The sequence below is a fragment of the Cupressus sempervirens genome, chromosome 2, assembly GCF_028749045.1.
Source record: "Cupressus sempervirens isolate cs-2001-9-10 chromosome 2, ASM2874904v1, whole genome shotgun sequence".
Taxonomy (NCBI): Eukaryota; Viridiplantae; Streptophyta; class Pinopsida; order Cupressales; family Cupressaceae; genus Cupressus; species Cupressus sempervirens.
This window is the reverse complement of record NC_143119.1, coordinates 418,071,756-418,215,934: the sequence shown is the minus strand read 5'-3', so window position 1 is coordinate 418,215,934 and position 144,179 is coordinate 418,071,756.

Here is a 144,179-nt window from a genome sequence, read left to right as displayed (position 1 = left end):
AACAACATACCATCTTGAATTATGAAATCCAACCATTTTGTGCTGTCAAGTATAATAGGTTCTATACAAGCTTTCTAAGATTTGCCAAAATCAGGATCCTCTAGATACAAATGCTTAAATTCCTTGAACCAAACCACCTCAATCTACATCTCTATTAGAAAAAGTTGTCTTCTACTAAGAGCATCTACAAATTTGTTAGACTTCCCACTCCTGTATTTCAACAAAAAGTATAACTCTACAAAAACTCAATTGACTTCAAATGCCTTTGGTTCAATTTTTCTTGAGTATTCAAATATTACAAAGTTTTAGATCAATAGACAAAAAAAAATCCTTAGAAAGAAGATAGTGTCTCCACTTCTTAATTGCCTAAACTATAGCATAAAATTAATGATCATAAATAGAATATTTTATTTTGGCATCATTCAACTTCTCATTAAAATAAGCAACAAATATACCTTCTTGACTCAAAACAACTCCCATTGTAGTGTCAAAATATGAAAGTGCTAAAATAGGCTGCTCTATAACTTTTTGTTTAAACATATTAAAACTCTTATCTACTCCTACAGTCCACTTAAATTCTTTCCTATCCCCTCTCCTTGTTTTAGTCAAGGGTCCACAAATAGTGATAAAACCTCTTATGAACTTTCTTTAAAAACAAGCCAGTCCATGAAAAGATCGTTCCTTTGTTGCATTCAAGTAGGCTAATCAAGAATAGCCTTAACTTTCTCTGAGTCCATTTTCAAAATTTTTGCTGAAACTAAAAATCCTAGGTACAACAACTCCTTAACAAAATTACACTTCTTCATGCTTATCAGCAACTTTTCTTCACTCAACTTATCAAACAGCTTTCAAATATGCATCAAATTCTCCTGCATATCTTACTAAAGGTCAAAATATTATCTAGGTAAATAATGAAAAACTTTCCTAGAAACTCCTTTAGTACCTCATTCATGAGTCTTATGAAATTGCTTGGTGCATTAATTAGACCAAAAGGAATGACTAACCACTTGTAAAAGCTTTCCCTTGTCTTGAAGATAGTTTTCCACTCATCTCCTTCTATGATGCCACCCACTCTTTAGATTTATCTTTTTGAAATAAATAGCTCCATTCAAGTAGTCCATAATATCATCCATGCATGGTAATGGAAACCAATACTTGATTGTTATCTTATTGATAGCTTGAGAATATGTACACAACCTTTATTCTCCATTCTTCTTTGGTGCTAATACTATTGGTACAATAAATGGACTAAAACTCTCTTGAATCAACCCCTTCTAGAACAACTCAGACACTTGCCTTTTCAAATCTTCACTTTGTGATGGTGTCATTCTGTGCAGTGCCTTATTTGGAAAATTGGCTCCTAGAGTCAAATCTATCTGGTGATCGATATTCCTCACTGAGGGTAATTCTTAGGTACATTATCTGACAAAATATCTGAAAACTCTCCCAATAAATCTACTTCTATAGGTACCTCATCTACTTCTTCTTTACCATCTTTTGGGATCATAGAAAAAACCATATGCTCATGCTTCATACCTCAAAGAACCTCCTTTTCATCAACAAAACATATTCTGGCAGCACTACATACCTTTTCTTCTTTCTCCTTCAATGACTTAAACTTATATTTCACTCCATCCTTTGTCAGAGTGTAGGTATTTTCTTTCCCATCATGTACAACATGCCTATCAAACTACCACAACCTCTAGAAAAATATGACATATGTCCATATGTATGATATCACAAATCACCTCATCTTACTAGCTTCCAATCTTGAACTTCACTAGGCACTTTTCATTGACCATGACTATGTCGTCATCCTACACCTAGGAAATACAATATGGATGTGAGTATTTCTACCTCTTGAGATTTAACTTCATGACCATATTTAGCTTCCACCATTAATGATCACATCACAACACTTATCTTCACATTTGCACCTTGTGTGAAACAAACTGCTCCTTTGATTAGGTTCATTCTCACCACTCAAAAAGACTCTTCAATTAACTAGGACTTCTCCTCTTTCAACATCTTCAAAATAGGATGATTTGGCATCTTTTTCAACCTACACAATTTTGGCCTAGCCTTCTATTCTTTGATCTATCCTTCCTTGGCACTGGGAACATTCAAATGCTCTATGCCCTTTGTTTCCCTAGTGAAAACATTTTCCACAGAAACACTCTCTTCTAGATCCTTTCTCTCTTCCACTTCCACTCCAATATCTATTGTTTTAATCTTGGAAATGATTGGAATTATTTACTCTCTAGTTTTGATTTCTACTTCTAGCCTCATCCTTGTTCTTCTAATTATCATTTCAGCCTGCATAAGACTGCCCGCTAGATCTTCCATTGTGACCTCTACCACTATTTTTGTTATAAAAATTTTTCCTCAGCTTCTCCACAAATCTTAGGGAAAATTGGTATGCCTCCTCAATTCTGGTCATTTGAACCCATTAAGGTAACAAGAAAATCTCTCCTTATTAGCTTTTGCATGGCCAATTCTTATGAGACCTTGGTAGAGCTCCTCAGTATACTCTTGAATAGATCTTACCGCTTGCTTCAACCCTTGCATTTTCTTCAGTAACTCATGCTCATAATCCATGGGAATGAATTTTTTCTTAGCTATCATTTGATTCCATCTAGTGATTTTTTCCTTCCCTCTTCTATTACACTCCAATTGGATCTCTTACCGCTAGATATTTAAAGTACTCTTCTAACTCATTGATCCAATCGATCAATTCCTCTAGGTTAACATTTCTTGAAAATGTGGGAACATCAAACTTAGTTATTTTTCCAATCTTCAAAACAACCTTAAAAATATTTCCCTCCTCTAGGTTAAGAACTTTATCTACTACTGCTTGATCAACATCTCCTTCTTTTCTTTCATCATCTCCTACACCAATATTCATTCCTTTGTGAATTTGTTCTTGTAATGATTTCATTTGCCTCTGGAGGGCTCTAAAACCATTAGACATAACATCTAAAACTCTCCCACCACACTCTCTTCATAGAAGCATCTTTACACTTTTGCTGAAACCCTAGTGCAAACTGCCTTATAGTCGGTGACTAGTCAACACGCACAACCCAAACCATGGTCTTGGTGAAACTGCCTCATAGTCGGTGGTCTATTTACACACTTAGGAACTCCTACTCTAATACCACTTGATGAAGGGTTCTCCCCTTAATATCTTAAACACATAATAGAAACAAGAAATAACAAACATTTGTGAGAACAAAATATGGGCTTCTTATTATCGCTACAAATGCAGAATTATAGAATTTAAAATTACAATATGGTAACCCACATGGGTGCCTTCATTATAGTAATCTACAAGACAAAGATGTAAACTATCACCTAGAGCTATCCTAGAAAATGTATGTGTATTTCTTAAATAGGCAATCTTATGCCACCTTGGAGGGCTTTAGGCACTTAAACTTAATACCTAGGGTTGACAAACCCTATCAATATATATAGAGTTCGCTAAATACACCTTTCACATTTATTTTGGAATTTTTGGCTAGCCCAACTTTAGAACACCATAAATTTTGAATTATAACTTTGATTAGATATTATAACCACTATTTAGCTTTTGATCTACAGGTTTAGATCAATGCAAGCACCCTTTTGTCATGTTTTTGGGCCTCATCCAAACACATTTAAGCTTTCAAAATTGAGCCCAAATTTTTTTGTACCAAAAATTTATACCAAAAATCCACAATAACTTCACTGATACTTATGATATCCTCAATTGGCAAGATGATATGAATGAGATGAATCTTCACCTCTGAAATTAGCATATTTTGAACTTGTATGAATGACTTACAAAGTAGCAAGCCTCCACATAAAACAACTCTACATTAAGACAACCCTTATTCAAACAACTAAAATGAAATATTTTTGGGTGATGCAAGATTTCTCTTACACCTAGGATTCTCCTACATCACACAAAAAAAGGAGGGTGAAAGCCTAGTTGACTACTTGCAAAGGTGGAAAACCCTAAAAACTCAAGTATCATGCAACTTGTTAGAAAAATACCTTGTCAAAATATTCATGGATAATGCACATATGAAAATTGTGTACCATGACTGGCCAATATAATATGTATTTATCTGCAGGATTGGACATCCTTCACTACCAAAGTACTATGCTGACTGCCTCACAATAGCTGTATCATAGTCATGCACTAGGCCTTGCTTAGGAATAATATATTCAAACTAAGGACTATTTCTCCCATTATGAGGTTAATTTAAATTGTCAACCCAAGGATGTATACTTGAAACAAGTTTGCAAAGTATATGCACCATAAAACTCTCTAAGTTATTCTATCGTTGCAAAATAACAATGCTGGAAACAAACTAAATACATAGTAACGGCTGCATGAAACTATATAGTAGTTGCTGCAGGAACTGTATATTATCTAAACTATTTACATCTCTATCTCTACCTCTCTACCTCTATCTCTCTACCTCTACCTCTACCTCTACTTCTACGTCTAACAACCCTCTCACAACTTAACAAGTTTCCCCATCATCCTTTTAAATAAGGAAGAATCTTATTACAAAAGTAATGACAAATTGCTGAATTTCGGTTTCACATTTTCAGCAATTCACTCAAATGCAAGGCTCTCCTTCATTATTACTAATTATACCAAACCACTTTACCATGTTATGCTCCTCCTTTTGATCTTTCTATATCATTTTGAAAATCTGAATTTCATTAAGTAATGTGGAAGTTATAGTCATTTTTCTGAAAGTGGTTTTATGCTGCTTGAAAACGTGCTGCTTTTTCCTCAACCAACGTCTAATTCATGTTGCTCATTAACTACTTCAAATGAACTCAAATGCTCAAAAGGGTTTATGCTCCTTCTTCTTAACTTCCCAAAACCATAAGCCATTCTTAATTTCATTAAGAATTGAGCAAGATATGCCTATTTTTATGGAACTAGCTTTTAACTTTTTTCTTCATTTCCTGCACTTGCTGAATATTGACAAGTGTTAACTTTCTTTTCCTTCTTTCTAGCTGCATGAATGACCCAAATAACTCATATACAACATGTTAACCACCTCAAGAATATTATTATTCAATGTTAACCATTTTTCACAATAAATCATCATTATCTAGCATCAACTAGCTATACATGCAATTGTTAATTAATATATCATTTATCATAGTTAATGCTTCATAAACCAAGTTAATATGTTGAAATGGCTTGGATATATATTGAAACTATGGGTTAAAGTGTTATAAAAAATGGATATAGATACGACATTTTATAGGCTCATCATACCATATGTGTATGAACTACTTGAATAATGCAATGGTATCAGAGAGAAGAGTAAGGACCTAGAAAGAGGACTTGTTGAAGATGGAGGTATAAATATATACAAAGAGAACACCCAAGAGTCGGTCTGCCCAATAACAAGTCAAGATATTGCAACAAGAACAAGCACATAGTAACAAATGGTTCTACAAATACAAAACATATCCACATGGTCAGAATAATGCCAAACCCACCAACCCATGTTACTAACAAATATTCCAACAAATGATCTAGCAACAACAATCATTCCAACAAAAAACCACATTCCACCAACAACCATATCAATAACCTAAACAATAGGCATGTCAACACAATAGACCATTATTTTGTTAACACATGCCAATAAATCAAACAAATGCCACATGCATTAGTGCTATACATAGGCTACACATTTAAAAAAAATTGAGGAGGGTTTTCACTCCTTTAGAGAAGCCACTTGATGTCATTCTTGACAAAATGGTGAAAGACAACCACATGTCTTCCTGCAAACACAACTTGAAAAAAGTCAACCTAAACCTATGTGGTATAGGGACGATGAGTTCTATGGCTATTATCGAGTCAAGGGACATGCCATGATTAATTTTATGAAGCTCAAAGGTTATGTGCAAGATCTTATATATCACAAGGAAATTACAGTGGGGCCACCTACATGGCTTCTCCAAGTGTAGGATTACAAATTTACTAAAATGCATTCCCATCACATAACAACAACAACTCAGGCAAGAAACATGCTTAGAACACCAACAAAAACACCAATAAAATTACCATGAATAATAACAATAATAGTGACAAACAAAAGCAAGGTGACTTTCATGAAAAAAATGGATTACACAAGGATCTACATTAACAAAAATAATTTAAATAGGTGCATATCCCAAGTCGAGCCCTTTGTCAATGTCTTAAATATCAAGGACGTGGAAAGTTAATATGTTGTTACAACCTAGCAAAGTTGGATACCTATTGTAGGTCCACTTGTAGCTACTCCCTCAAGGGAACAATACAATATTTTGGAACACCTTGAGAACTCACCAACCCAAATATCCATCTTGGATCTCCTTCTCACAAGCCCACTCCATCAAGAGATCCTTAACAATGCTCTTCATGAATCCCATGTCCCCACATATGTTAATGCATAACCTAGTAGGATACCTATCTATGTCAAGTTCCCTATCATTCAAACCCTCCACTATCTCTAAAGTAAAACTATACTACAACCTTCCCCTTTGCATCACTGTCATGGTCTCCAACTTCAAAATCAAGCGGGTTAGATAGATAATAGGTTCACACTAAACTTATATACTTTGAACTTCATCAAATAGATAGGGTACACTAGGAAAGACATTATAGATGAAGTAATTAACATCAATGAATACATAAATATAGAAATAATATAAGAAGGCACTATCTTTTTTCCTATCAAAGTCAACCCAACTACTCAAGAAATGATATGCTACATGGTTGATCTTAAACTCCCATTCAACATCCTCCTTGACTAACCTTGGATTGATTCAATGAAATTCATTTTATCCACATACAATTAGTACATCAAATTCATGCATCAAGAAACTAAGGTCACCATCCATGCTGATCCTAAACCCTTTGTATATCGTCATGCATTGGAAGCATCATATCCCTACAACAACCATTACCATGGAATCAATATTGGTACTTTTGTCACTAGTTCTTTAGGCAACTTCAATGATCCAAATACCATGCTTACCTCCACATTATCCAATGTTAAGATCAACCACCAAGGTTGTGTTGAATATATCCTATTAGATTCATTTATAGTTGGTGTGTTTCCCCTTAACCTACACACACAAGGGCTCCCACCATACTAAGGCCCAAAGAAGGACACACTACCTCAAATCAACCAAATAAGGGCATCCACATTTGTCTCCCATAAAAATTTAAACATGGAAAAGAGTTGGATCTAGATGTAAGCACTTGGTTGTACAAAAAACCACCTCCTAAAGATGAGGGATTGCTTGACTACTTCAAAGACAAATATATTAATTCATATCAACTTACTACAAAAAAATGGGATTATAAAGGAGGTGGCTTATGTCTAAAGAAATAGGAATTAGAAATCTTGTAGAGGAATAGATTAAAACCTAACATAAAGGACTTGGTTTTGGACTCCCTGGAATTGGGGGCACTAATGAGGATGACCGCAACTTCCTAAACATCCAATGAACTCATAAAAGTCAAAGACATCACTGAAGAGGTTTAAAAGAGAGCCTATGACAATATCCATGATGAAAACATTTTCCTAGGAGCCTTTATGCTCCATGAACTAGCCATTAACTTCATTGACATCCCACTCATCCATCTTGAACTTGTAGATTGGGGCCAACCAAGAATACTACACATCGATGAGTCCCCCTAGTTAGGAAGAGCTCCTAAGATTCATGGGAGCCAAAATGCCACATAAATAAGAGAAACTACCATCTACCTACATCTACAAGGCTGACCTGAAGGATTACTTTGGGGAGGAATAATTCTTTAGTCACAAAATAAAAAAATAATTAATAAAACAAAAAGGTCCCTTGGTGAAAACTCCTCTAGAGCACCATCAAAACCAATCAAAAAAGAAAATTTTAAAAATAAGGATGTATTTGAAGGTGAAAACCTCTTTGAGGTTCTTTAGGATGGATATTTATTCCTTCCTCAATAGGATTATAGGCCAGAGGTCTCATCTATTTTGATCAAAGAAACTAAGTCAATCAATACCGATACAATAAACATTCCCAAAATCACTCACATCACATCATCTTTACCAAAGGTAGAAGATGATGCTCTTGTTGAGGTCATCTAAGAGAATATTAGTCAATTCACATGGTCATATAATGACATACCAATATTGGACCCAAAATTTGTTGCACATCATCTGGTGGTGGATCCCAAAGTAAAACTAGTAATTTTTTTTTTTGATAAAGATGCATCCCAAGATGGCCTTAGTTGTAAAAGTAGAACTCAAGAAAATTCTCCAAGAAAAATTCATCAAACCCATTCATTATTCATAATGGATCTCAAACATGGTGTTAGTCATCAAGCCATTTGGTGACATTAGAATATAGATAGATTTCATAGACCTTAACAAGGATTGTCCTAAAGAGGACTTTCCATTTCCTAATATAAGCATGATTATGAATCTCACAACTAGACATGAAATGTTGTCTCTCATGATTCATGATTTTTTTTTCAAGATATAAGTATATTTGCATAGCATAAGAAGATCAACATAAGACAACATTCACAACCCCATGGGGTACCTTATTTTACAACATGATGCCTTTTAGATTAAAGAATACTAGAGTGACATATCATAGGGCCATGATTGTCATCTTCCATGACTATAAAATTCTTTAGGATTATATTGATGATATCTTGGAAAGTTTAGTTCACAAGTTGGATCATCTTCAAGATTTGGAGGAAATTGTCAACTGTCTCAAAAAATATCATCTCATGTTGAACCCAAAGAAGTGCATCTTTGGTGTCACATTTGGTAAGCTCCTAGGATTCATAGTATAATGGAAAGGTATATATATTGACCCAAAAAGGTCAAAGCTATCATGGACATGCCTCATCCTAGAACATTAAAAAAAATTGGAGCCTCTAGTTCAAGTTGTAATCAATGAGATAATTCATTTCACTTCTTGTGGACAAGTGCTAAGAGGTTACACATATGTTGAAGAAAGATCAATATTTTAAATAGTATCCTATATTTCAACATAGCTTCAAAAATATGAAGCAGTGTTTGGCTAACCCACATATATTAGTTCCACCAATCACCAGAAGACCCTTAATGTTTTACATATCAACTACTCTAATGATGTTGGGTGTGCTTTTGGCTCAACTAGATGATGATGGAAAATATATTTCCATCTACTACATCAATCATACCTTTGTCATCTATGAGCTCAATTACAACCAAATGGAGAAAGCATGCTTGGTAGTGGTTTTCATCACTCAAAAACTTCACCATCACATGCTTAATTACACTATCAAGCTCATATCTAAAATTGATTTGCTAAAATATATGCTCTTACACAAAACTCTAATGGGTTATGATGCTGAGTGAATTTGGTCTCCATTATGTGGATATAAAAGTAGTTAAGGGATAGGTCATTATAGATCAACTAGTTAAGAAACCCCTAATGGACACCTATCTACTAGTCATGGAGTTTCTTGATGAATATGATGTATAATAAAAGAGTATCATCCATAGAAACTATATTTTGGTGGGTCCTACACATCTCTTGGATCTAGAGTAGGTATACCATTGGTTACCCCTCAAGGTGATTATATCCTTAAATCCTTCAAGTTAAGATTCTAGTGCACCAACATTATATTAGAGCACAAGGATCTCATTGTAGGATTAAAAACAATAATAGAATAAAAAATCATAGAGTTACAAGTCTTTGACAACTCACATATGATCATCAAGAAGCTCCTTTATGAGTATCAACAAAAGGATGACAAGATGTTTCCATATAAAGACATGGTGGATAAGATGACAAAGTATTTCACAAATATCTAATTTATTCAAGTATCATGGCTCCAAAACAAGGCCAAAGACATAATGGCTACTATCAACTTTCTCTTGGATACTACCTAGGAAGCTTTATAATATGAATTCTTTTCCAAGAAATTATATACACTCATATATGAGAATGAAAATTCAATGATGGTGTGCACTCTAGTTGGTCCCCTATCTCCATGGTACCATAAAATTTATGCTTACCTAAAGGTCGTATCATATCCCTCCACCTCATAAGAACCCAACATGAGAACCTTATTTTTTAGATCTTTCCACTACACTATTGTAGCCAAAACTTTGTGTCATCGATGTTATCATGATACTCTTTCTAGGTGTTTAGACTCAAAAAGGCCACAATGACCCTAAGAGAGGTACATTTTATACTTTGTGGTGTCCACACAAGTGGCATAGTCCTATTGAGGTAGACCTTAAGAGCTCGATATTACTAGTCCATAATGGACGAATATTTCCTATAGTTTTCTCAAGAGGTGTCTACCATGTTAGCAACATGCTAACTTGAGACATGTTCTAGCACAAAATCTACAACCCATTGCACCATTATATCCTTTGCATATTGGGGTTTTGACCTTGTTGGCATGATCACACCCTCATCTTTAGAAGGACATAAATGGATCATCACAACATGAATATTTTACCAAGTGGGTTGAAATAGTTCTAGTTGTCAATGCCACATGAGTTCAAGTATCTAAAATTATCCTTTACCACATTGTTTACCACTTTTGTATCCTTGCCACTATTTTCATAAACTACAAAGGAAACTTTGGGAATCTCAACATGGAAGAGTTGTGCTCTACCCTTTGCATCTACCATCCCTTTTCTAGCCCATATTTCCCACAAGATAACAAATAGGCTGAGGCAGCCAATAAAACCCTCCTCAAGATCCTCAAAAAGGTTGTTATTAATTTTGGATGTGATTGGCATTTGCAAATCAACCCCTTCTTTTTGGCATACTAATTTTACACATTCGTAGACACAACCTAATACTCCGTGGTCTATGGTATTGAAGTTGTACTATTGATAGAGGTTGAACTCCATTGCTTATGCATATCTTTGCAAGGGGAAATATTTGATGAAGATTACCATGTTTCTAGACTCACCCAACTTGACTTACTTGATGAAAGAAGACAACAATCCCATGATCACTTAGTAGAATATCAAAACTAACTCAAGGAAAAATTCAACAAAAAGTCTATCCTTGCCACTTCTAGGTGGGCGATATGGAGTTAAAAAAAAACATGAAGGTTCAAGAAGACCAAGAAAAGAAGGGAAAATTTGAGCCCACCTGACTAGGTCCCTATGTTTTCACAATGTTTTTCAGCTTAGGATCATATCAGTTATCAATTTAGAAGGTGGAATCTTGAATGATCCATAAATATCATTCATCTCAAGAAGTCCTATACTTGAGTCACTTAGTACCTTGCTAGTCCTGAAAAAGCACAAAAACATCATAAAATATCCTTAAGTAATCATTTTTGTGGTGAAAACCTTGTAATTGAGGCACATGATGATAACAAAAATGTCAAAATATCAAAAAAAAAAAGATAAATAGTAAAGATAAAACAAGTGTCCAACGATGAAAACTTGGCAATTCAAGTGCCTTAGAAAGATACCTTGGTGAAAACTGAGTGATACGTGCTATTTGTACTCAGACATGCCCATTAGCTATTAGAAGTCCATTCTTAATCCCTGAAACATCCACTCTATTGGTTTATGACTTAAAAAATTTGTAATTAATACTAGGGAAACAACAAATAACATATTAACTAGGGTTTAGCTACTTTCCATGTTTGGTATATCCTATTTGGGCCTGGACCAACTTAACAAACCACTTATGCTTTCTACACTTTAGGCTTTGCTAAACCAAATTGGGTCAACCTAAGGATTTGACATCTTTTACGAATAATGGTTCATAATACAAACCCTTCACAATAGATTTGGTCTTGAGACTTCTTGAAATTGAAAAATATTAGACAAGTCAATAATAGCCAATAATGAACTTGAAAGATTCATACAACAAGTAATGACCAACTTTACATTCCAATTTGAAAGTAATTCTTAATGATTTTGATTTATAAAAATGTGTTCATGCTAAATTAAGATTAATATTTCTGATTTCTTCAACTAAAATAAAGGTCCCTTAACCCATTGTCAAAACAAAGTTATATCACTTGATATTAGTAGATCTATTTAATTGACTTGTAATTAAATGTATCAAATATTGACCTCCAAATTGTATACTTATCATATCCCTTTCATACTATAAATGACCCTATCATTCCATAGAAGCATTTACTTAATTCTTTGAGCTAAAAGAAACACTGAAATGATATACAACTCTTTAAATTGCATTTGAATAAAATGAAACTTGTTCATTTATTCTTAAAATCATAAAAGCATGAAAATGAAGACAAAATTTTGAGACACAAATATCCTGCAAGACTCCTTGTATTAATATCTTTAAGAATCATACATGGTTTGGATATGATATTTATGGCAGAGATATAAGACTAAAGCCAGACTTCCATTAATTCCAAACTTCTATAGAAAACAAGCTAAATACACCAATGCTTAACACAAAATCTAGGATCAACTGAAATGATATATTTCATCACAAAATAAGAATTTAGAACCTTCTTCCCAATCTTGGAAATCCTTTTATAGAATAAGGATTGCAACAAGCTACAGATTGGGAAGACACATGTCAATACATGACATCAAAAATAAGTTATAGAGAAGACAAAAATAGTTACAAACATTCTCTACACTTAGAGTGATTTGGGAAGTAGCTCAAAATTGATAGTTGGCATCTTCTTGTTTAGGTACAGTCTTTGTTTATAATGTAGGCATATCTACATTAAGTACATGCAAAGATAAGATACCCTGTTATGATTCCTATCCTTCCTCTGTTTGGTCTTCATTTGCCTTCATAAGTTTTCCTCTAACTACTTCCATGGGAAAAGCCTTGATCTCTCCAACTATGCCCCACACATATATCTCTCTTTTTGTTGGCCAATCAATGCCTCTAACAATCTCCAAGTCATTCACAAATTTATTCCATCTGGCATTTGTAATGGCTCTTGATTTTTTCGCAAAATGGTTCATGTCAACTTCTACCTTGAATATGGAATCAATCAAATCATAGAAATACACTTCATCAACATCTCCATCAAATGCTGTCACAACATTCTCTAGTGTCAAAATGTAATCAAAAGATGTTGACCACTCCTACCAATCTTTTAGCTTCTTGTCATTATAAAAAATGGAAGGAATAAATTTATGAATACCTTCACTCAGTATCTTAATTTTACCTTGTATCACCTATAATTTACTTATGAAAAAAATGAATCAATTCTTTAACTACTTTGAAAGCCTCTTTTACTATGAAAAGCTTATTTGGAAGTTTTGTCTTCTTAGCCATCAAAATAATCAATCTATCTAACAATTGAATATATGGGCCCCATTGATTAAAAATAGGGGTTAACCATGTTAGGGCCTCATTGCATGTATGGTCTAAACTTTGTAAAGATATGAAGATACTATGAGCATTTTGGGATATGCTTTTCAATACTTCCACCCTATGACTCAACATTCCCTTTAGAGCATCCACATTAAGCTGATTTTCTTGGATTAGAGATTTATCCCCTATAGTAATTGCTTTCTCAGTTCCAACTAATTTGTCCGCTACCATAGGAGTAATTTTCTCACTGGCCCTTTCTAATTCATTAGTCTTCATTTCACTTTTTCTTTGCTCCATATCTTTGAGTTATTCCTTCATGGTAGTAATTTCATTTTCTAACACCAGTATCCTTTCCTCTAGCTCCTTTAATATACTCTTTAAATATTTGGGAGAGTTGGTCTTCAATTTGCCCCACATTAGCCTTTTTCATGAAAGAAAAGTGCTTCAAAGCACTTTAGCTTTCATTGCCAGTAGTAGAGTCCAAGGTCCATATGATGGCATTGCCTTGAGTTGTTCCTTGAACATCGATAAGCCTAGGCTTATTTGTCTCAAGAGAAAATCTCCATACAACTATTGTCCTATTGTTGATGTTAAAGCCCGAGCCTCTTTGTAGGCCTTGTGCACCAAAAGATTCATAATAAATTGCCTTTTCTAGCTTCCTAATTTAACCCAGCATAAAGAATATTCCCAAATCCCATCCAGGCACCAAAAACATACTATTGGAATTCTTTAGAATATGTGATAGGAGGGTGAATTAGTCATTCAAGGTCCAATGTACAAATAATTTTTTTCACATTTTAGTGAACCTATATCCATAAAAATATTTATCATGCATGCATCCATTAGAGCATACAATCACTTAAACTTGTAAGTTACTGTCATATCAACTTTGTAGAAATGTAAGCATGAAGCATAATAGATTCAATAATACATTTGACACAATGGTTTTACATGGAAACTTGATTTGGGAAAAACCACTAGTAACATGCTACTAATTCTCACTATTTTGAAGTGATGCTCTCTAAAAGGCCAACCCTATTAAAGGTTACAATGCACACTGGTAAATGTGACTTGGTTAGAGGATTTCAACCACCTTGTTAGGAGTGAGCCTTGTTAGAATATTTTTGATCATTCACTTGGAATGTCACCTAGTTAAAGGATTTACAAATGACTGTTAGGTCAACCTTAATGCAAAGGATTTACCCTAAATTGGTACAATTATTAGAAAGTAATAGTAAGGCTTGATCTAATAAAAACTTACAACTTCATTTTGTAGATTATAGATCTTTGTTTCACACACTTCAATGCTGAACGCTTGTCTAACCTTCAAGCATCCATACCCTTAAGCCATCTTCCTTTGCTTTCCAATAGCAGACTCTTCTCTTTGATCACTGAATGAGGTAATACCTTGGACTCCTTGTCTTCCTTAGGCTCTCACACATAAAAATTTTTGCTTCTGTCCAACCCTCTCTATAAATAGAAAATTTAGATTTTTTGTTGTTCATCCTCTATTTTCCATTTTAGGGTTAGGTAGGATTAGGTAGGATTCAATGAATCTACCCATCTTTTCATTTTATTCTCGTCTAGAAGCTTCTCCTTCAATCCTTTTTGAGTTCACCTCAAAATGATTTATCTTGAATTCTATGGCACCAACTCATCAAGCTTATCTTCTACATGGTTCACACAATCCAAGAAATCAAACTTATCAACTTAGACTTATAGAATTCATAATCTTTCTCATAATGCTAACACTCGGCATTAACTTGCTTCTGATGCTTGACACAAACTATGTTTCTTGACATCCACTATCAAATCACTTGGCACAAACTAAAGTTTACTGGTGCTCAACATCAACTAAAATTTACTCAGATTACACTGTATCACTTGGCATACACTAAAGTTTGACTTTTCTCAGCTCCAATTGATTTTATGCTCGGCTTGCACTAAATTTTCTTGGCACCTATTGTGTAGATTTTTAAGCTTGGTAGACTCAATCCTTCTCTCTTATTCTTCTAGAATTAATCAATGTATCCATAATTTGAAACCTTATGTAGATAATCAATGCACTATAATTTCACTATCTTAACTAATCTTTGTACTTCTTTTCCATATCATAACTCAACCTTTCCTTTAGGTGCTATTGTTAACTCATTTGATCAAATTCTCTTCATCAATAAAACAAATGATAGTACTCAAATCATCTAAGAAATTTTCTTACTAGCAAATAATAGGTTTGACATCACTAAAAAAACAATGATTGAAACACATTCTATTTTCAACAATCTCCTTCTCTGGCATTGATGGCAAACCAAACTTTATCAGTACAACAAAAAATGATACCAAAAAGAAAATAATTCCTTGTATCGAAATCTTTCCCTCTATCAATAATTTTCATCTTTTGTATAGGTTACAAAATTCTATTCTCTACTCAATAGACAATCAACTCATCCTTATGACTCCCTCTTGATCACTTCTTATATCTCACTCAACATTATCTCTCTCTTACTAGGTAGATGCAATCAAAAGGTACACTATCTCCCTCTGAGTAGATATTCCATGTTTCTTCTATCTATATCTTCTATCTTTCTGGATTGTTGGATTTCTCCCTTTCTTTGTCTTTATATCCCTCTTTGATAACAATGCCAAAGACTTGTAATCTTAATATAAAGATATGAACATTTTTATTTTCTCCCTCTGTCACCTAGCTCATGACTGATTTGTAGCTCCAGCACTTCGATTATTTTAGGTAGCTCCCAAAGTAAGATCCACTACATCAATGTGTAACATATGTAAATCATCTTGTTTGATGTAGAGAACTTCTAATGTTTCTTAAATAGCCTTAGATAGGAGTATCACTCCTAATTTACCTCTTAGATACTCATGAGCATCCTTAAGTAGTGTTTTTGTGATGATATCAACTATTTTCTCTTTTGTGTTAAAAATTCTATCTTCACCTCTTTATCTTGAACTAACTCTCTTAAGTAATGATACTTGATTGCAATGTTCTTAGTCTTTGTATGCATCACATGATTCTTTGATATATTTATAGCACTTGTATAATCACAATAAAGTATTACAAGTTTAATGATTTCCTCCTTCATACCTTTGAGTAGCTATTTGATCCATACAATGTTTGTACAATTTACTATAGGAACAACATATTCAACTTCAACAATAGATTGAGATATGTAGTTTTATTTCTTGCTAGTCCATGTAACCATCCTTCTTCCTTTAAAAAAATGCTCCTCTACTAATGCTCTTTCTGTCATCAATATTTCTAGCCTGATTAGGATCAGTGTAGGCTCTCAATTCAAATTTTTCATTTTTCTTATAGTATAGACCATAATATTCTATTCCTTTCATATATCTCATTATCCATTTAATAGTCATCAAATGATTCTCCCTATGACTAATAGAGAATCTTGCAACTTCCCAATAGATAATGCGATATCAGGTCTGTTGTGTACTACATATTGTAATTTGCCAATCATAGACTTGTACAAAGTTTGATTCACCTCAGCTAAATCATCATTCTTTGAAAACTTATGTCCTATCACAATAGGTGTGCTTATTGTCTTGGAATCTTCTAATCCAAAAGTTTTCAATATCTACTTTATATATTTTGATTGAGTGACGTATATACCATACTTCATTTGATGTAATTGTGAGCCCACAAAGGACTTGATCTCTCCAAACATAGACATTTCAAATTCTTTCTTTATTTCATTTGTAAAAGCTTTACATAAAGTATCTTGACCTCCAAATATGATGTCATCAACACAAATTTTAGATAGTAAAATACCTTTTCCTTTCTCTGTCTTTAAGTATAGATTGTTGTTATCACCATTCCTCTCAAATCCAATCTTCACAACATAATTATGAAGCCTTTCATAACATGCTCTTGGAGCCTAATTTAAACCATATAAATCTTTGTGTAGTCTACATACCATGTTTTTGTTGTTAGCATCAACAAATCCTTCTGGCTATTCTATATAAACTTCTTCTTCCAATATACCATTTAGAAATGCAGACTTAACATCCATTTGATAAAATTTGAAACCTTTGTATGCAGAGTAAGCAAGGAAATTGCTTACTCCTTCCAATCTTGCAATAGAGGCAAATGTTTCTCCATAGCCTATCCCTTCTTCTTGTGCATATCCTTTACAAACTAATCTTGCCTTGTTCCTTTTGACTTCATCATTTTCATCTAACTTGTTTCTGTACACCCACTTGGTGCCAATCACATTTTTATCTTATTTTCTAAGAACTAGAGTCCATGCCTTATTTTTCTCAATTTGTTCAATCTCTTCCTCCATGACTTTTCTCCAGTCCACATCTTCTAAGGCATCTTTCACTATTTTAAGTTCATGCATGCTAAGAAAACATGCATCATTTCTCAACTTTTTCCTTGTCATTGGTCTTGCATCTTTATCTCCAATGATTTGTGCTATATGGTGATGTCTCTTGACATACTTTGACAATCTTGGTTATGCTTTGTTTTCCTCATTTTGTCTCTCAACTTTGAAATCATTATGTACATCTCTATTAGGCAGTCCAAAATCTCTTTCATGTACACTAATCTCAAGATCAGAATGTGCCTTAACTTCATTCTGTAACTCAACACTTGAATGTAGCTAGGTTCTTGAATACAACTCGACATTCATAGTATGTGACTCAATAGTCACTGAAATTTTCTGTTGATTTACAACTTTATTTACAACATTTTCATTAGTAGACATACCTTCATAAAAAATATACAAATTATTTGTATTCCTCTGGTTCCTTCATAGGTTCAACCTTACGTACTTCTATATTTTCATTAAATTTTACATTTGCACTTTCCACAACCTTGTCAGTGTTAGCATTTAAATACTTATAAGCTTTACTTCTTGTGGAATAGCCAAGGAATATACCTTTTTCACTTTTTGCATCTGGTTTACCATTCCTAAAATCCTTGAGAATATAACACTTGCTTCCAAATACCTTAAAATATTTTACATTGGGTAAGTATCCATACAATAGTTCAAAAGGTGTTGAATGCGTACTTTTATTGATTTGCACATGGTTCAAGGTATAGATAGTTGTACTTATAGCTTCTCTCCAGTATTTCAAAGCAACATTCTTCTCCATCATGAGTGTCCTAGCACAGTCCATTACAAATCTATTCCTCCTTTCAACAATTCCATTTTATGGAGGGGTCCTATGGGCATATGTCTATCTTTTGATTCCTCTATCATTACAAAACATTTCAAACTCATTTGATGTAAATTCTCCTCCTCTGTCAGATCTCAAATATTTCAAAAATTTATGGATATCCTTCTCAACCGTTGATAAGTACCACTTAAACATTTGGAAAGAATTAGATTTCTATTTTAGAAACATAATTATTCATAATGTACTTAACCCCTTTGTATCTTTGCACTTCAATTGGTCCACACAAGTCAATATAAACAATCTCTAATATTCTTTTAGAGGTATGAGTCTTACTCTTAAAACTTGACTTTGTCATTTTGCCTAACTGACATTGTTTGCAAATTATATTGTTAGGTTACTTCAACTTAGGAAAATCTCCGACTCTTCTCATGTTTTTGATACTAACCAAGCTATCAAAATTAATATGACATAACCTCTTGTGCCATAGCCACACATCATCAAATTCAAGATCTAAACAAGTAGCATCCTCCATATCAAGATAGAATAGATTACCTTTAGTTTGATCACCTTTTCCAATTAGTTTTCCATTAGTATCATATATCTTAGTAATCTTGTTTTCAAACTCAACCTTACAACCTGAACTATTTAGTTGTGACACACTCAACAAATTGTGGTTAAGTCCTTTAACACAATAATAATTTTCACATAAAATCTTTTCTATGAGTTTGATAGAACCTTTTCCTTTTATTAGACAGGGTGCATTGTTACCAAACCTTACACTATTTCTATCATAATAATTCAAGGTAATGAACTTACTTTTATCTCTAGTCATGTGATGTGAACACCCACCATCAATGATCCATCTGTCATTCTTGTTCATACAAGAAACTAGTGTAGTTGCCTTGTCCTTATTAGAGTCATCCTTCATTGCAACATACACTACTTCATCATCATGATCATTAGATTCATCTTTAGTTTCCTCCTTAGAAATGTAGCTAGAATTCTTGCCTTTGTCTTTGTAATCTTTGTTGTCTTCATCTCTTCTACATTTGTGCTTGTCTCCACCTTTGTAATTCTTCTTTTTTGGATATCTAGTAGCAATCTGACCAACCTCATTACAATTAAAGCACATGACAGTGAACTTACCTTTGAATTTTCTATTTCCTCTATGAAATCTCCTTGCTAGTAGCGCTTCATGTTTTTCTATATCTTCCTTATCTGTATCACTGTCACTGGAAACATATATTTACCTTTTTGTTCTTTGTCTTCTCACTGGGTTCCTTCAATGACAACTTGGATTTGAAAGCATATTCAATATTTTTAGATTCGAAATTATCAAAATTAGATAGCTCAAAAGAAGTGAGCCTACCTACCAGACCTTCAAGAGTCATATTAGAATCTGGTATACCTCTTAGTTCTTGTATTGTAGAAACTCTAATAGCATAAATGGGAAGAAGTGTTCTCAAAAATTTTCTAAGTATAGTCTCATCATCTATCTTACCATTAGCTCCTCTTATTGCATTAACATATTTTATCTTAGAGCAATATTGAGCAATATTCTCACCTTCTTGCATTCTCATATCACCAAAATTACCTCTAAGACTTTTAGATTGGCTCTTAGAACATTTGTGTCTCCTCCATAAATATTGTGAAGAGCATCCTACATTTTTTTTTCACTGTCACAACCCTTGATATTATCAAACTCAACATAACTTAGGGTAGAGGTAATCTCCAACATTTCCTAGTTATGTTCTTTCTTTATTTTTTTAGATCTTCAATAGTTAGTGCTCCAACAGGATCAACATGCTCTATGGTGATGGTAGATTTTGCATAATCTCCAAGACCTCTAAGGCGTAGCTTCATTAGAATTTTCCATGCAAGGAATTTATCTCTATTAAGCTTGGGCACCTCTCTTTTTGACATCTTGATCTTTTTGCTTTTAGTACTTTCAAACTAGTCTTCTTAAGTAGATGGCTCTGAGCCCAATTGTTGGAATTCTTTAGAATAACTGAGAGAGGGGTGAATTAGTTATTCAAGGTCCAAATATACAAATAAAACTTTTCATAGTTTAGTGAACCCATAACAATAAAACATATTCATTATGCATGCATCCATTAGATCATACAATCACTTAAACTTGTAGGTTATTATCAAATCAACTTTGTAGAAATGTAAGAATGAAACACAACAGATTTAATAACACATTTGACAAAATGATTTTATGTGGAAACCCAATTTGAGAAAAAACACGAGTAACATGTTAGTAATTCTCACTCTTATGAAGTGATGTCCTCTAAAAGGCCAACCCTGTTAAAGGTTACAATACACACTATTAAATGTGACCTGTTGAGATTTTTACCATCAACGTTTCAAATCACACTACCTGATCCATCATCAGGATGAGAGAGTACGAGATATATAACAATGTGAAAATATGATCTCCTTAAATGTGACCTAGTAAGAGGATTTCAATCACCCTTTTAGGAGTGATTCTTGTAAGAGGACTTTAGATGATTCACTTCAAATGTCACCCAGTTAGAAGATTTAAAAATGACTCTTAGGTCAACCTTAATCTAAAGGATTTACCCTAGACTGGTATAATGATTAGAAAATAATAGTAAGGATTGATCTAATAACAACTTACAACTCCATTTTGTATTACAGATCTCTATTTTAGTCCTTTATTCTACTTGGATTTCACACACTTAAGCTCTGATAGCTTGTCCACCCTTCAAGCATCCATACACTTAAGCCTTCTTGCTTTGCTCTCCAATAGCAAAATCTTCTCTTTGGTCATTGAATGAAGCAATATCTTAGACTCCTTGTCTTCCTTCTCACACATGAAAACCTCTGCTTCTGACCAACTATCTCTATAATTAGAAAATTTAGATCTTTTTCCATTCACCCTCTACCATCCATTTTAGGGTTTGGTAGGATTAGGCAAGATTCAATGAATCTACCCATCTTTTCATTTTATTCCCTTCTAGAAACTTCTCCTTCAATCCTCATTGAATTTTCCTCAAAATGGTTTGTCTTGAATTTTGTGCCACTAACTCATCAAGCTTATCTTCCACATGGTTCACACAGTCCAAGAAATCAAACTTGTTAGCTTAGATTCATCAAATTCATGATCTTTCTCATAATGATGTTACTCGACATTAACTTGCATATGATTCTCGGCACAAATTGCATTGCTTGACATCCAATATCAAATCACTTGGCATGAACTAAAGTTTACTAGTGCTCAACATCAACTAAACTTTACTCGGCTTACACTGTATCACTTAGCATCCATTGAAATTTGACTTTTCTCAACTCCAACTCATTTTATGCTTGGCTTGCACTAACTTTTCTTGACACCTATTGTGTAGATTGTTAAGCTTGGCAGACTTAATTCTTCTCTCTTGTTCTTCTAGACTTAATCAGTGTATCCATCCTTTGCAACCTTAAGTAGATAATCAATGCACTATAATTTCATTGTCTTAACTAATCTTTGTACTTCTTTTCCATATCATAACTTAACATTTCCTCTAGGTGCTATTGTTACCTCATTTGATCAAATCCTCTTCATTAATCAAACAAATGATAGTACTCAAATCAAATAAGCAATTGTCTTACCAATAAGTAGTAGGTTTGACATCAATGACAAAAAAATGATTGAAATACATTCTCATACTTGTATTAATATGTTTTCAATACATACCACTTCTCTGCACTAGATCCTGAGTTTTATTTACTGTCATTGTTTCACTATCTAGATCATAAGCCAAGAGATTTTCTATGAGATCTTTTGTTTTCTCTTCACTCTCCTCAGGTTTTAAAATTAGAGTTAATTCATTATATTTGACTTTGTACAAGAGACTTTTAAATTCCTTAGACTTAAAGTGATCATCTTCAAAAAAATTCTTTGCTTAGATGATCCTTTCATCTAGCCTTGATGTAGTTAATTGTAAGTATGTCAAGGAACTTTTAGCTACTTTCAATCTCTCCTATATGAAACTCTATCTCATATTAACAAAGTACTGGCTTCTACTAGGCATTATTTGTAGAGTCCTCTCCTTAATCCTCTCTTGCATATGAACAAATTTTGAGTCTTATTTCCCTTTTCCACCCATGTAGATGCTTCAAGTTGATCTTCTTCTTTCTCCAATTCTACATTAGGCTCTGGAGAGTCTAGATTTACTATATCTTCCTATCCTAAATCATGTGGTAATTGTGACATGATATGATAGGAATTTGCAACAATTTTTCTACCATAAAGGATAGGAAACCTCTGAGTAGAAACCCTCATAGTTAGGGTCCTTTTTCTTCATTTCTCTTTTCACTCTTTGAATGTCTTCAAACTTCCTCAACCTATATTCTATATCACTCTCAATCAGATTGTTTTTGATTATATCTTCCTAAAGCAATTCCTCATTGTTAGGGAGTGTGTAATTACTTATTTCTTTTAAAGAAAATTCGACCACACTTTTAGAGTCCTAAATTTTGTATGGTGTAGGAGACAAATTGTAGTGTCTCAAGTACTCATGAATTTGATCAATTGATTCTTTTCCAAAATTGTAAAGTCACCATTTTAAAGCACCTACATAAAAATGTTCACTTATGCAGCTTAGGGCCTAGGTACTCCCTATTCATCATAATAAGCTACCATAAAAAAATCCATTATCCCCAACCTAGTAGGTATATACTTTGGTAGTATGTGTAGGGGTTGAGGCATGCATAGGTTCTCATGATTGAAACATGTTTAAATAAAAATGCATCTCCCCAGTTACAGTCTAGTTTAGCATCATCTTTTAACCATATAGGGCTCAATATTCTCCTTAAAATTTTAAGGATTCTATCTGGTAAGGATCCCAACATTCTCATGCCAATAGAGCTAAAATTATTAAAAAATGAAATAGAGCTAGAGTAAGAGTAATGTCTATCCCATACCTGAGTCCATAGTTTCAATGGAAAGTCTCCATCAAGGTCTGATGTTTAATCAATGAAATCGCTACTGAAGTAGCCAACATTTTTGTATAGAACCAGATGCATCAATAGTGATAATGTTAGAATGTGAAATTCCCAAATTCCCCCCCTGGGAAGCTATAATCTTTTCTTCCATCTTCTCAATAATATACTCCACATAATCATATTAAATATTTGTGAACCTATCTTGAATATTTATGGCCGTGAGGTAAGGCCCTCCATTCACCATATTAGAACCATTACTCCTAAGTGCTTGTGCAAAACATATATTGTGTTTTGCATATAATTTTTGAACTTATTCATAGGGAGTATCTTATCCACTTATTTAGGGATATCTCCAACTAATTTCAGTTCATAGGGAATGTGATAGATCATTACTTAACTAGTATAGAATTTGACATTCCTCACAAACTTTTGTTGGAAGTCTTGAATGCCAATTTCCACACTCATTTTCCCTTCAAGCTGAAAAGCTTCAATGAAAGAAGCATGGTCCAATGTGCATAATATGCTCCCATCCTTCTTATGGAAAGATTTGGTTTCAATATTGTACAATGCTATTAGAGCTTTTAATAAGTCTACATCCATGTACACATTAGGAAATATAAGTTTTGCCAAGTTTCTCTACCATGGGTTTGATGCTAGTCATTTCTTGAATCTATTACTATAGAAAAACATAAATAATTCATACCCATTTGTATATGGGAAAATGACATCTTTGTAGAACATGCATGAATCACTAAAATTATGGTCATTCATTGAAATTACATTCGTTGACCTTGGCAATATCCAAGCCCACTCATCTACATACTTATTCAGCTTCCTCTACCTTGTTTTGCCTATTTTTGAAGATGATTCTTGAACTATTTCTACCTCTTTGGATTTACCCTTGTCACCTCCTATTTCTGACATCTTTCCTGTAAAAACTAGCTCTAATTTTTGAAACTCTCAAGAAACATTTCAATAGTCTTAAAGCTCAAGCAATCTGCAACTCAATAATATCTTCTGGCTTTGGCAACTAGTACCTTTTTTGGTTGTAGAGAATGTCTTTATGTAAGAGCGCACTCCATCAACTTCATGTATTTCATTAAATTCCTACATGAATAAGGATTCAAATTTTATAGTCAAAGTGTCAATTCAAATTTTTGGTGACAGTTGTAGCAAACTTAGCATTCTTATTTGATGCCAAAAATTTTGATTGGTTGAAAACCCTTGTCTTTTTAATATTTTGGGAAATTACTTTATGAACTTTTTTCCTTTAGGGTTACAATTTTATGCTCCAATAGATTTCCTCTTCATCATAATTTTTCTGACCTGACTAATATAACCTTATGATCCTACACTCTATAGTTTACTGGATAGTCAGGAACCTTAAGAACTATATCACCTTTTAAGCTGTGAACTTACATTGGCTGTTAGCAACCTTCATCGTAGCATCGTAACTATTTTATAATAGATTGCTAATCTTACATTAAGCTTCAACCATAAGTTTAGGAAGCACTACCTTGCACCTAGCCCTTAATCTTAGCATCAAACAAATTATAAAATATACTTATGACCTTATTCTTTCCTTCAAAATGTAAGTTCAAGAGACCTAAAAGCTTAATGGAAAAACCTTTTGTACACTTACACTTAGGAACAAAGCGTATCTTTAGATGACTTCTATAACATGACTTATGCTTTTATATTTTCCTTCATAGCATATCATTTTGACTTATTTTAAAGCATAGAAAAATTGACCTATGAAGCTATGCTTGACCTTTAGATTGTAAGATTTGAAGAAACTTTTACCCTTGAGGAATAGACTTATGTGTTGGAATTATAGATGGAGTAACTAAGGGGGGGGGGGGGGGGGGGGGTGTGAATCAATTATCACAAAAATAATTCATAGATCCCTTAGATGTCTTCAATACTTATTTACTGCTGATACTTGGTAAACAATGCTGATACAAGTCTCTATTCAACATTATTAGATCCTCCTTGATCAAATATGGCTTTGCTGTTCCTCAATGATCTCTGATCATCCTTTAAATTCACTTCCACAATTTAATTAGTCTTCATATCACATTAATTCCACACTCCTCCACACACTTAGAATTCGCAACTTGATCTCTTACTTATACCATTCAGATTGTCAAGTTGGCTCATTTACATGTTACATTTACCAATAAACCATGCATTAGTTGGCTACAAATATTACTCTAAACAAATAAACGTTATTTAATAAAACAATGAAATCCTTTACTGGTCGAACCTGCTCGGTAAATACTACTTCCAAAAATTTCCTGAGTTAACCTTCTTGACTCAGTTAATATTTTAATATCTGTAAAATCCTTTGGCTATTGAGTTTACTTGGTAAGAACTAAATTCCTTCATGAGAGCTCGGTAAGAACTATTTCTGCCACATTCCCTTTGATGACCGAGTGAGCTCGATAAGAATTGTTTCTGCCACATTTCCTTTGATGATTGAGTGAGCTCGGTAGATTCTGTCCTTTTGCCTCACTAACCATCTGAGCTTGGTACACACTATCCTTTGCCTTGCTAACTTTTTGAGCTCGGTAGACATTGTCCTTTGCCTTGCTGACCTTCTGAGCTCAGTAGACACTGTCCTTTTCTTTGTTGACCTTATAAGCTCGGTAGACACTATCTGATGATTGATATAACATTTGTGTGACATCAAAGACAACACACAATTTGAACAATTGTATCCAACAATCTCCCTCTTTGGCATTGATGGCAACACAACATGTCATAGTAGAATGAAATTTGAAAACAAGTCTTTTACTGCCATAATACTTCACTTTCTTCTTCAAATACAACAAACTCCCTCTTTCATAATAATCTCTCCCTGTTGCACAAACTCTTATTATTTTGCAAATTTCAGAAAGGTATGACGATATATTCTCCCTCTTTGACAACACATGCCAAAGACAACTCAAAACAATTGAATAGTACTGTACCTGATGTATTGATTCATATGCAATGTCTTCAATTGTTTTCTGCATCAACTGATAGTTCTGCAATTCTGTTCTTGTTGATGCATCACTAGAACTATATTTTAGTGAGCTGGGAATGACCCCTAACTTACCTCCTAGATACAAGAATGCATCCTTAGGTAAAGGCTTTGTGAATATGTTAGCAATTTGTTCCTTTGTATTGACATATTCCAATCTTATTTCCTTTTCTTGGACCAATTCTCTAACAAAGTGATACTTTATGGCAATATGCTTGGTTTTTGAATGCATCACTGAATTCTTGGAGATGTTAATTGCACTTGTGTTATCACAAAACATAACAATAGGTTCTTTGATTTCTTGCTTCATACCTTCCAATAATTGTTTAAACCACACAATGTTTGAGCAATTTATTGCTACTGCAACATATTCAGCCTCTGCTATGGATTGAGATGTACAATTATGCTTTTTTCTTGTCCAAGAAACCAACCTTTTTCCAAGAAAGAAAGCTCTTCCATTTGTGCTCTTTCTATCATCAATATTTCCTGCCCAATCTGCATCAGTGAACACCTTTAAATCCAGATTTCCTCTAAGTTTATACCATAATCCATATTCTTTAGTTCCTTTTAAGTATCTCATGATCCTTTTGATTGCCATCATGTGATTTTCTTTTGGTTTTGCTGAGAATCTTGCTATAATTCCTACTGCAAGGGCAATGTCTAGTCTTGTGTGCACTACATATTGCAACTTTCCAATCATGGATCTATACAATGTCTGATCCACTTCCTTTGATTCATCATCCTTGGTCAGTTTTAATCTAGTACACATAGGAGTCCCAACTAGTTTGCAGTCTTCCATACCAAACTTTTTCAGTATGTCCTTGATGTATTTAGATTGAGTGATGTAGATGCCATTCTTATTCTGTTGAATTTGAAGACCAACAAAGAATTTGATTTCACCAAGCATTGAAATTTCAAATTCCTTGTTCATTTGTTCTAAAATTATTTGCAAAGATCATCGTTTCCTATGAACAAAGTATCATCTACAAATATTTCTGCCAAAACAATCTTATTATCTGGTCCTTCCCTTATGTACAAACTACTATTGTCATTAGTTCTTTGAAAACCAATCTGAATAAGATAGTTATGCAATCTTTCATACCATGCTCTAGGGGCTTGTTTTAGACAATATAATGCTTTATGCAATTTGCAGACCATGTCCTTCTTGTCTGGATCAACAAAACCTTCAGGCTGTTCAATATAAACCTCTTCATCCAATATGCCATTGAGAAATGCTGACTTGACATCCATTTGATAAACTTTGTATCCTTTGAATGTAGCATATGCAAGTAAGGTTTTGACACCTTCCAATCTTGCAACAAGAGCAAAAGTCTCTCCATGGTCTACACCTTCTTCTTGAGAGTATCCTTTGCATACTAGTCTAGCTTTTTTCCTTGATACCTTACCATCTTCATTTAGTTTGTTTTCGAATACCCACTTTTTTCCAATCACATTCTTGTCTTTGGGTCTAGGTACAAGAGTCCATGTTTTTTTTTTCTCTATCTGTTCTATCTCTTCATTCATAGCTTCAATCCAACTTTCATTGTCTAGTGCATCTTTGACATTTCTAGGTTCAAAATCTGCAAGTAAACAAGTGCCTTTCAACTTACTTCTTGTCATTGTTCCTTATGATTTGTCTCCAATGATCTAATCTAGTGCATGATGCTTCCTGACATACTTGGCTAACATAGGCTCCTTGCCTTTTGAATGACTTGCACTGTTATCCTTCTGTGTTTCAACTTCTTGTTCTAGATCTAGTTGCTCGAGTATGGTAGATGTTGATTTGGTAGCCTCTGTTTGCAACTCAGGTTCTTGCAACTCGGGAGGCATTAGCTTGGTTTGAACTTCCTGTGACTCGATAACTAAAGACTCTAGAGTTGAGAATACCTGATTAATAGGTATACTTGGCATTGTATCAGGTTCAAGGTAAACAAATCTCCTGTAATCTTTAGGTTCCTTTTTACTTTCTTCTTCTGTTCTTTTTGCAAACTCATCAACTTTCACATGTGCACTTTCTATGACTTTGTGAGTAGATAAGTTTAAATATCTATATGCTTTGCTTTTGCAAGAGTATCCCAAAAATATTCCTTCATCAGTTTTTACATCAAATTTACCTTTTCTAGATTCTTTCAAAATGTAACATTTGCTTCCAAATACTTTTAGATAACTTACATTGGGTTTGTAGCCATACCACAACTCATAGGGTGTTTTGAATGAGTCTTTTTTCAGCTGTACTTGGTTCAAGGTATGAACTACAATGCTGATAGCTTCCTTTCAATATTTGATAGCAATGCCTTTCTCAATCATTAAAGTTCTTGCACAATCCATGATAGATCCGTTCCTTCTTTCTACTATTCCATTTTGTTCTGGAGTTCCAGGTGCTGAAACCTATCTTTTGATTCCCCTTTCAATGCAAAAGTTATTGAACTCATGTGAAATGAATTCACCACCTCTGTCAGATCTTAAGCATTTCAGTCTTTTGCCTATTTCCTTTTCTACTCTGGCCAAATACCATTTGAACTTTTCAAATGCTTCTGATTTTTTTTTGAGGTACATGTCAGTCATCATTCTTGAATAATCATCAACAAACAGAATAAAGATTTTTTTCAGTCATATAAACTTCAATGCCAATAGGTCCACCCAAATCAGTATGCACAATTTCTAGAACTTCTTCAGTCTGAATTTTTTTTTCTTTTAAAACTAGTCTTTCCCATTTTACCAATTTGACAATTCTTGCATAGACCAACCTCAAGTTTCTTTATGTTAGGAATACCTCTTACTTTCCTAAATTTACTGATCTTTATTAAGTTGTCAAAGTTTACATGACATAACCTCTTATTCCATAACCAACTTTCTTCGATTTGAGCAATGAAACATGAACATTCACCAAGTTCAAGATAAAATAAGTTACCTTTTGTTTGAGTGCCTGATCTAATCAGCTTTCCTTTGCCATCCAACAATCTTTCTTTTCCATGCATAAATTCTACTTTGAATCCATTATTGAGTAGCTATGCCACACTCAAAAAATTATGCTTTAGTCCTTCTACCCAATATGCATTATCACATACAAGTTCCTTGGTTAGTGAGATTCTTCCTTTTCCTCTTATACAACAAGGTTCATTGTTACCAAATCTTACACTGCCACCATCATAGTCTTTAAAGTATTCAAACTTAGTTTTATCACCAGTCATGTGATGAGAACAACCACTATCTATGATCCATGTATCATTTCTAATCATATGAGAAATAAGTGCCATTTCCTCATCATTATCAGACTCATATTTCACAGCAATGTAGACAATTTCATCTTCTTCTTCATCATCATAATCATTAGAATCTTTAGCCATAAAACATATTTTCTTACCTTTATCCTTGAATGATTTGAAGTCTTTCTTGCCATTGTACTTGTGACCTTTCTTCTCATCTTTTTTTTTCTTATTTGGGCACCTAGCTATAATATGTCCAATTTCTTCTCAAGAAAAGTAGATTAGAGGAACCTTACCTTTGTATTTCCCTTTGCCTCCTAAATATTTTCTTGCTAGTAGAGCTTCAACCACTTCAAGATGACTGTCTAAATTTTTTTCTGATTCTTCATCACTGTCTGATTGTGGATCCCTCATCTTTTTCTCTTTTTATTTGAGTGAAAGCTTGGCTTCAAATGCTGATTCAATGTTCTTTGCAACTGGAACATAATTGTCATAGTTGTCTAGCTCAAATGTAGTCAATCTTCCAACTATGGCCTCTAAATTTATTTTATGATTTGCCTCACATCTTCTTTCTTGAATTGCAGAGACTCTGATTGCATAAATGGGAAGTAGAGTTCTAAGAACTTTACTTATAACTGTCTGCTCATTGATGTCTCCTCCAGATGCTTTGATTGCACTACCACATGCTTTAACTCTTTTAACATACTTTGCAATGTTTTCATCTTCTCTCATCCTCATTTGATCAAATTGTCCTCCCAAACTTTTTGCTTTGGCTCTTCTTACATTATCATCTCCTCCATAGATCTCTTTTAGCTTATTCCACTTTTCAAAGGTAGTTTTACAATCCTTGATGTCATCAAATTCTTCATAACTCAGAGCAGATGCTATATCTATCATCATGTTGTTGTGAGTCTTCTTTTTAGCAATATCATTGACAAATAATGTACCAAAAGGTTCTTCATATTTTTTTTTATCAAGGTACTTCAGCCCTATATCACCAATAGAATCCAGATGAAACCTCATCAATCCTTGCCATGGTGAGGAGTTGTCCCTATTGAGTCTTGGAATTTCCCTTTTGTAAGACATCCCGATCTTTAGCTTAGATCCTTAAAATCTTTTTCTGTAAGCACCAAAAGCTCTGATACCAATTGTTGGAATTATAGATGGAGTAATTGGGGGGGGGGGGGGGGGGGGGGGTGAATCAGTTATCACAAAAATAATTCAAAGATCCCTTAGATGTCTTCAATACTTATTTATTGTTGATACTTGGTAAATAATGTAGGAATATTGTAACTCGGTAGATTAACTAGTTACTGATCATCTAGCATTCATAGTTATTAATATGTATGCAAAAGTTAAATAAAATGAACACAAGAGACACTAGATTTAATGTGGAAACCCAATATGGGAAAAACCACCAAGTAACTAGTCACCAATTTTTCACTCCTCTAAAGTGAGCCTTGTTAGGAGCCAACCCTGTTAAAGGTTACAATACACACTGTTAGGTGTGACCTTGTTAGAGGATTTAATCACCCTATTAGGAGTGGCCTTGCTAGAGGTCTTTAAAAAAATTCAACTAAACTGTCACCTTGTTAGAGGATTTACAAAATGGCTGTTGAACCAAATCTGTTAAGAGATTTGAAATCACTGCTACAATGGTTAGAAAGCAACAATGAATTGACCTGAACAAGATGCAACTGAATTTGCTAGCTACAGGTCTCTGTTCAGAATTATTAGATTCTCCTTGATCAAATATGGTTCTGATGTTCCTCAATGATCTCCGATCATCCTTTAAATTTGCTTCCACAATAATTAGTCTTCATATCACATTAATTCCACACTCTTCCACACACTTAGAATTTGCAACTTGACCTCTTACTTATACCATTCAGATTGTCAAGTTAGCTCATTTACATGTTACATTTACCAATAAACCATACATTAGTCGGCTATAGATATTACTCTAAACAAATAAATGTTATTTCATAAAACAATGAAATCCTTTACTGGCCGACTCTACTCATTAAATACTACTTCCAAAAATTTCCTGAGTTAACCTTCTTGACTCGGTTAATATTGCAATATCTATAAAATCCTTTGGCTGTTGAGTTTACTCGATAAGAACTAAATTCCTTCATGAGAGCTTGGTAAGAACTGCTTTTGCCACATTCCCTTTGATGACCGAGTGAGCTCAGTAAGAACTGTTTCTACCACATTTTCTTTGATGACTGAGTGAGCTCGATAGATTTTGTCCTTTTGCCTCGTTGACCATCTGAGCTCGATAGACACCGTCCTTTGCCTTGCTGACCTTCTGAGCTCGATAGACACTGTCGTTTGCCTTGCTGACCTTTTGAGCTCGGTAGACACTGTGCTTTGCCTTGCTAACCTTTTGAGCTCGGTAGACACTATCTGATGATTGATATGACATTTGTGTGACATCAAAGACAACACACAATTTGAACAATTGTATCCAAGATTAATATTCTACACTCAACCTTTAGAATGTATGTTTGGGACACATTTTCACTTTAACCAAAATCCTCTTATGATAATAAGCTTGAACATGCAGACATAAGGTCTAAACACTTGAAAGTATCCTTTATGATGCTACGTTCACACTTAGTTGTGAGATCGAGAAAGGATATGGAATATTCCCATTTAAACTTACACCTTCCTACTTGGATATAAGACTTAAGAAACTTAGAATGTCAACATAGGATTTTTTTTTTTAAAACTAATTTTATGGCATGGTTAAAACATTTCAACATAACCTTGATTTGTAAAAGGTGACTTAAATTTTTTAAGCCAGCTTAGGGCATAGGTCAAACAATTTAGGGTTTTTATACTAAAGCTTCTGCAACAAAAAAATGCAAACCCAAAATGCACACATCTACCTGATTTTCATAGAATTTACCAAATTGTTTAGAATGGTGAAAATATAGGCCATCACACTCATCCATCTATCCATGTTCCTATAGTGTTCCAACATCGCATGACAAAGACACATGTACTACTATCCCAATTCCTAAGCTTGGAAAGAAAAGAAAAACAAGTACTATATCATGGAAATCTACACATTATACCATAATTAGTTTTAGATGTACTAAATCTAATGTACTATATTAGTTAGTTTTATTATCACTTCATCTTGAGCTTTTTCAATTGTACTATAACATATCAATTCTTCTATCTTTTCATATTGAGATTTTGAATAGTGATCGGTGTAAATACCCCCTTGCAGCCAGTCTTTAGTTGGTGCCATTGTACATATTCCAATTTATTGTGTCAGTTTGGGTCTAATTAGGGTCTTCAGTTCTCTCACTATGTGCTTCCAAAATCCTAATGTGAAATACTTTATCTTAAAAAGTGTTGTCTGAAAGGTTTTAGTTTTCCATTCAATCATGGTTCCAAATGCTATCGGTAGATCTTTCCAAGATACATCCTTCCTCATGCCCGACCTTGGTCCATCAGGTATAAGCACAAAACTATGTCACCTTTTATAAAGAAAAATGATCCTAGAACATAATTTGTTCAACTTTAATGACATAAAAATGGTATTTGTGTTTAGAATTTGAAGATGATGTAAACTGATGAAATGTGTGCACTTGGATAAATTTTATGCCTATAAATTTTTAAATTTCTTTTAAGTAACAATTTGTTCATTTTTTTCTAAATATTGAAGTCCTTTTTTCGTTGCAAAAATATAGGGTGTAGTCCCCATCAGGAAAATATATTCAAATAATCTTTTTTCAGTCCAATTTTAAAATATGTTATAGATGATGTGTATAGCTAGGGATCAAAAAAAGAATATTGATATTTGATGTATATTTTCTTATTTATAAGTAGTTGAGGTGGACCTTATTAGAAACCAATAGTTTTTCCTCTTGTCAAAACTTCTCTATCAAATCTGCACCTCTTTGAAAAAGAATTACATATTCTTGAAGTGGACTCTCTCCTCTAGGGAAAAATATAAATTTTAATTTTTTTATATGATTTACTATTTTGTTCTTTTTTTGAGAGAACATGTTCTAAAATGTTTAAATACCCACTTATAATATTTCAAAATTATAACATATTATAACTAATCAAAACACTATAAAATTTATCTAATGATGATATTGACTCAAGATCTATAAAAGGATATTTTAAGTTTTTGAAAAAAGTTGAGTTTTGATAAAGAAATGAGATCTGACCATAATAGGTTTAGAGGTCCTAAAAGGATACATAGATATGTGCTTTTACCTATCAATATTTAGTTCTATCAATCCCTTTGGAAAAAAGTTATTTTTCATAGAGTTGGTCTTATGCAATGTTGATGACAAGTCCTTGATGTTCTTGATAACCTTGGCAGGTCCTTGACTTTTCTATATCAAATTAATTGCTCAACTACATGGTGGTACTCCTTCTCGGGGTACCCACACTCAAACCTCAAAGGATTTCATCCTCTACAATTCAAAGGAAATAAACATGCAATCATTTTTTAGAGCCCAAAAAGGATCCAAAAAAATCCATTAATCCCAAATATCCTATCAAAGTATCCAATCAAATTAGTCTTATAATCTCAATCCTATATATCCTATAGGATCCCAAAATATCCAAAGTTTACAAGTATCATTCATCCCACAGTCACTACCCTAAGCATTCAATTTAAATTAAAAAAATCCCCCAAATATTCCCCCCCACAAATCTCTCATTTTTCAACCCCCAGACTTAAAGTTGTTCAAATTCTTTGCACCCCATAATAGGGCCGCAATTGGCCACTGATGTGTTGCACTTTTCTGCCTACATTTCATTGCAGTCATTGTCATTTTAATTTTCAATTTATTCTTGCCTATTCATTTTAGTGTGCATTTAGTTTCATCCATTTTTGTTTGCATAGTCATTTTTACATATTCATTTGATTCTTGCAATTGACTGCATCCATTTTACTTACATAGATAATTTAATTTACATTAAATTGCATTAGTTTCATTATGCATTAAATTACATTAGTTTCATCATCATTTAAATGAATTGGTTCCATTATCATTTATTTACATTAAGTTTCAATATCATTTAATTGCATTAAGTTATTTGTAGTTAATGACATTATCATTTGATTGCATTGAGTTCATCTAGTTGCATTTTGCATTAGGTTCATTTTATTTTATTGCACTCAGTTACATACAAATAATTTCATCTTATGTTATGTTGCAGAAATAAGTTCCAAATCATAATAACAAAAGCATTTACTTTATTAGTTAGGTTCATTCTTAGCCATCTTTTTAGTGTGTATAAAAAATGTTACACATGTACCATCATATAATCTTAAATTTGCATGAATATCTTACATAAATATGTCTCATAATCATGTAATTATAAAACATATGCATCTCATAAAAAAATAGAAATAGAACATTTGCATCACATCTCATATAAATTAGAAATCATCGTAAGTATTTATATTTTTGCATTATCATGTAAATACATCATAAATTGAATCACAACACAATAAATTTGCATTACACACATCACACAATGCATAAATCACATATGAATAATCAAATGCACCACACCTTGTAGGAATACATTAGAAATTGTTGAAGTTGATTAAAGATCAACCCCACAAATCCTAATAATTACCTACATGCAAACACCTCACACAAAAAGAGAGAAACAAAAGCTATGGAGGCTAAAATTCCCATATCCACATATGATACATTCTTGATATGCAAAAAGGAGATTGCAATTACATTGAATGAATTAATATTTTTAATTACAAAGAGAGACCATCCTTATAAAGGAGATCAGAACCATAACTAACCTAGGTTGCATGATAATATTTAATAAAAGAATTAATTTTCATATGCCCAAAGTTTAGCTTAAGTAAACTAGAGATAATAAGTGACTTAATAATTAAATCAACACATGATTTAATTAAGAATAATTTTTTTATTACTCTAACAACCCCCTTAAGATAAACTTAGGGAGTAGCTAAAATCCTAGAAACTACTACTAAAAGTAAATTTGGGTCCCAACAACAATGCCTGATGAGGTTCCCACATGGGAAAAATGAGGAGAAATAAAGAAAACCACATGGGAAAAACTCCACTCCAAAAAGAGATAGAAATAATGGTGAAAAGAACTAGTGAAGGACTAAAGAAGCCTCTAAACCAAGGAATGTGTCAGAAGCTAGGAATACAAGATGATAATGAAGAACACCACTGAAGCATGAAGAAGTTACAAAGCTTTGTCAAAGTTAATTAATGATCTGAACAACCTCCACTAAAATAGAACCTGACTAGGTAGAGAAGACTATAATCTACATGAGTGCTCTTAGAAGATACTACTTGAATTAGGAGGCACACAAAGATAAAAAATTAAACTCAAAGATACAAATGGCATAGAATACCAAATCCTAAAGAGTTAATCAATCAATAATGGAAGGTTGCAACCAAAGTAGGAACTAAAAGAAAAATGTCTATATGGTAAATGATCTATCTCATTGAAATGCATAGGTACCCAACCACTACATCTACCTAGTAATTAAAAACAAATACTAAATACATAGCTCACTCCATCAAACCAAGGAAGCATGGGAAATAATAGAAGATCCCCTCCTAATACAAACAAGGGTGTAGTGATAGGCAACTAGAAAAGTGGGCCAAAAGAATTGCATGCCAAGGAACTATGATCAAAATGCACAAAAGAATACATATGTGTGTACTATGGTGATCAATCTCAGACATGTCATGTGGCTAATGTCATAGAAGGAAAACTTATTAGACAAAGGAAGATGGAAAACAAAGGAAAAACATCAACCCCTCATGACACTTTAATTAGAGTAGTGCATGTACAATAAGGCACACGAAATGGTGACTCCCAAGAATAAAATAGCCTGTACGAGTGTCCTCAAATGACACGAATCGAATCATAAGGCAAAATAGCTGAAGTAAAAATAATGATGGAATATGACACTTTATCTCAGTGAGTTTGCAAGAATGCATATAAATAATGTCTGAATAAACTAGAAGATACATAAGGATGATACAATAGATAGTACAAACCATGATAAATCATCTACAGCAACAAAATTGATCCTCAAACCTAAAACAACTAAGATATCCACTAGAATGCAAAAATGAAAAAAAAATTGCATAGAATGTGCTTGGAGTTAAATATGGAAAAACAACCATCATCACTAGAAAGAGCTCTAAAAGACCTTTCCAATGATATAAAGAATTTCCAAATCGGAGATCAGATGCTCAATATATGTCTTGTAAAGTGCAAAACTATGCCCCTAACTTTGACAATAGAAGATGCCATTAAAAAAAATTCAAAACTAAGAATTACCAGTGCTACTATAATGGTAAATTTTTGGTGATGTATCATTTTCAAAAAATGAAGCATTTATGCTCTAGATATGAGCAAAAATGTGAAGGTAGGTCCAAACAAGGCCAAAAGGGAAAACATGAACGTTGATGCAATGTTGAGGTTAGCAAATGATAGGCATAAATTTGATAGTCAAACAACCATCGAGGCAAAAATATGCCAAAAATATTATCCTTACTAGAAAAAATATCTAGTCATTAGAAATAAGTGCTAGATCAAAGAACTAGTGCTGAAAGAAAAATTTGTTGGCCAAGATATGGATGTGGAAAAAAAATACCATATATGGCATAAAACTGCTCAGAGGAAGAAAATACCACATTGAATGGCCCAAAACCACTAAACCACTATCATAGATGAAAAAATTGCCAAGGACTTGGAGAAAAAATGAACCTACCATAGAAGATCCACAAAAACACGAAGCCCACATAAACCGCACATGATTGCATTAGAAATTGCTAATGAACTCAAAAAGACCATGGTCCAAAGACAAAAATAATGCCTTGAAAATAGGTGTTCTTCATGTGGTGTGATTGGACATGGGTTTATTCTTCATCAAGCTTAGGTCAAGGTACCAAATGGTGGGAGGAACCCGATAAAAAACATATGCATTTAAAGCACTCCAACATGCAACTCCAAGTACAATCACCAAACAAGGGCTTGGGTACTTGTGGAGTTATGAAAAATGTGTGGGGTTTCCAAAAACCAATCACCTCCAATAAAAAACATTATATGTCCATAAAAAATGATTGCATCATGCATGGGAGGGCCGATGTGTGCAAAAAGAGGATGACTCCTTTAATCTACATGCTAACCAAGGTACTTTGCGCTAACTCTGGCATGGATTTTGGAGTGTGCTAAACAAAGATGTGGGCTTAGGGCTGGGTCCAATAAAATTCACCCGTCAGAGTGGCTTGGTACCCAAAATACCACCAAAAAATTCACAGACAACCTTTTGAAAGAAGGCATGACCAAAGTGTACCACTATATTATGTTGGAAGATTAGGTATGCCATCGGGGTATCTAGTGTGTGATAAAATGTTGACACACTTCTATGAATCATTATATCCAAGATTTCTCAAGAATGAGATCTCAAATGGCGATCCATAGATCTCTATGCATGGAGTACAAGGGTTTGTAATGGAGGTGCTCAGTTTGACCTAGTTTGTGCCCATGCAAGTACACCATAAAATGAGAGATTAAAAAAGGAAAAGCAAGAATGCTAGTCTCCATGATCATCAAATATGCATCAATTGAAGATGTAAGCTAATATAAATGATTATAATGCAAAGAAATGCAAGAAATAAAATATAATCTATGAAAGGAAACAACAAGGCAATATTAATCTATGAAGCAAAAATGACTCTAAGCTAATATGAAAATGTAAGGATGAAGCATGATGATGGAAGCCATGGATGCATGAGAGAAGAAGACAACAAGAGAGAAGTTGCAACGAAGCTCCAATATCTAAACCCTAAGGCTCAAACCCTAATGCTCAAACTCCTTCAAAATTGCTCTCCAAACCTATAGCATAACAACAAAATCTTTGTCTATAGCAACTAACATCTATTCTTCTTATGAAATGAGAAGAAGAGGGCTCCTTATATAGTCAACTATAGAGGTGGGAGGCTTCTCACAACCAATATGGGATAATAAGGCTTGATCAGTGTGAGACAAAATTCCACCAATGAGAAAATACGAGTGTTTGACAAGAAAGTGGAAAGAGGAAATTAAGAAATCCCACTTAGAAATATGTGCATTTAAGTGTAGAGAAAAATGATTTATTTATTTATTTTTATTTAATTTATTTCCTTTTTTCATCACAAAGAGATATTTAAGTAGGTATTCTATTTATTTAATTAAAAGATGGACTTTCTTTTAATTAAATGGGGATTATTTTATTTAATTAAAAGATAATTTAAAAAAATAATTAAATAGGAGCTATTTTATTTAATTAAAAGAGAATTTTTCTTTTAATTAAAATAGATTTAGAATAAGATGATCAAACCTTAGGAAATATTGAAATAATTAAATTAATTACAATTTGATCAAGGAAAATGATTTGAATTGATTCACTAAAATATTGCAATGTATTGATTTAGGAAATTGATAAATTGAAGAATGGGGGCCCATAGTCTAGGCGACCATTTTAGGGTGCATACACCTGGCATTGGCACGATGGGCTTACACTTGGAAAAGTCTACCCCCCCAAAAAATTTCTCCTCCACCAAAAATACTATTTGGGTATGAAAAAGGCCTATAGAAAGTCCATGGGACCCAAGGATAAATGGTCCCCAAACTTTGAAAAAGGTACATGTTAGAGAAAATAACATCCGAGTAGGAAAGGGATGCCAGCTTTGACAAGGTCTCATCTAAACAAAAATTGTGATTAAAAAATGAAGCACTCCCTTATCTTGTAAAATCCATGCTCACATGCAATTTTTTTTTGTTAAAAATAAACAAAAAAATATCATCGCCTATAATACCCCTAAATTGGCACATTGGTATTCTAAACTAATTTTGGTTTATCAATCTTACTTGAAGTCCTATTGTACTAGGCAATTTGATTTTGATAATCTCTACTCGATCTAAGTGTTAAATGCAAAAAATCATTAATTTGTATTAATCACTTGCTTTACTTAATTCCTAAATATTAGTTGAATTAGCTACATTAAACCTATTAATTGAATTAATTGAATTATAAATCCTAAGTACTTTAATTAAATTAAATCAACCCCTTTAGCTGATACACATAAAGAAGGAATTAAAATACTTTGGTTTAATTAAATACGTGTCATACTTATTGAAATTAATTAATTATTTAATTATGAACACATGTTTGAATGAATCAATATCCTTTCCTATTTCATCTCACATGAAAAAGGGAATTAGTAATATTGATTAATTCAAATATGTGCTTATAATTGTTGAAACTAATTAATCAATTAATTAATTAGAAATTCTAATTATGAGTGCATGTTTGAATGGATTATTGTTATCTCCTATATCCTCTCATTCAACTCCATAAAAAATGGAGGACTCAATCTTATCTTCAATCAAGACCGTAAACTCAATTCAATCTTGACTATTGATGAAATTCCAAGATTCTATATAAGAAACCTTCAATCTCTCATTTGGGAGGATGTACATGAATAATATCAAATTAATGCTATTTTGATTACTAAATTGTCTTGCATTTGAATTTGCTCTTGCTTTCATATGCTTATTATTTAGATTAAAATGCATCATCTAGCTCTTACTTTCAATTGTTCTTAGATTAGTTTCAATTTCATTTAGATTAATCTAATATTTTTGAATTTAGAAAACATAAAAAATATAGATTATATTGCATTTTCATTTCTTTCAAATCCTTTGTACTAGTTTGGTTTGGTTGCTGATCTCTCAATTCTAAGAGTGAATAGAAAAACCCCATTTAGTTAGAAGGCAACATTCGCTTTGTTGGGTCATAATGAATGGATAATCCCATGTTCTTTCAAGATGTTTTTGACATGTAAAGATCATGTTGAAGTGTGAATGTATTTAGATGCCCATAATTAGCACTCACATTTCTAGTGCCCATTGTGGGGTAGAAAAATCAATTTTCTGGCCTCAACTTTTAATCATTTTTTGACATTCTAATATTTTTGTCTATACAATTCAATGAATTCTCATACAATAAGATCAATTCTTACACAAAGAAACTAAATCTTCACCTATAGTTCTGTACTTTCTTATGCAAAAAAGTGTATTCTTGCACACAAAAAGCAATTTCTTGTGTGGTACATAATACTTTGTCACGTGGGACTCTCCAAAGCTTGTGCGAAACTCAACACCAGTAAAGGCAAATTGCAATGTTTAAATTCTATTTTTCATAATGTTGATTGATCTAACACTTATTTCTAAAGCATTTATTTTTTATTTCTAATTTTTGAAATAGCCTAATAGTGGTGTATAGATCATGTGTAAATCCTTGTGGAAAATCAAGAGAAACAGCGGTTGGAAGAACTCATTGACCTGGCAATAGTGGCTATTTTGGACAGAGTTAGGGAGATAGGGATGAAACTCTTGAATAATGCTCATAATAGTATGATTGAAAATTTTAGATCAATCAAATGGCTTTTCCATAAGCTGGAGGAGGTCAAAGAATAGGTGAGACATATTGAGGCAACAAGGAATGGGATGGATGCTAACAGGAGGACGGATTCGGTTGACAGGCTCAGTCTAGCGGAAAGAAGGATACACAACCTGGAGAACTATAATCACAACCTTGCAAATCAGATGTTCTCTTTCTTAAGCTCCATTAACAACAACATCATCTCTCTTATGAGTTGGATCAAAGATAGAGAAATGCAGGATGATGAGGAAGGAAAAGATAGGAATGAAGCTAGAAAAGAGGATGAATCTGCAAAGGACAACACCATTTTTGATCAGGGCTAGGGGGACCAAAGGGCACAATAGCTAGAAGCGGAGGATAATCAATTGGTCTTGGAGGCTACTCAGGTTATGCAAGAGCTGGAGTGAAAGAACGAGGAATAACTCTCGCCTGTTCTTTTGTTTTTCTTTGTCTTTTGGCTTTTGTTCTGGCTTTAGGCCGTGGTATTACTTGTCCTTTTTCCTGGTCTTTTCTTAGAACTCTAAATTTTGGCTGGGCTTTATGCTTATTATCAGCCTCTGAACTTATACTTTTTTGGCTGGGCTTTCACGCTTATTATTAGCCTTATATGTTTTAACTTTTGGGTTTCAGGATCCTTGTAAAACCTATTTATCTAATCAAAAACATACAAAGAGTACTAATGGTTTGATTGCGGGATGTTTAGTCAAAGAATATATTCAAACCTACTCAAATAATGTGTCTATTTTAATGCTTTGTTACACACATAGCTTAATAGGGATTCTAAACTTTGTAGGACTCTACACAAAGTAATAGGAGAGTATGCTCTTTACTACTTAGAAGTGATGCCCAAGAGTAAATTAGAAACCTAGATACCTTTGGAAGATAGTACTCAAGGGAGGCAAGAAAGTTACCGATTCTCCCAAGAAAATATTTTTATGAAGAGATGATGACTTCCTTTTAGGAAAATCAAAATCTTGGAAAAAGAGACATTGGAATTGATAAACTAACTTGGTTATGAACATGTTTTGTATGTTTGGGTAATGTGATGAGGTAGAGAAATATGTTCTTTTTCCTTTGGGAAAATTAGAAATTTGACCCTTGAATTCGAGCTGCAGTCCAAATCAACCTTTAGAGGGCCACCCAGAGCGATCCAACCTCTGGGAATGACCCAAGTGAGCACACACATTTCACTAGTAATTCTAACTAACTCTAATAAAGAAGCCTTGTAGAGAAAAAGACTTCAAATCCATGTTAATTTCCTCTTCTTCAATTTGATATCAATATCAAGAAGAGGGTTTATTTGTTACACTGGGTAGCACTGCCTCTAGGCTTGCTAGTCAAGTGTGTACACTTATAGATGCTGGTGTGGGCTACTAGCCTCAAATTTTTTCATAAAGCCACTAAGGATTAATGTGAGCAAAGGCCAAGTAAATTCTTTTTAGATAGTTACTACCTAGTTCACCTTTGAAAAGGGGAAAAATCTTTGTGCAAGGAAGGGGAAGAATCTCTCCTGTAGATCCCCACCATGGGCATGTACTTGGACCCTGGAAGGTGGTATACACCCTTGACCCCTAAGGGTGCTCATTGAGTGTATATGTTATTAAGTCCTTGGAATACACCAAAAACATGAGTGCCCTCTAATGGGGTGACATAACCATGTGAGGTGAACACATGCGCATAAGTTATGAGACAAAGATGTTGCTATCTCTACCATTTTTGGTTATAGGGATAAATGAGTATCTTTTTTGAGTCTACAAACTATCCAAATCATCCAAAAAACAAAAGTTTGAGACTCCCCCATCCTTTTGAGTTGCTTTGTCCTTAGTCAGATTGTTTATGACTACTGCTTGCATCTGTTGTCTGAAAAAAAAAACTATTTACTTATAATCCAACATGATGTCAAAAATATGAAAACAATGTCTATATCTTCCTGAACTACCAAAATCATCAAAAATCTCTTCAAGTACAGTCCAAACCTACTAATTTTGTCCTTTTCTCACTTGTAGTTAACAATATTTCACATGAGAAAATAACTTTACCACTATTTGTTTACATTTCCTTGCATGGTTCTCTATATTTCCTCTCATGAGATGTTGAGAATCCTCACATGAAAGTTTACCAAAACACTAAAATTTTGAGTCAAAACATGTCTTTGTTCTTAGTTTGGTCTTTCCTCATGTGGCTTTGTCTAGATTTTTGCATAAGAAAACACTTGTAAAATTATTGTTCTGAATTCTCTCCTGGTTCATTGTACTTCTTTGTGTGACTTTGTGTTAATATTTGCATGAGCTTTGGTCCTAAAATTGTTAAAATTTCTTCACCATAGGTGTTTCCCCACTTGGGTGTCTATATTTCCTCATCTAGAAGTCATTTTCTCATGCGAGTCTATCAAAATTTGTCTAAAAACAATGAGCTATTCTGACCTCTCATGTCGAAACTTGATCCAAATTTGATCTATGTTTGAAAAAATTTAGTCATCGCTCTATCTACAACATCATCAAACTCTAATTTCTTACTTAATTGATCAACTGTGATTCATACATGAACTAGTCTCCTTGCTTGGTTGTCCTATTTTTTTCTCTTATGTTTATTATACCTTGCATCATGATAGTCAAAACTCTTGGCTATTCTAGCCATTTCTCATACTATTTGTACCTAGATCTGCAACAAACCTACTCACTTTGAGACAACATTCTAGTATGATCCTTGTTCAAACTTTGTTTTAAGTTATTGTCTATGACTATTTCCACGAGGAGTGGAAACTTGTTTACTCCCTATAGACCATATGTGACAGAGATAGAGGTAGAAATTGTGGCAAAATTTGCTCCCAAGTTTACATACAGTTTGAATTTAGTGAATGATCCTCATGATCTCTTTCACCTATTGGTCCATCTAGTACTCGAAGAATATTTTCCATAAACTTGTAGCAAACTAGGAATCCATTATATCAAGAACATCCTAAAGTTGAAAGAACACCTACATCTTTAAATAAAACAACTGGATTTTTCTTCTAAACACCTAGACAACTAACACATACTAACATCTTCTACACTCCTAAAATGGCTAATCAAGATCAAGAAATAGGAGACCATATTAGGAGACAATATCAACAAGACCACCAAAAAACTAAATGGCTAAAAGAACCTTACAACTATACTAATGAGTATGGGATACTGAAGAGATACCACTAGATCAAGACATAGAGAAGTGCCAGAAGGATAATTTTTTTAAGAAAATGATGGAGATCTTGCTTCATGATGAGAAAGAGAAATATTTTCTCAAGCTCACTCAAGAAGGAGCAAAACTACCTCAACATTTTAATGTTAAAACAATTGTTACACAAGAAGAAGAAACTAAAACATCTAAGTTACAAAAACAACTATAGGCCATGCAAGAGAAATTGGCCCAAATGATGCCTAACAAGGATAAACCAACAAAAACATACACTTTAGACACCATTGTGCATTTCCTTTTGACAAAGATTTGAATATGCTTCCTTTTCCAAAAGGAGTCAAGTTACTCAAATACGATAAATAATTAGGAATATCTAATTCCCAAGATCATTTGAGGGAATTTCATTCTTTGTCTATGGAATTCATGCACAATCAAATGTATCTTATGCATTTCCTCCCATAGAGTCTAAGGGGTCAATCCATGGAATGGTTTTGAAGGTTACCTACTTGTATTAAAACATTTGATTAGATTGCTAATTATTAAGATTATGGGTGTTGCCCACATTGCATAATATTGTTATATTATATTTTATTATTTTATTATGTAATATTGCACCTAGATGGACGTATAACATGTAAAGATTGCCATGGGATAAACTTGATGAGTTTTATTATAACATTCTGATAATATTTCATGTAATTATTTAATATTGGGGAAAAGAATTAAATTTCCAATATTAAATGTTGGGTCAATGGGTTAGGTAGCGCATGGTTATTTAATACCACTTGGTGGTTTTGTGGGACTTGCTACTATATAAGAAACCACAAGGGTGGCTGTTGATGTGAGAAGAAGATGGCAAAAAGGGAAAGAGTCAAGCAGGATAAGGCTTGATAGGTTAGCCAAGGGAGCATTTGTGAAGGTTGGAAGTATGGCATGGGATGTGTGGATTCATGCTTGTTCACATGGATTGCTTGGTTATGGCTATGACTTTAATAGCTTCCATAGTAGTATTGCAATGGTGTTTTCTCTAAATAATACATGGTAATGGATGCTTTTGGAGGCTAGATTTTTTCCTCAATGAGGGTTTCCCAAGGTGTATCTTGTGTCATAATTTTTGTGGGTATGTTGTTAGTTCTCTTGCATGTTGATTTCAATTGCATATTTATTTCAAATCTATTATGGGTTATGTGGAAATGGTTATATTATTTCTTGCAAGTGTTCTTTCACTAATATGTTTATCCAATAATACTCGCACAATATAAAACATCTAGTCAACATACACGATTTCTGTAACCTTAAACAAAATATTGGAGAACCTTTCCTCATGTTTCTTCAAAGGTGACAACAATTGTATACCAAATATTCACGAAAAATTTCTGAAATAGAAAAACTTGGTATCTTCATGGATAATCTTTTGCCCAATTTTGGCTATAGAATACAACTTCAAGGTCCACGCACCTTTGAAGATATGATTACACAAGCCATCCAAATAGAGGAGTTTATGATCAAAAAGGGAAAAATAACCCTTCAAAAAGACATTAAGCAAGGATCTACCTCTAGTAAGGATAAATCCAAGTATGTAAACAAGGATTGAGACGTAGTACATGATGGAGTAGTTGATAATGTTACTTGCAAACCTTCTAAAAAGAATTTCAACCTCATAGAAAATACCAATGCATCTAAGACTACTAAAAAATATACTCCTGATAACAAGACATTTGGGAACAAAACAAATAACTCATCTTGGGTTACATGACCAAAACGGGAGTACACACCCCTTAGTGAACCTCTAGATGTGGTCTATAAAACATTGCTTTAAAGTTAGATCATTACTCAATTGGATAATACTCATCCTTATGATCCATATCCATGACCCACATGGTGGAATGAGTGTTGGAAATTTGTTCAGTGCTCCCCTCAAGATTTGTGACAAGGGCTTAACTACCTCCTGTGTACTATAAGTTGAGTGGTTGTATCAAGCATTGATAGATTAGTCTTTTGGTGTAATGATAACCCCACTCTAATAAGTGGTATTAGAGCTTGGTCACAGGTTCGAATCCTCAGACTCTCGGGTAATGCTAAGGGGGATATTGTTGGAATTTTTTTCAACATTCCCCTTGAGATTCATGACAAGGACTTAACCACCTCTTGTGTATTATAAGTTGAGTGGTTGTATTGGGAATTTATAGATCGGTCTTTTGGTGCAATGACAACCCCACTCTAACAATGAGAATGCATTTTGTGAATACCATCAGGAAAAGGGTCACAAAACAAATAATTGTATCAACTTGTGTCATAAATTTTAGGACTAAAATGATGACGGTGAAATCGTTGTGGGTGGACATAATAATAATTTAGACCATAAATCTTTTAATTAGCCATTTCCACATTATTAAAAAGGAGAAAACTCTAAAAAATTAACCAATAAAAAGGTCAATTATACATACACCACTGATGATAATGTGATCAACATGATTGAACCCTTGGATTTTGAGCATTGTGATGTTATCACAATTAAAGGAAAACATGACAATACAAAACTAAAAATGCCATTTGTCTTACGAGGTGCTACATCTCTTAAATCTAATCAAGAATAGTCATAATCTTGTGCCAATGCTATTACATGTTATTATTCCAAGATAGTACTTAAAGGCCCTAAGCCTTCTGCTCCCAAGATAGATCAACATAAAGATAAACCTATTGCTGGTCCATCCAACAAAGGTACAAAAATTGCAACATCTTCCATATTTACCAACTATATTATCCTTGACCAATTGCAATAGATGAATTCTCAAATAATAATCTTTGAATTACATAAAATCTTTCTTTCTCATAGGTAGATTCTTGATAAAGCCCTCAATGAGGCAACATACCTCAAGATCTTGATCTTGATAGGTTGAAATCTATGGTGGGTCACTTAATCTCACATCACTATTTATCCTTTCCTAAAGAGGATGACAATTCATTGAGTCTTCCTCATAACCAAGTGTTGCACATTGAAGTTATGATACATAAAAAATTTAATCCATCACATGCTCATTGATAATGGAGCTAGTCTAAACATCTATTCTACTACATTTCTCAAATAATTGGATTATTCTAAAGAGTCTATTAATCCTCATCACAAAATAACCATCAAGGTATATGATGAAGTCAAGCATAAATCCCTAGGTCTTATCATGTTGCCACTTCAAGTTGGTCCAATAGAAATAGATGTTACTTGCAAAGTGCTTGACATTCCATTAGCATACAATAGCTTGTTAGGGAGACTATGGATACATGAAATGCAAGTTGTGCCTTCAATGTACCATTAATGCATCAAGTTTCCATTCCAAGGCTTTGAAATTACTATACCTGCTAATACTAGCTATACCTGTAACATGCTAAAATATGCTAAAATATTTGTACTTGCTAATAGATAATCTATAGATCATCATGTCAATAAGATAAAAGAAATGGAGAAGTCACTCAAGTTGATAGAAATTGGAATGGGTGACTATTATATTGAACCTATTCTATCTTTGACATCTCTTCTTGAGTCTCCCCATCATTATGAAGTGAAGAGATCTTTTATGTTATCACCTCAGACTAAATTTAATGGTGCCTTTGTCAAAGATTCTATAACTATGGAAGAGGAAGATGAAAACAGAGCCATCATTGCATGGTTATCTAAAGAGGAAATTCCAACTGATCTCATATAATAGTCTCATGAGATTAATTTCAAAAAGTATGGTCTAGGTCTTAAGCTCATGAAATTCTTTGGTTACAAAGGAAATGGTCCAATTGGATGTAACAACAATGGCTTGATTGATCCTATCATAATAATATCCTGAAGGTCTTGGGATACAATAGGTCTAGGTTTTAAGAAGATTCCCTTTCATCTAGGGATTAATAAATTCATACTAGAATTTGAAAATTTATCTGAATGTGAGTCACAAACTAAGTCAAATAATCAAAATGAAAACTCTGATGATGAGGATACTTTTCCTTATCCAATTCCTTTAGGTCTTGCTAATTTCTTTGTAGAACTAGATGACTTTGTACCACATGTTAGTACTATGGATGTTGACAGTGAATTTTCTAAAAATACTACTAATACTCTTTGTATTCAATAGGAACAAGGAGAGTCTAATCATACTATAGTTATTGAATGAATTTGTAAAAATCAAGATGACATTGAAAGTGGAGAATGGGTTCCCATCACTATTGGGGAATTCTATAGTCTAACTCCATGTAGCACAGATTCTTGAGAGTATGAATTTGATTCTCTCTTAGAGGAAACTTCAAACAATGATGTAGATCAAATTCATAGATATGAAAATTAGCTTCAAATAGGTGAACGATCTAGAGTTTGGTTATATGAGTCTCATCCTACTAGTGCCAATGAGTCTTTAATTAATGTCATTAGAAATCAAAGGCATTTGAATACACCTTTGAATGAAATTTATTTAGGTCTCTAATTACTTTTCCAAGCATTTGATGACTATACTTATGAATGCCATCGAACCCACCATGTCCCTCTCACTCATCCCAAGCTCATAGACTAGAATTCTAGTACATCTAGTGGTCCTGATATTCCAAAATGACTATGCTCTTGCCTACTATTTAAATGTTGTTGAACCAGTAACACCCTTGACTAGTGAACAAAGTATCAATATGACTAAAGCTGATATCAAATATCTTAGTCACACAATTAAAAGAAAAAGAAAAAGAAGGTCTGATGGTGAAAACCACATTGTGGCAGTATCAAAACCCAAAAAAAAAAAAAAAAAAAAGATGCATCCAAAGGTGAAAACCTCTATGATGTGCCTAAGGATGAGATATTTGATGCTCTTCCAAGTCATTTTTAGGAGAGATCATCAGTGTTGATAGAGCCAACACAACCAATCAACTTGGGAACAATAGAACATCCTCATATGATACACATTGCACAATCTTTATTTGCAGAAGAAAAAGAGGAATTTATTGCCTTCTTTTAGGAAAAAAGATTAATTTTGCATGGACCTACTTAGATATGCCAAGCTTAGATCCTGACCTCATATTGCATTATTTATCTATTGCACTAGGAGTAAAACTAGTAAAACAAAAGCTCAAGAAAATGTATCCTCATGTGGCATTACTTGTTAAAGCTGAATTGGAAAAGCTTTGAAAAGCTGGTTTCATCCATGCAATCAATTATGTTGATTGGATTGCAAACATTGTTCTAGTCTTCAAACATGATAAATCTATCCAAGTTTGTACAAATTTTTGAGATCTAAAATTAGCATGTCTAAAGGATGATTTTCCAGCCCCCAATATTGATATGATAATGGATATGAAAATAGGATATGAAATGTACTCATTGATGGACAATTTTTCTGGTTATAATCATATTAAAATAGCATCGAAAGACTAGGAGAAAACTACTTTCACTTGTGCATGGGGTACCTTCTATTGAAATTTGATTCCATTTGGTCTGAAAAATGCTGGTGCCACATAGGAAAGGGAAGTTACAACAATCTTCCATGATATAATGCATAAGAAGATGGAGGACTATGTCGAGGACACCTTAGTCAAGAGTACACAATGCAACACTCATCTTTATGATTTGAGACTAATACTAGATCATATGGAGAAATTTAGTCTCAGATTAAATCCCAAGAAATATGCATTTGGTGTAACTTCCAACAAGTTACTTGGCTATATTGTTTCTGCAAAAGTAATTGAGGTGGACCCAAAAAAAGTTCAAGCAATCATGGAAATGCCCCCACCCCATAATATTAGTCAAATGAGGGGGTTGCAAGGAAGACTTCAATCCATTTGCAGATTCATTTCACAATTGGTGGATAGGTCACAACCTTTTACTGAGACTTTGCATAAAGGTGTAAAATATTACTAGAACAAAGATTGTGATTAGAGTTTAACATAGATAAAATAATATCTTGCCAATCCACTAATACTGATGCCTCCTATTTATGGGAAGCATCTCATTTTTTATATCTCAGCAATAGAGTCATCTCTTAGTATTTTGCTAGCTCAAGAGGACAATGATAAAAAGGAATGATCTATCTATTATCTTAGTCACACATTGATTTCTTAGGAAATGAACCATAACATCATTGAAAAAGCTTGCTTGGAAATCATCTTTGCTTCTCAAAAGTTAAGGCACTACATGCTTGCTCACAGTACATGACTAGTTGCTAAAATTGATCCATTGAAGTATTTACTTAATAAGGAAACTTTAATAGGAAGGTTAGCAAAATGCATCACGATACTAAGTGAGTTTGATATTACATATGTTGAAAGAAATGCTATCAAAGGACAAGCAATTGTTGATCAATTAGCAGAAGCACCAATGCAAAGTCTTTCTACCACTGAATATTGAATTCCCTGATGAATCTATTTTAATGCTAACACATCAAACTTGGGTGATGTTTTTTGATGGTTCATTTACACAACAAGGATCCAGTGCTAGGATCTTATTCATAACACCACAAAAGTATTCATTTCCTAAGGTGTACAAGATTCTATTTCCTTGTAGAAATAATATTGTAGAATATGAAGCCTTAATCAATGACATGAAGATTGTAGTCAAATGGAGAGTAGATGAATTAAATATCTTTGGCGATTCATAATTGGTAATCAATCAGGTCAATGATGTTTATTAGACAAAGGATGAAAATTTGATACCCTATAAGTGAATGGTGGATGATTAATTTTTTTTTTCTCATGTCACTTTTTAACAAATTCCTCGGGAAGAAAACAAGGTGACTGATACAATGACTACTCTTTCTTCCATGCTACAGATGCCTGAGAATATTTTTTGATACAAATTCCTAGTGGAGATATTACTCTATCCTTCTTATAATTCACTTGAATCCTAGATGATCTGTTCTATCATAGGACATGACTTGTTACCATCATATTTATTCTTACCTATGTGACCAAATAATTTTGGACAATCTAATGTAGAGTGAGAAATGTCACCTGATCTTGAGTGCATCATGATATGTTATTATTGTTGAAAACTTGTTTAAGAGAGATCTTGATAGAATAGTCCTTAGGTGTTTAGAATCCAATGAGTCAAAATGCACATTAATCGATGTACATGAAGGCATTTGTAGATTTCACTCTAATGGCTTAACACTAGCTTGTAAACTTATAAGAGCTGGTTACTATTGGCCAAATATGGAGCAAGAGGCAATTAAATACACCAAGTCCTAGAAAGAATGCCAACTCCATGGAAATATGATTCATGCTCCAACCAGGGAGCTAATTTCATTTATCATGCTTTGGCCATTTCAACAATGGGCCTTTGATCTTGTAGGTTAGATTCATTTGTCTTCTTCAAATGGACACAAGTTCATTATCACAACTATAGACTACTTCACTAAATGGGTGGAAGCAGTCCCTCTTTCTGAGGAAAATGGAAAAAATATAGCTCTATTCATTCTTAACTACATCATATGAAGGTATGGTGTACCATCCTCCATTATTATTGATAATGGGGGGCAATTTAAAAATAAGGATCTCAAAGAGTTGTGCTCAAAGTTTAGAATCAAGCAACACTGGTCTTCTATTTATTACCCCCAGGGTAATGGCCAAGTGGAAGCATCCAACAAGGCTATCCTTAAGATCTTACATTGCACAGTCAAAAAATCTAGAAGGGACTGGTACCTTTGAATTAACATAGCTTTATGGGCTTACAAAACTAGCATCATAACTCCAACGAGAACAACACCCTTGCTTTGGTATATGGAGTAGATGTTGTGCTTCCTATCGAGGCCAAGATTCTTACTTTGAGAATCTCTATGAAATGCATCATTAATAATGATGATTAAAGAATATCTCAACTTCAAGAGTTGGAATTTCTAGATGAATGTTAACAAGTGGCATATGATCATCTTTAAGCTGATCAAAAGCATATGTCTAAAAGCTACGACAATAAAGTCAAGTCACGTGACTTCCAAGTGGGTGACCTTGTTATGAGGGAAAACCCTAAGAATCAACAACAATGGATACAAAAAGGGAAGTTTGAACCTAATTGGCTTAGTCCATAAATAGTTACTGTAGTGTTTGGATTTGATGCTTATCAACTTTCAACAACTAAGGGAGAATTTCTCAAAGAGCCAATCAACACTCTCCATCTGAAGCGGTTCTACAACTGACATGCTTTCAAAATATTTTTGTACATACTTAAATGTCTTAAAAAAATTATTATCTTGGTGAAAACCTAGCAATAGGTGCCTTGGTAATACCAAAAAAAAATGAAAAATTTTAAAAATCAAAAAAATTGAAAAATTGAAAAAAAAAAAAAATAGAAAAATTGAAAAAACAAGAAAAGTGCCATTGATGAAAACCTGACAAATAGGCATCATGGTAGCAAAAATAGAATCTCTACCAATATGGTGAAAACATGGTAAATAGGTGCCTCTTGTTTCAAATGCCACATCTTGTGGTGCATATTCTGGCTCTTGTATAGTTTCTTCTCTACTTTAGTTTTCTTCTTTTGCTCATGCATCCATGGATTGAATCTAGTCATAGTCTTGGGGGCAAGACACTATAGTGTCATAAAAGATCTCTTAAGCTTCAATCACCAATTGTTCTAACTGCATCTATCTATTGCCTCTTACTTCACTATAGAGATTTCTCTTGAAGAAGATCTCTTAAGCTTTAGTCACTAGTTGTTCTAACTGTGTTTTTTGAATATCGCTTGCTTCACTACAAAGAATCCCCTTGAAGATAATCTCTTAAGCTTCAATCACCAATTGTTCTAACTGTGTCTGTCTACTATCTCTTAGTTTCCTATTAAGGTTCTTCTCAATGAAGATTTCTCTCCTATTTCAGTCATTAGTTGTCCTAGCTAAGTCTATCTACTACCATCCTCCTACTGAAGAGATTTATTTCACATATGTTCTAAACATCAAAACTTGACATCAACCCTATAACACTACCATTGAAATGGTTGATACTGTTTGTGTTATGTTGAGATTTTCTTTGTTTGTTTTTTCTTTCTCTTTATCATTTCCCTTTGTGCAACTTGAGGATGTCTCTATTGAATAGAGAAGTGAGGACTGGGGGCATGACCTTTTCATTGCTATCTACTTGATGGTTTAGTTACAATGATTTGAAGCATCCATATAAAAGGGGCGTCCACTATAAGATCATCTATATCATATTGGATGGCCATGTATACCTGGGCTCATTTTATATGGATACTTTAGTGAGGTTAGTTCTTCTTGTTGCTTATTTGAGTGAATTATCTATGCTACAATACATACTGATACTCATCCTGCTAAGTGAATGTATGGGTCACTATGAGTATACTTAACATCGTTGGTCTCAGGTTATGAACACAAGGGTTGTTGTTAATAGAATATTTATTGAATACTTAGCATAAGAAGGATCTCTTGTGTGTTTGGTGTGTTTTCATGCAAGAAATATTCTAGTCATCCTAGCATTTATGCTTTGATGCTTATGTTAGTTTGTTACATTAAAAGGGACAAATGTTCTAGTCATTCTGGCTTCTTGTGTTTTAATGCTTAAATTTAATCCTGACAAAACTAAGACACATGTCATATTCATATTCTCATGATTGAAATGTCAGTGTGAATTGTATGACATTTGTGGGTCTAACAAACACTTGGTGATGATAATTTTATGAGTTTAGTAACCAGACCTAGGGATACATCTAGCATAGGGTTGCATTTCATACTCCACTTGCACATGAGTTCATTTTGATCACTAATTTACTTACATATTTTGGCATAAGAGGTTGTTGGTTTCTTCAAAGTATCATGTTTCTTCATGACTACACAAGCATTCAACTCTTTGGTTCGTCCTTTTGACTTTCATAGGATACCTATCATTAACAACAAACTTGAAATCTACATGAGATGTTAGTTCATTCACATTTTGTATTTCATATACATATTTTCATATTCATCTCATCTACACTATATTTATATATCATATCATTTTGTATTTATCATAATCATATCATTAACATCTCATGTATGAAAAACTATAAGAGAAAAAGTGACACATGCAAAGATACTCAAGCCAAAAGATCTTATATATATAAATCTCTCTAATGGAGTCAACTATACATAGATACAAAAATGCATGCTACTAGAGCACTATCAATATTGAAATGATACAAAATGATGATGAAACATCCAACATACATCCTCAAAAGGTAAGACATAAGAGAGAAAGCTAACTATTTCCTTCTCCCTCATCCTTGGGTGGTGGAGGAGGAGGAGCATCTTCTCTCACTGGTCGACATACTCCATCTGATGCTTTAGCATACTCTAAAAATCAAGGTATATGCTCTATAACCTTAGGCACTGCTGTAATATATCTGCATAGTAGTAGGCTTCTCTAGCACCCTATAGTCAAGCCTTGTCTTGATGCTACTCTAATTGCTCATGCAACTCATGGATCTCTCGCTCTTAGTTAGCTAACTGCATATCACAAACTATCAACTAAATTTACATCTCACTCAATTGTTATAGTGTTTCCCTTAATCTCTCCCTAGGTCTATGCATGAGCCTCTCTACTTTGTGGCTTTGTGGAATACTAGTTCTACATCTCCTCATCATCCATATCTTGCTCTGGCTATTATGGAGGCTGGTCATCAACATGCAACCTTTGTGTATCTCCTCCAATGGTACCTAAGGTCCCCATCTCACCCCAAGGATTTCTTTGTCCTATCCCACTCCCACCATCACCTAGATTCACTCTCATATTATGTGGAGGGATTTGTAATTGTGAGATCTGCTATCTAGGTCCTTGCTGTTGTGGTTGCTGAGGTGCCTACACTGGTTGTACAAGCATTGCCATCCCCATTGGGTCTGTAAATCAAGGAAAGGGATGAATCACAAAATACTCCCTATATGTTGGAGTCATCCCCCCATCTACAACTATTGGCATGTAATTTTGCCAAGTCATAGTAATAGAGCACACATTAATCATAGACCTCCCAGGGTCTAGTCTAATTGACCACCCCTTCTCCACCTCTATAGTGAAGTAGGCATATGTGTAATACTCTTGTGAGATGTCCTATGGCCTACCATACTATTACCACATGCATGTCAATAGAAATATCTTAATCACTTGGATTGAGCAACCAATTAGTGGTCGAAAGGAAAACATGTATCTGAGCTACACTTGTGCATCATCCCAATCCTTTGTCTCTCTCCATGGTTGCCATATCACTGACACCATGTCATCTAGCTAAGATCTCTACATCTCAATATTACATAGAGTAGTTTGGGTCATCTGGCCTTGGTACTTGCAAATGTAAGGCTCCTTAGGCTATCTCATATCTACACAGATGGGTCTAGTGATCGACAAGTGCTCCCATGTCTAGACCTATAGCACATAAACTCCTGCTGCCATGCTCTTCTTCTCCTAATAAACCACCTCATGTATCTCATGATACATATGGGTCAACATACACTAACCCCATCTAAAATGTACTAGCTTCTCCAACATCCTCTGTAGTATCTGCCCCTAACAATACTCTAATCTGTGCTAGCCCTTATTAGGCATCAGGAAGCAAATCAAGAACACTCCAAGAACTATTGCCAGTTTGTATTTGTCACCATAGAGCTAAATCAACTCCTCCTAAGGAATGGATTGACCTATAATGATCTCATCTTGAAAAATGGCTTTGAGTGCCAATGTACCTAGTGTTGACTAAATATCATACTGTATTCGAGGTCTGTGAAATGGGACCAAAGTATTCTGTATATATCCTCCAGTGTGATGGTCATATATCCTAGTGGAAAATAGAATGTGTTCATCTTTGAATGGAAACAATCAACAAGTTTTTTCAATAGTCTGTAATTCACTCGCAGATTAGGCATATCACATAAACATGATAAACCAAGAGTGACAATATGTGCCTGCTCACTAGTATCTAGCTATCTAATCAGCGCTCTAATGGCTGGATAATGTGATGTAAAGGAAATGTCTAGAAACACAACATATAAACATGTAAAAACCATAACATGATCAGTATCTACTATTTGAAACATCATACTATACATAAATGTGCTACAATATACTGAATATACATGACAATGACTGATGAAAATGTGAAACGATGACAAAAAAATTAAGTTTTTTGTCAAATTAAACACAAAAAAATGCCAAAATATCGTGTGAGATTTCATATTCTCGTGAGGATGTAGATTCTTATGCAAAGGAAGGATTTCCTTACATGAGCAAACCCATTGAACCCTACGAAAAAACTATGTCACATTAGAAAACTTTAAACAACATGTTTTGGGGTCCCTCGTGTGAGAGATGGGTACCTCCTATGTGAGGAAACCTTAACTACACACAAGAAAGTTCCCTAGTGGCATTTCCTCACATGAGTTTACCTAGCAAATCACACTAAAAACTGGGTTCTCATGTGAGGATACTGACAACAAAAAATTAAAACACTCAAAAAAATGACAAAAATGATCAAAATGCATGAAATTATTGATACAAAGAAGGATATTCAACTACTCACCGAAGGTCCATGTAGCTTGTGTCGCCTGGAAAGCTTGAAATGTTGACTCTACACCAAGACCACCATTTTCACCTTAGAGTTCTTTTCTTCACAAAGAACAAAATGCACAAATGAATTCAAAATGACCTTTTGGGCCCTTATATAGGTTTTGACCTAATTTTAAAAGTGCTCTAATTGACATGAAAATTATCCTGTTAGCTAATTTGGCTGCTCTACACTCATTTTTGAGATCAATTTCAAAATTTGACACACTTAAACAACTAGAAAACACAATTTACATTTTTGGGACTGACGTGATTGAATGCTTGTGTAATTCCACTTATTGATACTTTGTGACTTTGTGAATATTTTCAAATTACATTTCTTCAAATTTTCCAATTTTTTTGGAAAGTCAACTCAAGTAAACTCAAGTAAACTCAAGTCACTTTTGGTCAAATTTGGTCAACCACGATAAACCAGATCTTCAAAATGCCTCAAATCAATTTCATTCTAATGTGTCATCTTTCAACTTTGCTCCTAAGGGGGAAGGATGATGATTGCATCAATTAAACATCTTTAAATCTTTCAAATATGGCTTCAAATCTAAATAAAATGTCCTTTTCACTTGGGGCATCTTTGTTCCCCTAATTTGGCATCATATGCTATTCAACTGATCAATCTTATAACAATCCTTGTCATACTTCGATGGATAGGTATTGGGGCATTCCAACCCTGACTCCTAAGGATTAAGCCTCATTTTAGGGATGATTCTATGACTCATGATAAGGTATTGTTATCTTTGTATGGACAAGTATTCAAGTGTTCTATCTAGACTCTGGAGGATTACGCTCTATTTGGGAGATAATCCTAAATTCTTATTGATAATTAAGCTCTGTTCTAGAGATAATTCTAAATTCTTTCTTTCAATCACTATTAAATGGATATGTATTAGCGCAATCTAACCTTGACTCCTAAGGATTAAGCCTAATTCTGGGCATAATTTTATGAATTTTGATTAATCTTGTTGTCTTCTAATGGAGATGTATTAGGGAAATGAAACCTTGAATCCTAAGAAATGAGTCTCATTCTAGGACCAATTTTGTGAAGTTTGATAATCTTTATTATTTCATATTGATATCTAGGTATTATATCTGGATTCCCTAAGGTTAAGCTTCATTCTAGAGATAACCTTAAAAATCTCATCAATTGGTCTTTGTGTCATCAATCTCAAAACTAATCTCAGCTCTTGGTCTATATTCTTAGACTTTTGATTTCTTTGAATCAATGTGTTGCTTGCACATTCATTCAAAGAGGGGCAAATGCAATACCCCTAAATTGGCACATTGGTATTTTGAACCAATTTCAGTTTATCAATCTTACTTAAAGTCCTATTGTACTAGGAAATTCTAATTTTGATAATCTCTACTTGACCTAAGTGTCAAATGCAAAAAATCATTAATCTATATTAATTGCTTCCTTTACTTAATTCCTAAATATTAATTAAATTAGCTAGATTAAACGTATTAATTGAATTATAAGTCCTAAGTACTTTAATTAAACTAAACCATTCCCTTTAGCTTATACACATAAAGAAGGAATTAAAATAATTTTCTTTAATTAAATATGTGTCATACTTATTGAAATTAATTAATTATTAATTATAACATTTAATTATGACCACATGTTTGAATGGATCAATATCCTTTCCTATTTTATGTCACATGAAAAAGGGAATTACTAATATTGATTAATTCAAATATGTGCTCATAATTGTTGAAACTAATTAATTAATTAATTAATTAAAATTTCTAACTATAAGCACATATTTGAATGGATCATTGTTATCTCCTATTTCCTCTCATTCAACTCCATAAAAAAATGGAGGCCTCAATCTTATCTTCAATCAGGACCATACACTCAATTTGATCTTGATCGTCAATCAAATTCCAGGATTCTATATAAGAAACCTTCAACCTCTCATTTGGGAGGATTCACATGAATAGTATCAAATTAATGCTAATTTAGTTACTCAGTTGTCTTGCATTCAAATTTGCTCTTGCTTTCATATGCTCATTATTTAGATTAAAATGCATTTATATAGTTCTTACTTTCAATTGTTCTTAGATTAGTTTCATTTTCATTTAGATTAATCTAATATCTTTGCATTTGGAAAACATAAAAAATATAGATTATATTACATTTGCATTGCTTTCAAATCTTTCATAATAGTTTGGTCTGGTTGTTGGTCTCTCAGAGTGAATAACAAAACCCCATCTAGTTAGAAGGCAATAGATCTCTTTGTTGGATCATATTGAATGAACAATCGCATGTTCATTTTAGGATGTTTGTGACATGTAAAGATCATATTGAAGTGTGTGTATTTAGAGGCCCATAATTAGCAATCACACTACCTAGATTTGTGTGCCTTGGTCAATATGACCTGGGTGAAAAAAATTGCCTCAGAAGTCAATTATCCAAACTAGGTGTATTTTATATGGAAATGGGAGTTTTTGACTACTCTAAACTCAACGGTGAAGTTAGCTTGGGCTAAAAGTGCCCCCCCAAAAAGTGACCCCCTAGATCTAATACAAGATACCTCTGAAAGCTCAGATTTGAAAAACAATGCCAAAAATCTCAAGAACAAAATAGGGGCATGAAGATCTAGTGCTTTAATACCATGTTGAAGTTGAGTAAAGATCAACCCCACAACTCCCAAGAGTCACCTGTATGAAAACACCTATCAAAGAAAGAGAGAAGCAAAAGCTACAAAGGTTGGAATTAATCCATAGATGAGACATTCTTGATGTGCAAAAAAGAAATTGCAATTATATTGAATGGATGAATAATTTTAATTACAAAGAGAGGCCATCCTCATAAAGGAGATCAAAACCCTAATAGGTAACTAAACTAGGTTGCATGATAATAATTAATAATTATATGCCCAAAGTTTAGCTTAAGTAAACTATAGATAATAAGTAACTTAATAATTAAATCAATACGATTTAATTAAGAAGAAAAAACTTTATTACTCTAATAGAAACATAATATATCTCATAAATCATATAGAATTCATATCACATCCTGCAATCACACATGTTAGTAACTCATCTTGTAGGCATCATAAGCATCTCATAAAAATAAAGAGGCACATGATCCATTAAAATACATCACATCCCACCAATATATATATATATATATATATAATATCCCACAATGAATAAAAGAATACCCATGGAACAAGTTGATAATATGGCACATCAAATTTGTACACTCAAAATTGTAAATGTACATCATGCATGGATATATTACAAATCCCCAAAATGTAGGATATTATTTCCCATCTATCTCTCTAGTGGTTGTCTAATCTGGCATTGTGGGTGGTCCTAGGACAATCTATGTGGGGTCTGATGGTAGTGGTTACATATTTTGAACCCTAATGACCTTGTCAGATGGCCTATCTCAAATAATAGTCTAATCCCCTCCTAGAACCATGAACACCCTTGAATCCCTGACCACGATCCATCTAGTCAAATCACCTCCTTCCTAAGAAACCTTCATACACCTTCTCCTCCATATCTAGAGCTCTCCACCTTCACCATCAACATTGATCCATTCTCCTCTCCTCCTTCTCTTTCTTGTCCAAGTTATAGACCCCCAACCCTAAGACTGCTATTCTTGGTAGACTCCACATCCTTCCCTATTCTTTTCCTTAAGACCCCCGATCTCAAGGATTTCCTATAGTGCTCTATTCGGTACCTATCAACATTGTTATGTGATATCACACCTTGTATAATCCCACCCTTTCATATAGATCATCCACCTTCATTGCTAGACTATATAGGTCATGCCATAACCTGGATATCATCTATGTCAACTTGTGACCTCCCTCCCTAAATCATTGCCTAAGACCTCATGGTTACCACCTTAACCAATAACCTATCCCACTTTGTCTAGAGCTCATCCCTTTCCAGCTATAGCCAATTCATAACACCTTGTAACCTATATCACTTAGTTTGCAACTAGTCTTTCTCTACCCACATATGGTCTCCCTTTGTCTGCATATCATGCAATAACCAACTCATATCATCATGTGTCTCTTGTAGAGAAGCTAGTCATACTACCACCCTACTATCCTCATTTCTAGCTAAAGATCCCCTGCTAACAAATCCTCTTGTAAGCAGCTATATATTCAATAGTACTTGCAACCCCTATGTATCATCTGTATTGATCTACTAAGGGCGTACATGCTCCTATCTCTTATCCTCTTCATCAATAGTTCATTGAAACCTCCACATGGGTCACTCCTAAATAAGAGCCTCCCTTTGCCTCACCAGTTAGATAATATATTAGCTTGACTCACCACCATTGTTGCTTTCCTAGACAAGTCACCACTTGAAGTGCATGTAGTCTCCATACTAGTTGGGGCCTTTAAAACTGACCCCTTTATGCTTATGTTGATCCTACATCCAACAACCCCCATCTAATCCACTAGCTATAGGTCCCTCCATGTCACTAAGAGCCCATCCCTTCATAGTGGCAGGCCAACATCTATCACTAATTCCCCTGTCACTTAGTAATACTAGATCTTAACTAAAGGAACATCGTTAGGCCATCCAAACTACATCATCACCCTATTTGAGTGGTATTGCTCCACAATATAGTCTCATAACCAAAAAAACAAACTAGGAGAGATAGTGTAAGGAAACTATTTCTACTCCTTTGCCCATGGCCCTAGCCCCATGTGTGGCCTCCATGTAACAACCTTGATGCCATCAAATTACAACTTTTAGTAGTCTAGATCATCTCTATGATGATATATTAGTGGCTCTATCCAACTATAGATTATAGGCTCCTCGATCAAATTTTCCTCTCTCCCAGCTAACTTGAGCACTACAATGTGCTCCAAGGCCATAATTTGTAGCAATGAGGCAAATTCTATGCTCTACTCCTGTGCTCCCCATCCATGACACACAATTTGATGTAGATCCTAATAAAGATCAACTATCATAAGAGTGCCCCATGCTCTTGGGATGTTGGCATCCATGATCCAAACTATCATTGGAAATAGAGAAAGTGTGACACTGGTCCCATTTATGTCTAGGGAAAGGTACACAAACATCATCCCATAAACATATAAATACACATGTCTCTATGACACCACATCCAGGTATTGATCTAGGGAAAACTATTCCTCCTCGATCTTGAAGTCCACTTCTGGCTCTATTTTACATAGGGAGATTAGACAAACTAGGGCCAAAGACACATCCAACTATTCAAACCACTTGCACAGAGTCAACACAGTAGAAATAACAACAAAACAAACAACTCAAGAGATAGAGGAAGAAAAGACCTTCATTTTTATATTCATCAATAATCAATTACATGCTCAACTATAAGGCCTTTTGGGTTAGAACCATATATCAACTTCAATTATAATATTTTATGATCCAACTTTGCATTCTATTCCTGCTCTCTCTATGTTCTTATTTTTCTTAAGATTTTAACCAAGGTTTCTTAAATACATGCACGAGCACAAGTTGACCTATTGAAAAATACAACTAGAAACTCTCATATTAAATGCTAGAATAAGCCACAAGTCAAATAAAAATAGATATCTAATATTAAATTAAATGCAAAGGTCAACTTCAATAGGAAACCACATGCAAACAACTCAGCAAATGAGTCCTCCACGAAATATTGACTCTCGACAACCACACAAACTCAACAACCAAAGAACACTTGGCAACTACACAAACTCAAAAAATACAAAAACTCAAAAACCACATGTACTTGAAATCCAAAGGATGAATTGACAACCCAAGAACACTTGTGATGCAGTAGCAGGTAGTAGAAGTCATCAAACAACAAGGAATTGTAGAAGTTCATAAATTCCCTCAACACCCAAGATGAAGGGTCCTAGTTCCAAATACCCATCACAAGTATGGAGATGGGCTTATAGGAAGGTTATCACAACCCCACAAGATAAGGTAACCTAATCACTCGGTCTACTCAAGTTCTAAGCACTAATAACTCAAAATACACTAATGGATTCCCTTAATCAAAAGAGGGATCAAACCCAAAAAACTGAATATAAAGACTAGGGGTGGCCTACAATCATTGATATGGCCTATTTAGGTCCTAAAAAACATGAAACAATGGTTCATTTCATCAAAGACAACTTATAGCATGAAGTTGCTTTGAAAAACCAATAAATTGGCTTATAGCCCTCCTAGAATGAGAGAGAGACATACGTTTGAGTTATTTCCAACAACATGGTGACTTGACCAGGGATTTGGATACCCTTTTGGGTTTTATTAAACATGAAAAAATTCCCAAGCATGGAGAGGAATATAGGTTTCTACTGTTGCAGCATTAGGCCAAATTCTTAGGCTTAATTAGGGCTCCAATTGCTCTACAAGTACACTTTCTACAAGGAAGAAACACAATCCAACTATAAGGATATGTGGGGGCATGTAAAAGAAACAATATTACTCCTACTTAGAGAATCAAAAAACTTGTTTTCTAGACCCCTTTTATGTTTATTAGTGAATGTATAGGCTTGTAATTGTTCCACCCACTTAAGATGCCTGTCTGAATGTTTTTCTTGTGAATTTAGAAAACTCAATGCATGATTCTCTGTATAGAAAAAATATTCTTTTGGAATTAGATAGTGCCTCCATCTCTTGATGGCTTGGACCATGGCATAAAGCTCTAGGTCATATGTGGAGTATTTCATTTTAGCCTCATTTAGTGTCTCTGAAAAGAAAGCACCTAGTTTTCCTTCTTGGCTTAGACAACACCTATAGCCACATTGCTTGCATCTATCTCCATAGTGAAGACTTTTTTGAAATTAGGGAGAACCAAGATAGGATACTGAGATACTCTGTTCTTCAAGTATTGGAATGCATCATTTGCTTCCTTTGTCCATGCAAACTTGGTCTTCTTCCTAACTTTTATTGTTTCCAACATTGGTTCACACACATGACTAAAATTTTAAATAAATTTCCTATAGAAGGTTGAAAGCCCATGAAAGATTCTCACATCACCTAGATTCTTTGGTGGAGGCCAATTAATGATTGCATTTACCTTCTCAAGATCCATCTTGGGGTACCTTGTGAAATTAAAAACCTAGGAACACAAGTTGCTTTTTCATAAACATACATTTTTCCAAGTTGATTACCAACTTGTGCTGATGGAGTCATTATAGTACCTATTCCACATGATCAAGATGGTCTTCCTTGCTATGTCTAAATATTAGTATATCATCAAGGTAAATTACAACAAATTTGCCAATAAAATCTATGAATATCTCATTCATAAGCCTCATAAAAGTACTAGGGGCATTGCTTAAACCAAAAGGCATTACTAACCATTAAAACAAACCTTCAATTGTGTTGAATGATGTCTTCCATTAATCTCCTAGCTTGATTTTGATTTGATGGTATCTAGACTTTAAGTCTATCTTGGTGAAGTAGCAAGAACCTCCTAGTTGATCCAATAGGTCTTCAATCCTTGGCATGGAAAACCTCTACGTTATTGTGATCTTATTTAGAGTCTTGCTATCTGTACATAACCTCCATTTTCCATCCTTTCTAGGGTCCAAGATTGAAGGTATGACACAAGGACTAAGACCCTTTTGAATGAGTCCTCTTTCCAGCAATTCAAAAACTTGTTTTTCAATCTCCACATGTTGTGATGGTGCCATATTCTATAGTGCCTTGTTAGGCAATGACAAGCCTAGTATAAGATCTATTTGATGACTAATGTCCCTAATGGGAGGGAGGCTAGTGGGAAAGTCACTAGTAGTGACATCCTTGTACTTTTACAACAATTTAACAATCTCATTTGGTATGGGCTCCTTTTGATCAAGCCTAATGTTATCCTTTGGTTTTGAAATAAATGGCTCCATAATAGATTCCTTCAAGGTTTTTAACATCTATTTTTATCCTATGATAATTATAGTGGTCTCTTTTTTAGACTTATTATTAGGTAGGGGCATCATAGTGAAGGTCTTCCATATTTGGTGATGGAGTAGGTGTTTTTCCTACAATGGTGTATGACATAAACATCAAATTTCTAGGGCCTTCATAAAAGGATGTGTGAGGCATCCATCTCAACTACATCACAGAGGACTTTGTCCTTAAATCAGATATAGAAAACTCTACCTAGGACTATCTTGTGACTAGAGTTTGTTGTCCTTCGGTTAACCATGACACATGATAGGGGTAAGGGTGTGGCTTCGTAGGAAGATTTAACTTTTGCACCATTGCACAAGACACACAATTTTTAGTTGAACCAGAATCTACAAGAACATTGCATAACTTTCCTTGATATTTGATCTTTGTCCTGAAGAGATTCTTCCTTTGTGGAGGTTCTTGAGTTTTTGGTACTTTAAGGAAGGCTTTTCTCATCATCAAACATGCTCCTTCCTGTAGTTATAATTCTCTATCATCAACATTTTCTTCTTGCTTATCATCTTGGACAAATGCTACTCTCCTCTCACCTTAATTATTATTGTTCCTTTTCTCTGAGCATCATCCTTTATGGTGTCTTATTTGATTATAATTAAAACACTTCAAAGGTCCATTACATCTTCTTGCATTTTTTCTTCCTCTATAGTTTCCTCTTGCATTAGAGTCACTATTTTCTTTGTCTCCTTGGTTAGAGATATTGTTGCTGCCACTACTTTGTCCCTTGTTCCAAGAGTTGGTCTTGCCTTTAAAATTCTTCCCACTATCATTGCTCTACCCTTTGACAAAGTCTTCCTTTTTCTTCCATGTTTCCTCTACCTTCATTTCCATTTGATAACACTTATTAACTGAGGTAGGGAAATATAGGCTGAATTCCTCTTGAATGGGCACTTTCAAGCCATTCATATATCTTGCCAATTTCTCCTCCTCATCTTCTGCCATACTCGTCTTCATGCATAGTTTTAGAAACTCCTTTATGTATGTGCCTACATCCATGTCTTTTTGTTTTAGACTTTGATTCTTCTTATGGACTTGTACTCCATAATCTTCAGGTACATAGGTTTCTTTGATCAAAGCTATCATTCTATTCCATGAATTGATCATGCTCTTTCTATTCTTTACCCTTTCTATCTGGATGAACTTCCACCAAGTTAGAGTTGCCCCCTTCAACTTGGATCTTGCCATCTTTACCCTTTTCTCTTTAGGGATTTCCTCACATTCAAATAATGTGGTCAAAGCCTCTATCCAATCCAAGGCTATGTCTACATTCATCTTTCCATTTAAAACTAGCAAATCTATCTTCTCCTCCATGGATCTCCTTCCCATAGATTTCAAGGCATCAATGAGAGGCATCTGGTCTATAGGGATACATTGTTCAAAGTCATCCTCCTCTTCATCACTTCCTTCTTCATCTTCAAACCCATTTTGTTTGTCTTTTTTCTCAAGCTTCTTCTCAAGTTCCTGAAGCCTTTGAGTTAAGGTCTTATTTGCAGCCTTATTTTCTCTCACCATATTTTCTAACTCACTATTTTTAACCCTTGTAGGGATCTCCTCACTCTCACATTTAGACATGGCTCTAATACTATTGATGCAATAATAGGTAGCAAAAGTCTTCAACCAACAAGGAATGGTAGAAGTTTACAAATTCCCTCAACACCCAAGGTGAAGGGTCCTAGTGCTAAATACCTATCATAGGTATGGAGATGGGCTTATAGGAAGGCTATCAAACCCCCATAAGACAAGGTAACCGGATCACTGGGTCTACTCAAGTTCTAAGCACTAACAACTCAAAATGCACTAATGGATTCCCTTAGCCATAAGAGGGATCACAACTCAAAAACTAAATATAAAGACTAGGGGGGTCTACAATCACTGATAGGGCTTATTTAGGTCCTAAAAAAAATTAAACAATGGTTCATTTCATCAAATCCAACTTATAGCACGAAGGTTCTTTGAAAAACCAATAAATTGGCTTGTAGCTCTCCCAGACTGAGAAAGAGGCATAAGTTTGAGTTCTTCCAAAAAAAATGGTGACTTGACTAGGGATTTGGATACCCTTTTAGGTTTTATTAAACATTCCAAAGTTCCCAACCATGGAGAGGAATAGAGGTTGCTACTATTGTAGCATTAGGCTGGATTCCTAGGCTTAACTAGGGCTCCAATTGCTCTACAAGTACACTTTCTACAAGGGAGAAACACAATCCAAATATAAGGATATGTGGGGGCATGCAAAATAAACAATATTCTAAGTTCTTAGCCTTTAATAAACCCAAAAAATCAATCTAGAAGGGATTGTTGTAATTGTTGATTGGTGTACTCATGATGATGCACACCTAAGGTATGGTGGCAAACCCAACTCCTTGCACTTCCTAGAAATTTTTTTGCAGAATCTAAAAGTACATAATTACACCTTGCATTCCAAAAAAGGGCATTATTTCCCATGGTGGAATGTGTCAAAATGACCTAGCACTAGCAAAGTGTTGATTTGTAGGTTGATTCCTAGGCAGCAAGCAAGAAAATTCAATAACTTCCAAACTAGGAATGATCAAAACATGAGACTAAATGAAAATAAAATTAGACAAGATTCTCCAACTTTTAGATCCACTAGAACATCCCCAATCATTTGTATAGTTCTATACAAGGGTCTGCAACATGTGTTTGTGTAAGGAAAATGATGATTTTTTATTGATTAAATGCCAAATTACAATTGTACTTCCTATGATTGGCCTAGAAGGATTTATAGGACTTTTCCAATGGTCACATGGTAAATTTTAACTACCTAGCCATTGGAGGAAATTTTTTTGAATGTATTGACACTTTTTTTTGCAAAATTTGCAAAAATGCAAATATGAAGACCAAACTTGGTCTAGACCTAAAATAGGTGATCCAACATGGATATAATTATTAAAAAATACTAAAAACCTAGAATCCTATTCATTTTTAGGCTTTTTGATCATATCTAACCTTAGTTACCTAGGGGCTCATAATTATGCCTAATCCTGGAACTAGGCCTTACAATTGGATCAAAGTGCCAAACTATCCTAAGTGAACTATCTAGGATCCTTAGGTGTCTTATTTGATGAATCTAGAGTGGGTGCTCATGCACCAACTTGGCAGCAACTGAGAACTTGACATTAACTAGAATGCTTAGCTTCCACTAAACACTCTGCATCCATTGAGAACTTGACAATGCAAGACATTGCAACTCGACAGAAACTAGTAAAAATAAAAACATGTAGGATAGTAGTGCAACCTAGAACACTCCTACATTAGACAACTAGGGTAGAAAGAATTGATTCTCCTAAATCATGCAAGTGTCACAACCAAAGCTGAATCTAACTCAAAGCGAGAAATCCATGTAGCATCTTCACTATGTTTACTTTTCCACTTTACCAAATATTCATAGTAGAATTTTCCTCTTGTGCTTTTACCAACTCTCTAATCCAAAATTTGTTCAACCTCTTCCATCTACTTCTTAGTATAATCAACAAGCACAAAAACTTCATCATTTAACTCATGATACTTATATAGATCAACAATATTGAATATAGGAGATATATCCATGTCATCAGATAAATCAACTTCATATGCATTACCACTATCAAACTTCTTTAGGATCTTACAAGGTACAAACTTCTTCATCTTCAGCTTACTATATGTTCCAATAGGAAATCTTCCTTTCTTCAAATGAACCATCACCACATCACCAATATCAAAAACATGATGTCTTCTAGACTTGTCAGCATTCTCCTTATACTTTTGATTGCTTTGTTCCATTATTAATTTTACTTCCTTATGCAAAGACTCCATAAAATTAGAAAATTATTCTACTATAGCACTTCTCTTCTCTTCACTAGCAACATCCCTTAAAATTTGATACTCCTCTAGGTTGCATTCCTATAACAATCTCAAAAGGTGTCTTTTCTATACTCCTATTCACATAATTATTATATGCAAGCTTAGCTTGGGCCAACACTGCTTCCTAATTACTTGGCTTATCTCCAACTAAAAATCCTAATAAGTTATCCAAGCTTCGATTCTCAACCTTTGTCTGTCCACGAATGTAGAACTAAACTTCAACTTAGTACCCATCTTTTTCCACAAAGTCTTCCAAAAATAATCAACAAACTTACTGTCTCTACTAGAAATTATACTTCTTGGTAATCCATGCAATCTTACAATTTCTTTGAAGAAAATTTCAGCAACATATTTATCATCTTATGTCTTATTACTTGGTATGAAATGAACTATTTAAGAAAATCTATCCACAACAAAAAATATAAAATCATAACTCTTCACTATTTTAGGCAATCCAAGAACAAAATCCTTACTAATGTCATTCCAAGATTTCTCAGGAATAGTAATAGGTGTATACGAAGCAATATTATAACTTAATCCTTTTGCTACTTGACAAACTCCACAACTCCTTACAAATTTTTGAACATCCTTAAACATATGTGGCCAGTAATATTTATCCTTCAACAAACTCAATGTCTTATCAATTCCAAAATGTGCAGCCAATCCACCACTATGCTTTTCCTTAATCAAATTAACTCTCATGGAACTTCTAGGGATACACAACTAAATTCCTTTGAACAACATACCTTTTTGAATGAGATATTCATCATACTTATGTGATCTATTAGATTTGGTGCTTTACACTCTCTCCATGCCTTAGAAAAATTAGGGTCACTATAATACAAGTCTTTCATGCCATCAAAACTGAGAACTTCAACCTTCATTTTGGTCAACAAAGAACATCTTCTACTCAATGCATCAACAACTTTTTTACTAACTCCACTCTTATTCTTAATTAAAAATGTAAAAGCCTGCAAATACACAACCCATTTCATGTGTCTCTAATTAAATTTATGTTGACTTTCCAAGTACTGTAAAGCTTTATGATCAATATACAACATAAACTCCTTAGGAATCAAATAATGTCTCCACTTCTTCAAGGCTTGAACAATAGCATAAATTTTTTGATCATATACAAAATACTTCCTATCATTCAATTTCTCACTAAAGAAAGCAATAGGTTTACCTTTTTGACTCAATACAATTCCTATTGCACTACCACTTGCATCACATTAACTTGAAATACCTTATTGAGATTAGGTAAAGCCAATATATGAAACTAAACAACCTTTTGTTGCACAGTCTCAAAAATCTTATCAGCTCCATGTGTCCATTTGAATTCTTTTTTATCTCCTCTCATTGTCCTAGTCATAGCATTACAAACAACACTTAAATTCTTTATAAACTTCCCATAGAAACTAGCCAAACTATGAAATAATCTAACCTCACCCATACTCTCAGGTGTAGGCCATTCCAACATTTCTTTTACCTTCGTAGGATCCATCTTCAAACCATCAGGTGAAATACCAAATCCAAAATACACAATCTCTTCTTGCATAAAAGAACACTTTTTTAGATTAATCATCAACTTATCCTCTTTCAATCTCTACAATTCTTGTTTAACATGCCCAAGATGTTCTTCCTTCATCTTAATGAATATCAAAATTTCATCTAAATAAATAATCAAAAGCTTACCCAAGAATCTTTTCAAAACTTCATTCATCAACCTCATGAACGTACTAAGTGCATTAGTCAAACCAAAAGGCATAACCAACCATTCATACAAACCATCTTTTTTCTTAAAAGTAGTCTTCACTCATCATCTTCTTTGATTATGATCTAATGATAACCATTCTTTAAATAAATCTTGGTAAAATACTTTGCTCCACTCAAACAATCCATTATGTCATCCATCCTCAGCATAAGAAACCTATATTTCACTATGATCTTGTTAATAGCTTTGTAATCAGCATACATTCTCCATTCTCCATTCTTTTAGGTGCTAATATGATAAGTACATCACATGGACTCAAACTTTCTCTGATCAATCCTTTTTGCAACATCTCATGCGCTTGTCTATTAAGTTCTTCATTCTTTGTAGGTGTTAATCTATATGGTGCTTTATTTGGCAAAATAACTCTAGGAATCAAATCCATACAATGACTTATACTTCTCATTGGAGGTAAACCATTAGGTATATCTTCTACAACAATATCCTCATATTCATTTAGCAAATTTTCAATTTCTTCTAGTACTCGGTCAATACTACTAGCTGTCACTAAGTCACCACTGACTAGTACTTGGTTAACACTATTTTCTAGCCCTTAGTTACTATTGACACAACTTGGTCTCCTTAGAATTATAGAAAAACTAGCTTGATTCTTCTTCATCTCCTTTTCAAATTTTTTCCCATTAAACATGCAAATTTTCATAGTAGTACAATTAGCCTCATCTGGAATTTCAATCAAAGGCAAAAATATTTTTTTCTTCCAATCTTGAACTTCAAAATACATTTCTCACTTACCAAGATCTTATGCTTATCCTTGATCCATGAAACATGACAGGGTCTAGGATGCTTCAACCTCTATGATTGTAACTTTGTAACCAACTCTTTTGATACCAAATTGGTAGAACTTCCACTATCAATGATTACCTTTCAACATTTTCCAGCCATCTTACATCTAGTTTCAAATTTGACTTTTCCTTAGGATAGGTTCTTCATCACTTCCCTTATTATATAAGGTTCTTCTTACCATCAGATTTTCACTAGCCTTGGGTCCACTTGGTGAACCCTTAGTGTCTCCTTGAATTACAACATTTTTGTTACCTTGCCTACTTTCATAGGATCTACATTCAAATGATCTATGCCCTTCTTTACCACATCTAAAATAATTACCATGAAAACCACCTCTAGAATAAGATTTACCCCTTCCTCAGTAAGAACCAGTACCTCCCTGGTAAGTATTACCCCCTTTCCATTCAATCTTCTTTTTATCATCACTTTTCCATTTAGATTTCCATTTATCTTGCACAAAATTGTTAGATCTACCATCTACCTCTTTGTCTTTGTTCATGCTTCTTTGTCAAGATCTCCTCAACTTTCAAGGCTTATTGGTATGCTTCTTCCAGACTTTCCAATTTCACAAAACTTATTTCATCTTGGATTCTAGATCTAAATCCATTTATATACCTTGAAATTTTCTCAACACTAGCATCCACATGTCCATATCTAATGTCCAATCTATATAATTCCTTGATATACTCTTTCATAGTCATGTCCTTTTGTTTCAAAATTTGCATCTTTCTCAACAAGCTAACTTAGTAATCAATAGGAAGGAATTTTTTCTTTACCTTGTTCACCATTTTAACCCAAGTTTTGATCTTTTCCTTTCCTCTCCTTTGTCTATCAACTTGTAAATTCTCTCATCATAGTGAGGCATGTCCTTTTAATGTTGTAACTACAATCTTCACCATCCTATTATCAAGAGTGTTTTCATACTCAAAGAACTTCTCCATTTTAGAGATCCAATCCAACGCAACATTGGTATCTAATTTCCCATCATAAGGAACAACTTCTACAATAAGCTTTGAATTTTCCCTAGACAATACTCTCAACAACCTTGCCTCATCTTTATCTTCTTTAGGTTCTGGATTAGGGTTTGGTTCTACTACTTCATCATCACTTACATCATCAAGATGTACTCCTCTCCTCTGGGTGGTCTTTACAACCTCTAATCTGGCTACAATTTGTCTCAGTGTATCCAATATTGCATTATCAACATTTCTTCTACTCGAACCATCTTTACAAATTAGGTTCTTGAAAGATTATAACCCTCTACAAGTTTTAGGTCAAATCCTTAGATCTACTACCCCACAACCAAATTCACTCAAGGTTCTACACAATCCACTCTCCACAAGGATGAATCTAGCTTTGATACCACCTGAAGCAGGGAGATTGGAAGAACTAGGGCCAAAGGCACACCCACCTATTCAAACCACCTCTATAGAGTCAACACAACGGAAATAACAAAAACACAAATAGCTCAGGAGATAGAGAAAGAAAATGACTTCATTCATATATTCATGAATGATCAATTACATGCCCATCTATAAGGCCTTCTAGGTTAAGGTGATATATCAACTTCAATTATAATATTTTATGATCCAACTTTGCATTATGCTCCTACTCTCTCTAAGTTCTTATTTTTCTTAAGATTCTAACCAAGGTCTCTTAAATACATGCATGACCACAAGTTGGCCTATTGCAAAATACAATTAGAAACTCTCATATTAAATGCTAGACTAAGCCACAAGTTGGCTTGCAATAGATATCTAATATTAAATTAAATGAAAAGGTTGGCCTCAACAAGAAACCACACACAAAATAATAATGTTGACAACCACAAAAACTCGACAAACAAAGAACACTTAGCAACCACACAAACTTGGAAACTACACAAACTTGACAACCACACAAACTCGGCATTCAAAGGATGACTTGGGAACCAAAGAAAACTCGACAACAATTGAGAACTCAACATCAACCAAAATGATCAGCTTCCACTAAATGCTCAACACTCACTGAGAACTTGGCAATGCAAGACATTGCAACTCGGCAGAAACTAGGAAAACTAAAAACATGCAGGTTAAGAGTGCAACCCAGGATGCATCACTATTAGCATCTAGACTACCTACTACTTAGTCATACCTCTCATAACCATAACTATTGTCCCTCATATGGGTAAGCAAAGATCTTGTACACATCCTCTAAGATCACTATCATTCCTTTAATTAAGAGATGGAATGTATCTATCTCACTATGCTAGTACTCATACAGTGTGGTGACCATGGCCATCTAAGTCCTCTTGTGAGGCATCCTAGCTAGATACCCTAAGACAATGAACAAAATTTTGAACTCAAGCCTACATGAATATAATTTTGAAATCTTAGGAATGAAATAAATGCAAAAAAAACAAAACAAAAAGGAAAAGTTTAGAACCTATCAATCAATCTACCATTGTGCATACTTGTACATGCCTCACTATGTCCACCCAATGCTTTGATCACCCTAGTCCAACCATCTCTACAATCAAATCTAGAGCTAAAAATCACAAGATCTCTATAGAAAACATGGAGGCATTTAACCCCCTTATGGCCCTCCCAACCCTTACATAGGACCTTCTGAGCCCATTTTCTCCATTCCCCCTCTTAGGTGACCACTTTTTTACTCTTCCCCTATTATTTTTGTATATTAATCATAATTTTAACCCTCTTTTAGCCTTTCTATTTCCTCCTTTTTGCCTCATTTTTCTTACTTTTCAAGATGGTATTGGGCATCATTTCCTCTACCCACACATCTTCTTGAGGGGTCATCACCTAGTCTAGTCTCTCTCCTCTCTTTTTAAGACTGGGACAACATTTTTTTTCTTTAAAAATCCTCTTCATGTCATCTATCTTCAAACTTCTTCAAAATAATGTTATCCCAATACTATGTCAAAGAGGGACAAAATGTAGACACCCAACTCTGATTACACAATAAGCCAATCTTATTTAGTCTTCTCCTAAGACATTACTAATTAAGTATTTAATATTTTATTGATTTATGTTATCCTCTAATTATTAATTAAATTAATTTAATATAGTCCAATTAACAATCAAATGACAACCAATAGTTTAATTTATTAATTAAATCCCTATTCTTCTATTAAATTGAATAAATTACACAAAGCTATTTAATTTAATTCCACTTTTGGCCTTTGAATTAGATAAATAGATTTAATCAAACCCTCTAACCTTTAGCCTAATCCTCAACCTATCCTGAACTAAATGGTTCATCCTAATCCAACCTATTCACCCATACTAACCCAGTTTATTAGCTAATTAAACCCACTTAATTAACCTATCCATTTGAATTTTCCTAACATGCCCACTTGCTATCGTAATTAACCTGTTATCTAAGTCTAATATGTTGGAAACTATAATTGAGATAATTTTTATGTTTTCATTGATATCAAACCTTACTGGAAAGACAATTTACTATATGATTTCAGTGCCATATCAAGATGATTGATGAAGAAGATTTGAGAAGATGGACATGATAAAAGGATCTAGAGGTAAAGTTGAGTTATGAAAGGAACTATAATGGGAACTTGATTAGTTAGAATTTTACAAGATAATGTGATTATCTAAACATAAACTAAGTGAAGAAGACAATTGTACTGAAACCTAGAAGAATGCATAAGCTTGATTGAGAAAAAGAGCAGAAGATTAAGGAACTTGAAGTATATGCCGAATGATGCTAGTATCAACTGAGTGCTAGATTAAGATGATAACATATAGTATCAACCTAGTGTTAGTATATGTGTCAAATAGAAAAGTTAGTAGTGATTAAGTAATCTAACGATGACGGAGTGCCAGAACACAATGTTGGTTGAGGGACATCATTTGTTAGATTATGAGGAAATCACTATTTCTAGCTAACATAGTTGATTTCTTGGAACATGCAAATCATGTTGAAGATAAGGATGGATGACTTGGAGAGTTTTATTCAAAGGAAATCATGTTTTAACATTCATATGCAAGAATTGAAGGATAATTTTTGAGAAGTTTCTAGAAGAGAAAAGAGGAGATGAAATCATGGAAGGATTCGATGAATCTAAGAAAACCCTAAGATCTATGGTGATGTTTACGTAGAAAAAGATTATAATTACCTATTTAAGGAGGTAAAAGGGCTAATATTAAAGAGGTTAGTAGAGCTAGTCAAGACCTAATACGGTTGGAGCTATTGTTGATGCTATTGATTAATGAACTTGAGTATGTGGCTAAGAAGAGTGTGAGGAGTTGAAGTGTGATTGTTTGAAGGATTTCCAAGTTTTTTAGAAATTGAGATGATAATGGAGGCCAATTAGTGGATCAACATATGAATTTAATTGTGATGTAAATTTCCAAAATGAGATGTATTTTTTAGATCAATCTTCTATTACTAACCATTGTATCAATATTGAAAGAATTTAATCAAGGTTGACCTAATAGTCATATGTAAATCCTTTAATCAAGGTGATATTCTAATAAAATATTCTTAAGCCCTCTAACAAGGCCACTTCTAATGGGGTGATTAAATCCTTTAATAAGGTCACATTTAATAGTGTGTTTTGTAACATTTAGCAGGGTTGGTTCCTAATAGATATCACTTTAGAAGAGTGAGAAATTGGTGACATGTTACTGGTGGTTTTTCCAAAATTGGGTTTCCATGTTAAATCCTGGTGCCATACTCGTGTGGATGTCATTTGAGATGTTTTACTCTTAATGTTTTACATTCTGCAAGTTTGTTACTATTAGGGCAATGAACTGCAAGTTTATGTTACTGATTATCTACTATAGAGACTAAGCTAATTAATGTTTAGATCTGAAGCATTTCAAGTGTTCAAAAGTTCAATTGGTACATCTGGACCTTGGATAAGTGATTCACCCCCTCCTAGTTATTCTAAATCATTCTAAATATTGGTATTGTTGATGACAAAAAGGGTTCAAGTGGTGGAGCTTTCTTTCTAGGAAAAGGACTAGTCTCATGGACAAGTAAGAAGCAAAATTGTATTTTAGAATTAATAGCTAAAGTTGAATATGTTGTAACAATAGTGAATCATTCAAACATTACGTGGATCAAGAAATTATTGAACTGAATTAGGGAATAGATCATTAACCCTTTTTTTTATTAATCGTGACAACAAAAGTGTTATAAATATATCAAAGGAGCCTGTAATACATACAAAGACCAAGCATATTTCCATCAAGTATCATTACTTGAGAGAGCTAGTTCAAGACAAAGAAGTGAGATTGGAGTATGTGAACACTAAGGAGCAAATAGTTGATATTTTCACCAAGGATTTACCTAAGGATGCTCATGAATATCTAAGAGGTAAATTAGAGGTGATTAACCTAGCTAAGGATACTTAAGATGAGATGAAGCTTTGCAACAAATACATTAATCATAATATCTTACAAATTGATGCAGGAAGTCATACTTTAGGAGCTTCTTAAAGTAGTAAAGTGAGAAGAACATATTATTGTATCAATCATAAAAGTAGATGGTAGATTGTGAATAAGAGTCAGATGTACTGACATGAAGACATCTACATGATGAAGATGTATGAGATAGATGAATTGTATTTGGCATTTTTGTCAAAGAGGGAGAGAATTTAAGTAAGGATGAGCATGTCAGTTACCATGAAAGATGAAGAGAATTCATACATAATAGAGGGATAAATAACCATTTAGTAAGAGATGTTGCAAAGAAAGAGAATATAATATTTCCAATAATACAAGAGAGAGCTGATTGAGTATGTTAGTTATCATGAAAGATGAAGAGGAGTCACACATAACAAAGGGATGAATAGTTATTTAGTAAGAAATGTTGCAAAGAAAGATAATATGGTGTTGCCAACAATACAAGAGAAAGCTGATTAATTTCCTGATCTAATATGATAGAGTGAGTTTATGTGTTTCATATCAAAGATGCATGGATGAGAATTAGAATGAAAAAAAAGAGAGAGATTGTTGAGTATAGAGATGAGAATAAGAATGAAACTAAGGATATTAATGAATATATGATACTAAACATAGAGGGAGATGCTAAAAGCAGTACATATTTTGGAATGCATGGTAACTAGAGGTGTTGCCATCAATGCCAAAGAGGGAGATTGTTGGACACTACAATTGAGACAATTGTTATGTAGTCATTAATGTCAAACCTTACTAGTAAGACATTTTGCTGTCTTATTTGAGTGCCATATCAAGATGATTGATGAAGAGAATTTAAGAAGATGGACATAAAAAAAGGATCTAAAGGAAAAGTTGAGTTATGAAAGGAACTACAATGCACACTTGATTAGTTCAAGTTTGACAAGATAATGTGATTGTATAAACATAACCTAAGCAAAGAAGACAATTGTACTAAAGCCTAGAAAAAGTGATAAAAGAATGACCAAATGCATAGGCTTGATTGAGAAAAAGAGAAGAACATTAAGGAATCTAAAGTTTATGCCAAGTAATGCTAATATTGAGCAAGTGCCAGTTTAATCTGAGAGAATATAGCATTGAGCGAGTGTTAGAACACAATGTTGGTCAATGGACAATATTTGATACATTATGAGGAAATCATGATTTCTAGCCGACACAATCAATTTATTGGAATATGTAAAGTATGTTGAAGATATGGATGGATGACCTAGAACATTTAATTTAAGGGATATCATGTTTGAGAATTCCTATGCAAGAATTCAAGGAGAATTTTTGAGAAGTTTCTAGAAGAGAAAAGTGGAGACAAAATGATGGAAGGATTCAATGAATTTGACCAAACCCTAAGATACGCGGTGATTTTTAAGTGGAAAAAATTAGAATTACCTATTTAAGGGGGTACAAGGGATAGTCTTGAAGAGTTTAGCATAGCCAGTGAAAGCCTAATAATGTTGGAGCAAGAGATTGAAAAGAGTTGTGAAGAGTTAAAGTGTGATTTCTTGAAGGATTGCCAAGTAGATTAGAGATTGAGATGACAATGGAGGCTAGTCAGTGGACCAACATATGAACAAAATTGTGATCTATATTTTCAAAGTGAGTTGTATTTGTTAGATCGGCCTATTGATACTTTATAACCAATGTATCAGTATTGATATCCTTTAATCAAGGTTGACCTAATAGTCACATGTAAATCCTTTAATCAGGGTGGCATTCTAATGGAATTTTTTAAAACTCTCTAACAAGTCCACTCCTAATAGGATGATTAAATTGTTTAACAAGGTCATATTTAAAAATGTGTTTTGTAACCTTTAATAGGGCTAGCTTCTAATAGAGCTCACTTTAGAAGAGTGAAAAATTGGTAATATGTTATTGGTGGTTTTTCCCAAATTGGATTTCTACATTAAATCCTAGTGTCATACATGTGTTGATGTCATTTGAAATGTTTTATTATTAATGTTTTACATTCTACAAGTTTGTTACTATTGGGATAGTGAATAGCAAGTTTATGTTATTGATTATCCACTATAGAGACTGGGATAATGGAATTTTACACATGAAGTATTTAAAGTTTTTAAAAGTTAAATTGGTACATTTGGACCTTGGATAACTTACTCACTCCCTCTTAGTTATTCTAAATCATTCTAAAATAATAACCCCCCTAAACATGTGCATAACTTTAAACATAGATTAAGACTTCCTAACCCAAACCCAAAGTCTACTCTCATGTCCCATCACTCACACCCCCAAAAAATTGCCTTAAATGCCTACCTTAAAAGCTCCTTACACACCTCTTACATGACCATCCCCCTAGTAACTCATTTCCCATCATATTCTCGAATATGGTCACATTCTCTCCAAAATCCTAATCTACTCACACTCACTCCCATTATGATAAGTGTTACAAGGCTATTTCTTGTGAGAAAGCACAATCCACATGCTCCCTTATCCTTGCATTCCAACCATCCCTCAGAATCCCTCCATCTTGCATCCTGGCCATCTATTTTACTCACCCTTGGCCTATAAATTGAAACCTCTACCCTTTAGAAATAATAAATTTTTTGAGTAAAGTTATATTGTTATTTTGAGAGCCAAAATCTACCAAAGTACCATTACTATGCCTAAAATTCTGCTCATTCCACACTTGGTTTTTATCTTCACCATCTATTGTTGAAATCATTGAAGCTTAAACATCCTTTTGAGCATACATTCTCTATCTTTGACACATCCAAATATCAAGGGAGTTATTATTTAATGCTCCATGCAGGAACCCAAGAGAAAGTCACTTATTATGTTACAATGTTTACTAAACCATTACATTTTTTATATAAAACACAAGATAAAAATGCAGAAGAAATATACACATACACATCAAATACACATAAGAAATTATAAATACAGTTTCCATTCCTCAAGGGTTCCCTCATGTTGATTCACATTTCAATAATTATTAATTAGTTTATCCTAAGTACAATGTCCATAATCATAAATGAATAAAAAATACATAGTCTTATAAGCAAATGCATAAGTACAAATGGTACAATGAAGAAAAACCAATACTATGTTGATAAAAATTATTCAATTGTATATTATCTTTTATTTTATAGAAATGTTGTACTCTAACCAAGCATTGACAGTTAAAACCAAGCTCATAAGAGTCCTATATCAATTGAAAAGAAGCCAAGTTCAGTGATCCAGATGTTGAAGCTAAGCTAGATTGTTCACCAAAGGAGTTTAGATGTGATCAAGTTATAAGTTCAATGTAGATTGAGTTAGGTTGGTAACCAAGGAATTCAATGGTAACCAACATACTTAGTTTCAGTTCAAGCCCACCTACATAGAAATAATTTTCTTTATTTATTTTATTTATGCAAGCCGACTCAGTAGATGTTATCTATTTATTTGTAACGATATTCAAGCCGAATTGAAATTGTACTTCATATATATGAAAGGTCAAGATGTGGATTGACTAGTGAACAAGAATTGAAGAAGATAAAATGCGAATAGAGAAGGATAACTAATTAAGGGAAAAATATCCAAGGAGTTGCAAAGAATATTTTGATCAAGAAGGATCTAGAGGATAAACCCAAACAATGATATGAATCTGTAATCCACTTGCTTCATAAATTAGGTCAATCATTGTTACTCTCTAAAAGTTGTAGCAGTGAAGCAATATTTTAACAGAGTTGACTTAATAGTCATTTTGTAAATGCTCTAACTAGGTGGCATTTCTAGATTGAAGTGTCTTGAGACCTCTAACAAGGTCACTCCTAACAAAGTGATTTAAATTCTTTAATAGGGTCACACATAACTGTGTGTTTTGTAACTTTTAATAGGGTCACACCTAACATTGTGTTTTGTAACCTTTAATAGGGCTGGCTCCTAATAGGGATTACTTCAGAAGAGTGAAAAGTTGTAACTAGTTGCATTGGCGATTTTCTCAAATTGGGTTTCAACATTAAATCTTGGTGTCTCATGTGTTTATGTTATTTTATTATTTATTTATCTTTTTGCAACTAAGTTACTAAAGGTTAATGCAAATTAATATTTCAAGATTGCTTTGTCAATTAAGTTACAACGGATTTCTAGTTCTAACTGAGCTGAGAATTATAAGAGAGCTTGCATTGAAATCTAAGGGATTTGGAATTGTTTTAGTGGTAATTAATTCATCCCTCCCCTTAGTTGATCCTAGATTGGTTTTGACAATTGAGTGTTAACACACTTAAGAAAATTTCCAAGTTGATGCCGAGTATAATATAGATGTCAAGTTACAATATGTGCTGAGCCAAAAATTCAACGAGTGCTAAGTCATTTAGATGTCAAGCAAATAAATAGTGCTGAGAAAGTTCAAATGCCGAGTGACTAATAGATGCTAAGCAAAGTTCAAGTGCTGAGCAAGACAAAATTTAGTATGTGTTAAGCATTAGTAATCAATAAGTGCTGAGTAACATAGAATCAACATAAGATTTTGTGCCTTCACAAACTAAGATGTAAATCATTTTTGAGCTAACATATGGATAAATCTTGAAGGATTAAAAGATAAGATCGAATCTATTTGATACCCTATGCAATCAACATGTAACCAATCAAAAAAATGGAAAGATTTTAGCAGGAAAGATGGATGAATCTCAATCGTAGATTCATGCCTAACCTTAAGTCACAAAACCCTTTTCAAGGAGGTTGAGGCCCCATAATTCAGAGAGAGACAAAATGTGCAAAAAGAGAATGCATGCAAGGAGATAATGCTAGCAAAGTTTGAAGGAAGTGAAAGGGGTGAATTGACTTAGAAGAAGGACAACATTGCAAAACCAGTTAGTAGAACATAGAATCAAGGTCACAGTAGTTTCATACCAGATAAGTGAGAATTAGATTAAACTAAACAAGGATCTGAGATCAACAATAGCATATTGCAAGTAATTAGGTCAAACATTCTACTATACTTTCTAACAATCATATTAGTAGAATGAAATCCTATGGAGATAGGTTGGTTTAACAACCATTGTATAAAGCCTTTAACAGGGTGACATTCCAAGTGAATATTTTGTAAATCCTTTAGCTAGGTACACTTTTGATATAGTGTTAAAATCCTTTAACGGGGTAGGATTTAAAAATCCTTGTAAGCTTTTAACAGGGTAGGATTTTCATAGGGAAGATAATGAGAATGGTCAAAATATGTAACCTTAACAGGTGAACTTTATTGTTGTAGTAGTGAAGAGTTGTGGGTGTCATCCCCACCCTAGTTTTACCTTCTCATTGAAGGGTTTCTAGGTAACCATGTCTAGTGTCAAGTGTTTATGTGGATGTATTTACTTTACATTTTATTTTTATATTGTTTATGCAAGAGATGTTTTAAGGCTAAAAGTTTTATTGGTTAAAGTTTAGTACTTTTGATTCACCCCCCCACCCCTCTTAGAAGTATATTTCCCACTTGTTAATTCACAACAATTGGTATTATAGCTAAGTTCTCATCAAGAGAAGCCTTACAACTTGGAGAAAATATCTTGAGATGGAAGTCTACAAGTTGGGAAAAACCATTGAGAATGAGGAGATCGAGATACACCTCTTACTAAAACAATTGGATGAAGCTAGAAATGCCTTGAAGAGTTTGCTAAAGAGAAGGAAAGAAATTGCCATAGTTGAGAATGACACTTAATACAAGGAGATTGGCACCACAAAGTTATTTGTAAATGGTAACTCATGTGAATTTGATGCAAAAATTGTAGATTTCATGGACGAGAATAGAGCACAAGCTGAAGAGATTAGAAATCTCAAGTTGGATCAAGAATCACAAGCAATATTGCTATGTGAAGTAACTAAACAAAAGAAGAAAGCCACTGAGGATAAGGTCATGATTGAAGAAGATAAAATATTTTTTTCAAATAGATTGGAAGAAAAATCAGCAGAGTTGTCTAGGATCTCAAACATGCAGTTGGATACCTTGAGCCAAATGATGAATGCCCATCATGAGTTGAATGTCAAGGACATTGAAATAAATACATTGAAATTGCAAAATGAGCAATTGTAGAATGACCTAAAAATAGAGAAGGAGTTTGCTGAAAGCTTCAACAAGCCAAATGAAGCCATCAAGTACTTTGAGTAACTACTAAAATCCCCTAGATCTAGTAAAGACACATCAGGCTTGGGCTACACAAACATTGAAGAAGGAGAGTCATCCAACACTATTGAACAAAGGAATGACAAAGGTAAGAACACCAAACCCACTTGTCATCATTATGGTAAGATAGGACATACAACTAATGTTTGTAGGAACAAGAATGCTAGTCAGAATGCTAAGCCAAAGAACATGACATATTGTTACAAGTGCAACAAACAAGGTCATCAAGCACATGAATGTAGAACTAGAACCATGCATGCACCAACATTTGAAGGAAACTACTATAATTGTTAGAAGTTTGGACACAAAGCCTTTGAATGCAGATCCAAGTCCACATGGTCATCAAAGAAGGGAAGAAGCCATGAAAATTCCCACATTTGGGATTACAACACAAGAGATAACTATCACTACTATCAAGAGTATGGACACATTCCTAAAAATTCATAAGAACACATTTCAGTGGAAGCTACAACAAATGGTTGAGCCAAACTACATGCTTTAGTTGTTTGAACACTAGTCACATCAACAAGCACTACCCAACAAGGAAAAAGGCACCTAACTTTGACTCAAACAAGGGAAAAGGTAAGGTAGATGTTGAGAATATTAGAGGAGAGATGAATAAGACATGGAAGAAGAAAGATGGAAGCAACACATTAAATGAAGGGATCACTTCACCTAAAGGGTCAAGTGGTCATACTTCATCAAACTAAGAAAGAAGGTATGTGGGACTAATATTTAAATGCTTTATCATACATTAGTTCCTAGAATGAGTTAGCACTTAAAAAATAGATAAGCATGAATAAAGATGCAAGGTTAAGTCTTCAAAAGTTTTCACAATGTTGATGAGTAAGGAAAGTTGACATTAGATGCCAAGTGAAATCCTAGTATATGTTGAGCTATCTGCCAAAGTCAGTAGAAGCTGAGTTAGTAGTGATTGTCGAGTAAAAAGGAAAATTATTATTGAAGTTGAGTATGGGAAACTACAATTGATGCTGAGTATTAGAAAATCAATAGAGGCTGAGTAAAGTAGAATTGCATTAGAAGCCGAGTGGATAGTTGTATATGCACTAACCATTAAATGCTATGAAATAAAGGGTATAAGGTCAAGTTTTTGATCATTTCTCATCATTAAAAACAAAAAGAGAGAAGAGCACATAAATGCTTTCCATGCAAAGATTGATGCTTCTGTGAAGATTCCAGCAAAGATTTAGGATTGTTTCATCAATCTAAGGTATTTACTTAAGTGCCAAGCTACATAGTTATGAAATTTCTATAACTTGAAACCCTAGTTTTTAGAAATGGCATCTAGCTCTAGGAATCCCAAAGACAAGGAACTGTTTGAGGTTCAATTGGTTAGCATTGAAGTAAAACAATTGAGTTTTAGACTAATTCTTGAAGTCACCTACAAAAATGATCCTGTTGACACTTTGTCTATTATCCCACCTAAGGTTGTTATGGTGCAAGAAGTCAAAAAATGTTATAATTGTAAATTTGGAGCAATAGGTGACATGGAGATCAGGCAAGCCTATGATAAATTTTGTAAGAATAGAGTATTAAAGGAGGAATTCCAAATTGTTGAGAGAAAGGGTTTAACCCATGCCCTAGATTTCCTTACAATTTTTAAAACTAAATGGATAAGAATAGTGTTGAGAAAAATTCATGACGGATGCCTATGGTTGGAGGATGGACTGATAAAATTGTCAAAGAGAATCATACATAGGGTAATAGGGTACCCAACCCTAGAATGACCAAAGACCTTGAGGAGTGATTCAAAAGAAGCTATACAGAAGAATACTGGGGCTAAGTGTAACAAAAGGGGCATGACAATAGACACAATCAAAGATCCACATGTAGAATTTTCTATTAGGGTAATATCCCATAAATTCTACCAATCAAGCCAACTAGACAATGTACCATGCATTGCAGTTGATGTAGGATACAAACTTGTCAAGAAAGATCATACATATGATCTAGCAGAATTGCAACTGCAACAAATTATGGAGAATTTGGGAGCAATAAGGAGATTCAAGAGTGCTTAGTGTAAGTTTAGATCAATTTTGATATGCATATTCTTCTATGTTCAGAATGAATTCCCTTCTTTTGGTAAAATTAGTTGGAAGAAAAATAGGTCTATAGTAGTACAAGTTAATGAGTATATAGAGCAAATGGGAGCTAATTTTGAAACCTTAATGACAAACTATTTTGAAGACTTTAAAAAGTATATGAAGAAAAGGCTTAGAATACTAGTTTCTCTAGTGGAACAACATATAAATGACATTTGTTTCTTAGTTACCGTTGATTATACATACATCCAAGCAATAGTACCAAGGGTAATATGGTTAAGGCCATTTGGATATGAATTTAACATTGATGAGGCATCAACAACAATCATAGCATTGCTTGTAGAAGACATTGATAAAAGTGCAAAACCCTTTGGCACTTTTGACATTGTGAAATCCAAGATAGAGATGGAGTTGAAGACTGCTCCAACCCTAAAGAAGAAGGATAAACTGGTCAAAAAGCTAAAGCCAAATTTGGTGAAGGGACAATAGAAGCATAAAAAGAAGATAAAAAAGAAGAAGAAGAAGAATAGGGCCAAGGGCCACTTTCCTTGACACAAGGCATGGGCGAAGATGTTGAAGAGGAAGAAGGTGCTAAGTAAGAGCAAGCTAAGGAAGCACCTACCAAGCCAAAGAAAAAGAAAAGAAAAGCTCCAAAATAGCCCACAACTCAGCCCAAAGGCAAAAAGATAGCCAAGCCAAGTCTAGCTAAACCTACTACAAGGGAAAGTACAAGAGCTACAACAAAGGAGGCTAAGGAGAAAGAGAAGAAGAAGGCTACCAAGCAGTAAGGTCCAACAAAGAAGAATCTAAGAAGAAAGTATGTTGCACCTCTTGAATTAGATGAGGAAAGGACTGACTCTAAAGACAATAGAAAATTTAGAGTGGTAAGTCACACCACCAAGTCTGATTTAGAAAATATATGTGATAATATGAGAGATAATGCAGACTTATTTGGCTTGAAAAGAATCAATTTTAATAAATTAAGTAGAGAAGAACATAACATAGTTGAAGAATTAGTCTACACCATGATGGAAAAGTTCAAGAACACTCCACTTGAACTTGACAACTTTATGCCCAAAGAGTTGTATACTATTGTTGAAAATAAATGGCATTATTGCCTTAATATGGAGAAAGAAATAAGAGAGTCAACATTGGCTCGAGTAATGCCTAAGCTCACTAAAGGGAAAATAACCAAGGCAAATAAGAAGCATGGGAGTAAATTTGCACCGAAATATAGACCATTCAATATTCTTCAGAATAAGATTAAGGATGTTGTGAAAAAGTCCACACAAATATGGAAATTAATCTATGGCCTCACAACTATGAAAGAAGGAGAAGAAGGTCCCTTAAAAGGGAGAAATAATGGAGAAGAGGATGAAAATGAAAAGGAAGTTGAAAGAGAAAAAGAGAAGGTAGATATAGTGGAGAAGGAAACACAAAAGTATGATATGGCAACTACTAAAGAGCAGCAAAAAAAATAGAGTGTGCAAGACACACAATTACCACCTCCAAGTCCTCCACATGACACTTCTACACCTACAAAAAAAAAAAAGTAAAGGATGTTCTTGGAAATTCTATTCAGAACATAAACCCATTAACTACAGAGGATCTCAAGAAGATCCTTGACAAAACAACTCTACAAGCCCAATTATGCAGCAATCCAGTGTTGGTCAGTGTAGATGATTTGCAAAAAGCAGTAGCTGACTTGACTAGTGATAAGATGGAAATAAAAGAAACATCTTCTATCATCCCTATAGCTACAGATGGACAACCCAAAGAGAAAGTTGCACAAGATACAACAACTAAGGTTGACTCTTCATTTAAAGTCACTACAACTACCAAGGAGCCAACAAAGGACCAAATAGGATAGATGGATATTTCCATTTCTACTACACAAGTACAAGGTGTAACACCTCAAATAATAGTTATTGATAAAGACAAAATTGAGAAGGAGAAGGAGACCCCAAAGGGGAATGAGCAACAAGCAATTCAAACTTTGGTTAATCTGCCAACCTCTGGGACTCCATCAAAAAGCCCACAAAAGTTGAGCATTGAAGCAATACGACTTCAAATTTTAGCACCAAGCTTGAGCTCTACAAAGGTTGCAAGGGTAATTCACTATCGAGACCTTGAACTAGATGAAGAAATAGTCATTCTTAAGTATGACTATGAAACCATGAACATTGATCAGATCAATGAAGTGCAAGAGGCACTAGAGAGAAAAAAGAAGTAGGAGATACATAGGAATGAGTATAAACAGAGAAAAGCATTAATTGAAATAAAGGAAATCTTTCTAAATGCTTTTAGCTTGCAAAAACCTAATGAAACAGAACCCATTATGGAGAAACTTTCAAACATTATGGACCAGGTGCAAAGTGAAGACCTTGATACTAATGCAAAACTGATGGAATGGTTAGAAAGGAAGTTTCAAACAAAGGTGAATGAAAGAATATCTAGTGAGATAGCACTATCTCAAGCAGAACTGAATAAGAAAATTGAAAAGGTGAAGACAGTACTTTAGAACATATTCTCATTGTACTCAAAATTGTGTAATCCTTCCATCTTCACATAGGAGACTAGCCAAAGAATCATGAGTTTGGAGAGAAAGTTGAAGATATCAAGCATGCAACTACCTAAAGATCTAGCTCAAAGTGAGAAGCACTTTAACACAATGCTTCACACTCAAAAGGAAATAGCTATATTAATAGTAGAAGAGGCTAACACAAGAGCCACGTTGGTGCAAATACAAGCCTCCCTAACCCCTCACATGGAAATTTTGCTAAAGGAACTAGCCTATGTAGAGAATGTGATAAAGAAAGATCCCAATATTTCCACATTAGATGGCTTAGTTCACCTTGCAGTAGAGACAACCATTCAAAATAAATCCCTAGAAGTTGTTATACAAAATTGGGATTTTACTCTGTGAGTTGTAATGGAAGTGAACAAAAAATTCTTGGCTAAATATTTAGTCAGTGTCTAAGACCCTTTGACATAAGTATCAAAAGGGGAGAAATTGTAGAGCCAGAAGGACACTTAAACTGTAAGGGGAGCATGTGAAAAGGGGAGAAAACATGTAAAAGGGGGAGGAATAAAATAAAATTGAGGAGGAGAAAAATAGAGCTTAATAAGAGCACATCAGATAAAGAGTATTAGAATTGAAGATAAGGAGTATCAGCTGAGGCACATCAATCTATTTAGAGATATTTTGGTTACAAGGATATGGCACCACAACTTAGGGGGAGATATACAATTTTGAGGTATATACTCCTTCACAAAATTTTGAACATTTTCTAAAGTTTTGGATATATGCTAAAAAAAATGTAAATTATACTTGAGAATATTAGTTTCATAATGTATAGTTAAATGTTTTTGACACCCATGTCAAAGAAGAAGATTGTTGATCCCAGATTAGTTTTTACAATTGAGTGTCAAAACACTTAATATAATATAGATGTTGATTTACAATATTTGCTAAGCCAAAAATTCAACAACTTCCAAGTTATTTAGATGTTGAGCAAATAGATAGTGTCAAGCAAGTTTCAGATGCCGAGCGACTAATAGATGCTGAAAAAAGTTCAAGTGTTGAGCAAGATAGAATTTAGTATGTGCCAAGCATCAGTAATCAATAAGTGCTGAGTAACATAGAATCAACATAAGATTTTGTGCCTTCACAAACTAAAATGTTAACCATTTTTGAGCTGACATATGGATAAATCTTGAAATATTAAAAGATAAGATCAAATCTATTTGATTCCCTATGCAATCAACATGCAACCAATCAAAAAAATGGAAATATTTGAGCAAGAAAGATGGATGAATCTCAATCATTGATTCATACCTAACCCTAAGTCACAAAATATTTTTTAAGGAGGTCAAGGCCCCCTAATTTAGAGAGAGATAGAATGTGCAAAAATAGAATGCATGCAAGGAGATAATGCTAGAGAAGGATGATAGCATCACAAAATCAGTTAGTAGAACAAAGAATCAAGGTCACAAAAATTTCATACCAGATCAGTGAGAATTAGATTGAACAGAACAAGGATTTGAGATCAGCAATAAAAAATTGCAAGTAATCAGGTCAAACATTCTACTATACTTTCTAAAAATTGTATTAGTAGGATGAAATCCTATGGAGATAGGTTGGTTTAATAACCATTATATAAAGCCTTTAATAGGGTGACATTCCAAGTGAATGTTTTGTAAATCCTTTAGCCAGGTGTACTTCTAATATAGTGTTAAAATATTTTAGCAAGGTAGGATCTAACAATCCTTGTAAGCTTTTAATAGGGCATGCCTTTCACAAGGTAGATCATGAGAATGGTCAAATTATGTAACCTTAACAGGGGAACTTTATTGCTGTAGTAGTGAAGAGTTGTGGGTGTCATCCCCACCCTAGTTTTACCTTCTCATTTGAGGGTTTTTGGGTATCCATATCTATTGTCAAGTGTTTATGTGGTTGCATTTACTTTACATGTTCTTTTCATATGGTTATGCATGAAATGTTTTAAGGCTAAAAGTTTTAATGGTTAAAGTTTAGCACTTTTGATTCACCCCCACCCCCCCCCCCCCCCCCAAGAATATTTTCCACTTGTTAATTCACAACACCCTCTTAGTTACTCCTCTTATATTTACAAAAATTGGTATTAGATTTGTTGGAGCTTGCAAAGAAGGTTTCAAGGACCTAAGCTAAAGGTCAAGATGTCTTACAGAGGAGAGATTCCCAAGTTGAACAAAGACAACTTCAAATGATGGCAGGATCTCATGAAGTTGCATTTGGGAACCATTGGAGGCACAATCCTAAACCTCCTAAACACCAAGTATGTGTGACCTCTTGATCCTTTGACTATGGATCAAATGGTAGAAAATGAAAATCACAACATAATGATGATTGACATTGCTTTTTCTCTCAATTATGTTGAATTTGATGAAGTCAAAGATTGTCCTACTACTCATAAAATGTGGATAAAGCTACAAAGATCTATGGAGGAGATGATAATGTGATGAGAGCCAAAGCATAACATTAAAGAGGTCAATTTGATCAAATGAAGATGAGAGAAGATGAAAACATAGTAAAATATAGTGACATAATCAAAGCAAGTGTGAGTGCAATTAGAGCCTCAAGAAGAAAAATAGAAGATGAAACTATAGTCAACAAGGTATTAAGAAATCATCTTCCTATTTATGTAATTAAAGTTTAAGCTATTTAAGAGATGAGATGTGGTACCAAAAATGATATAACTTTGGATGCACTAGTGGGAAGGTTAACAACTTTCAAAGCCAACCTAAACCTTGGCAGAAAGGGAGGAAGCTCTAAAAGCATACTAACTGATAGTGAAGAAGAGGAAGAAGAATATGATGATGATATTGAAGCCATTGAAGCCCTACTTACAAGGAGGTTACCAAAAGGTAAAGGTAAATATAAAGGCAAAATTCCATTGATTTATTTTTCTTTTGAAGAAGTTGGTCACATTATTGAAAGCTGTTTAAACAAGGAAAGTAAAGATAATAGAAAATCCACCATGTTCAAAGGAAAGAGAGATTTCAAAAGCTACAAAGACTACAAAGATAAAGGTAAGAAATCTTGTTATATTGCTAAATATTCTAATAGTGATAATGAAGATGAAATAGTGTATATTGCTATTAAGGATTAATCATATGATGAGGATAATGAAAATATGAGATTTCTCATGTAAGCAAGAATGAAAAATGGATAATAGTGTTGGAAATATTCAAGACTATGTTAAGTTACTAAGAGGGGAGGGGTGAATCAGTAACTTCTAAAAATTCAACAATTTCAACTATTAATCCAACAATCCAATTAGCATTTAATCCGTCACATATAATTTGATCTAATTGCATGCACAAGAAAATAAAAAAATGAAAGCATTCATAACATTGTGACATACAGATTTGGTGACCTAGAAACCTTCCAAATATAAAGTAAAACTGGGGTGGGAATGATACACACAAAATTTAGTACTCTAGTATAAAGTTGGCTTGTTAAAGCTTACATTGATTACTTTTGATGATCTACCCTGTTAGGAGCAATAAGGACTACTAGGTCTACCTTGTGAATGGATTTACAAACATATAATTAAGTATGTACTTGGTAAAGAGATTTACAAAAGACTGTTATGTCTACCTTGTTAAAAGGATTTGACTGATCCACCTATTAGGATGAAAAAATAATGATCTCTGATTTGTAACATGGTTTGCCTAATGAGATTCCTTTAAGTACAAATCACCTTGTTGTGATTGATATGACTTTTCTGCTACTTATATTGCTGTAGCCTTTGTAATTTTCTCTTTTTTATCTTCTCTTATTATATCCACTTACATTGCATTCCAATTTACATTCCTTACATCTTACACACTTGGATATGATACAATTCATTAAATATATACCAATCTAATTATACAAATTACAAACTTAGCCACAATACAAGCTAACACAAATATTACAAAGTCAGCCCACATAAAGACACTCAGGTTCTGAAGACTAACTTGGTGAGGTTCTGATACTCGACATCCACTCTCAATGCTTGGCATCATCATGCACTTGGTAGATGTAGAAGCTTGGTCCATACTAATCACTTCTAAGTAGTCTTGAACTCAGTCTAAACTAGTGACTTAGTAGATACTATAAAACTCATCATATAAACTGAGTCTCTTGGTTTACACTGTATGACTCAGTAAATACTATCACTTTGAGCTCAGTATAAATTGAGTCTCTTGGTTAACACTGAGAAGCTTGGTTAACACTGGACTTGCATCACATACATTGCAAACTCAGTGAACACTACACAACTCATCTTACACTGGTAAACTTGGCATACAATGAGATGCATGGTTTACACTATTGATCTTCACTATAATTGTGACTACTTAGTAACCACTGAGATTTGTCCAAAGGACTCTCTATAGAACTTGGTGACAACTAAAATACTTGGAAAATATTATGTATTATACAAAGAGCTTGGTAGCAATATACAATTTGAATAAGTGTGTATCAATAATGAAAAACTTGACTGATATGTCAATAATCTCCCCCTTTGGCATTAGTGATAAAAACACTTATCAGCCAAAACCGAATTCAAAAATTTTCTTGAATACCTTTTGGTGCAGAAGCACCTAGGTAGGCTAAGCATGAAACCTAGTTATTTCCTTATTTTTGGCTTTTAGTGATGCTAGCCACATCACTAGTCTAATAATAGGATCAACTTGGTCCTAAGGTGAGGTTACATAGGTTAGAAGAGCCCCACAATGCAATATTGCTCCTAGTTGCTCAAAATTGCTCATTTGGCTCAATAGAGAATTTTTTGTTTTTGAGGACCAAATAGGGAAAGAAAGTGTTTTAGGGTCTTTATTAGGTTTTTTGAATCCATATTAAGCCTTTTGGAAAGTTTGGTAGCAAGTAGAGCAAGTTTGGATAGATCATTTACAAAATTGCAAAAATTGCTCATATTTTGCAAAGTTGTCATTGACAACTTTTGTAACTTTTATGCAAAAATAGAAACTTCTTTGTGGGAGACCTTCAAAAAATTAAATTATTTATAAAATTCCATTCCAAGCCTATATTAGGTCAAACTCAACCTTTTCAAGAGGTTGGAGGAAGGAGAAATGAGAGTTTACGAATTGTAATCGACATTTTTACTACATTACAATAGTTTCTTGCTTTGAGTGTTTTTCATGCTTTGTAAAAATTAGAATTAGGTTTTTCTAAGTTTGAAGTGTTATTATTAGTTTTCCTTCATTTCTATTTTTAGTTTTTGTGTTGTTATAGAGAGTTGTGTGTGTTTGAATAGATTATTTTGTAAGTTAGTAGGTTGCTGTTTTGAACTAGGCAACGAATAAAAAATGGGGTCTTAGGGCCTTTTCCCACTATATAAAATGTATGGCCTCTTGAGATTTGGAACTAGGCCCCTTGTACATTATTTAAAACAAAGGAGAGCCCATGGGAAGCATGGAAAACATTTTTAAGCCCTAGGCAAGCCAAATGAAACTTGGCTAGGAATCACAGTTGGAAAAATGAGCTATGGAGGGGATTGAACAGGTAAACACCTCAATCTGGCTACACAAAAAATAAGGAGAAGGTTTAACCTTGCTTTAGTCCAAAGGAGAGGTATTGGAACATTTTCAAAGGTGGTTTTCCATCACAACAACAATAAAGCACTTGAAATCCTCATTCTTGGCCTAAAATGGTACTTTGGTTGTACGGATAGTTTTGGGGTTGAACAATCACATAATCTTGAAGTACTCCAAAAAGGGTATCCATAAATGTAATTTTTTTCCAAGGTTGTTAAGAAGTTTTTCAAGAAATCTTGATTCCGGCTATTTAGGAGGGCTAATTCCTAGTAGCCTTTTTGGAGCAATTTGGTGTATTTTCCCTAGTAGATTGAATGCACCTATGAAATCAGAATTTTTTAGGGTCATGGATGTTAGAAGGAGTCTAAAAAAACCTTGGATGAAGAATTAACACCCTTGGGGCTATAGATGGACTTGAGGGTTAGTAGTGGACTGGAGCTAGCTAGGAAGAAATTTGATGTTACTTTGTTGGTGTGCCCCTAACTGAAGGATTAGGATCTCTTGAGCAAGGTCCTAGTAAGCATAGAGTGTGAAGAAGCCCTAGTGGGTCTAGTGGTTGACTTGAGGTAGCCCTGTGAGAGATTGGGGTTTGGAAGCAAGGTTGGGGTATTACATCAGATTAGTATTAGAATGAGTTAAAGATTTAGGAAAAGGTAGTGGATGTCTGAAGCTACAGGATTAGTAGGTGAATCCATGATGGTGACTAATGTTCAATTAGCCAAAGAGTTAATGAACAAAAGGAAAGAAACTGGCTTCTTGAAGAAGCACTGGAAGAGGTGAAGCAAAAGCTGGATGCAGTTACAGAGGAAGCTAGGAAAAGAGATGAAGAAGAAGATGGAAAGGGTAAAAAGGTAGCAGAGGAAGACATTGTACCTGATCCTAATCCTATCTTGCAAGAAGAGCCCTTTTTAAAAGTCATCAAAGCACTAGGTGGCAAAGCTTTGGAAGGAATACCTCTGTTTACAGGAAAGATGGACTTAGATGCTGTCTTAGATTGGATTGAAGGCATGGAGAAACATTTCAAGTGTGAAGGGGTAACCGAGGCTCAAAAGGTGAAGGTGAAAATTTCTAGACTTAGAGGATCAGCACTCACCAAGGTGAGAGAGTTATGCAAGATAAAGCACCCATAGCCAACTGGAAAGCTATGGTAATGAAGATTCAAGAAAAAATTCTTCCAGTGGATTTTGAAATCCAACTCCATCAAAGAAGGAAAGGACTAAAACAAAAAGATATGGATGCGGCTTCCTACACAGAAGAATTCCAAAGATTGTGTTTGAGAGCCAAGAAACAAGAGGAGGAGCCTATCAAAGTTGCAAGGTACCTAAGTAGCCTAAAATGGAGTATTCAAGAAGAGCTTAGTTTGTGGAGACCTACAATAGTCCAAAGATGCCATCAACTTTCTATAAAGGTGGAGGAGAAGGACAAAAAGAAAGGTGATTCAAGTTTTAGAGGAAAAGGAAGGAACTAAAGAGGAAAAAGAGGAGGCTACCATGGTAGAGGTGGTGAACCAAAAGGTCAAGCTGAAAGTAAGACCAATGAGTAGCCAAATGAAACTTCACAAAGAGGAGGTCATAATAGAGGAAGAGGCAAAGAGGAAGAGGAGTAGGCAGATCAAATTCTTATTTTGCAAGCATGAAGTGCGACAATTGTGGCCAGCTTGGACACCTTGCTTATAGGTGTCCTGAGAAGCCTTCTTTGAATCCAAGAAAGAGAGTGGCATTTGTACAAGAGGATTGTTCAAATAGAAAGGATGCTGATGTAGATCATCTTGAGTCTGAAAAAGGAGAGAGTTTGATGTGTAGGAGGGTGCTAATCAAACAACCTACCCCTAATGAACCCAAACAAAGAAGGGCATTTTTTAGGATCAAGTATAAGATTCTAGGAAAAGTATGGAAGGTGGTAGTGGACTCAGGATCCACTGATAATGTCATCTCTAAAGAGGCTGTTACTAAACTAAAATTGACAAGGATACCTCATGAGAATCCCTACAAGGTCACTTGGTTAAATAAGGGGCAAAGTATCTTGGCTAATGAGCAAGCTTGGGTGGAATTCTCCATAGCTGGCTACAAGGAAAATTTTTTGTGTGATATATTTCCCATTGATGCATGTCATCTTTTGCTTGGTAGACCATGGCAATTTGATAGAGAGATGAAGTATGATGGTAGAGAAAACTCCATTTCATTCAGGAAAGGAGGTAAGACTTTCAAAATTCAGTATTTACTAGAAGAAGAGGGAACACAAGAAAAGTTTCCTAAAGTGTTGTTGTGTGGTGAGAAGGAGTTCTTAAGGGAAATTAAACAAGTGGAAAATTAGGGTTTTGCTGTCATACTAAAGTTTGAAAATGAAGAAAAATTAGTCAAAGAACCTTTGCCTTTTGAAGCAAAAACTTTGATTGATAAGTACAAGGAAATTGTGAGTGATGGTACACCATCTACTTTGCCTCCAAGGAGAGTCATTAGCCATCAAATTGACTTTGTTCCTAGTGCCTCTCTACCTAATAAAGTAACCTACAAACTCACCCCAGATCAGAATTTGGAAGATGCAAGACAAGTTCAAGAGTTGTTGGATCAAGGCCTAATTCAAAAGAGCATAAGCCCATGTGCAGTTCCTATGGTTTTTGAAGCCAAGAAGGGAGGAAAATGGAGGCTTTGTACTAGTTCAAGAGCAATAAACTGAATCCCAATCAGGTATAGGTTTCCCATACCCCATATTGAAGACCTAATGGATTGTCTAGGCGGTGCTATGCACTTTACAAAGTTGAACTTGAAAAGTGGGTATCACCAAATTAGGATAAAGGAGGGAGATGAATGAAAAACAACATTTAAGACAAATGATGGTCTTTATGAGTGGCTTGTAATGCCATTTTGTCTTTCCAATGCTCTTAGCACATTCATGAGACTCATGAATGAAGTGCTCAAAGATTTCACAGGTAGATTTGTGGTGGTGTATCTAGATGATATTCTCATCTATAGCAAGACAAAAGAAGAACATGTCAAGCATGTGGAGGCAGTCCTAAAGAGGCTTCATGAAGAGAAGTTGGCTATTAATCTTGAGAAATGTGAATTTTTCAAACAAGAGCTAGTGTATTTGGGTTTTGTTGTATCCAAAGGTTCTTTGAAGATGGATAAAGAGAAAGTTGCTGCTATCTTGAGTTGGCCAACACCTACTACAGCCACTGAGGTAAGAATTTTTCATGGTTTGTCACAATTCTATAGGAATTTCATTAGAAACTTTAGTGGGATTTGTGCACCTTTGTTGGATACTATCAAAGGAGGGGTCAAAACCAAATTTAAGTGGACCCTAGAGGCTGAAAAATCCTTTGAGTTATTGAAGAAACGAGTAGCTACTTGGCCTATATTGCAATTACCTAGCTTTGAGAAGATGTTCACCTTATAATGTGATGCAAGTGGTTTAGCCATAGGTGGTGTTTTGAGTCAAGAGGACAGGCCCATAGATTTTTATAGTGAAAAACTTAATGAAGCCAAAAAGAGGTATTCATCTTATGACTTGGAGTTGTATGCCTTAGTGCAATGTATTAGGAAGTGGAGGAATTATTTGTTACCTAAGGAGTTTGTGGTGTTTACTGACAACCAAGCCCTTAGTTACATAAATACCCAAGAGAAATTATGCAATAGGCACTTGAAATGTATGGAATACTTGCAGGCTTTCACTTTCACCATTAAGCACAAGAAAGGGCAGCTTAATAAAGTAGTAGATGCACTCAGTAGAAGGCTCATGATAGTCCAAGAAGTGCAGCTCCATAGCATGGGAATATAAGTATTCAAACATCTCTATAAAGATGATGAAGATTTTGGTGAAGCATACAAGGTATGTTCAGATTTTGAGAACCATTTTTATAGCAACTTTTTAGAATATACCTTGCAAAATGGGTTACTCTTCAAGGGTAATCAGTTGTGTGTTCCCAAGGGATCTATAAGGGAGAATCTCATTCAAGAGAAACACAATGGAAGATTAAGTGGCCATTTTGGCATGAGCAAAACTTTGGAACTTGTACAAAGATTCTACTTTTTGCCTAGACTAGGTATGTGGAGCATGCATCATATGCATGAAAGAAAAAGGAGGTATGAGTAATGTAGGTCTTTACCAAACTTTACCAATTCCTAACAGTCCATGGGATTGTGTAAGTATGGATTTCGTTGTTGGTTTACCCAAAACCAAGCAAGGATTTTATAGTATTTTTGTTGTGGTGGATAGGTTTAGCAAAATGGCACATTTCATTCCTTGTAGGACTACTAATGATGGTAGTCATATTGCTCATTTGTTCTTTAAGGAGGTGGTTAGGATTCATGGACTCCCTATGAGTATTGTTTTAGATAGAGATGTGAAATTTATGAGTCATTTTTGGCAAACTCTATGGAAGAGGCTTGGTACTAACATGTCTTTTGGTTCAGCTTACCATCCTCAAACTGATGGCCAAACTGAAGTGGTTAACCAGACCTTAGGCAACCTCTTAAGCTGCCTTACAAAGGAGTATGGTTAGTCTTGAGATATGGTGATTTCACAAGCTGAATATGCATACAATGATAGCAAAAATAGAACAACCGAAAAAAACCCTTTTGAAGTGGTTTATGGCATGCATCCTAGAGGTGTGTGTGAGTTGAGGAATCTTGGAGACTTGGATAAGAGCAGTGGACAAGCTGAAGACTTTGTTCAAACTATGAAGGAAATTCAAGACCAAGTTAGGCAAACTATCCAAGAGAACACTCAAAAACTCAAGGCTAAATTGCATGAAAAGAGGAAATATATACAATTTTTTGTTGGTGATTATGTCATGGTACATTTGAACAAAGAAAGACTCCAAAAAGGTGTTCTAATCAAGTTGCAAATGAAGAGGATAGGACCATGCAAGATTTTGGCATGGTATGGAGCAAATGCTTACAAGGTGGATTTACCTCATGATCTAGGCATATCACCAATATTTAATGTTTAGGATTTGGTAGCTTTCAATGGTGTTGTATGTATAACTACTATAGATATTCATGAAGATGTGGACCCTGCTGCAACACCTCAGGTCATCAAATTGGAACCAGAGAAGGTATTGGAAACAAGATCCACAAAGGCAACTAGGCACAAGGTGTACTTTGAGCATCTTATCAAATGGAAGGGAAAACCTAATTCAGAGGCTACTTGGGTGGCTAAGACTGAGTTCAAGAAGCAAGGAATTCCTTTGGACCTTCTTCAAGCTGGAGTTACTTGACTTTCCCTTGGGGGGGAGTATGGTGCAGGAGCACCTAGGTAGGCTAAGCATGAAACCTAGGCATTTCATTATTTTTGGCTTGTAGTTATGCTAGCCACATCACTAGTCTAATAATAGGATCAACTTGGTCCTAAGGTGAGGTTAGATAGGCTAGAAGAGCCCCACAATGCAATATTGCTCGTAATTGCTCAAAATTGCTCATTTGGCTCAATAGAGAATTTTTAATTTTTGAGGGCCAAATAGGGAAAGAAAGAATTTTAGGGTCCTTATTAGGTGTTTTGGATCCATATTAAGCCTTTTGGAAAGTTCGGTAGCAAGTAGAGCAAGTTTGGATAGATAATTTCCAAAATTGCAAAAATTGCTCATATTTTGCAAAGTTGTCATTGACAACTTTTGTAACTTTTATGTGAAAAGAGAAACTTATTTTTGGGAGACCTTAAACCACTTAAAGTAGTTATAAACTTCCATGCCAAGCCTATATCAGGTCAAACTCAACCTTTTCAAGAGGTTGGAGGAAAGAGAAATGAGAGTTTATGAATTGTAATAAGCATTTTTACTACATTACAGTAGTTTCTTGCTTTGAGTGTTTTTCATGCTTTATACAAATCAGACCTAGGTTTTTTTGAGTTTGAAGTGTTAGTAGTAGTTTTCCTTCATTTTAGTTTTTAGTTTTTGTGTTATTATAGAGAATTGTGTGTGTTTGAATAAATTATTTTGTAAGTTAGCAGGTTGCTGTTCTGCACTGGGCAACATATAAAAAATGGAGTCTTAGGGCCTTTTTCCATCGTATAAAATGTACGGCCTCTTGGGATTTGGAACTAGACTCCTTTTAAATTATGTACAGCAAAGGAGAGCCCAAAAGAAGCATGAAAAACATTTTTAAAGTGATGCCCTAGGCAAGCCAAATGAAACTTGGCTAGGAATCACAATTGGAAAAATGAGCTATGGAGGGGATTGAACATGCAAACATCTCAATCTGGCTACACAAAAAGTAAGGAGAAGGTTTAACCTTGCTTTAGTCCAAAGGAGAGGTCTTGGGACATTTTCCAATGTGTTTTTCCATCACAACAGTGATAAAGCACTTGAAATCCTCATTCTTGGCCTAAAATAGTACTTTGGTTGTACGGATAGTTTTGGGGTTGAAAAATCACATAATCTTGAAGTAATCCAAAAAGGGTATCCATAAATGTAATTTTTTTGTAGGGTTGTTAAGAAGTTTTTCAAGAAATCTTGTTTCTAGCTATTTAGGAGGGCTAATTCCTAGTAGCCTTTTTAGAGCAATTTGGTGTATTTTCCCTAGTAGACTGAATGCACCTATGAAATCAGAATTGTTTAGGGTCATGGATGTTAGAAGGAGTCTAAAAAAACCCTAGATGAAGAACTAGCACCCTTGGGGCTATAGATGGACTTGAGGGTTAGTAGTGGACTAGAGTTGGCTAGGAAGAATTTGATGTTACTTTGTTGGTGTGCCCCCAACTGAAGGATTAGGATCTCTTGAGCAAGGTCCTAGTAAGAATAGAGTGTGAAGAAGCCCTAGTGGGTCTAGTGGTTGACTTGAGGTAGCCCTATGAGAGCTTGGGGTTTGGAAGCAAGGTTGGGGTATTACATCACCTTTTATCCATCACCTTGTGATACTAGCTCGGTAGAGTATGCTATTTTTGAGATTTTTCAAAATTGGTTTTGTAAGGTATATATTTGTACATGTTAAGGTTCTTTCATATAGTATACTATACATATTTTTGCTATATACAACATATCTTACTCCCCTAGTGATTTTTGAACTTACTACATTTTCTCCCCTATAACATATGTCTTTCTCCATACATATATATTTCTCCTCCCTTTTGACATTAATTCCAAAGATTTATTCTATTTATTTACATAGTAACTCAAAAATGAGATTAAAAATTTGAATGTACCTTGAGAATGATTGCCAAGGTTTTATCCCAATTGTTTTGTAAGACCTTACATGTGTGAAGTACAATTTGTACTTCTGCAGACAATTCTATCATATGTTTTACAATGGAGAAATTATTGTCATGGATGAGAGTTTTTGAATGTACAATATGTTTATGTAGTGCATCCATGATGGGAAGAATCATATTTTGTATATCTATCAATGTGGATCTTATCCTTGCTTCTTGTCTAAGCAATTCTGCTTGCATATCTGACAAAAATCTTATCTTTTGAAAATGTGCAAAGCTTGAACTAGGGTCAAGTGGCAGCTACTGAGCACTAGCCTTTAGATCTCCATCTATTTTAGACAACAACTTCTTTATTTCCTTAGTAAACTTAGAAACATCACATAGCTTTCCAAAAAGTGGTGATACATTTGTACAAGATGCTTCTAAATTGCCAAAAATTATAGAAAGTTCTACTTGATATATAGCTATCTGTTGAGCAATGTGCTCCAAAATTTTATTATCAAACTTCTTTTTTTCTTTTTGCACTAACTTATCTTTTCCGTTAGTATCTTCATTAAATTTCTATACTGCCTCAGCTAGTTGAAACAAAATTGGTTGAGAAGAATCAACCTCAATACTTATGGCCTCTTCCAAAATGTTCTTTGCATCTTCAATTATCTTGAATTTCTTATCTCTCTCCTCTCTTAGTCTTTGCTATTTAGCCTCCTTCTAGAGGAGTTCACCAAATGAATGTATTTGGTCTGGAGTAAGCTTGGAAATTTCCCCATTTGGGATTACAATTTCCTCATCTAAATCAATTTCTTCCTCCAGTTCTTTTCCTTTAATAAATTTTTTTATGCTCGGTTGAACCCTAGGCTCAATTGTCCTTACACTTATTGCTTTTGTACCCAGAATAGAAATAATAGTAGACATGCTAGGACTACCTATAAAAACTAATATTGTGCTTATTGAAGGAATATTTATAGAAATACCTGAAGAATTCAAAATTGATGTGCTCAAAACTGAAGTAGTCAAAACTGCTATGCTCAAAATTGAAGTAGTCAACTTGGTTGATGAAGGAAGAATCTATAGCTCGGTAGATGAAGTGGAGGCCACTTTTGTTAGTGATATGCTAAGATAAGTAGGAGAAAAGAGTGATTGGACATTTGGATTGGTATTGGTGGTTACAATCAAACTTGTTGGGGCTATCTTTGTACTTGATGTTGTCACTAGTTTTCTTGGAGAGTTAGGAAGTGAGGCAATAACTGCTGCAGCTATCTTAACTGGATCAGTTTCCTCATCATATTTCTTTGCTTCCTTGGTAGCCTCTTGTCCTTGATCCTCTTCATCTTCTTCATTGTCAAAATGAGTTACTTCTTCAATATTCTCTTCTTCATCTTTCTCCTTATCTTCTTCATCATCATCATCTTTAACATCAACTAGAAAATCATTTGGTTTATGTAATAGATAGATATTCTTCTAAGTTTTTGTTGCATTCCTTACAACATGTTTAATATCCTTCATCAAAATTAGATAGGTATTAAACTTCAGAGTCAATTTCTCTTCATTTTTCTTCAATGAATCTTTTACCTTTGCATCTAATATGCTTGGTAATAGCTTCCTTAAGGTTTGCCAATATAAGTATTTCATAGTTTTCATAGAAAATTCCCATCTTGGCTTGATCTTTTCCAACAAATCATTAGGAATTTGAGAAGCAAGCTGGTTTGGTGAGTATTTCCATTTTTCCATCTTATTCATTACCAGGTCTTCAATCTGCTTCTGCTCCTTTACTATTATGATTTCATATTTTAATGATTTAAAATTTGTTATTCCAACTCTTACTTCCAGATATTTTAATCTATCTTGGAAGGTAGGTGGAGATTTTTTGAATACAATGTCTCCTCCTTCCTTGTTAGATTTCTTCCTTGAAGATCTCCTTGTAAATATTGTAGTGGATGGCTTTTGTGGCTTGGTGATGATCACCTTGCCTTTCTTCCTTAATGGCTTTTCTTCCTTGGGTTTTGCTTCATCCTTTCTTTCACATCCTCTACTTCCTCATCTTCACCTTTTCCCTTGGTTAACAAAAGGGTAGAATAATTTTTCAATTTTGCAATCCTCTTCTTTCCTTTGTTCACCACTTAAGGAAGCTTTATTTCAAGTTCAATCCTGGCTTTTGCTTCATCATATGTTCCAAAATATGTAGCCTTAGGATCAACTAGCTCATTGAAAAGAGCTTGAATGATATCTTTAGTTTCATCAATATTAACCTCATAACCAAGAGGTTTTACACATGCAATTCTAGGCTTAACTGCCTAAATGTACACTTTGTCACAATCCACCATGAAACATACATCATCCTTATAATCTTCAACTAGTTTCTTGGGGATTTGGATCCTATTTTTCATTTTCCCTTTGAATGCATCAAAATAATTATCCATAATTCTATTGTAGTTTTCACCCATTTCAGCAATAAACTCATTTATTTGATATAACACAATCACATCTTTTCTCCAAACAACCATGCCTTTTTAAGGGAAGAATTTCTAAACATAAATGAATAGACAAGTTAACAAGGAACCAAACTTACACATATTATTCTTTGAGGTCCTTGTGCTTTCCATATTTTTGTTGAACTATTTCAATAATAGCTCGGCAAGATTGAATGGTAAGTTGTTCTTTACCACCTTGTATGCCAAGTCTATTGCTTCACATGACACATTGTTCAACCTACTAGAGTTGTATATCTTGTGTGCAATGATGTGAATACCAAACTTCAATTCCATATTTGAAACACTACTAGTTTTTATTCCTCTACCATCCCATTCTGCTAGGGTTTTCTTTTCAAGTTCTCCCCGACCTAGGGTTTTTGTCATTTTAGCTTTGGCTAACATTCGGAGGCTAGTGATTTGATGAATCATCTTCTTTGTGATCAACACTAGTTGTTCCAACCACAACTAAACATTATGCACCTGACTAAGGACAAACCTAATCCATTTAACTTGAAATTTGTGAGGCATGTGAGGGGTATAAGTTAATCCTTTGGTTTATAGGTTTGGTGCTTGGGTTTCAAAAATCCATTCACACAAATTTGGCCTAGGGCATCATCCATTTCTAATGTACCAATATCTTGAATAACACATTTAAAATGAGTATGAATATCATTGATCATAAGTACCTTTGGAGGGATTTGAGATTCCGGTCCACTTAGATCTAGGGTTTCGATGATTGCAGGAATGATCTTGAAATTTGGTGCTTTCCACTCCACTCCATGAACCAACATGTCAGATCTTAACTTAACCTTTCTACTACTGGGTGCCATCTTCACTTAGTAGGGTTTGAGAAAATTTGAAAACTTTCACTGGAAATTCACTCAAATCAATTGGAAGCTTTGAAGATTGCATTGTTGCAATAGCACTCAAAATTTCATGGTAAGAAATGACTTCAATTTCATGCCTTTTGTTAAATTTTTTCCATAAATTCTCTGTACAAGGGGTAGATAGACTAAAATCATGTTGATAGACTATCATCCACTATGCTTGCATTGAAAATTTGGCAAAGTCTTTGTGACTTGGTAACCATATGCATCTTCATTACTCCTGACCTTGCTTGGTAGAGTCTGTGACCCAACCTCACTCAGTAGAGAAGGTAACTCAGTAACTACTAGTACCCTTTTACTTGGTGATCCCTTTGTATCCTGAATACACATTTGGATCATTTTTCTCTTTCAATCTTGAACTGTTTTGGATATCTTCTTTAATAGCATAATTCTAGTTTCTCTTTTGAGAACTCAAGTAGAAATGGTAGAGTCACGTAATTCTTGAGTGACTTGCTCATCATTACTTGGACTTGTGTCCTCGGTATACTTAGGAACCCATTTTTGTCTCATCTATTTTTAGATGTTATCAACTTTTTCCTTTTTCTCATCTTCAATTCTACCAGTATTCATGCAGTTATTGGTAAGATCATCAAGTTCTGTACAAATGAAACATCTTTTAGTAGTATCTCTTTTCCTCAAATGTTGCTTTAGACAATTTATACCAATGTTTCCAAATTATCCATCATAATGACATCTACACCAGGTGTTGTAGTCCCAACCAAATATTGCTTTCACAATTTTCTCTACTTGATTCAATACTTTGGTTTTGCATTTTGATGACTTGTGTCAATGTTTCTTGCATTTGTGGCATTGGCCTTCAATTCTTGGTTTCTCTTTGCGTTCATTAGCCTTATGACCATGTTGATTACAATTTTATCACTTTTCATTGAATTTTTCTTTTTCCATTGCTCCAATATTTGTTTGATGCATGACCTATCTCACCATAGTGATTTCAAGTAGGTCTTTGATTCTTTTGAGATCTTTGCTTGGATGATTCTCCTTCTTTCGTATATCCAATTTCTACTTTTCCTTTTTGTCTATAAAGATTTTTCTCATTCAATTGATTCATGTCTGCTTAGGATTCCATCATTCTTTTATTGATTTGCCTCTTAGAGTTTAGATCATTCCATCATCTTTCATTGATTTTCCTTTTAAAATTTAGATCATTCCGTAATTGATTTGTCTTTTAGAATTTAGATAATTTCTCATTCTTTTTTTTTTCAAATATTAGGCTCATGATTTCCTCATTTACATTGGAGAGCTGATCAATAAGGTCTACTTGCTAAAGGGATTGGTTCTGGATTTTATTGTTCCATCTATATCTTCTTTTATCTTGTTTTTCTGCTCCATTACTTCACATAACCTTACTGCTTGAATTTCTTGCCCTCTTTTAAGTTTTCTTACCTCTTCTTGTAGGGAACCATTCTTTTCTAAGAGTTCTTTGATTTCTTCATTGGCTTCATCTAAATTTCTTGCATGAAGTTCTTCAATTCTCTCTTCAATGTAGAGATGATTATTCATTTGAAATTGCAAGTTCTTTTTTGTTTTTAGGGATTGAGAGAGTTGCTCCTTTGCTTTCTTGAGTTGGGCCATGACCATTTCCAAATCTTGCTTCTCATTGTCAATAGCTATGTCAAGTCTAAATATCTCCATGGCCTTGATCTTTTCTCAAGCTATTTAGCTTTCTCCTGAGAACCATAATGCTCTAATAACAATTTTTGGAAATATTCAAGACTATGCTAAGTTACTGAGAGGGGAGGGGTGAATCAATAAATTCTAAAACTTCAACAATTTCAACTCTTAATCCAAAAATCCAATTAGTATTTAATCCATCACATACAATCTAATCTAATTGCATGCATAAGAAACTTAAAACATGAAAGCATTCATAACATTGTGACACAAAGATTTGGTGACCTAGAAACCTTTCAAATAGAAAGTAAAACTGGGGTGGGGATGATACCCACAAACTTTAGTACTGTAGTATAAAGTTAGGCTGTTAAAGCTTACATTGATCACTTATGATGATTTTCCCTATTAGGAGCAGTAAGGACTGCTAGTCCACCTTGTGAAAAGATTTCCAAATATACAATTAAGTATGCACTTGGTAAAGAGATTTACAAAAAATTGTTACGTTTTCCTTGTTACGAGGATTTGACTAATCCACCTTTTAGGATGAAATAGTAGATGATCTTTGATCTACAACTTGGTTTGCTAAGTGAGATTACTTTAAGTGCAAATCACCTTGTTGTGATAGATATGCGTTTGCTTCTCCTTATACTGTTGTAGCATTTGTAATTTTCTCTTTCTGCTCTTCTCTAGTTATATTCACTTACATTGCATTCCCATTTACATTATTTACATCTTACACACTTGGATATGATATAATCAATACATATATACCAATCCAATTATACAAATTAAAAAGTTGGCCATAATACAAGTTAACACAAATATTACAAAGTCGGCCGACATGAAGACACTCAGGTTCTGAAGATTGACTCAGTGAGGTTCTGATACTCGACATCCACTGTCAATGCTTGACATCATCATGCACTTGGTAAACATAGAAGCTCAGTCCATATTGATCACTTCCAAGTAGTCTTGAACTTAGTTTGCACTGGTGACTTGGTAGATACTATGAAACTTGTCATATAAACTGAGTCTCTTGGTTTACATTGTATAACTCAGTAAACACTATCACTTCAAGCTTGGTATAAACTAAGTCTCTTGATTAACATTGGACTCACATCAAATACACTAAAAACTTGGTGAATATTGCACAACTCATCTTGCACTAGTAAACTCAACATACACTGAGATGCATGGTTTATACTGTTGATCTTTACTATAATTGTGACTGCTCGGTAACCACTAAGATTTGTCCAAAGAACTTGATAGCAACTATCAAACTTGGTGACAACTGAAATACTTGGCAAATACTATGAACTATACAAGGAGCTTAGTAGTAATATACAATATAAATAAGTGTGTATCACTAATAAAAAACTTGATTGATATGTCAACAAATAGATAGTGGTTGTTCTCATCACATGACTATTGATAAAATGAAATTTGAGCACTTGGAGCACTATGATGATGGAGCACTATGAATCATGTTATGTGAAGGAAAAAGGCTACATTACATTGACTAATAGAATTAGATGTGATAATGCCTATTGGGTTGAAGGATTGAGACATAATATTCTAAGTGTGGCACAACTGAACAACATTGGATTCAAGGTAGGATTCATGAATGGGAAGGCCAAACTTTTGGATGGTAAAGGAAACCTAGTTGAAGCTACAAATTAGACAATAGATAATCTATTCTACCTTGATCTCTCTAATAGTTCATGGTTCTTGGCACACGTAGATGAAAGTTGGTTATGACATAAAAGGATGTGTTATGTAAACTTTGATAATCTAGTTACTATAAACAAAAATAGAAGAGTAAGAGGTATTCCAAATTTGAAGAAACCTGAAATGGCCACATACAATCAATGTCAAATAAAAAAGATGGGTAAAACTAGCTTCAAAAGCAAGAATTACGACACTAAAAAAGTCTTGGGACTAGTCCATACAAATCTTTGTAGACCAATAAATACAGAGAGCTACACTAGAGATAATTTTTTCATTTTTTTTGTTGATGATTATTCTAGGCTAATGATAGTAATGTACTTAAAGGATAAATCTAAAAATTTTCAAAAATTAAAGTGGTATCTAGCTAGAGTTGAGAAAGAAATATGTAAGAAGTTAAATTTCTTAAGATCAGATAGAGGAGGAGAATTCATCTCTAATGAATTTAATGAATTCTACAATGAAAAAAGAATCAAAAGATAGGTATCTACACATGGTACACCTTAGCAGAATGACATAATAGAAGGAATAAATAGATCCATCATGGATTGTGCAAGAAGACTGATGATAGAGAAAAGTGTTGTAACCAAATACTAGAGGGAAGCAATCAACACAATAATTCATACCTTGAACAAAGTTCAACTAAAGAAAGGCACTGATCAAATACCTTATGAATTATGGAATGACTATAAACCTAATGTTTGTTATTGTAAAGTATTTGGAAGCAAGTGTTATATCTTGAAAGAGTCCATGAAAGAAAAGTTTGATGTGAACAGTGATAAAGGCATTTTCTTGGGATACTCCAACAATAACAAAGCATATAAATGTTTGAATCTTGCTACTCACAAGGTTATAGAAAGCACACGTGTGAAAATATATGAGTTTGTAGAAAAGAGTGAAGAAAAAAGTAGTAAATAATTTGAACATTATGGAAAATTTTTCTACTTTGAACTTGATACATTACCCAACATTCAATAGATTACCCCATCTGAGTTACCTAAGTCTAGAGTGTCAACCAAGTTGCAGCCAGTGCAACTCGAGTTGGAAACATTTCAAACCGAGTCTTAGATAGAGGAAACTAAGTCATAGTCTATGAGAACTAAGTCTCAAGTAATAGAAACCTAAAAAAATTTGGAAATTCATAGAACCTTTGAGCATGGTGAATCCAATCCAAAATCTAGAAGTAAGACATTTGTACTTGTTAGATATGTCAGAAGGCATCATGCACCTAAGAAAATAATTGGAGATCAGACAAAAGAAACAATGACAAGGAACAAACTAAAAGGTACACATTTTATTACTGAATTTGAACCCACAATTGTTGATGATGCATTGAAAAATGAAATTTGGACAGAGGAAATGAATGAAGCTATTGAGAAAATTGAAAGAAACAATACTTGGACTCTTTTTCTGAGATCTAGGGATAAAAATGTAATTGGTAAAAAGTGGGTATTCATAAATAAATTGAATGAATATGGAGAAGTATCAAGGAATAAGGAAAGGTTAGTGTAAAAGGGATACACTCAAGAAGAAGGCATAGACTATGGAGAAACATTTGCTCCTGTTGTTAGACTTGAAGCTGTAAGGACACTACTTGCATAAGTTGCATTTAAAGTGTATCAAATGGATGTAAAATCAACTTTCTTGAATGAAATTTTGGAAGAGGAAGCCTACATTGATTAGCATGAAGGTTGCATTGATCCAAAAAAAAGGGACATGGTATGTAAGCTACACAAAGGTTTATATGGTCTAAAGCAAGCTCCTAAAGCATGATATGAGAGACTACATGGATATCTACTAGAGACTGGTTTTCAAAGAACTAATGATAAAAATAGTTTGTATATAAAGAGGGACCACAAAACATAATTTTTCTAGTAGAAATATTTGTGGATTGATATCCAATTTATAGGTTATGATGACTGATACACGTTATTCTCTGAAGAAATGAGGAAAGAGTTTGAAATGTCAATGTTTGGAGAGATAAAATTCTTTGTTGGTTTACAAGTTCATCAAATGAAGGATGTCATTTACATTACTCAGTCAAAATATATCAAGGTGATATTGAAGACCTTTGGAATAGAAGATTTCAAAAAAGTTGGAACACCTATGTCTACTGGACACAAGTTATCCAAGGATGATGATTCAAAAGAGGTAAATTAGACTACCTATAGATCTATGATTGGAAAAATTCAGTATGTTGTTCACGTAAGACCTGATATTGTAGCAATTGATATAGTTGCAAGTTTCTACAAATCCTAGAGAAAATCATATGATAGAAATTGAGAGAATCATGAGATATCTAAAAGGTACTCAAGACTATGGTCTATGGTACAAGAAAGGAGGGAACTTCAAATTGAAATTATTTACTGATGCTGATTGGTTTGGAAGCATTAATGATAGAAAGAGCTATTAGAAATTTGTTCAATGGTCCCCTTGGGATTTGTGACAAGGGATTAACCACATCCTATGTACTATAATTTGAGTGGTTGTATAGGGCATTAATAGATCACTCTTTTGGTGAAATGAAAACCCCACTCTAACAAGTGGTATCAGAGCTTGGTCATAGGTTCATATTCTTAGACCCTTGGGTAATGCCGGAGGGGAGATTGTTAGAAATTTGTTCAACACTCCCCTCAGGATTTGTGACAAGGGCTTAACTACTTCCTATGTACTATAAGTTAAGTGGATGTATTGGGCATTGATATACTAGTCTTTTGGTGCAATGGTAACCCCACTCTAACAAGAGCACCAATGGAGGAGCATTCTTTCTTGGAAAGAGGCTAGTATCTTGGACAAGTAATAAGCAAAATTACATCTCCCAATCTACAATGAAGGTGAAATATGTTGCAATAGTAGGTAATTGTTCCAACATAATGTGGTTCAAGAAACTATTATCAAGAATGAAGGAACAAATAAAGGTTCTAGTGGTTATTTATTAGGATAACACAAGTAAAATCAATATATACAAAAATTTGGTGATGCACACCAAAACAAATTAAATTACAATCAAGTATCATTTTCTAAGAGAATTAGTTCAAGATAAAGAGGTTAGATTGGAATATGTTAACACAAAGGAGTAGGTTGCTGACATATTTACCAAACCTTTACCTAAGGGTGCATTTCTTCACCTAAGAGGAAAGCTAGGGGTCATTCCCCTATTTGATGCTCACTAGAGTATAGATTAGTGATGCATCAACTGCACTTCATTGAAGAACTATTACATTGATGCAAAGTAGTAAGAGCTCATTGCATATGAATCAGTACACTAGGTTTATTGTAATTTAAGCATTGTTTCATGTCTTTGGCATATGATGTCAAAGAGGGAGGGATTGAATCATGTCATATATTCATTAAGGGAGAGACTAATCAGAGGAAGTGACAACATATCAAAAAGAGGGAGAACTTGATCTGATGGAGATTGAAGATAAGATGGTAGAGGGAGAATCTCAGAGGGAGATCTAATAATGGATAGAGAATTAGAATGAAACTAAGGATATTATGAAAGCTTATAAATCATTTGATTGCTCTAAGTTTTCTTTTCATAATGATATGTTGTGTTGCCATCAATTCCAAAGAGGGAGATTGTTGATAACAATTATTCAATTATATATTGTTATTGATGTTACACAAATTTTATATTCAAACCAAGCACTGCCAGTTGGAACCAAGCTCAGAAGAGTTTTGTATCAGCCAAGTAGAAGACAAGTCTGTAATCCAGTTGAAGCTGAGCTAGGTTGGTCACCAAAGGAGTTTAGATGTGACCAAGTTAAAAGTTTAGTGTGAACCAAGTTAGGTCGGTTACCAAGGAACTTAGTGGTAACCGAGTGACTCAGTTTTAGTTCAAGCCAATCTACATTAGAATAATTTTATTTATTTATTTTGTTTATGCAAGCTGACCTAGTGGATGTTATCTATTTATTTGTAAGGATATTCAAGCCAAATTGACATTGTACTTCATATATATGAAAGGTCAGGTTGTGGACTGAATAGTGAGCAAGAACTAAAGAAGATAAGATGCGAAAAGAGAAGGATATTTGATTAAGGGAAGAATATCTAAGGAGCAATAAAGAATATCTTAATCAAGAAGGATCCAAAGGATAAACCCAAATAGTGATTTGAATCTACAATCTAGTTGCTTCATAAATCAAGTCAATTATTGTTACTCTCTAATAATTGTAGTTGAAGAAATCCCTTAATAGAGTTGACTTAACAGTAATTTTTAAAATCATCTAACTAGGTGGAATTTCTAGATTAAAGTGTCTTAAGACCTTTAACAAGGCCACTCCTAATAGGGTGATTTAAATCCTTTAACAAGGTAAAACCTAATAGTGTATTTTTTAACCTTTATCAAGGTTGGCTCCTAATAGGGTTCACTTCAAAAGAGTGAAAAGTTGTAACTAGTTGCACTGGTGGTTTTCCCAAATTGAGTTTCCATGTTAAATCTTGGTGTTTCATGTGTTCATGTTATTTTCTTATTTCTTTATCTTTCTATAACTAAGTTATTAAAGGTTATTGCAAATTAATATTTCAAGATTGCTTTGATAACCAAGTTACAGTGGATTTCTAGTTCTAACCAAGCTATGAGTTATAAGAGAGTTTGTATTGACATCTAAGGGATTTGGAATTGTTTTAGTGGTAATTGATTTGCACCTCCCCTCTTAGTTACTCCTCTTATATTTCCAACATACTCAAGATATATTGCACATGTTACATGGTATGTAATAATAATACATGTACAAAAGAAGACAACACATCATGCTATAGGATCTCAAGATACAAGATACATGAATACATAAATACAACATCTAAATAGAAAGTGTCTAAGATAAGAATAAGAATGGTATAATTACATCCAAGAACATATAACATTGGTTCTAACCTATGGGGATACACAAATGGTATGAAGTCACTACTTCTTGACCTTGTGGTAACCCAATTAGACACCACTCCCTCCATGCAGGGAAAGATAATGCATGATCCATACTAGGACATCAAATAAAAATAAAATCATAGGCACTCATTCCACCACAAGGATACCACAAAATACTAATAGATAAAATCTAACCAAAGCTAAAAAGATAATCAACCAATATCAACATCAAATACTAAAGTCAATGACTAGATATCAAGTCAAATTAGGTATCAAAACCAAAGAGATACAAACACTAAAAGAATACGCATTCCCAAATCCAATGCCAAGTGTCAAGAAGATTAAACCAATGAATAGCTAGCAACCATCTAGAAAAGTCAACCAAAATCAATAAATAAAATCCAACAATAAGCAACAGATCATAATAAACACATCACTAGAGACACATAAAAAATCTATGAACAAGACTCAAGATACATACTTAGGAGTGACATCACCTGGTCAAGCTACTTGAGTTACCTTGGATAGATCACTCACTAGACCCCGAACCCTCAAGCATTGAGTTAGCCTATCACTCTGGACTTTGGACCCTCAACATGATCCATGTGGAACTAGAATACCCTCTTATGAAGATGAGGAATACAAGTCATACCTCTCACTAGGTATCATCCCATTCCTATCCTTAGCCTATACAAGAATTCAAGGCATGGGCATGAAAACATTCATATTTATCTTTTAAATTCTTTTTCCCAAAAATTAATTATTAAATTATCACTTATTACACAACTTACAATGAGTTGCCCTGGTAGCCACTTCGTGCTTCAACTCCCATTACAAGTCACTCTCATGGGATGCATCTAGACAACCTCCCCTAATCTCATAAGTTACAATTGTGTCTTATACCTCAAAAGAAATGATAATCAAATTCACTTCTATAACATGCAATTGGAAATGATAGTACTCAAAACTCAAGTCATCATAAATTCTCATGAAAATTAATCATATAAACATGTCTTAATTTAAATCATAAATTACATCATACCATCATAGTCAAATAATTATCATAAAAGAGATGTCAAAAGCCTTTGGTGCACATCCTAGTTTGGCTAACTAAATAAGTCACATAAAACTGTAGCGAAATAATTGTAACAATAAAATTCCAAAACCATCACAAAAAAGATACCACAAAATCCCAAATAGAGCATATAGAAAACCAAGGGTTCCAATCATTTTTCTTTAAATTTTATTATTTTCTATATTCTAATTTGGTCATAGAATTGTGTTCATATAAATTGTTAGGCCAATATACTTATTTAAATGAGCAAGTATTTAAATGTCAAATCTCTTTCTACATATAAAATGTTATGTAATATTATTGGACATATGCATGAAGATGGTATGCAAAAAAGTGGACACCATGAAAAAAGTCAAAAGTAAACATAAGAAAATTGTGTTATGTGTAGTTTTGATCAAATTTTAAAATGGTTTTTAGCTTGTTAATGAGCCAAGATAAAAACAATAAAAAAATTGAACTTTGAAATAATGTGACCACATTATAAATGCAACTGCATTATGCTTAACCAAACATGATCACATTATTGAGAACTAGAAGCATTACTTCTATTTCTCCATTACCCCATCAAGTTATTGTTTAGTAGTCATTTTACATGATGCTGAATGATAGTGATCCTTTCCAATCCATCTCTTGAAAAGATGATCAAGTTCCAACTCCAAGGTTTCGTGAGGTTTTGCAACCAACTAGGTTCCTTCATTGAAGATAAATGTGTATGTTCATGAGGAGACCTTTTCTGGTTTGAACCAATCTTGGATAATTTGTTGCTATTTGAAATGTAACTGTAAAAGAGATATATTTTTGTACTTTATGATTAATGCAATTTATCAATGCAACTATATGAATTCCTTATTCAACTAAGTATTTTAAAATAAAATAAAAAAGATAAAGTAACAAGAGATTAAGGAAATAAATTGAAAAGGAAATTCCTAATGGACATAAACAAAAATAACAACATATCTACAAATTAAATTATCAAAAGGATCAGGTATGAAACCAATGAAATTAGGAGCAATGCTTCCTCAACTCCACTGATGCAATCATCAATGTAACTCAATGTAAACCAAAAGATGTTTCATGTTTCATAAAATTGTGAGGCCACAAAGAGTGCACTCATGTGAGACAAGACAAACACCAGAACTAAAAGGTCAAATAATCATAATAATTAAATGAAATTGTTGGATCCATTATTATTCATGAACATGAACTCACAAAAATAACACACTCTAACAAGATTTACTACACTAAGAATGAGAGCACTAATAACATATTATTGCATCAAAATAATAGCCTAGAGTACATATTACATCCATGTATTTATAAGAAATTATCTTCTCCCTTTGTGTTAGGAACGAGAGCTCTTAAAATATAAACTTATACTAAAAACTAAAAAAAAAAATCTAATTACATACAAAATGACACTCTAAATGGTGCTAAGTAGGTCTCTACCCCTGTTTATATCCATTAATGGGTGCATGAACCTTTACATGACTTAAAACAATAAAGGAATAAGAAGATAAGAAGAAGGAAGCTGTGAGGTTATTTGGAAGTCTCTAGAACCTCTAAAAATGGTTGTTAATCTCATATTGGTTTTGACTAGGCAATGACAAAAAACACAAGTCATTGTCTAGAAAAAATAAACTGCATGTCAAGCATCAATTTCTAGATAATACGTGCCAAGCAATATGATAGTTAGTGTCGAGCACTAGTAGGTGCCAAGTAGTTAGTGAGTGTTGAGTCATTTATGTGCTGATCCAATAGAGGGAGCCGAATAAATAGTATGTGCATAGTGATTTTGGTGTTGAGTAAATAGAGTGTATTGAGCTATTCAGAAGTTGAGTTATAACATTAAGAGCACAATGAAGGTTGAGCATCAGAGCCTTTGGATACCAAGTGAATAGTTCATGACATAGATGTTTGTAATGGCACAAAATTCTATGCAAACCATTTTTGGGTTGACATAACAATATTTTACGATTGTAGAAGATAAGTATGGAGTTGTAGTATGAATCCCTATGCAATACATGCAACTAATCAGATTGAGGGAAGCTTTATGACACAAGAGCATCTTGGATGTAAGAGCAATCTTGCATCACCCAAAAATATTTTTATTTCTAGTGATTTCTATTCTAATAAGGACTAGTAGATAGGGGGGTTGCTATTTTAGGGAACTTGCTATTTTTTATTAAGATTTTCATATAAGCTTAGAATGTTTTGGCTTTCTACATGAAGGTTCATTTTAGAATTATATGCCTACTGTAAAAATCTCATTGCTCTAGTTTAAGTATCATAGAAGTTATTGCTGATTTTTGGTGAAAAATTTAGGAGGAAAATCTTCAAGCTCACCATTGGAGGCCTTAGAGTTCCCAGATGAGGTCTAAAAACTCAATGAAATGGTGCTTGCACCATTCTAAGCCTATGGATTAGGAGCTCACATTTCAAAAAACTAGTTATAATAGCCAATCAGAGCAATAGTTTGAGAGTTATGGCCTTCCAAAGTTGGGCTACCTAAAATTTTAAAAATAATTGTCAAAGCTATATTTCACTGACTCTATATGTATTGTTAGGGTCCGTAGGCCCTAGGTATTAAGTTTGATTTTCTAGAACCTTCCCAGGTGGAATAACAGTGCCTATTTAAAAAAGGCCTGAACATTGTCTACGACAGCTTTGGGTGGTAGCTCATAGCTTAGTCTTGCAAATTATTATAATCAAGGAACCCATGTAGGTTAGCATATTGTACTTGTGAATTTTGTAATTCTACACTTGCGATTAAAATAATAATTCTATATTTTGTTCTTGCATTTTGATATTTATTTGTTCTATTATATGTTCATGGTATTAAGGGGAGCGCCCTTTATCACTTTAGGTGGCAATTAGGATCAACCACAGCCATTGATTCTTACCTAATCTAGCACCACCAATGTTTATTTAAGAAGGCTAAACCCTAAGAAGTTTATGGATGTGCGAGGAGACAAATGCTAAGAGGGAAGAGAGCCTTCATGTTGGCTTAGATGGCTATGATAGAGTTATGCATTGTAGAATCAATTCGAAGAGAATAAAGTAAAGAAGTAAAAGGATAGAGGTGACATATCTAATTAGGAGGATCAAGGTTTAAATAGAAAGGAGATGATCTGATATCAAGAAACAAGGTGTTAACCAAAGGATCACGATGCTAAATCATTTTAATAGGTGATATAGAGAAAATCTCTTAATTGAGTAGTCCTAACATGATGTTGTAAATCTCTTAACCAAGTGCTTACTTTATTGTAAGTTTAAATCCTCTAACAAGGTGAGACTAAATATAATTTGTAAGCCTTTAACAAGGAAAACCTCTGATAGGGTAGATCATAGATTATGATCAAACACATTGTAGCCATAATTGGCTACACTTTACAACTATAGTAGTGAAGATTTGTGGGTGTCATCCCCACCCTAGTTTTACCTTCTTATCAGAGGGTTTCTAGGTAACCAAATTTATTGTGTTATGTGTTATTTACTTTATGCTATGGATGTGATGCATGTTAAGTTATTTTAGTTTACATGTTAAGTTATGTGATGGATGTTGGTGTTATGTTTTAAGAGGAAATAGTTTTAAGTGTTGATTCACCCCCCTCCCCCCTCTTAGAACTTACTCTCCCATTTTTATTGCCAACTATTGGTATCAAAGCTTTTTTTCTTTATAAAGGAAAGTTTTATAGCTTTGGAGGTAAGATATTGAATATGGAAGTTTGTAAGTTGGGAAAGACTATTGAGAACTAGAAGATTGAAATACAACTTTCCCTATATCAACTCAAGGAGGCAAGTGATGAATTGCAACATTAATTTAAGAGAAGAAAGGAATTAGATATTCAAAAAAATGACACTCAATACCAAAAAAAGACACTACTAGATACTTTGAGGATGGAAAATCAAATGAATTTGATGCAACAGTTGCATATCTAATGGAAAAGAATAATGCCCTAACTGGAGAAGTCATAAATCTCAAAAGAGAACAAGAAGTATAATTAGTTTTGCTATGTGAGACAACTAAAAAGAAAAAGAAAGTTGAGGAAGACAAAGTCATTATTGAAGAAGACAAAATAATACTAGCTAATAGACTTGAAGAGAAGACATCATATGTGCAAAATCTTGCTAACATGCAATAGGATACAATGAATCAATTGATGCTTGCAAACCATGACTTGAATGGAAAGGACATTGATATTACAACCCTAAAGTCACATAATAATCTATTGCAAAATGAACTAAGAATAAAAAGGAATTTATTGAAAGATTCAACAAACCAAGTGAAGCCATAAAATACTTTTATAAATTGATGGAATCACAAATACCTAATAATGATACTAATGGATTGGGATAAACTAATACTGAAGAAGGAGAATCATCTAGAAGTGGTGAGTAAATGAATAAAAAAGGTCATAAATACAAGCCCACTTATCATAATTATGGAAAATTGGGTCACATAACAAATGTTTGCAGGAGAAAAACTATTAGCTAGAACCTCAAGTAGAAATATGGAGGATACTGCTACAACTACAATAAATAAGGACATTAGACAAATGAATGCAGGACCAAGAGCCTGAGCACTCAGATATTTGAAGGATATTATTATAACTGTCAAAAGTATGGAAAAAAAGCATATGAATATAGATCTAAGACCAAGTGGACATCAAACAAACAAAAAAAGGTACACCAAAATGAAAACTCCTATGATTGGGATTACAACACAAGGTACAATTGTCACTATTGTCAAGAATTTGGTCATGGTCCTAAGAATTGCATAAGAACACATTTCAGAGGAAAATGCAATAGATGGTTGAGTGAGATTAGATGTTTTAGTTGTCTCAAGACAAGTCATATCATCATAAATTGTCTAACTAGATCACTAACATTGAGCAATGAATCTTGTAAAGGTAAAGAAAAGGTCAATATTGAGAAAGTAAAGGTGTAGATGAACAAGACATGGAGAAAGAAGGAAGATTGTAGTACATCAAGTTTAGATGAGGTCACTTCATTCAATGGATCAAGTGATCACATCAACCCCAACTAGGAAATAAAAGGTATGTGTGGTATTGACATTAGAAAAATTAGATTATGCATCAGTTCCAAATATCTAAGATTTGAAAAGAATAAATATGCAATGAAGAAGTGAAGAGTAAGAGTTATTCTATAGATATTTTGTTTTCTATGTTGGTACCAAGCATAGAAAACATCACTATTATTGTCGAGCATAAAAGGAATTATAATATAAGCCAATCTCACTATGTATTCCAAGCATACTAGGAATTCTATGTAAGTTGAGTGTGTTAAAAATCCTCTATTTGAAAAGCTAACAACTATATAAGCACTGAGCATTTATTGTCAAATTTGAAGGGTTATATAGTAAATTTTTGACTTATTTTCATTCACTAGAGTTTGAAGAGCATGAAGAGCATGGAGGCAATTGGAAAAAAGAGATTCAAGTGTTTCTAAACCATATTCAACTACTACTCGACATCAATCAACATATTTAAAACGTATTTAACTTGTGTTGTGTTACAATGTTTGATTCTCACAAACCATAGGAGTAAAAAATGATAGCTAGTTATTCATCAAATGTTAGAAAAGAGGGGAAAGAGGTTTTAAATCTTTATTTGATAAGCAATAATGTTCAAAAACCCCCATTCTAAGAAATTCTTGAGATTGTATACAGGGGAGATCTGTCTGGTGCACTATCTATGATACCACCAAAGGTTCTCATGATCTAGGATGTAAGATGCCGCTATACTAGAAATATTGGAGAGGTAGAAGGGAGATTAGAGACACCTATAGTAAGCTATGTGCTAATGGAGTTTTGAGGGAAGAGAATAAGCTTTTCAAACAAAATGGGTTAATGGGTGCCCTAAGCTCTCCTCAAATGTTTAAAAATGAATGGATTCATATTGTTCCAAGCCATTTAGATGAAAACTAGATGTGGTTAGAGTGTGGACCAATCAATATTTTTAAGAGAATTGTATATAGAGTAACAAGGTATCCTACCCTTTACAGGCTAAAGAGCATGCAAAGTGATGCAAAGGAGGTTATTGAAAAGAATACAAGTGTTGTGTGGAATAAGAGAGGGATTTCAATAGATACTATTTCAGATCCAATTGTTTCCTTTGTAGTCAAAATCATTTCCCATAATTTGTTCTAGTTTAGCTAACTAAATAGTGTTTTCTATATGGCAGTGGACTTAGGTTACAAAATTGTGAAGAGAGAACATTCCTATGACCTTGCTGAGTTGCAACTGCAACAATTATAAAAAAACTTGGAAGCCATTAGGAAGACCAAGAGTGCATCATGCAAATTTGGTTATTTGATTATTTTCATATTTTACTATGTGCAAAACACATTTCGAACCTTTGGCAAAGTTGCTTAGAAGACCAAAAATTCAATTAGACAAAAAATTTCAAAATTCATTGAGCAACTTGGAGACAATTTTGAGTTAGTTATGACTATTTATTTTGAGGATTTTAATAAATCTATTAAACAAATATTGAGGATTCTTGTATCATTAGTAGAATAACATTATAATGATGTGTGTTTCCTAGTTGATGCAGATCATACATATGTGCAAGAAGCAATACCTAGGGTCAAATCGTTAAAACCCTTTCCATATGAGATCAATGTTGATGAAGCTTCTACAACAATCACAACCTTACTAGAAGAAAAAATTGATAAAGATGCTACATCTTTTGGAAACTATGATGAAGCCAAGCAATTTTGAGAAATAAGAACAAACTTGTCACAAATTTTAAGGAGAGATTTGATGAAGGTGAAGGTGAAGAAGAAGAAGAATAGGGACAAGCACCATTAAAACTTACGAAAGGCCTAGGTGAAGATGTTGAAGGTGCCAAGGAAGAAGAAGCCAAGAAAGCACATAGGGTAAAGGACAAGAAAAGGGAAGCAAATACTCAAATTTTGGAGAAACTTGAGAAGACTATGAAGAAGTCACAACAAAAGCCAACTGTATCTAAAACTAGGTCAAGCACAAGGGTAGCCACTAGACAAGCTAAATAAATGATAAAAGAAAAAATAAAGAGAGCCAACACTACAGCAGAGCTGAGTGAGCCTGCTCAAAAGACATTCAAGAGATTAATGAATAAGTAGACACATTAGAAAGATTCAAATGAGGACAAGACAAAGTCTGATGAATTGATTCAATACAAAGTGGTAAGCCACAATCCCTTTTCTGATATTGACAACTTGTGTAAAAACATTAAAACCAATGTAGGTTTGTCAAGCTTTACACATGTTGATTTTGATAAGCTAGGGAGTGTTGATAAAAATAAGGCTGAAGAGGCCATATGAAATGATGGCTACTTTCCAAGACTACTCCAGTAGAGATTTCAAACTCTCTACCCAAATGTCTTTATGATAGAGTTGAGAAAAAGAGGTAATTCAGTTTGACCACTGGGAGACAAATAAGGAAAACTACACTAGCCCAAGTGATGCCTGAATTGGATAAAAACATGATTGCCAAATCTATCGAGAAGCATAAAGGAAAATTTTCTCCCAAATATAAAGCTTTCCATATTCTAAAGAAAAATATAGAATATGTGGCAACCCAAAGTACATCAATTTGGAAATCTATTTATGGGTTTTCCAATAAAGTTATAACTAAGAAAGGTGAAAATGAAGAACAAGAACCTAAGAAGGATGAGAAAGAAAGAAGATAAAGAGGTGAACCCAGTCAAAGAAGGTCATGTGGAGGGAAATGAAGAAATAATAGAGGAGACAACAACTAAAGAAGAGTAGCTAGATATGCAAGATACACAAGTGTCAAGTGTCAGTCCCCCAAATGATGACCAAGAAAGTCAACAAGACTCAGCGAGAATCAAGGATGTTCTTGATAAAACAACACAGAATGTCAATCTTTTGATTAAAGATGATTTGAAGAAAATTTTGCAAGACTCTACCAATGGAACAATTTTATGAAATAATCATAGTTTGGTGAGAGTGGATGAGATTCAACAAGAAAATATTGCATCTATAGGGGAGAAGCCACAAGATACATCAAATGTGCTCCCACCAACTACATAGATAAAAGAAAAGGAATTTCCTGATCCATAAAGAGATCAAAGTATAAACTTGGAATAGAAGAATGCTACAACTAAGACACCATCTGCAATGCCAACAATTATCATTTAGATAAAAGAGGAAGAAATACAATCTACAAATACATCAGTGCCAAGCCTAAACAGTTTAGGTTAACAAGCTATAGTGATTGTTGAGAAGGATGGAACATAAGTACATAAGGGTTAGGAAGCAAGTCCTTTGTACGTATTGCACCATCATAGGGTGAAGTCCAAAAGGAAGGACACAAGACTAAAGAGTTGAAGCTAACTACTAAGCCTAAGGAGAAAATTACAATACAAACTTTGGTTACCTTTCTAGTTTCTACATCTCCTCTCAGCCATCACACTCTTTAGAAGTTGAGTATGCATGCCACATCATTAAAAATCTCAAGGCCAAGTTACAACATACCCAAGAGTGCTAAAGTTACATCATTTGAGGATATGAACTTGGATGACATGATTGAGTTACCAAATTTTGATCTAAATATAATCACAATAAAAGAGATGAGCATTCTTTAGGAATCTTTGTAGAGAAAGAAGAGACAAGATATATTAAGGAGGGAACACAAACAAAAGAAAGTCTTAGATGAAATTAAAGACATATTTATGGATGCTTTTAACCTACCAAAAACTAATGCAGATAAGCCCATAATATAGAAACTTATCACCATTATGGACAAGATAAAGGATGAAGACCTAGATTCTAACGTAAAACTATTAGAATGGTTGGAAAGGAAATTTCATACAAAGGTTTTAGAGAATATATCTAGTGCTATTGCACTAAGATAGGTTGATTTAGCAACCAAAATGGAAAATGTGAAGAAGGTATTAGAGAATATTTTCTCTCTATACAAAAAATTATGAAATGTTGATCTATTCATTCAGGAAAATCAATAGGCTATTGACTAGTTGCAAGGAGATTTGAAACTCATAGGTAGTACATTACAACAATCTCTTGGTCAAAGTGAGCTAAACTTTTAGAGGTTACTGACTACTCAAAGTAGGCTTGCAAAGTTTCAAGCAAAAGATGCTAATATCATATCTACTATGATCAATAGACAATCCATGTTAACACCTCACATGGAAGTGTTACACAAGGAACTATCCTATGCTAAAACTTTGATGAAGAAATATTCACAACTTTCTACACATGAAGGCTTAGTTTACCTAGTTTCTAATATTTAAATATAGATTCATTCATTAGATACAACGTGTGATAATTGGGATGCAACATTGAAAAATCATACTGGACTAACGCAAACCATTCCTCAACAAACACACTATAAGTGTACAACCCAAATGATATAAGTACCAAAAAAGAGGGATATGAAGTTTTTGTGATATGTGAAGTTTTGGATAAGCATTTTTGTACAATTTTGAAGAAAATTTATCAAGTCAACATATCTACTTAGGATAAGTAATTAAAGAAGAAATAGAAACATAAATGACACATTTACTTGGGGGGAGTAATAAACTAATAAGGTATGGAGGATATACAATAATTTTGCAAATTTTGAAAATTTGGAGTTTTGTATTGAAGCCGAGCAACGAAGAAATATTGTTTGACTTATGCATACAATAAAGTTGAATATACCATCACCAATTTTTTTTCCAGTCATGTCAAAGGGAGAGATTGTTAATCTCAGATTGGTTTTGACAAGATAGTGACAAAACACATAAGTCCTTATCTAGCAGATAGAGTTCATGTCGAGCATCTATCTCTAGACAATACATGCTGAGCAATATGATTGTTAGTGTGGAGCACTAGTAGGTGCCGAGTAGTCAATGCATGCTGAGTCATTCAAGTGCCAAGCCAATAAAGGGAGCTGAGTAAATAGTATGTGCAGAGTGATTTTGGTGCCAAGTAAACAGAGTGTACCAAGCTATTCAGAAGTTGAGTTACAACATTAAGAGCATAGTGAAGGCCGAACATCAGAGCCTTTGGATGTCAAGTGAATAGTTCATGACATAGATTTTTGTAATGGCACAAACTTCTATGTAAATTATTTTTGTGCTGACATAAAAATATTTTATGATTGTAGAAGATAACTATGGAGTCATAGTATGAATCCCTCTGTAATACGTGAAAAAAAATAGATTTAGGGAAGATTTAGGTGGCAATAAGGATCAAATATAGACATTGATTCTTACCTAATCCATCACCACCAATGTTTATTTAATAAGGCTAAACCATAAGAAGTTTATGGACATGCAAGGTGATGAATACTAAGAAGGAAGAGAGAATTCATGGTAGCTTTGATGGCTATGATAGAGTTATGCATTATATAATCAATTTGAGAAGAACAAAGTAAAGAAGTGAAAGGACATAGGTGACATATCTGATAAGGAGGATCAAAGTTTTAATAACAAGGAGGAGATTTGACATCAAGCAACAAGGTGCTAACCAAAGGATTATGGTGCCCAATAATTTTAACAACTAATACAGAGCAAATCTCTTAACTGATTAGTCCTAACAGGCTATTGTAAATCTCTTTATCGAGTGCTTGCTTTATTTTTAGTTTAAATCCTCTAACAAGGTGAGACCTACCAGTCTTTGTAAGCCTTTATCAAGGAAGATCTCTCATAGGATAGCTCATAGAAATGATCAAACACATTGTAGCCATAATTGGCCAAACTTTACAACTGTAGTAGTGAAGATTTGTGGGTGTCATCCCCACAATAGTTTTAGCTTCTCATTGGAGGGTTTTTGAGTAAATAAATTTACCAAGTTATGTGTATTTTAATTAATGCTATAGATGTGATGCATGTTAAGTTATTTTAGTTTACATGCTAAGTTATGAGATGGATGTTGGTGATATGTTTTAAGAGGAAAAAGTTTTAAGTGCTGATTCAACCCCTCTCTCAGAACTTACTCTCCCATTTTTATTTCCAATAATGGGATCTTGGCCTTCTCTAGGGATTTCTGAGAGTTAAACTGCCATCAAAATGATTTATAGTGCATGAAATTCTTTGAATTAGGAACTGTTAGTTAATACTACTTCTTCTTCAAAACTGTAGGTGCACCTCTATGAAAAGCACACCTACACATCTTGGTGATAGGTTCTAAAAATACAAAAAATCTTCTTATCATCAAAATTGAATTTCTAGCATCTAGGTTTTCTTCCCCTTTAGACCAAAACTATGTCTAGATGTTTATTCTTGAATTTCCCAATTATCTCTACTACTTAAGTAGCTTCTGGTAAATCTAAAGGCCCAAACTTATTCTTAACTACATGTTAGTAATTACTGAATTCTATCCTAATGTCTACAAAATATTCAAGTTTGGTGTCTAGTTCCAACAATGCTTCTTCAGTTTTGAATGCTTGTTTGACGCTTCTGATGAAGATTCTTCAAATGTTCCTCTGAGTTGTCAGACTAGTGATTGCACCAAAAAAATATTGGTTTTAGTTTCATCTTAAAAAATCTCAAGGGACATGATGTTATAGTACCTCTTCACTTCCAAAAATTATCCTTGATCCCTATCTTTAATCTGCTGGATTTTCTCATGCAATCCCTCCATTACTTGATTTCCCACTAATATCTTTTCAATCTAATCATCGAGATTATCAAGCTCCTCTATAGCATATAGCTCCACAAGCATCCAATACCTCTAAACCTTTATTTATCTTGATGATTGTATGTCCTTGGCTTGGGTATGTACTTCATACATCAACTCATAATTTTGGCTCACTATAGGAACTAACTTGTCAAAACTTGAGTGGATGTGGTGCAACAAGTTTAAATTGCCCTGTATTATTTGCACTCCCCTCTCCCAAAAAATTTCATTCCAGTATTAATATGCCTCTAAAAATAAGTCCATCTATAGGCCTATCTAATCTTTTCCCAATCCAGCTCTTAGAGCGACCTCTAGATTTTCTAGGTCAATTAGTCCCACTACTTCATTTAGGTAGCCTCTAAGTAGATCATTTTGCTTATGCAATGTTATCAAGTTAGGCTCATTCTAATCCATATGTCTGAACACCTTCTTCATGCCCGTGGTAATAATTATTTTAGTCATGTCCACCATAGGCTTTCCTAACATAACCTCCTTCATTTGGTAATCTTTTGGAGTAAGTTCTTTGGTGTTAGTGTGAAGAGGAGGAATGACGATATGTGTGAGAAGGTCCCATTCTTGGTTCTTCATTATGAAGGCTAGTTTTCTTGCATCACCCTTAGCTAGCTTTAATAAATTTTTTCATTCCTTCCTCTATTGTCAGCTCTAGCTACCTCTTCTATCAAAACATAGGTTTCCTCTTCAGTTATACTGGTGTGGTACCCATGGGTGACATATATTTAGTTGAAGAGGTTAGTTGTGTATTAGGTTTCATTCCCTTATCACTTATTTTAGGAACCTTCTCATGTTGAGGAAGATCTTCAAAAGGATTCTTTTTCCTCTATTGGGCTAAGGACTTAGCCTTTGTATCTAGAGGATTTTTTCAATTTTCTTCTAGTATTTATACCTCCTTAGATACTTTATCAAAATGAAGCTATCAAAATTCTCCTTCCTTAATTTTCTATTCTTTTGCTTCTACTTGAATGAGTAGAGGAGGTGGAGCTACTAATCCTTTGTCCAGAATAGACACATCCTATGATGGTAGTGGTGGAATGCCAAATGGTCCTTGAGGTAGAGGAGGAAATTGATTCCAATCCTCTCCTAAAGGTTCAATCCTGGGAGTATCTCTAATCTCCTCTCCCATCATCTCAGTTCTCACTCACATAAATAAAAGTTTGAGAGGTCAAAACCACCAATTCTTTTACTTTCCATCTTTGCTACCTACTTCTACTATTCATCTTTTGAAGTTGATACTTGGATAGGCTCTCTTAGAGCATATGAAAGTGTTTATGTAGAGCTTCTTCTCCTCTCTTCCTATGCGGCTTTGGTTGAGTAGATTCTCTGGCTTAAGGGAACACTCTCTATTTTTTCCCCTTCTTAATCCTTAGCTTCCAAGATGGTTTTTGGAACTTGTGTGGACAAAGTACTTTCCTTCTTTAATCTTCTCCTTTGTGTACCAACCATAGTTGTTTCAGTCCTTGCTTTCTTTGCAGTTGAGGGGGAGGCTTCTTCCTCTATAGTTGTTAGCAGTGGGACCTTCTATTATGATGTAGGAGAATTCTACATTGCATTTCTATTCTGTATGCTTTCTTATTTTTTATTGTTGCTATGGAGCTCTTAGTTGTTGTTGAGTTCTCTATTACTACCAAGTTCTCTATTGCGACTGAGTTAGTAGCTAATGCTGAGTTCATGGTTGATGTTGAGTTCTCTATTGCTACCTAGTTCATGGTTGATACTGTACACTCGAAAGTGTCCCACTCTAAACCCTTCTATCCAAACGATTCCATGAGTTTGGAATGCTTGGATGCCGGCTTAGAGCTCCCTATCCACGAAGTGCAAGAGAGTGTATTTCAAGTTCAAGGGCTCTCAGATGAGCCTTAGAGATACTCTTCTTGCTAGTAAACCATGCAATGGGAGGTTCCAAAGACAAGATGCAAGAATGCAAATGTCCCAAGGAGTTCCTCAAGAATGCAATGCAAATGAAAATTAAATTAGGATGATAATGCAAAATGCAGCTATGCTAAAACATGTATGAGAGTGTTACAATACCATTATTAAGCTATGTGAGATTAAGCTACATGTAAAAATGAAAGCTAAGCTAAGATGCTATGGTATGAGAGAATGTAGACAAGAAATAGAAGTTCTCCACAAAGCTCCAAAGAAACCTGTTAGAAAACCTGCAGTATAACAATATTCAAAATGAGGATTGGATCCATGTGCACACACAAGTCAACCAATAGAATATAAGTTAACTTGTCATATAAGACAAAAGTCACAAAGCCTTTTCTTTTAATTGCAAAATAGAAAAAGGACTTTATGTGTGCACTTTAAGTGGGTTAGAAGAATGGGGTCTTTTATTTAATTAAAAGGGGACATGTTCTTTTAATCAAATAATGAACTTAGGATAGCATAGTCAAACTATAGGTTATAATCAAACAAATTGATTATTAGCAATTTGGTCTAGGTAAATGATTAAATTAATTTAGCCAAAATGCTGAGAAGGGGGCTAATAGTCTAGATGACCATTTTTAGGTGATTACATTTGCCCCTCTTTGACTAATGCGTGATCGATCTAGGAACACATTATGTCAAAGAAAATCGAAGCTAAGTAGGCAATGATAGATATAGATGTCTAATTTTGAAGAGTGAAATGCAGAAATAGATAGCAAGTCCTGAATGCACAGCCTGATAGCAATAGTACTGAACACTAGGAAGAGATGATGTCAGAATTCAAGAAGAATACTAACACTTAGAAAAGCAGATAGAGTGAGAGCAAGTGAGAAGATCAAACAAATGCTCCTAAGCAGTGATAGAGTATTTTTGCCCCCTCGGGATCGAAATTGAAATGAGGTAAGGGGATGCAAAAACTGGCTAGAAATGAGAAAATTAGAATATAGCAATGTCCAAGATGACAGATAGATGATTAGAACCCAATAATGACTATATAAAAAAATTGATAAAATGCCCCAGTTTGACTAGAGTTGACCTTGAAGGATATAGCATAAAAATAAGGTCGAAATGAGTAGAAAGGTGATTTTAGACATGAAATAGTGAATTTAAGTAGATATGAAGTATAGAAATGATGAAGACATGAAGAAATGAAGATGCCCCAGTGATGATTCGGAGATTAGACCTCAAAAGGTCAGCTAACTGTTTAGAAGAAAGTAGAATTTCAAAAGACAATTTTGACCATCAAGATGAACTCAAATTTGGATTTCAATCTCGAAAATGAATCTAGGATGTTGAAATTATTTAAGATGTCAAAACTTTATATAATGTGATGATAAGATAGAAATGAGATGAAGTGAAATATTAAGAAGGTGAAAAGACATGAACAAGAAGAAAGTAAAGAAATATATGAAAGGAGTTAGCTGATGTGTCCACAAAAAGATGAAGAGAGAGCTCTCCCCATATTTAAGAATGCAAGACTAAGCTAGAAAATGAACCTAAAATGCAAGCTAATATGCAAAGTGGTTTACCAGCAAGAAGCGCATAACATTTAGACTCTTAATTTCATCATTGAGCATTTATTAGGGACATCATGAGATCATACAACCATCACTAGTATAACTATGACGATATGAATATGATCGATATTAGATAGGTATGTGGAAATCCAATCTAAGCATCAGAGACATGTAAGTCAAGATAACTACACGATTAGATTCCCTAAGTTTAATTTAGCAAGATTACACCTGTATCAAGGCATAAGCGCCAGGATAAAACCTGAGTGCGGTCTTGCAAAACAATCAAGGATGATACATTTATAAGTCAAAGTGTTGAATAGGACAAGCATGAATGCTTACAACACTATAGACAAACAAAAGTATACCCACAAGCAGCAATCAAGAAAATATGTCCCATGCCCCCAGTCTTCTAGTCAATGACATCCTTGAAAGACTATTAGGGAGGGAATACATGGCAAAGAAATCATCATAGACAACACACAAAGTAGATAAATGTCAGCATAGCTCAGTCGTTTAAGTGTTAAAGTGCGTGTGTGTAAGTCACTTGGCCATTTCTTCCAGACTTGATTCTGATAGTGAGATATCGCGACATCGGAGACCGTAGGTAAACTATCTGTAAAGTGTTGAAAAACACTTGATGTCAAAGTGGGTGGGGGTAGTGTTGAGAAACACTATTTTGTGAGTTGTCAAAGGAACCCTAATGCACAAGAATACCTCAATAGGCTAAGTAGCTATGCCCCCAAGATGAGGACAAGAAACAATTCCAAGCCAAGAAATGTGTAGCAAAGTGGATGATTGAGACTGATAGACATAGGTGCAAGGGTTTCAAGTAGTGCCTATTTCTAGGTTTTCACCACTTGACAGATTTTTTCAGGACTTTTTTTTAATTTTTTGTATTTTTGTATTTTTGATTTTTTTGGTGATACATCAAAGCACCTATTGCTAGGTTTTCACTAAGATGATCATTTTTTCAAGACATTTTATAATTTTTAAGATTTTTTAGAAGGTTTTAGATATCACTAGTTCTCAAGCAAGATCACATCATTTTCTCCTAATGTCTAGCAAGGTATAGGACATGATGGAGAAACAAGCCAGTGGATAAGCAATAATGCATAAGAAAGGAATGTGAAGCAAGTGAAAGTGATCCTCAAGAACTGACTCCTCAAGAGTACCCAAGCTAGGGAAAGAGGTGAAATAGTCATATGAAGCATGTTTTGAATAAGAAATGGAAGTGATGAGAAAGATAGCATGTAGGATAAGCGATGAAGCCAACAAGTGCGATAGCATATAAGATAAGCGATGGAAGCCAATGAGAGAGATAGCATGAAAGTGTGCAATCCAAGAGAGCAGACATGTCAAGAGGCCTACGAGAACCATGTTTCATTTATTATGATCAAGACCAAGGGTCAACTAGATAGGATAGTAATGGGATAGAGCAATAAAAATAAAGCTCAAGATGGAGGATATGAGTGAATGGGAGAGCACAATAGAAAATCTTGTGGATAAGATAGCCAATATGCAAAGATAGCTCAACATTGTCAAGATCAAAGAGAGAAAAGGGGATAGATGGATGATGGAAGAATTACGCATGATGCCTATTTGCCAGGTTTTCATCATGGTACTTATCCAAGGTGCCACAAGAAGTAGTTTTCACCATAGGATGGATTTATTTCTCTTTACTTTTGCTACCAAGGTGCCACAAGAAGTGGTTTTCACCAAGGCACATTTTCATTTTTTTCATTTTTAAATTTTTTTTTTTTGAATTTTTAGAAAGAGCTCAAGTTGTTTGTAGATAATGCTCCTATAGAAAAGATAAGTCATGATAAGCCGAGACCATAGAAAGGTATGCTCAAAGATGTTGATAGGGTGATGAAAGGGAAATGTTAGTAGGAAGAATATATGGAGGATAAGAGTTCATGTATAGAAAGGAGGTGTAAGCTTTAGAGGATTTCATGAGGGTAGTTGAAATATTGGACAAGATCAATGTTGACACACACCTTGAAGGGTATTGGAATGATGGAGGAATCATGGATGAAGTAGCTTGAGGTTTAGATGTATGAGGTGCTAGAAGAGATTTGGAAAAAAGTGGAGTGGAAGGCTTTGGAATATTTTTAGGAAGATTTTTGGAAGAAGATGGAATAGAAGCCTTTGGAAGCTTGAATGTCAACTTTGAAGTATTTTCAATATTCAAATCTTCTAAAAGAGACTTGGGAATCCATATAGCTTTAGATTTTCCTTTGGATACTTCAAAACAAATTTCTTCAATAATGGGTTTAGGAACCCATATTTTCTTTGGTTTAGCTCTTTGAGTAGTGGACCTTTGCAGTCTCTTTTGTGCATTCTCCTTCTTAGCATTCACATGTCCATTAGATGGGACATAGTGATATTTTTTTTTAATGGATTCTTATGTTTATTCTCACTTCCAAAGGACTTGGGATTTGTGGATGAATACAGCTGATATGACTGGTTTAGATGTATAGATGGGTGAAAAGTCATCAAGGATGAGTTTCTTTGTTGATCTTGAGGTATGATAGGAGAGCTAGGGAATGAGCTAGGAGTGAATGTAGGAGATGGAGGAACATAAGGCCCCAATATGGATGGAAGGTTTGAATGCTTTAGCTTAGATGGATAAGGACCAAGGATTGATTTAGAAGATGCAAAGCGATAGTGGGAAGGGATATCAACATCTTTAGAATGAGCAACATGGTCAAAGCCATCAATAGACTCATGAGTACCTTTGATAGGAACAAAATTTTTAATAAAAGCACTTGAAGCTTGAGCACAATTTTGAAGTGGATGTGGAGAAGTAGAACATGAGGCGATGCTTTGATCTTGACAAGTAGCCTTGGATAGCATATGAAGAGAACTTTTCTCATAATTTTCAGTAAGCTCAAGGGAGATGATGGAAGTGGTATCTTCATCATACTTAGGAGGTGGAAAAGATATAAGATATGGAGGGGAAAAATCTTGAAAGAGATGAAAGGGTGCTTGATCTTGATCTTTCTTGACATTTATAGCTTCTTCTTTTTGAGAGTCCTCTTGACATGGAGCCACTTCTAAGGACAAGGGAGAATGAAGAGTGAATGGAGTAGTGCTTGGATTAGGCATAGTAGTGCATGAAGGTTGAGGATGTTTAGGATTAGTAGCATGGAAAACATTTTCAGCCAAGTGAAGGTTAGCTTGAGTTTCTTTTAGAGATAGCCCTTGAGGATAGGCATAGTGTACGTGAAAAGAATTAGGTTCTTTATTTGATAAAGGCATGTTGGAAAGCTTTGAAGTTTTGGGAGATGCATGAGTGTTGGAAGAAGTGGAAGATGTAATGGAGCCACTATTAGACATAGGTTCATCAATGTAATCTTGCTCAAGAGAAGTATCCTCAGCACATGAGTCACTAGAGGTTCCAAGATCAACAATCTCATCATCAATTAGATCTTGGATTTTATGTTTTAGCTCAATGCAATCTGAAGTACTATGCTCATTATGTTGATGATAAGTGCAATAGATATCCAAGAATGGGTTTCCATATGAGCTAGACTTTGGTAACATGATGGTCTTATTGCTAAGAAGTTTTTGCAAAGTGTCATCATAAGAATCTTCCAAGGGAGCAAAAGTTCTATTAGAAGTATATCTAGGATCTTCTTGTTGTTTCTCAAGTGAATAGAATGCATTCATGTCTTCATCATTATCTTGGTCAAAGATAGGTCCATCATGAAATTTTGGCATAGGCTCAAAGAAGGTATCACTTGCTTGTTCTCTAAAGAGGTCTTTAGATCTAGAAGATGAAGACATTTGATGTCTTGAAGTAGAGCATGTAGAACTAGAAGAAGAGGATGACCTCAAAGAAGGTGACTCAAATGCATGTAAAGACCTTAAGGAAGATTCATGTAGTGATGCAATCTTTTCCTCTAACCTTTTCTCAAGTTTAGACTTCATTTCTGTTATGCACTTAGAGAGATGAAGGTAAGAAAGATCATTTGTCTCTTCTAGCTCTTTGTATTTCACATATAGATCTTGAAACTCTTTAGTGACGTGGAGGATATCATGATCATCTAGATTTGGTTGAGGTTTGGTAGCACAAGGTTTAGATCCCATAGTTTTAGATGCAAAGCCAAGCATAAAAGAGCCTAGAAGATAACTTGATGTTGAAACTATAGGAGGTAGAGTGTTCACTTGCCAAGATAGTAGAGAGAGATTAAAGTGACTTGTCAAACAATATGTCCAAGAAACTTACGACATGAATGACTCAAGTCAATCGCAAGGCAAGATGCCCAAATAGCCAAATAGATAGAGCAAGTGGGGTGACAAGTGAACAACTTTCCCAACCCAAGAGTGTTGTCAAGAAATCAAGGTAACCATTTTAGCAAAAGGATAACTAGCAAGCATGCATAGACCATGAAGAAAAAAAGACCAAGAGCACTAAGAGAAAAGAGCCACTTTAAGCATGTTTAAGGACTAGAGACATAACAAATCATAGCCAAATGATAAAACTCCCCTTAGCAAGCAACATAAGAAAAATGTTTGCATTTGATGTTTTGACTTGGTTGACAAAGTTTGACAATAGTTGATAGCATAGCAAGTTTGATGTTCAAAAATAATTTCTTTCCAAGCAAGATAGTGACACATAGAGTAGTCTTTAAAAAATCAAGCAAGGGACAAAGCAACCTTGCATGATACAAACATATCTAAGGTCTCAAAAGAATTCTTTAGAATTATCGTCATGTGTATGTTCAAAAGATTTTCATAGGTATAGCACATTCGAGAACACATCAAGCAATATCTACCTAGAAGTCATGGTTCATTACTCAACAACTTAGCCCACGCTTGATGCTCCTTTGCCTCACACCAAGTGGTTGCTGACAAGAGATATTGGCTTTATCATGGAAATGCCATAAGCATAACCAAGGGAACACATATGGTGAGTGTAAATCTTGGGGTGATCCGGGTAGTCCACTAGGATCGATCCTTGCACCAAGAAGTTGAGCGGCTAAAAAAAAAGGTAGTTACTAACTTAGAGTTTTTAGATCGGGCTTCCGTTCATAGTGTTCCTCTTGCTCCCATTTACGAGACACCTCACCTTGCGATGAGTAACTGATCTCGCGATCACAAGAGTACCTTAAGCATTCTTACCTAGTGATCTCCCTATGGTCGAAATCCCATAAGCAATCACACTAGGCGAAACAAACACTACGTCTACCAAAGTTTTGTGTCCTTGGTAGCCTTGAGTTTATAGTGGGTTGGAAGAGCTAGGTAATCGGCTTGTCCCCACTTGGGTCGTTCCTCTCAGGTTGTCCGAGAGCAGGCCCTCTAAAGGATTCTAAACTACACAAAGAGTGGATCAACTTTTGGAAGTCAAGATTTCTGATTCACCACAAGGGTGAAGAGCATACTCTCCTATTCCAATCATTTTCTCCCAAACACACCAGGAAGATTCAGTTACCCCTTGCTTTTGAAATCAAATGGCAAGTCAAGATTTTTGATTCACCACAAGGGTGAAGAGCATACTCTCCTATTACCAAAAGACTCCAATCACAAATTTTATGTGCCTATGAAAAATGAACAATTATTCAATGCCACACATGAAAATAAAAAAGCAAGAAATTTTGGGTTTTTATGCTTTGGGCAGCCCTGCAAACAATCGTTAGTAGCCCTTGTGCATTTGAAGCTTTGACATGCGTTCTTTTTATGCAATGTTTCAATTTTTTTTCACAAGGATGGCAACCTGAAATCACAACTTGTTAGCAACAAAAGTTAGTGTGAAATAACATAAAAATCTGCAATAAAAAGTGGTGATTTGCTTCAAAAATCTAATTTATCTTCCAACCAAGTACATGCAAAGAAAGTGCAAGTTAATCACAAATGCTTTTACTTTTACTCTTTGGTTTTGACCTAGTCAACAAGATTGGACTTTTTTGCTATGATTTGGTATCCAAAAATGAAAATGAAAAGAAGAGACCCCTATTAAAAATCAAAGAGCTTTCCAAAAATGCAAGAAATTTTTAAAAATCTCTTCACTTGCTCCCTAGAGATTCATTTTGTCAAAATAGGCCCAATTTATCAAATCGAGTTTTTGATCCTTAATACGACTTCAAAATTCAAAACACAAAAAAAGAACCCGTATTAGAAATCAAAAAGATTTCTGAAAATGTAAATTTTTTCAAAAAATGCGCTGATTTGCGATCAAAAACGGCTTTTTATGAAAAATAAAGAAAAAATCATAACTTCTAAAAATCACGTCAAAATTCTTTGAAAATCGGACTGAGACATTTTGAGCATATACCCAACCTGTAAAAAAAATTTTAGAACCAAAATCTAAGTGTTTTAAAAAATATGATCAAATCTTTAAACCAACTAAGTTTTTGGTCTTCAAACCAATTTACTTATGGGTTGGCCTTAAAACCAAAGTGATAATTCTACAAAAGTATTTGATTAGATCCAATATGCTGCTGTAAAAAACCAGAGATAAAAAATGAAAGCAAATGGAGCTAGAACTTGATTCAAGGCCCACGGTGGGTGCCAAAAATGTACACTCGAAAGTGTCCCACTCTAAACCCTTCTATCCAAACGATTCCATGAGTTTGGAATGCTTGGATGCCGGCTTAGAGCTCCCTATCCACACAATGCAAGAGAGTGTATTTCAAGTTCAAGGGCTCTCAGATGAGCCTTAGAGATACTCTTCTTGCTAGTAAACCATGCAATGGGAGGTTCCAAAGACAAGATGCAAGAATGCAAATGTCCCAAGGAGTTCCTCAAGAATGCAATGCAAATGAAAATTAAACTAGGATGATAATGCAAAATGCAGCTATGCTAAAACATGTATGAGAGTGTTACAATACCATTATTAAGCTATGTGAGATTAAGCTACATGTAAAAATGAAAGCTAAGCTAAGATGCTATGGTATGAGAGAATGTAGACAAGAAATAGAAGTTCTCCACAAAGCTCCAAAGAAACCTATTAGAAAACCTGCAGCATAACAATATTCAAAATGAGGATTGGATCCATGTGCACACACAAGTCAACCAATAGAATATAAGTTAACTTGTCATATAAGACAAAAGTCACAAAGCCTTTTCTTTTAATTGCAAAATAGAAAAAGGACTTTATGTGTGCACTTTAAGTGGGTTAGAAGAATGGGGTCTTTTATTTAATTAAAAGGGGACATGTTCTTTTAATCAAATAATGAACTTAGGATAGCATAGTCAAACTATAGGTTATAATCAAACAAATTGATTATTAGCAATTTGGTCTAGGTAAATGATTAAATTAATTTAGCCAAAATGCTGAGAAAGGGGCTAATAGTCTAGATGACCATTTTTAGGTGATTACAGATACCAATTTTGTGGGTGATGTTGAGTTCATGGTTGATGCCAAATTTTTGGTTGCTACTGAGTTTGTGGTTGATGTCAAGTGCCTGTTGGTGCCAAGTTCATGTATGTGTTGAGCATTGTTGACTAGCAGTGTTTTCCTTGGTCCTTCTTTGACCAAGCTATCTATGTATGGTTCCAATTTGAGCTGACCTTGTGCGTATTTAATTTCATATTTGTATTTAATATTTGTTGAGAGCCAACTTATGGCTTTATTATGTATTGACTGTAAAGTTTTATTTAGTTTGTAATTTGTAATAGGATGACTTTTTTCTATTCATATATTTAAAGGGGTCTTGGGTAGAGTCTTAGGCATGATTGGTTGATGAGGAGAGTAAGAAGGAGGGTTAATGTGAAGATCATCATTGAAGATCAAAGTTTGAATTATAGTATTAGTTGTAATCTAGAAAGCCTCATAGTTGGGCATGTATGTTGCTAATTTGATGAATCAATAGAATATTTTTCTCTTCTATCTCCTTTGGTTGTTATTCTCCATGTTGTGTTTCCTCTATGTTTACTCTTGTAGGTGGCTTTGATAGTTGGGTGTGCCTTTTTCCTTAGTTCCCATGTTAGGATTAAGCCACAAACATAAATAACAATTACATGCAAATATAACCAATATTAGAAAATAATAGATTGCATAGAAAAGAACACAAGACAATAAGATTTAACGTGGTTCACCCAATCCCTAGGCTACATCCACCAAATAGAAAGTATGATATTATTACAATCCAGTGATTACAATCTGATTGTAATCCGTTTAGCTCAATACTATCACAAGAACCAATTTTCACATCACCACTATGAAATAATCCATAACTTTAAGCTCTTTTATATAAGTATTTTTATCTCTTTAGGGTTATAATTAATAATTACATGTCAGCCCAAAATACTAATAAAATAGGGCTCAAAATTTTTTTTAGCCCCAAAGAATTTATGAAGTGTGTATAGTACTTTCCTAATTAGTCACCACAATCTAACAAACTCCCACTTGGGGATTGATCAGGCTCCACACTAAACAACAATCTCCCACTTAGAGACTAATCCTATAGCTATGCCTCTACTCCATGAGGCTCCCACTAGATCAAACCACCTTGGACTTTTCTATTCTTTTATTCATGTTCAATCTAGAAGACCAACTGAAGTTGAAGAGGAATTCAACTTCTCCCTTGTTACTACCTGTTGTCACAGAGGTTTGCACCCTTGTCCAAAGTCTTACCTAAGGACAACCTTGTGAAACATGGAAACAACCTCCAAGCTGTGGGACTTGAACTATGAGGTTGAATCTTCAAAGAAGGCTAGCTTCCTCTTACTATCAGGGTGCACCTAACTATTCTTGGAGGGGAAAAGGGAGAAAGAGAGCCTGGAAGAAAATCTACCTATTCTAATCTAAGGAGGCGATGCACCAAAATAGAGTGTTCAAACAAATCTATGCCCATACATGCACTATTGAAGCATCATGACACCAAAAGATATACACATTCAAACTTGTTTTAACCTAGCAACCACATGCAAATCAAAAAACTCAGATGAATGACACAAGGAAAGAGATGATTCGCTTATATATCATTCATAGGTCAAAGAGATACAGTCATGCAGATCATAGGTTTCTACAAAACATCAATGAGAAGCAAAGGATTCTTGCACTTTCACACCAATGGTTGAAGGAGATAAGCAGGATATCATTCAGTTTAGTAAAGGGAATTTTACACTGAATATTTACAGAGCAATATCAGAGAAATTAGAGAAGGTTTGACATTTACAAAGTTTACAAAACTTGCCTTTATAGTTTAGGCATAACTAAGATACCCTCTAAATAAAATTACTTCTCAACTACCTACCATTAAGTCTTGTAGAGAATAATCATGGAGAGAAAATCCGATCTGGGTACAGATCCAGATGCAATGATATCTGATCTTCGTTGGAACAGGGCCCTAACAAGATAGAAAGGGTGCCATTAAATAGGTTTGACCAAGTAGATGGATAAGATCAGAGGTGGTGGAGTGTTTTCTTGCATTTAGCATTCATTTTAGGGTGGTTGGAAGTCATCATAGGGATTAGATTGTGCAAAAAATTTGGCTTTCCTTTGTTTATGTCTCATGAATCAACAGGGTCAGCAAGTCAACTAAAATCTGGCACTGGGATGAGCCACGTGGACCAATGATTTCATTTTTTTTTGCCACCCTATGGAGTCTTCATGAGTTTGACTATGTCTTCTTTACCAACTATGCCACCTCCCAACCTAACCGTGATTGCCTCAAGAAACTATGACCTTAATTGCTAGCCTCTAACTATTACTGCCTCCATCGGGCCCACTGGGACATGTGCCACTGAGTCGCTATCTCACTATACATAACTTTCAAGCTCCTTTCCATTGCAAGATAGCGATGGCTGTTGATTTTTCATTGATCCCTTCCTTTACTGTTGGCATTTGAACTAGACCCCATAGAACACATGTCGTTAAGGCACTTTCTCGCATTATATAAAATCCTTGTAACTTCATAATGCGAGAAAGCCCTGATTGTTGATCTCCGTGAGATCAATGTTTGAGAAGATCTTCTGTATTCTACGCTTGCTCACATAATCTGGGCCCATGACACTTGGCACCACCTCGACAACCTGCACAACAACTCATCATGACAGGACACCACCAGGCATCACCTGAAGAGACAGGCCCCATAGGGGACATGTGGTAGCAAAACGCTTGCCCGCATTGTTTAAAATTTTCACATCTTGGTAATGCAAGGATGCCTCGGCCATAGATCTATTCGCATCGAATGGTTGAAACTCATCATGTATCTCCCTGTAAGAAGGGTGGGCCTATGACATCATTCCCTCCACGTGTCACAAGGAGGCATACCCACAATAGTTAAAACCCTCGTGACTCGATAATGTGGGGATGCGCCAACCATTGATCCTTGAAGATCTGATGGTGGAAGGTACGATCAGGTATATGTGAGGTTTTAGGATAGGTGTCACAAAGGGGCATGCCCACATTGTCAAAAATGCCTTACAAAAGACAAAATGCTGGAATGTGGGCACCAATAGAATTGCCACCTGGACTGACCCTTCCCCCTTTCTGTGGCCCACACAAAATGAAAGGACCCACCATCCATGTGTCACAAAGGGGCTTTTGTGCATTACATAAAGGTAGTGCATTTTCAAAATGTGGGGAAGCGCCTACCGTAGATCTGGGAAAGATCTGATGGCACAAAAAATTGTGGGTGATTCGAAATAAAATTAGGAAATACCATAGGTTTTATCATTTTATTTTGTAATTCTCAAGAAACTAAATAATATAAAACATGGAAGTAGCCGTTGGGTGTGGGTTAAGCATTTGGATTTAAAATTTTGGAGGGAGGCAAAAATAAGCAACATTTCTGGTGACTAAGAGGGGATGCGAGCCTACTACGCATAAAACCAGTGACCTTGCATGTCTATTGGACTATAGAGTCATAAAAAAATTGGATCTGTGCATTGTAGAACCCTAACCCTACCTCTGAGGTAGTAAAACACTCAAAATCTCTGTCTCTGCAACTCTGCAAACTCGAAAAAACACATGTGCTCATGCACTTCTTGGAAAGCAGGAAACAACAAAAAGGAACTACTCTAATATGTATAAGAAAATTAAAGCCCTGTCAGAAACATGGTTTGAGATAGATCCCATTAATTGGGATAGGCAAGACTTCTCCACTAGGCTTGCTTAATTGAAAAGCATTGGCCTATTTGCAATTGATGATCAAGTAGGGACCACTCCACAATGCATCAAATTTTGAGTGCCTCCTTGGTTTTTCCCTGTCTACATCCCACTTCAAGACTAAATCACCCTCCCTAAAGGTTTTGACCCTAGCCTTCTTGTCAAAGCTCCTTTTCACCTACGGTTGATGTGTCTCTAGGGTCTGCATGGCCTGATTTCTTCTTTCTTCTAGCTCCATCAATTCTACCATTCTCACTATCATGGCATCATTTTCAATTAGTTCCAGTTGATGAGCTAGTTCCAGGGATGGGAATTCCAATGAAATTGCAAGCCTTGCTTCTCTACCATAGACTAACATGAATGGTGAATTCTCTAACAACCTCTTAGGTGTTATCTTATCAGCCCACAGAGTTGTTCTCAATTTTTTATGCCAACACCTCTGGTTGTCTTCTATTGTCCTCTTTATGATTCTAATCAAGTTTTTGTTGGAGGATTCAGCCAAACCGTTACCCTGAGGGTAGTAGTTTGAAGATGTGCTTAAATAGATATTATGGTCAACTGCCCATGCACAAATCTGAGCTCCTACAAAAGACTTTACATTATCTAAAATAATGGTTGAAGGAGCACAGAACCTGGTCACAATTCCATCAAGGAACTCAACAACTAAAGATTCTATGGCATCCTTCAATGCAACTGCCTCTGTCCATCTGGTGAAGTAATCTGTAGTAGCTAAGGTCCATTTATGACCAGAATTGTAAGGAGGGTTGATAGGGCCTATGAAATCCAATCCTCACTAAGCAAAAGGCTGGTCCACTTAAATGGGATGAAGAGGAAGAGCTACAAGCTTTTGTTTACCAAAGAAAAAGGCACATTTCTTGCACTTCCTCACATATTTATGAAAACCATGAAATAGGGATGGTTAGTAATAACCAACTCTCATGATCTCCATTGCAATTGTTCTAGCTGAGAAGTGACCACCATCAAGACCATCATGAAGCTCTTTGATCATTATTTTAGCTTGGTCTATGTCAATGCATCTTAATAGGGATCCATTTAAATATTTCCTTAAAAGGATATTATCAACTATAACATAAGGGATTGACTGTAATCTATATTGTCTTCTTTTAACTCTTTCTAATGCTTGAGGATATCCATTGCCTAATAAGAAATTCTTCATATCATCCATCCAATTCTTTGGGTTATTATTTCTTACCTCTTGTTCCTTTGTTAATACCATAGCAACTTCCCCATTCATAGCAACTTCCTAATCTGATTTCTGGGATGATAACATCTGTTTACACAACCCTGTCCCTCTTACCAGCTTGGTAATCTGGATGTCAACATCATATTCCATCACTTTTGTAATCCAACCAGCTCTTTTCTCACTAATATCTTTTCTCAAAAGGAATTCCTTCACACTAGCATGAGGTACTAACAAATGAATCTTATTGTGAGATAGGAGTTGGCTAAATTTCTTCAAAGCTCTGATGACTGCAAGGGCTTGCTTCTCTACATAGTTGTATTTGTCTTCATACTCTTTAAGCCCTTCACTAAAGAAGGCTATGAGCTGCTCCTCATTTTTATCATTTGTTTGAGTCAAGATAGTAGAAATACTTGACTCTCCACCTAGGGTATAGAGAATGAAATCCTTCTCAAAGTTTGGATTAATGAAAGTAGGGGCTGAGGCTATGGTTGCCTTGATCTCTTCAAAACTTTCTCTCCCTTCCTTGGTCCATGCAAAGACCATACTTTTCTTGAGCATAGCTATAAGGGGTTTTACCATGGCAGCAAGATTAGGGATAAATCTTCTCACAAAATTTATCCTACCAATGAAACTTTGCAGCCCTTTCTTGTGTTTAGGAAGAGGAAGAGCAAGTATTGCTTTTTTTCTCTCTGGATCAATGGTTAAGCCATCTTTAGATACAATGTGTCCTAATAATTTTCCTTGACCAGTAGCAAAGACACATTTTCTTGGGTTAAGGGATACCCCAAACTCTCTACACCTTAAGAATACTTGTCTAAGATGATCGAAATGATCCTCCACATTCTTTGAATACACTATGATATCATCAATGTAAACTAATACAAACTTTTCAATCATATTCTTGAAAGCCTCCATTGCCTTCTAAAATGTAGCAACTGCATTTATTAGCCCAAATGGCATCTTACAATAAGCATAGGTACCCCATTTGGTGGTGAATGCAGTCTTGTATCTATCAGACTCCTTGACCAGCACTTGATTATAACCAGAGAACCCATCAAGAAATGAAAATCTCTCTAAACCACTAACCTTGGACAAAATCTGCTCCATTGAAGGAAGAGGATGGTGATCTTTAAGGGAAGCTTGGTTAAGGTCCCTAAAATCCACATACAATCTAATTTCTCCATTCTTCTTCCTAACAGGGACAAGGTTTGCTACCCATGATGAGTGCTTGATAGGGAAAATTATGTTGGCCTCAATCAATTTGGATAGCTCCTTTCTCATTAAGGGTTCAATTTTAGGATTCACTGGCCTCTATTTTTGTCTTACTGGTTTAACATTATCAATTAAATCTATGGTATGCTAAAAAAACCTTGGGTCAAAACCCTTTAAATCATCATACGTCCAAGAAAATACATCATTAAATTCTTGACATAGATGAATAAAATTTTCTTGTTCAATTTTAGAACATACCTTCCTCATATTTAAAGATTTTCCATCAGCAATCATGACTGGGGTGTGATCATCTCGTCAGTAGCTAGGTTCATGAATCTACCTCTTGCTTGGTCATCAGGGTTAAAAATGCTCTCTAAAGTAATGAGAACTTTAGGAAATTTTTTGGAGCTGAGATTAATGATTTGGTCCCCATACTAATCCTGCAATCTTGACTGATTTCTCTCTAAAAACTCTGCTTCATTCTGCAAGAAGCTCACAATTTGTTCATCAGATTCAAACACTTGCCAATGTATGTTATTTTTAGGGATGGCAGGCCTTACTACCACTCTGATTTGTTGCTCTTTCTTCTCCTTAAGATTCCCTGGCACATCATAAGATGCACCTATTGCTACAAGTCTATCAACATATCTATTTTCCCTTCTAGGGATGCTTTGAATTTTGAATGCATTGAAACCTTCAAGAAAATCCCATACCCTATGTTTATAAGACTTGACCAAACCATTCTTGGTGATATTCTAATTTCTTACTTGATTAACCACCAACTCACTATCTCCATATACACTTAAGGCTTGAATTTCTCTTTCTTGAGCAAGTAGGAGACCTTGAATCAAGGATTCGTACTCGGCTACATTATTAATGCAACTAAATTGGAGCCTAAATGAGAAGTAATACCTTACTTGTGCAGGAGAAATAAACATCACACCAGCTCTTGACCCATTTTTATTTCTTGAGCCATCGAAGTACCTACTCCATATCCCACTCATATCTTCTTTAGTCTCCACAAGGTTGGGGACTAGAGCATCTTTCTCTAATATACAATATGTACTAAAGCCTATCTCAAGGGTTTTTGTCATAGGATCAAATTGATATGCATTAGCCCATTCATCTAAGATAAAATCAGGTATCTCTCCTAAGGGAGTGGTAGGTTCATTCACTATGTCATTCTCATCCACCTCTAGGATAGTGCAGTTCATGTTGATAAGATTAGGGGTGTAGGGCTTGGTATGATGGAAGGCTAAAGGCTCTACTCTAATTGAAGCTTTAGCTCCATATCTTGTTCTAAAAAACATGTATGACCAATCAGAAGATATGTAACCCCCTATTTGGGCAGTGAAGTCCCTTGACAGATAGATGGAAAAATGTGGCTTGACTTCAGCAACAGATATATATTAAGTTACAGTACAACCAGGGCATGCATGTAGGGCCATTTATACATTCTTAAGGATCCCTACAGTCTTGATACTACTACCATCCAACTGTAACACATCCCTAACAATGGGTTCATATTTCATCTCCAAAGCATCAACAACACACCTAGGCATCACTGAACTACTAGCCCCTGAATTAATCATGTAGTTGTGGACTAGTTTATCCCCTATAATTAAAGAAACATAGAATGGAGGAGGTCTGACCTTTTTACTTGTTTCTACCTTATCTAATGGTTGCACTAGACTTGTGGCACTTTCCATACTAGGTGTCTGATCCTTTGGTTCAATACTTTCTAATTCCTACTGTAGCAACCTCTCCTACATGGGTATAGTAGCAACGACATCCCACATGGAAATATTCATATGTGTCTTCTTCATTTGTTCTACCACATTGAATGGGGTAGAGGGCACTTTGGTAGAAGCCTTGGGAGTTGTCCTTGTAGGAGGTTGAGATGGAACCACCAAAGGATCATTCACATCCTTTCTGACATTATTTTTCCTTTGCTGCTGGAAGACATTTGGTTGATCATCTAATTCTGATCACTCATGAGGTGTTGCATTTGAAGTTGAGGCCTGATCGGGAGAAGGAGGGGTAACACCTTCAATAGCTCTCCTTTTGCTCCTAGTGTTGTGAGCAATAGAATCCTGGTTTACATTACAATGTTCCTCCACTTGATGATTCATAAAGGAGCAATCACCTTGTCCCTGCATATATGAGGCCTCTTTCAATTGGTCCTCCTTGTATGATTGTCATGTCATAGGCTCTTGGATGGTCAAAGCCAAGTAAGATTCATCTTTTTAACACATGCAACGAGCATAGGAGTAGTTATAGGAGGGACAAAAATCCTGGTCTTGGGTCATTTTTTTTGAGGGACTATGGCCCTACTTTAGTTTACATATGAGGTTGAAGCATGACTACTCTACCTATTCTGATCAAAATAATTGTTCCCATAATTCTGATTTGGAGGCCTACCACTGTTCATAGTTTGGTGTTGCAATTGATGAACCTTACTACCTTGGGCTTGCTATCTTTCTAAAGTCACCACCTTATTGCCCATTTTCTGCATCATAGAGAAGTTATCCTCCAATTTCTTTTCTTGTCCCTGCAATCTCTTATCTATGTTTAGCATCATGGATTGCATCATCTCCTTGATTTCATCTATTCCATTTGAAGATGTAGAAGGTTGAGGGACTGGAGCAAGGGGTTGTGATGTGAAAGTTGTAGGAATAGGAGCCATTTCTGGTTGGTGATTTGGAACATCAGGAAAGAAAGGCATTGGAGGCCTTGGAGCTAGCTTGGCTCCTTGTATTAGGATGTTTTCTAACTTTATTTCTATGTCATAAGTATTAGGTAAGGTATCTCCTCCCATAGTTTGGATTATAGTGGCAATGTCACTATTAAGAGCTCTGAGGTAATGCAAGAAGG